This window comes from Siniperca chuatsi, linkage group LG13 (genome assembly GCF_020085105.1).
Source record: "Siniperca chuatsi isolate FFG_IHB_CAS linkage group LG13, ASM2008510v1, whole genome shotgun sequence".
NCBI lineage: Eukaryota > Metazoa > Chordata > Actinopteri > Centrarchiformes > Sinipercidae > Siniperca > Siniperca chuatsi.
Window position 1 is genome coordinate 600,001 of NC_058054.1, and position 125,000 is coordinate 725,000.

Sequence of the window (125,000 nt, forward strand, 5' to 3'; positions counted from 1 at the left end):
GAACTGTAGATGTTCAAATTGAATCTTACTTTTCTGTGGCACGTTCGCAGCTTCTCGTCTCTGTTGGCTTAAGATGTGAGATGGACAGTTTCTTCTCGATGGTCGAGGCTCCGTGTTTGTGCTTCGTTCATGAAGATGTTACCGAAGAGAGAAAAGAAGAGCTTCGCGTCCTGCTGTCGCAGAGAGCCGACGTCGTGACATCACTTCCTGTCCAGCCTCTGCTGAACCAGCTTAATTTTGCATTAACGCTGTTTCAGTTGCACACGAAGCCGTCGTGAGTTCAGGTCACATGAGGGTTTTTCCTCGGGGAGATTAGACTGCATCTACTGCAACGACGTACTTTCCTCGAGTATTTCCATCATATGCTGCTTTATACTTCTACTGCGCTACATTTATCTGACAGCTTTAGTTACTATAAAAATATAAATACAATACAAAATATATTCAACTATTATTATAGATTAAACTACCCAGCAGTGTATAAAGTCATTAGAACGATGAACAGATGAACGCATCAATAATTATAATCCAGTAATATAAAAAGTATATTTTGATGCTAATACATTTGAGCTTTTACTTGAGTAAAGTTTTGACTTGTAACTCGAGTTTTTCTACACTGATGAATCTGTTGGTCGGCTGGTTCTGACATGAAGCTCCACGTGTTCACGACTAATTTCTGCCAGCCAATAGGAAGTCCTGAACGACTGCTCGGAGACGCCTGATGTCCTGAGTGTGTGTGTTGCAGAGGATTAGTGACCGCAGGTATTTAAGCACAGTGTGTGTGTGTGTGTGTGTGTGTGTGAGATCATGCAGCAGATCTACAGACAAACCGACAAACACTTTGAGGTTTATACCACCGTCTTCTCCCCGCAAGGTGGGTAAACACACACACAAGTGACATATCTATAATCTGTGATCACGTACATATTGATTGCTCCTCTCAGTGGCAGTCGAACCCTCCTGTGTCGATGCTCAGTGTCTGTCTGTGTCTCCGTCAGTGTGCAGATCGAGGACGAGGACGAGACATGTCGAAGCACAAAAGGTAAAGTGAGAACCTGAAACCTCGTATTTATCAGAGAGAGAGAAACAAAAAGTGTTTCAGCTTTCTGCTGAACTTTGCTGTAAATGACTGAATCTCCTCAGAGTTCCTGTTTTAACTGCTGTGACCAGCAGCTGCACACACAAAGAAACAAATCCTCCTTAATTTACCCGTAACTCCCCCTGAAACGTCTCCGTCTCCATCAGCGTCCAGAGAGCCTCCACCCTAATGTGAAAAGCCCTTAATGAACACCTGCAGCAGAGTTTAAGGGCTTCATTTCCTCATGAATGTGAAACATTTAACAAATCCCCGAGTTTCTGTGTTGTTCAGGTTCAGGGTTCTGGTTTACGTTCGGTTCTGACTCAGGTATTTAACAGGTTCCCAGATCTGGGACAAATGCATGGAAACATTCATGCTTCGTCCTCGTCTCTTTGTGGTCGTTTCGTGTCTCTTTGTGGTCGTTTCGTGTCTCTCTAGTTGTTTCGTGTCTCTTTGTGGTCGTTTCGTGTCTCTTTGTGGTCGTTTCGTGTCTCTCTAGTTGTTTCGTGTCTCTTTGTGGTCGTTTCTTTTTGTGTCTGGTTGTTTTGTGTCTCTTTGTGGTCGTTTTGTGTCTCTTTGTGGTCGTTTCGTGTCTCTCTGGTCGTTTCGTGTCTCTCTGGTTGTTTTGTGTCTCTTTGTGGTCGTTTCGTGTCTCTCTGGTCGTTTCGTGTCTCTCTGGTTGTTTCGTGTCTCTTTGTGGTCGTTTCGTGTCTCTGGTCGTTTCGTGTCTCTCTGGTTGTTTCGTGTCTCTTTGTGGTCGTTTCGTGTCTCTCTGGTCGTTTCGTGTCTCTCTGGTTGTTTCGTGTCTCTTTGTGGTCGTTTCGTGTCTCTGGTCGTTTCGTGTCTCTCTGGTTGTTTCGTGTTTCTTTGTGGTTGTTTCGTGTCTCTCTGGTTGTTTCGTGTCTCTCTGGTTGTTTCGTGTGTCTCTGGTCGTTTCGTGTCTCTCTGGTTGTTTCGTGTCACTCTGGTTGTTTCGTGTCTCTCTGGTTGTTTCGTGTGTCTCTGGTCGTTTCGTGTCTCTCTGGTTGTTTCGTGTCTCTCTGGTCGTTTTGTGTCTCTCTGGTTGTTTCGTGTCTCTTTGTGGTTGTTTCGTGTCTCTCTGGTCGTTTCGTGTCTCTCTGGTTGTTTCGTGTCTCTCTGGTTGTTTCGTGTCTCTCTGGTCGTTTCGTGTCTCTCTGGTCGTTTCGTGTCTCTCTGGTTGTTTCGTGTCTCTTTGTGGTCGTTTCGTGTCTCTCTGGTCGTTTCGTGTCTCTTTGGTTGTTTCGTGTCTCTCTGGTCGTTTCGTGTCTCTCTGGTCGCGTTTTGTGTCTCTCTGGTTGTTTCGTGTCTCTTTGTGGTTGTTTCTGTCTCTCTGGTCGTTTTGTCTCTCTCTGGTTGTTTCGTGTCTCTTTGTGGTTGTTTTGTCTCTCTGTGGTCGTTTCATGTCTCTCTGGTTGTTTTGTCTCTTTGTGGTTGTTTTGTCTCTTTGTGGTCGTTTCGTGTCTCTCTGTTGTTTTGTGTCTCTTTGTGGTCGTTTCGTGTCTCTTTGTGGTCGCTTCGTGTCTCTTTGTGGTTGTTTCGTGTCTCTTTGTGGTCGTTTCTTTTTGTGTCTGGTCGTTTCGTGTCTCTTTGTGGTCGCTTCGTGTCTCTTTGTGGTTGTTTCGTGTCTCTTTGTGGTCGTTTTGTGTCTCTTTGTGGTCGTTTCGTGTCTCTCTGGTTGTTTTGTGTCTCTTTGTGGTCGTTTCGTGTCTCTCTGGTCGTTTCGTGTCTCTCTGATTGTTTCTCTCTGTGGTCGTCTCGTGTCTCAAATTCCTCCTTTTGTTTACTTCCGCTTTCCAAAACCGGACACTGGCTAAGCCTGGCCTAGCATACTGCTAAATAAATTGATTGAACAGTTTCATACTGCATGCTACTATGAAAAGCAGTACGCAGTATGTACTACATACTGCGTACTGTGTTCGTCTGTAGTGTTTGGTAGTATGTGTCTGAATACAGCCTCAGTCTGATTTTCATAATGTGACTCTGATCAGAAACACTGCTGATAAATGATGGTTGTTATTGATTATATTGTATTGGTTATTATATTGAACGGACTGACTTCCCCTTTAAACTTAGTTTATTCTGTGTGTGTGTGTGTGTGTGTGTTAATCAGTGTTACATCAGTGTGACCTCTGAGTATTTACAGCCTTAAAGCAGATTAACGGCGACACACTGATGAATGATTCACACACACTCCTCTAATTAACCAATTAGCAGCAGCTTCCTGTGGTGCGGGTTGGTTGAGGTCACTTTGATTCAAGAAGCAGCTTCAGCAGCTTTTATTAACAGTTAAATGACACAAACAAAATCTATTAATTTCAATATATCTGAAAAGGAAAAGGAGAAACGACAACACAAAGTTTATAATGCTGTAATTTGATGCCAATCCAGATGATGCCGATCCAGATGTTCTGACCTCGAGTGCAAAAACACTGAATATTAAATAATCATAATTTTACATGTTCCTCCCAATAAGGAGATCGTGGGTTCGATTCCCGGACCAGACCAACATCACACAATCTCTCTGCATGTCCTCCCGTGTTACACATGTGTAGGTTAATTGATAACTCTAAATTGCCCGTATTGAATGAATGTGGTCTGTGTCTGTGTTAAAAGGGTGTACCCTGCCTAAGGCCCAAAGTCACTGATATATTAAATAAAATGGATGGATGGATGGATAATTTTACAATATGTGAAAATGCAGATCTTCATCAATTTAAAAAGAAACAGAATTCTTCAAGAAAGTAGTTTGACATGTTAAGAGAAGACTAATGTTTTGGGGTAAAGCCCTTAATTTTTACATTAAGAAAATTTAATTTATGATCCTTGTAAAGTATAAAGTTTAAGATGTTTTAGCCTAAAAGAAAAACCTTTAAAAACTCCTTAATATATTCCAGTCCATGGGTTTGTCCCAGATCTGGGAACCTGTTAAATACCTGAGTCAGAACCGAACGTGAACCAGAACCCTGAACCTTAACAACACAGAAACTCAGGAAGCCCTTAAACTCTGCTGCAGGTGTTCGTTAAGGGCTTTTCACATTAAGGTGGAGGCTGTCTGGACGCTGACGGAGACGTCATTGAGATGTTAAGGGTTAATAAAGACTTAATTAAGGGGATAGTATTAGTATTGATCCTCTGGGGACCATGAATATGAACAGTTCAGGACTGTGGTTGGCAGGTGGTGGTGGCGGTGACGCAGTACCGGTCCCGCTGGCCGAAGGAGCTGGACCTGAACCAGGGAGACCTGATCCAGGTTCTGTTTAAGGAGGACGAGACCTGGTGGTTCGGACGGCTGACAAACGGAAACGAGGGTTACTTCCCTGCAGCCTGCGTGGAGCCGCTGCAGGTAACAACCCGGAGGGTTCAAATAATCATATATTTATTATAATAACGTATAATAATAAAACTCTGCCAGGAGCCATTCGGTTGCATAATGAGCACTTTTACTTATGTTATTATTATTATTATAATAATAATAACTTTATTTATATAGCACCTTTCAAAACAAAGTTACAAAGTGCTTTACAGTAAAAACTAAGAAAAAGTTAATAAAATTCAAAACAAACTATTAAAACGAGATAAAATTGTTTAAATAACAAATACCGTCAGTTTAGAAAAAGACATTTCTTTGTTCGCGGTGGATTTTTACATGATATTGATACTTTTACTTGAAACAGTACTGCAGTGATTTAAAGTTGATTATTGATTATGATTATGATTATTGGTTATTATTGATTATATGACTGAGAGTCTGCAGTCATGCTAGCAGCTCTGAGGCTAAATGCTAACATCCTGAGCAGGTATAATGTTCACCGTCTTAGTTTAACGTGTTAGCATGCTAACATTAGCTGATTAGCATTAAACACAAAGTACAGCTGAGGCTGAAAGTTCCCTACATTTCCCATAATGCACCTGGATAGCGTCTTTCATTAGAGCCGCGTCTTTCAAACTCCACCCACACCAGACATCTATGACATCATCAGGGCAGAGATGACATCATAGAACCAGGAAACTGAGCTTTAGATGTAAAATCTGTGGACTGACCCTTTAAGTGAATTTCCTCTCAAAGTGAGGAAAGGATTTGGGACGTGGATCGGTCCAGGATCAGGATTCTGTCTCTCGTGGGTCCATGTGGTCCTGGCTGGCAGCCAGCTGTGATGTAACACGGTCTTTGTGCTGCAGGGCGGAGCTGCGTCCCGAGCCTCGGCCACGCTGGTGAGGAGGGGGTCGGTGCCGGTCGCTGTGACGTCAGCAGGAGCCCCCTGTGGCTGCACGAGGTAACTGCGCGTGTTGTGTTTATTGTGACATAACTTTATTTACACGTCACACGGAGACAATCTGAGAAAACTAGTCGAAGTGTTTTTAAAGAAAGTGAAAGTCAGACTTGTCGCAGAGCTCGTGCTGAAATAACGGACGTCGTGTATACGGAGCACGCACGCTCTGCTTTACTGTTTCAAAATGGTTTCATGTCTGAATGTTAATATTTATAGTTTGATGATTTCCACATTACTGAACGTTTGATTTTAATTACGTGCAGCTAAATCCTTCAGCTCGTCAGCGTGTTGGCGATAAAGTTGAACTGAATGTTGTGTTTTTCCCTGCAGTGGTCGCAGCACTCCGAAGCTGCTGAGGAAAAACAGCATCCGGCGGCCCCCGGGACTCGATGGGCCCCCAGCAGCGGCGGGGCCCTCGGCGGCTCCTCCTCAAGGGTCCCCCAGCCTCCTCCACCGCGTCCTGGCCAAGTCCAGGAGGAAGAGCTGCCCCCACCTTCACCACCCTCCTCCGGACACCGGCTCCGTCAACACCGCCTTCCAGTCGGACTAGCCGGCGGCCGGCACGTCTGCTTCCCTTCATGTATTTTTAGTCATTCGACCTGAAACCTGCTGAACACAAAACCATGTAGCCGTGAGTCCCGAACCTCAGGGGGGACCTACAGGTCACCACGATCAGGTCCAAGTCGAGTCACTGTCGAGTCCCTGAGGTCACGTCTGAGTCACCCAGGTCGCGTGGAAGTCGACGCCGAGGTCACCTTCAAGTCACAAAAGGTCGTCAGAGTTGTCCGAGTCTCAAGTCCACGTGTCGCCGAGGTCGAGTCCCTCAGGGGACGTCCGACTGGAGTCTCGAGTCCGAGGATCCTTCTGATCCGCGTCTCTCCGACCCTTTCTGAGCGGAACGTGCACCAGACGGCGTGTGAGCGGTCTACAGGTGTGAAACCGAGTCCAGAGCCCAAAGTCTTCTTGTTAACGCTCAACGGCAAATTACAAACAGCCATGTTCAGTCACTGAATTTTATTGCACATCACATCAGAAATCAGAAATCAGAAAAGTCAAATGTTGCAGCAGGTTAGAGCTTCAGCTTTTGTGCAGATTCACAAGTTTTCTGTGCAAAACAATGAAATAAAAGAAGAAATGTTGACTGGATTTTGTAGCAAACGTTCACTTTAAACACGAGTTCATTCAAACACAAAACAACGAATCACAGTCGGGATTCAGTGGCTACATGAACTCAGTGAATTGTATTCTGATATCTGAGTTTTACTCTCATTTAAAAAGAAATAAAACCTGTAAAATTCAAATTCAGAAAGTTTGAAGCAAACGTTCAGTTTTGATCCAAAGTGCAAAAGTTGGTTTTAAATATAAAGTGTCTTCGTGTCCAAAACAAAGAGGATTTTAGTTTGTTTAGATCGAGCAGCCGGATTATGAGAAATAAATACATAAATATAATAAATAACACGGATAAACATACATACATGTTTCAGCGGACATACAGTTCATTTAAAAACAGAACATCTACTAAATCATTCAGTAAAACTACAAGAAATACAGCGTTAAAAAGTTAATTGATAAAAAATATTGGTATTTTTTCATGTTTTTGTTAAAATACAGTTTTATTAAAAGTACAATAAAATCAAATCATTAAAATGTGCGTGAAGGTGTTAACTGCTAAAGAAATCAATAAAACGTCAGTTATATAAAACAAACTGACTGCGTGCAGTGAACGCCTGGAAACAAAGCGCTGACTCATGATTCGCCCGTCGACTCAGAGACGAACTGGAACAGAATAACGAGCCGACGCAGCTGCTCGCCTCGGGGGAAGCTGCCGCAGCGATCTGCAAAGCAATCAGTCAATCAATCAATCAATCAATCAATCAATCAATCAGTCAATCAGTCAGTCAATCAGTCAGAATCAGTTTTACAGTTGCTCTCAAAGTTTCACAGATGTACAGCCGAACAAAGACAAAACCAAACTGAACTATAGCGTTCATACAGGTGGTGGACGTCTTTGCCCTGGGTTTTGCCTCACAGGTAGGCTAGCCTGAGAGGAAGCGCTGCATGTTTCTCACGAGAAGAATATCATTTCGTCCCTGTTAGGACTTCCTGTCAGTCAGTAACTCTAACGTTCTCCTAAAACAACGCTAACGTTAATCAAAGATCAGGTGTGTGATTTCGGTGGCGCTAGCGTTCAGCTCACACCTTTGACTGCTGGCTCGACCAGGTCTGAAGAGACCTGATCACAGCCAGACCGGATCCAAAATGCAACAGGAACTCACCCGACAGAAAGCAGCGTTTCCCCCGTTCGTTGAGCGGACCGGGAGGATCCGCCTATCGATTAACCTTCAGGGACAAAGAGCAGAGACACGTCAGAAAGCCACTAGCTTCTAAAGCGACGGCGCGTTTCAAAGTCTGACTCACCAGCTGCGGCCCGACGAGGATCAGGGCTCCACGTAGAGTCGGGCCTGCTCTGTCAGACTCATCTGATCGTCTGTTTTCCCAAACATCACCACCTGCAACTCGCCGCTCAGCTGCCGACACAACAGTGACCACGGTTCAGGCTGGCTGCGTCATGCAAGCTAATGTGCACGTTAGCATCCACTGAACACGTCTCTGCTGCTGTAAAGCATCAGTCTGGAGGTTTCTCACGTTCAGACTCAAACCCACACACAGATATGTAGTTAGATGTTTAAACGGCTCAGTAATTATAATAATAATAATAATAGAACTGCTGCTCGCTGTAGTTTCTATCAGACCAACAGGAGGAAACAGAGCATCTGTTGGGGACTATTTCCAGCGGCGGATGGATCCACATGTGGTGCTGTAGTGAGTGTTTGGGGCAGCAGGACGGTGTGTGTGTGTGTGTGTGTGTGTGTGTGTTCGTGGTGATGAAGGTGCAGCAGAGCGGCTCGCTGATGAGTCTGAACAGTTTCTGCGTCTCAGAGGAGGAGGAGGATCAGTCACACCTGTCAGCAGGAAGGTTCCTGCTGGTTTGAGTCTGAACGGGAGCTTTGAAGACTACATGGAAAACACAGACAATCAGCAGAACCATAATCTGAGACACCGTTCGGGTCTCAGAGTGTCAGTGGGTCCGTCCTCACCTCGAAGGGGTTCAGTCTGTAGGCGGGACATTCAGGAGAGTGCAGGTAACCGACTGGCTGCTGACACCACAACACCTCCATCTGTCCCTCCAACGGGAAGCAGCCGAACTCCTCGCAGCCCAGGACAAAGCTGGACTCTCTCTGGACCTGCTGCTGGATGGAGCTGGACTCCCCCTGATCCTGCGAGACAGAGCTGGACTCTCTCTGGACCTGCGAGACAGAGCTGGACTCTCTCTGGACCTGCGAGGTGGACCTGGACTCTCTCTGGACCTCTGAGGTGGACCTGGACTCTCTCTGGACCTCTGAGGTGGACCTGGACTCTCTCTGGACCTGCAGGATGGAGCTCAGCAGACTCTCTCCCTGGACCTGTAGGGCAGAAGTCCACATGAACAGGTGAACGTCCTGACTGCGAGGACCTGAGCCTGACGGGGATCAGCTCTCAGCAGATCTCTCAGACTCTTCATCTGAACAGGAACAGTAACGTGCTGCGGTATCTGAGACCGCCAGACCTCAGAGCTGCTCCCAGACTGCTGACTGTCCGGATCCTCCCACGTCAGATTCATCATCCTGCTCGAACAGACGGACACCTGAGGCAGAGACGCACGCTGCATCACAAGTCTGAACCCTGACCCTAAACGTGAGGAACAGGACGGCTGAGTTAAAGCGTCCGGCTCTCACCTCGTCCAGGCCGCCGCCGCCGGTCTTCAGTGGCGTTGGAGTCTGAGGAGCCGACATCCACAGCGCTCTGATCCTCTCTCTGATCTCCGTGGGCGTCCTGAACGACAGCGGCTCACTTTAGTTTCTGTGTCAGACTAAAAAATAACGTGTGACCCGTGACCCCTCCCTGACGTACTGGGTGGCGTGGGCGTGGCTGCAGTGCAGACAGGAGTCGTCCTGGGCGGAGCTGGCGGGGTGCTTGAGGGAACAGACGGGGGTGGAGGTGAGAGCCGGACGCTGTAACTTCAGATCCTCGACGCCGCACAGACTGAGGAACTGAAGGGAGACAGACAGACAGACGTCAGACGCACGTCAGCGGGACGGACGGCGTTGCTGTCCGCAGCGTCGCGTCGTTACCTCGGACGGGGAGAAGGTCAGAGCGCCCAGCGCGGTGCTCCTGCTCCAGGAGGAGCTGGAGTCCATGAAGGCCCCGTCCTCACTGTTCCCCAGCTGCTCCTTCACACCTGCAGCCTTCACACAACACGGGCGACACGTTCCTGAAGCTGGCTTCACGAGACCGGCGTGACCCGGGAGCGTGAAGCGGTCTGTGTGAAGGCTTGTGTCACTTCTAATGCAGTCGACGTCGTTGTCGTGACAGTCGTCGTGGAGACCGAGCACATGACGGGACGATGTAATGTTAACACATAAACGGTTTCTTCGGGTCTGATAGTTCGACCTCATAACACGCCGACTGCATTAGAAGTGACACAACGGACCGAACGACGCTTAACGACAACAGCCGTAAGCCTTCACACAGACCGCTTCACGCTCCCGGGTCGGAGACGCCGGTCTCACGAAGCCAGCTTCAGGAAAGTGTCGCCACGACAACACGCCGCCGTCACCTCTGCTGTGATTATACAGACACACGAGTTACCTGAAATCAGTTAGGACCAAATACAGACGGACTGTGATTGGTTTGGCTTCATGCTAATCACAGGTAATGATCACTAAGCTGCATGCAGGGCCCCCCTCCCAGATCAACCTTTAATCCTGCAGGTGCACAAAGGGAGCCTGCTCAGGCGGTCCGAGCTCACACTTCATGACGGCTCATGTTGGAATTAAACTTCATTGCTCGTCTGTTGTCTTGTGCTTCTGCTCTTCACGGCAGTCGGCGTCCCGCCGCTCACGCTCCGCAGGCGCGAGCGGCTTCCTGGAAATGAAACACTGAATGCTGGGAAATAAATTACAATCATATTTATAATAACGCTTCTATCTGTAACGTTCCTGTTTTCTATTTGCCTTTTGCAAATCGCCCCATCAGCCAACACCACGAAGCAACCAGCGCCAGCCGCAGCTTAGCTTAGCTGGCAGTTAGCTGACAGTTAGCTCTGACAGTTAGCTGACAGTTAGCTGACAGTTAGCTGGCAGTTAGCTCTGACAGTTAGCTGACAGTTAGCTGACAGTTAGCTGACAGTTAGCTCTGACAGTTAGCTGACAGTTAGCTGACAGTTAGCTGACAGTTAGCTCTGACAGTTAGCTGACAGTTAGCTGACAGTTAGCTGACAGTTAGCTTACAGTTAGCTGACAGTTAGCTCTGACAGTTAGCTGACAGTTAGCTGACAGTTAGCTGACAGTTAGCTGGTTGGTGGCCCCGCCTGGCGTCGCCGCGCTGCATGTATCCGGCCCGTTAAGCGGCCACATCAGAATTAGCTGACGATAGCTAGCTAGATTAGCCAGCTAAAACCACAGCGTCACAATATATTTCACATGCTTTGCAGTAATGTTGATTAATACGTGTCAAAAATGTCCACAGGAAATGAATCTGCAACTACTCTGATGGTGGATTTATCGTTAATCACTAATTAATAATCAATAACTGTTTTTGAGTTTTGAACCTAAAACAAGCATAATGAACCGTGAGCTCTGGGAGTTTGTGATCAGTTTTGTCACATTTTATAAACTAAACAATCAATCAAGACAACAGTCTGCAGATTACTGATAATGAAAAGGAAAACAGGTTAAAACAGTCTTTACGTCATGTTTTGTCTTACATAACTCCTGCTCAGATCAATAACTGACGGGTCTACGTCGTCTCTGTACAGGCAGGTGGAGAGCGATGAGGTCACTTCCTTTAGGCCACGGCTCCAGGTCTCTGGGTTCTGTGATGAAGTCAGGTTCCATATTTAATATTTAGGTAGAAAACAAGTTTAATAACTTGAGAATGGTGAGTTTGCAGCGTGGACGTGATGAGACTTCTGCAGAGCTTAAAGGGAAAACATGACATCGTATTTATTGCTTCCAGGTAAAGCGGGCGGATTAGATCTCAGCCGCGTGACGAGCAAACATTCACAGGTTCGCTTGAGCTGTGAGAATAAATTAGTTTATAAAACACATCTGTCATATATATTCTCTCCATATATAGTTAGACATTAGGAGAAATGTGAAAAGTAATAAGGTTAAGGTTAGATTGCTGTCAGCCTGACAGACGACGCTGAGGGTTAAAAACCCACCAAAATGAATTCCAAAATAAAAGCCTCAGCTGTGTGACAACACATGAAATGAAAAGCTGGTGTACCACCTCCATTAGCTCTGCCGGCGCCGTCAGCTCGCACATGCTCAGAGAGGAGTCGTAACCCGAGGAGGAGGCGGGGACACAGATGGAGCACAGGTGGGCGTGGCTGCTATGGCGTCCGCACACGCTCTGATCGCTGGAGGCGCAGCTGGACTCGTCCTTCGCACTGGACAGACTGTCCGCCTGCTGGAGGAGAGATCGACATTACGATCGTCGCTTTCATTATCACGGACGGCTGACAGATGATGGGTGGATGGTGACCTTGGAGGGGATGTTGGCTGAGCCGGGGGGGCCGTAGGTCCTGGATGCTGGTCTGGTGGAGGAGGAGGAGCTGGAGGAGGTGTTGGAGGAGTTGTAGAGGTGCAGGACCTGCAGGTATCCCTCCTTCTCCACCTTCCTCTTCAGGGTGGAGTTCCAGTGGTTTTTGATGGAGTTATCTGTCCTGAGAACAAAACACAGAAGCTGTTTCGGGTCCTGTGGAGGACAACACAAACTGAGACCATTAACATTAGCATAACGTTAAACGCTGCATGCTAACATTAGCACGGAGCGCAGTACACCTGTTCTGTTTACCTCTCGCGTCACTAAACTACATTAAGCACAGACTGTAATCTCATCTGAAAACATTAGACTGAGCGACGTTCACCCAAGTCTGCTAACAAAGCGTGCTGCTATGCTAACGTGCTTTGGTACACTGAAGGCCTCACTTTTAACAACAGACTGCATCGTCTCCGCAGATTTAGTTCATTCAACACTATATTATTATTACGTTTAATAATGCGTCTATTATTAACAGAGGACTGGTACAGTAAGCGTCAGAGCTCGGTTTAGATTAATAATAATAAATAATAAATAAATAAAGAAATCTGACTCTTTAATGTTGTGATTTCGAGGTAAAAATGGTGAATGCTAATGTCAGTCAGTACAGAGGGCGACTGTGGCCTCGCTGGGACACCTGCTGCCGGTCTACGTACCTGCCAGGCAGCAGTTTGGAGATGTCGGCCCAGCGGTTTCCCAGCAGTCTGTGGGCCTGACAGATGACGCTGTCCTCCTCCAGCGTCCAGCCGCTCTTCTTCACCATCGGGTTCAGGTGGTTGTGCCAGCGCTCGCGGCACTGCTTCCCGTTACGACTGTGCAGGTGTTTGGCGATGAGCGACCAGCGCTTCACACCGTACTTGTGAACCAGCTCGATGACCTACACAGGAAGTGACATCACAACATATCATTATCGTTTGTAAAGGAGTTCTGGTAAACAGCTGCACGCAGAGACACGATCAGTCCACTGGAGTCCTGGTTGTGTTCACGTGAGTCAAAACCAACAAGTCCAAGTCTCAAGTCAAGACCGACGAGTCCGAACAGCTGCCTGCGGCCATTTTAGACAGAAAATGTCCCTTGTGTGTTTGTGTAGTCTGTCCTCCTCCAGGTCTCCATGGCGGAGAGGAGGTCACGTGACTCAGGTCCGTTTGGTGACACCAAGTTGCTCGACTTCCTCCCGGATCCATATTCTTCACATGTGTTACAATCGATTCATAACTTTGTTAATCCTGATTGTCCATCGTGTCCTTTTACTGTGCCGGTCTAATCGGTCTAATTCGTGATTTGGGCCGTATCAATGTACTGGACTAACCCTAACAGTTTTATAAGGTGGCGGTCTGTCAGGACTGCAGCTGTTATAATAATAATAATAATCATGGTGCGTTTTCGAACGTGTTGCGTTTGTTCTCGGTGTCGGCAGCGGCTCTGTATCTCCCCGAGGGCAGTGAGTGTTTACCCGCTCGTCCTCCTCCTGAGTCCAGGGACCTTTGACCAGCTCCGGATTCTTGATCTGCTGCCACCTCCGCTGACACTCCACATCTGACCTCTGACCCTGAGACGCAACGGAGACAGTTAGGACGCCGTCTCTAACAACAGTTGACACTGACAGCAGGTCTGTAACTCATGTGGACTGGTGTGAAAAGGCTGGCTGAAAGGTTTGATCCCCATAATAACTGCGTGTCAAGGTCAGGCCTCAGTATTTACTCAGGTGTGCAGCAGCAGCAGCTGAGTCTCAGGTGTGCAGCAGCAGCTGAGTCTCAGGTGTGCAGCAGCAGCAGCAGCTGAGTCTCAGGTGTGCAGCAGCAGCAGCTGAGTCTCAGGTGTGCAGCAGCAGCAGCTGAGTCTCAGGTGTGCAGCAGCAGCAGCAGCTGAGTCTCAGGTGTGCAGCAGCAGCAGCTGAGTCTCAGGTGTGCAGCAGCAGCAGCTGAGTCTCAGGTGTGCAGCAGCAGCAGCAGCTGAGTCTCAGGTGTGCTGCAGCAGCAGCTGAGTCTCAGGTGTGCAGCAGCAGCAGCTGAGTCTCAGGTGTGCAGCAGCAGCTGAGTCTCAGGTGTGCAGCAGCAGCAGCTGAGTCTCAGGTGTGCAGCAGCAGCTGAGTCTCAGGTGTGCAGCAGCAGCAGCTGAGTCTCAGGTGTGCAGCAGCAGCTGAGTCTCAGGTGTGCAGCAGCAGCAGCTGAGTCTCAGGTGTGCAGCAGCAGCAGCTGAGTCTCAGGTGTGCAGCAGCAGCAGCAGCTGAGTCTCAGGTGTGCAGCAGCAGCAGCTGAGTCTCAGGTGTGCAGCAGCAGCAGCTGAGTCTCAGGTGTGCAGCAGCAGCAGCTGAGTCTCAGGTGTGCAGCAGCAGCAGCAGCTGAGTCTCAGGTGTGCAGCAGCAGCAGCAGCTGAGTCTCAGGTGTGCAGCAGCAGCAGCTGAGTCTCAGGTGTGCTGCAGCAGCAGCTGAGTCTCAGGTGTGCAGCAGCAGCTGAGTCTCAGGTGTGCAGCAGCAGCTGAGTCTCAGGTGTGCAGCAGCAGCAGCTGAGTCTCAGGTGTGCAGCAGCAGCAGCAGCTGAGTCTCAGGTGTGCAGCAGCAGCAGCTGAGTCTCAGGTGTGCAGCAGCAGCAGCAGCTGAGTCTCAGGTGTGCAGCAGCAGCTGAGTCTCAGGTGTGCAGCAGCAGCAGCTGAGTCTCAGGTGTGCAGCAGCAGCTGAGTCTCAGGTGTGCAGCAGCAGCAGCTGAGTCTCAGGTGTGCAGCAGCAGCAGCAGCTGAGTCTCAGGTGTGCAGCAGCAGCAGCTGAGTCTCAGGTGTGCAGCAGCAGCTGAGTCTCAGGTGTGCAGCAGCAGCAGCTGAGTCTCAGGTGTGCAGCAGCAGCAGCAGCTGAGTCTCAGGTGTGCAGCAGCAGCAGCAGCTGAGTCTCAGGTGTGCAGCAGCAGCAGCTGAGTCTCAGGTGTGCTGCAGCAGCAGCTGAGTCTCAGGTGTGCAGCAGCAGCTGAGTCTCAGGTGTGCAGCAGCAGCTGAGTCTCAGGTGTGCAGCAGCAGCAGCTGAGTCTCAGGTGTGCAGCAGCACTCACTTTAAAATGAAGAGAAACTGAAGACCAGCTGTTTGATCCGAACTCCTTCAGCAGTCGGTGCAGCTTCTCATCCTGAGGAGGAAGATCATCATCGTCATCGTCATGATGTCAGCACTAAAGATACACTGATGTCGGACAGTTTCGGACATAATCATTACTCTCGTTAACTCAATGTTGTTTTATTAACCAAACTGTTTCTTTAGACTCATAAATATATTTGTTGAACAGCTGAAAACTCAAAGACGAGGTTTACATTCATAACGACTCAGATATTCACGTTGGGGGTTAGTGACAAGTGAATGACCAACACCGGCTCACTGTACCTGTACCTGCAGCTGCTCCACAGTAAAAGCACCTGGACACACGGGACACGCACAGTTTCTGAGTTAGCACTGAATGCTAACGCGGTGGCCATTACCTCGTCTTTCGTCCATCCAGGCTTCTGTAGAGCCCCTCTGGAGAATCGCCCATCCAGTCCTTTATGTCCCAGACAGCTGGCGCGACTCTTTGTACTGAGACAGCAAGCACAGGATTAGAGCTGAGACTATCAGTCAGATAATCAATCAGGCGACAGATAACGAACCGCCAGCGATTGATTCGAGTCATTTTTAAGCCATGATGTGCCAGATGTTCACAAATCAATTAACGGATGAATGGATAATTAAAATAATCGATAGTTGCAGCCCTACACGTGATATCAAAGCACCAATCACAGTGTTTTATCATGTTTGACCTCATTACCTACTGATCCTGCTTACTGTCCGCGGTAAAGGCTTAAACGCTTCCTGTTAGGGCGTTCATGGGTCAGTGACCTGTCTGATCACGTGACTGCTCGTGTGATGTCACTGTGATGTCACCACAATCACAGATCTCGGATATTAACCCGGTGAGTGCGATGTTATTATTACTAGTGATGACGGACAAAACTACAAAAATAAAACCAGAGCTGGATGAGATGATCTGACTCTGAGCCAATCATGTTTATATATGACTACATTAAGCCGAGATTCCGACTCTCAACCCACTGTGGCAGGTATGACAGGTGTAACAGGTATGTGACAGGTGTGTGACAGGTGTGGCAGGTGTGTGACAGGTGTGGCAGGTGTGTGACAGATGTGACAGGTGTGTGACAGATGTGTGACAGGTATGACAGGTGTGGCAGGTGTGACAGATGTGTGACAGGTATGACAGGTGTGGCAGGTGTGTGACAGGTATGACAGGTGTGGCAGGTGTGTGACAGGTATTACAGGTGTGTGACAGGTATTACAGGTGTGGCAGGTGTGTGACAGGTGTGACAGATGTGTGACAGGTATGACAGGTGTGGCAGGTGTGTGACAGGTGTGTGACAGGTGTGGCAGGTGTGTGACAGGTGTGGCAGGTGTGTGACAGATGTGACAGGTGTGTGACAGGTGTGACAGATGTATGACAGGTGTGGCAGGTGTGACAGATGTGTGACAGGTATGACAGGTGTGGCAGGTGTGTGACAGGTATTACAGGTGTGTGACAGGTATTACAGGTGTGGCAGGTGTGTGACAGGTGTGACAGATGTGTGACAGGTATGACAGGTGTGGCAGGTGTGACAGGTGTGTGACAGGTATGACAGGTGTGACAGGTGTGTGACAGGTGTGTGACAGGTGTGGCAGGTGTGTGACAGGTGTGGCAGGTGTGTGACAGGTGTGTGACAGGTATGGCAGGTGTGGCAGGTGTGTGACAGGTATGACAGGTGTGACAGGTGTGTGACAGGTGTGACTGGTATGACAGGTGTGGCAGGTATGGCAGGTGTGTGACAGGTATGACAGGTGTGGCAGGTGTGTGACAGGTGTGTGACAGGTATGACAGGTGTGGCAGGTGTGTGACAGGTATGACAGGTGTGGCAGGTGTGTGACAGGTGTGGTGTGTATATCAGCTCTCACCAGGACCTGCGGCTTCTGCTGCTCATCACTGCTGCTCATATGAACACTGACACGCTGAACTTCTGATGGCAGAAACACAGCGAGCGCACACACAGTTACTCACATACACTGCCATTAACATAAGATCACCATCTGCCGTCAGGCCAACAGCTGAGACACATTTCATTTATTCTGCTTTTTCTATCGTTAATACCAAATTACAGGGAGCTTCACAGGAATGATGGGACCTGTAGCATAAAGCCTTATCACGAAACAGCTTCGTCTTGCCGCCACGTCACCGGGACATGAGGGCTCAGATGAAAACATTTTTCAGACGGCTTCAGGCCACGTATGGATCGTATGAGGTCAGAGTCATTACGGTGGGTGGGGGAAAATAAACGTAGCCAGGACTTTATTGCACAGAAGGCGGGACAGGTGAGGGGTTTCTTGATATTCTCTCTACAGATCAGTATGGCAGGTAAATAACAGGTGTGTCCCAGCAAGTGAGAGCAGCGGGTCAGTATAAAGGAAGTATCAGGTTTGGTTTTGTATCTGAAATTGAGATTCTGACGCACATAGATACGTCGTAAAGGGAAATAAGAAGAATAAAGACCCCATCAATTCAAATGTAGACTTTTTAATGACCTTTAAGGTTTAATATTTATCAAATGTACGACAATGCACATTTGTTTCTTCTATATTTACACATTTTGTGTGTTTTGATTGTGCAAATAAAGTTTCTCAAAGCGCTCCCATCTGTTAGCTAACATTTTTAACAAACTGCTGTTAAAACGCGGTGACAGTCCCCTTCCTTCACTTTAGGGTTAGACAGTCAGCTCAGTGTCTACATACAGCTTCTTAGTGATTTCTTAGAAATGATTACACTAGTAATCGATTAGGCAACTATTTTGATAATTGATTAATGGTTTCAGTCATTTTTCAAGCAGGATATTTTAGCTGTTAGCTGTTAGCTCCCAATTATCACCAGATTACACTTCGCCTTTAATTCAGACACATAACGATTCTGGAAATACTTCAATGTCTTAAACAAAAAGTGAGGATGGAAAGTACAGAAAACAAATCTCAGTCCCTCCATCGCAGTTAGAAACCGAAGAGCTAACTAACAGACGGTTTGCAGTGACGGCTAAGCTAGCGTTAGCGGCAGCTAGCCGCTGGAAGCCGGTAAACGGACAGCGATTACAGTTTGAAGTGTGAGAAACGGGGATCAAACCGTGGCTTTACGCCGGTAAAAGGCTGTATTCTGTGTGCCGGCACATTACCGGCCGTGTACCCGCTGGTTCACCGTGTCAAACGGCAGAGATCAGCGGACTTACCGGCGGTTGGAGGAGGAGAAGCAGCTCGAGGCGGTTCGGCTCAGAGCTCGCGCGCCCTGATCAGCGAACACAGGGACGCTGCTCTGATTGGACAGGCGGCCCGATGACGTCACGTCGCGCTGTCAGCGCTGCACTAAATCTTTGATTTAATCATTATTAATTATTAATCATTATATTATTTAATTTCTATCGATAAAAGGAGGCCGGAAGAAATGAAAAGGCTTAAAATAAAACAAATTAAAATCAGCCTGCGCGTGTCTGCGCCTGCGCGTGTCAGGTTCGCGCAGTAACACATCTGTACTTTTCTTTATGTTGCACGTGTAGAAGCATCGTCCTTCTGTGAGCTTCTGTGACTCTCAGACCCTTCAGCTGGTGATTCAGCTCAGTGTACAGAGCGGTCAAAGATCCGTCTTCATCGTCACCCTGAGGGGAAGGTCTTCCTCTTTTTGTGGTCTCAGGTGTGTTCTGTGGAAATGGCTCCTCCTACAGAACAGCACAGTACACACTGCAGCCCTGCAGCAGCCCTGCAACAGTCCTGCAGCAGCCCTGCAGCAGCCCTGCAACAGTCCTGCAGCAGTCCTGCAGCAGCCCTGCAACAGTCCTGCAACAGCCCTGCAGCAGCCCTGCAGCAGCCCTGCAACAGTCCTGCAGCAGTCCTGCAGCAGCCCTGCAACAGTCCTGCAACAGTCCTGCAGCAGCCCTGCAGCAGCCCTGCAACAGTCCTGCAGCAGTCCTGCAGCAGCCCTGCAACAGTCCTGCAGCCCTACAACAGTCCTGCAACAGCCCTGCAACAGTCCTGCAACAGCCCTGCAACAGTCCTGCAGCAGCCCTGCAGCAGCCCTGCAACAGTCCTGCAGCAGTCCTGCAGCAGCCCTGCAACAGTCCTGCAGCCCTACAACAGTCCTGCAACAGCCCTGCAACAGTCCTGCAACAGCCCTGCAACAGTCCTGCAGCCCTACAACAGTCCTGCAGCCCTACAACAGTCCTGCAGCAGCCCTACAACAGTCCTGCAGCAGCCCTACAACAGTCCTGCAGCCCTACAACAGTCCTGCAGCAGCCCTACAACAGTCCTGCAGCCCTACAACAGTCCTGCAGCAGCCCTACAACAGTCCTGCAGCCCTACAACAGTCCTGCAGCCCTACAACAGTCCTGCAGCCCTACAACAGTCCTGCAGTCCTGCAGCAGCAGCAGTCCTGGGCGTAATGTAGGCGGCTCCATGTAAAGGGTTTCTGCTCTGGGACACACAAACTGGGAAAACCCACCAAACCAGTATTTTCCAGCCTTTTTGGCTTGCGACTCCTTAAAATGAGCAAGAATTCAGCACAATAAGTTTAATAAAATCAGGCCGTTAAAGAGAGAATAGAATAGAAAAATACTGAAGGCATGGCATTGTTTATTATATCTTTTCTCCCTTGTTTTATTAAATAGTTTGCAGGTAACATTATTCAGCAATTCACAAGAAAAAAACCCAAAGATCTGAAAAAAGGCTGAAAGAAATAAACTTAAAAAATACAACAGTAATAATGTATTTTTTTTTAGAGCAGTTAGCTATTACAACTTTATGTAAAACACACATTAAAACACACACAAACACTGGTCCAGATATTCACGAAGCAAGGAAAAAGAATATATATATTTTATTTATTTATTTTATTTATTTAAAGAAAGGGGGGAACAATGCATATTAATGAACATTTACTCAAATGTAAATATGCCAGATTATAGCCTAAGGCTAATTTCCATCTGCAGACCCCCGTGGCAGGTTAACAGAAAGATAAGAACATACAGTACACTTTATATTTAATTTTATTATATATATATATATATATATAAATTAAAGCATGGAACACACACATATATATATATATATATATATATATATATATATATATATTTATATATATATATATATATATATATATATATATATATATATATATATATATATATATATATATATATATATATATATATATATATATATATATATATATATATATATATATATATATATATATATATATATATAATATATATATATATTATAAATATATATAATTAAAGCATGGAACAGGCTAATAACAGTAAGAGTTAATAATAGAACTTCTAGTGCTTCACTTGGTGTGTTGGGTCCCAAAAAATGGTAAAACTCAGTCTCCCAGAATCCTTTGCGTGATGACGACACGATCTCCCGCCCGTTGTGAAAATCTCCCGGCATGCTTTTCTGCAGGGCTGAGAAGAAGAAGCGTCATGATGGAATCTGCTGGTGGCTAACGTGACATACCTTCTTAATTTCAGTTGAATAAAGTTTGAGACGTTCATGTTTCTTCAGAGAAAAGGTTTACGGAAGAATCTAGCCAGTTAATGACAGCTAGATAGCTAACTCTGCAGCGGAGATCGTCGGTGAGTTTTTGTAGCTGCAGCGCGTTGTTGTTGTAACGACGACCTCCAGCACCGGGCCGCCATTTAACTCCCGGCAACCAAACACAACAAAACACCCCCGAAAAACAGCACATACGGGACGGACCGTGGCGCTTTATTTAATTTAAAATGCCACGTTTAGCTCCACTCATAGTCAGAATATGTCAGTGAGGACCAGCGGCGTGTTTACAAGCTGAGGTACCTGCTAACGGTTAGCCTGTTAGCAAACTTAGCCGCAGAAGCTAACAGTGTTAGCAACAGCGTCCCGGGGTAAATACACGTTAAAGGTTAGAAACAGCACTGTTGTGAAGCACGGAGGAGGAACACGCCCACGGGGCGACTGTGGGACGCCTTCGTGTTTAAACCTTTAATCACGCCGTCTGTCAGACCCAGCTCACAGTGAGCTAGCGTTAGCTCCGTGCTAGCTGCGTGATTAGCTTGTAGAAGCAGCGAAACCTCGTGTTTCAGGCAGCTCGGGCTGCTGAGGATTAACTGCGGGAATAATAGCTTTATAACAGCGTCCAGGTAAAGGACTAAAGGTTTTCAGACGTTTTCCAGTTAAGTTGGTTGAAGTGTGGGAGGCTCACAATAAAGACGGTATAATGTTTAAAAAAGGGCAGAGTTCAGTTCTGGAGTTACTGCGGGTTTTTGTCTGGTTGTTATAGATTAGCTTCACATCTGTGTGATGGACTGAGACGGAGCAGAGACGACCTGCGGTCAAAGACCGGCTGTTGCTCCAGTTCGGTGTCACATGGACTTGTTTCCTCATAAGGGACATCAGGACTGTGGTGGTGGTGTTACATGTCGTGTGTAGTCCAGGTGTACAGGGTCGTGTGTAGTCCAGGTATACAGGGTCTGTGTGTAGTCCAGGTGTACAGGGTCTGTGTGTAGTCCAGGTGTACAGGGTCGTGTGTAGTCCAGGTGTACAGGGTCGTGTGTAGTCCAGGTGTACAGGGTCTGTGTGTAGTCCAGGTGTACAGGGTCGTGTGTAGTCCAGGTGTACAAGGTCTGTGTGTAGTCCAGGTGTACAAGGTCTGTGTGTAGTCCAGGTGTACAGGGTCTGTGTGTAGTCCAGGTGTACAAGGTCTGTGTGTAGTCCAGGTGTACAGGGTCGTGTGTAGTCCAGGTGTACAGGGTCTGTGTGTAGTCCAGGTGTACAGGGTCGTGTGTAGTCCAGGTGTACAGGGTCTGTGTGTAGTCCAGGTGTACAGGGTCTGTGTGTAGTCCAGGTGTACAGGGTCGTGTGTAGTCCAGGTGTACAAGGTCTGTGTGTAGTCCAGGTGTACAAGGTCTGTGTGTAGTCCAGGTGTACAGGGTCTGTGTGTAGTCCAGGTGTACAAGGTCTGTGTGTAGTCCAGGTGTACAGGGTCGTGTGTAGTCCAGGTGTACAGGGTCTGTGTGTAGTCCAGGTGTACAGGGTCGTGTGTAGTCCAGGTGTACAGGGTCTGTGTGTAGTCCAGGTGTACAGGGTCTGTGTGTAGTCCAGGTGTACAGGGTCGTGTGTAGTCCAGGTGTACAAGGTCTGTGTGTAGTCCAGGTGTACAAGGTCTGTGTGTAGTCCAGGTGTACAGGGTCTGTGTGTAGTCCAGGTGTACAAGGTCTGTGTGTAGTCCAGGTGTACAAGGTCTGTGTGTAGTCCAGGTGTACAGGGTCTGTGTGTAGTCCAGGTGTACAAGGTCTGTGTGTAGTCCAGGTGTACAAGGTCTGTGTGTAGTCCAGGTGTACAGGGTCTGTGTGTAGTCCAGGTGTACAAGGTCTGTGTGTAGTCCAGGTGTACAGGGTCGTGTGTGTAGTCCAGGTGTACAGGGTCTGTGTGTAGTCCAGGTGTACAGGGTCGTGTGTAGTCCAGGTGTACAGGGTCTGTGTGTAGTCCAGGTGTACAGGGTCTGTGTGTAGTCCAGGTGTACAGGGTCGTGTGTAGTCCAGGTGTACAAGGTCTGTGTGTAGTCCAGGTGTACAAGGTCTGTGTGTAGTCCAGGTGTACAGGGTCTGTGTGTAGTCCAGGTGTACAAGGTCTGTGTGTAGTCCAGGTGTACAAGGTCTGTGTGTAGTCCAGGTGTACAGGGTCTGTGTGTAGTCCAGGTGTACAGGGTCTGTGTGTAGTCCAGGTGTACAGGGTCTGTGTGTAGTCCAGGTGTACAGGGTCTGTGTGTAGTCCAGGTGTACAGGGTCGTGTGTAGTCCAGGTGTACAGGGTCTGTGTAGTCTCTGTTTACCCAGGTGATTTGTGATCTCCCCTTGTTTCACCTCCCACTTTCTGGTTTTGTTAATAAAGAGCTCAGCAGCCATTTCTCTTATTTAGGAAAAAGCCAGAAGGCCGTTGAACTTCACTCGCTGCTGTTGCTCTGGAGTCTGAACTCAGGAATATTCTGTCGTCTTGTTTCGTACGACAGGAGATCAGGACTGTTACTGCGGACTCAGACGGAGTAACGTTAATACAAATACTGATACTTCTGGTTTATGCTGCACGCACTCAGCACAGACGTGTGTCATTTCTGCCGCCTTTGTTTGGGAGTCGAGGTAACGTAAATCAGTGTGCCGTGACGGGGGCGGAGTCCGTTTGGTCCAGGTTAACAGACGAGTCTTCTACGGTTCTGGAACTACTTCAGACCAGCGGGACGTGTTTCCGTGTCTTTCAGAAGTCGTCGGTGATTTATCTGTGTGAGAAACCGATGCTCAGACCGCATGTAGTGAACACTTTAATCGTGAGAGGTAGACGCTGCTTTGCCCTGACGAACCAGCTGCCGGTAACCAAGTCCTGGTCCGTCCCTGGAGGGTAGCTCCGCAGGAAACCGCATCTGCAGGGGAAGCGGACTTTGACACAGCACCTGCTCCGCTGTTACTGTCTAGTGTAAATATTGTGGAAGTGTTGTGTTGTTGGTATTAAAACGTGAATAACTGGAGGGTTTGGATCGTCCCTGTGGTCCACATGTGGATGAGGGACTCTGACTCTGGAGGCGTTGGCACCGGTCACGTGTACGGTGAAAGTGGGCGCGAGTGACGCTGAAGACGTGGCTCCCGTATCAAAGAACTCCAGCGTCTCTGACCAGGAAACCGAATGCATAATCAGTAGTCTGCCCTGATCCGTCTTCATTCCCTCTGAGCAGTCGGTCAGGCGTTTGATTCCCCGGTAATTACTACTCGTGCACATTAAAACGCAGGGTGGCGTGTAATGGGGGGGCCGACGGGGCCGATGGAGAGCGCGTCCAGAACGGGGTCTGATGCGAGGCTCGTCCATTGATCTTATTGTCACTAGTATTAATACCAGCGTCAGATGAAACTGTTGAAACCAGACCGGCAGGCCTGCCCCCCTTCAGGTGAACCGGATCTGTTGTGGAACATGATTGATATTCCCACTGGAAGTGAATTGTCCTCGGCTGATGAGTGATTGATGCTCAGTATTGATTTTGTGCTGCCGTCGCCACCTGGTTGCTTGTAACAGAAACTTGGACCCGTTCAGGTGTTGACTTGAGCAGAGTGAGTGTGTGTGTGTGTGTGTGTGAGTCGCACACATCTGGGTTAACAACATTAAAGAAGTGATCAATACGTGTAAATAGGTTGCAGTAACGAGGCGATCGCGGCGTGTAAAATGTGTTTCCAGGGAGACGGCGCGTCACCACTGAGCTGCATTATTTAATGTGTGTAATAATCGACGTCGTTTCCTCAAAGACCAACGAGAGAAGAACGTGCAGCGTACCTGCACACTGTCTGAAATGAAGATTAAATCGTCCTGTAGGAAACTTTAAAGTGTATAAATTGAATAATGTGTTGTATGATGCCCAGACGTCCCACTGCAGTAGCTCTACTGGGAGCAGCTGCCTGTTTTATTCACCTGGATGTTAAACAGATGTTTCTGTCGCTTGTTAGTTTAAAGTAATAATTGAAAATAACAGCTGCACTGCTGGAAAGCATCAAACGGTTCATCGGAGTCCGTCTCCCTGGTGGAGGAGTGGTCGTTGGTGATGAAATAAGTCGAAGTGTCTGCAGACGCACGTTGCACTGATGAACTGTTGTACTCTGATGACTGAACACGTGACTTAGTGTTTTAGGAGGTTTCGCTCCTGGTTCTAGACTCTGGTTCGTTTCCCCCCTCGGTGCGATTCGTTTGGGCAGCTGTGAACACCGTGACCGCACGAGAGCCTTGAGAGGAGGTGGTCTCGGTCCCAAACCGACTCTGGATGTTTGAGCTGAAACCCTGACTGGCTGGTTTTTATTCCGATGTTCAGTGTCTGACACCGCAGGCCAGCTGCAGACTGCAGACGCTGCTGCTGCAGACTGCAGACGCTGCTGCTGCTGCTGCAGACGCTGCTGCTGCAGACTGCAGACGCTGCTGCAGACTGCAGACGCTGCTGCTGCTGCTGCAGACGCTGCTGCTGCTGCTGCAGACTGCAGACGCTGCTGCTGCTGCTGCAGACGCTGCTGCAGACTGCAGACGCTGCTGCTGCTGCTGCAGACGCTGCTGCTGCTGCTGCAGACTGCAGACGCTGCTGCTGCTGCTGCAGACGCTGCTGCAGACTGCAGACGCTGCTGCTGCTGCTGCAGACGCTGCTGCTGCTGCAGACTGCAGACGCTGCTGCTGCTGCAGACGCTGCTGCTGCTGCTGCAGACTGCAGACGCTGCTGCTGCTGCTGCAGACTGCAGACGCTGCTGCAGACGCTGCTGCTGCTGCTGCAGACTGCAGACGCTGCTGCTGCAGACTGCAGACGCTGCTGCAGACTGCAGACGCTGCTGCAGACTGCAGACTGCAGACGCTGCTGCTGCTGCAGACGCTGCTGCAGATGCTGCTGCAGACTGCAGACGCTGCTGCAGATGCTGCTGCAGACTGCAGACGCTGCTGCAGACTGCAGACGCTGCTGCAGCTCGGAGGCCAACTTCTAGCCAGGGCCTCTGCGATGGGGGGCGACTGTTTGAGATCTTATATTTTGACACACGGCAGTTTATCGTGGCTGGATGTTTCAGGGCTTTTGTTGAGTTCAGACTCTCAAACTGACCGCAGACCAGATTTATCTTGTTCTGAATTAACATCAATTAGGGACAGCTGATCTGAGCTGCCGCTGGGGCAGTGAAGAGAGGCCTTCCTCCCCGGGTCCCTCCTCCCCGTCCTCCTCCCCCCCGTCCTCCTCCCCGTCCCTCCTCCCCCCTCCCTCCCCCTCCCTCCCCCTCCCTCCCCCCTCCCTCCCTCCTCTCCCCGTCCCCCTCCCCCGTCCCCCCCCCGTCCCCTCCCCGTCCCCTCCTCCCCGTCCCTCCTCCCCGTCCTCCCTCGTCCTTCCTCCTCCCCCCCGTCCTCCTCCCCCCGTCCCCTCCCCCCGTCCTCCCTCCCCCCGTCCTCCCTCCCCCGTCCTCCTCCGTCCTCCTCCCCGTCCTCCCTCCCCTCGTCCTTCCTCCCCTCGTCCTCCCTCCCCCCGTCCCTCCTCCCCCGTCCTCCCTCCCCGTCCCTCCCTCCCCTCGTCCCCTCCCCTCCTCCCTCCCCCCGTCCTCCCTCCCCTCGTCCTCCCTCCCTCGTCCTTCCTCCCCTCCTCCCCTCGTCCTCCTCCTCCTACCCCGTCCCCCTCCTCCCCCCGTCCTCCCTTCCCTCCCCTCGTCCCTCCCCTCCCCTCCCCCCTCCCTTCCCTCCTCGTCCTCCCCCTCCCCTCCCCCTCTCCCCTCGTGTCCCCCTCTCGTGTTTTGCATCTCCTTTTCCTCGTCCCTATGATTAGTTCTTTTCTTGTCTCGGTGTTCACGTCTCCAGATTGACGTGTTTCTTGTATGCGAATTGTTTCTCAGTGTCTGTCTCTGGATGAAACTAACCACCTGGTGTCCCGTCCTGCAGGTATAGCGGGTCACCATGGCGACGGACATCGGCTCCCCGCAGCGGTTCTTCCACATGCCGCGCTTCCAGCACCAGGCGCCGCGGCAGGTCTTCTACAAGAGGCCGGACTTCGCCCAGCAGCAGGCGATGCAGCAGCTCACCTTCGACGGGAAACGCATGAGGAAGGCCGTGAACCGCAAAACCATCGACTACAACCCGTCTGTCATCAGATACCTGGAGGTTAGTACACCTGTTGGAGCTCTAGGTTCTGTGTCACCTACGACTGTTAACACGCACCTGTCGTGTTCAGTTAGTGCAGCGTTAATGAAGATCTGCTCGCACGCAGCAACCGACTCATGGCCACCTTTAGGGGGCGCTGTAATAAAGACAAGCAGTAACTGTACCACGAGCCTTCAGATGCTGTATATCTCTGCTACAGCTGCATCATGTGACGCAGGAAAAGGCTCCCATTGGATTGTATAAATATGTGAATACCTAATCCACGGGTCCCTGCGATTATAAAGTACCCGTGTCTCAGACTGTGCCGAAATTATTGATGGCATTTAGTGTATTTTAATATATTTAGGCCATCGACGACTGCTGCTTGAATGGTAAACCTGTGGCACAATGAGGAATATTTAGTTTTAGGGCAAAGTGTTTCCAAAACACGAAGCTGACCAGTCAGTTGGTGTTCCTCTACTGGGACCAGTCCAGCAGTTAGTCCGAATCCACCGACTGTTTTTGTGTTTGCAGAACCGTTTGTGGCAGCGAGACCATCGAGACTTCAGAGCCGTCCAGCCTGACGCCGGGTGTTACAACGATGTGAGTACAGATCTGATGCTGATACAGAATAAGTCTGGTTGTTAAATCCAGCTCGGGAGCTTTACGAGTCTCCAGTGTCGCTGAAACCAGTTCAGAGACAGTTTGTTACCGAGCGACAGCGAACGCCCCGGCACGCTTGTTCATCACTAACGATCGTTTCTGCTGATCAGTGTTCATCATCACCTGTATCGGTGTTCAGTCAAACAGAGAGGAACGGTGAAGGTGGGACATTTCTGCCCTCAGCTGAGACTGCCAGGCTGCGCGCCAGCCCAGCAGCCTCTACAGAGAATCAATGGCAAACTGTTTTAATAACTGATTAATCGTTCAAGTCATTGATCAGTCAGACCCTCCACTCAGTCTCCGTCAGATCTGAACGAGAGACACAAATAAAGGGAGGCTGAATGATCTGAATCAACGAGTCCTTTAATCGATTAGTTGGACGGCAGAATGAAAGATCGGCAGCTGTTTTTATGTTTTTATTGTTAACATTTATTAGTTGTAGCTCGTTAATTGTGTGAATGTTCTGCTTTTGTTTGATCTGATGTTAAACTGGGAGCGTGCGGAGCAGATCACTGGAACTGGTTGTGTTTGAGTCGAGACTAAACTAGAGAACCTGGTGTGTTTGCTTCAGCTCGTCCCTCCTCTGGGCATGTTGAACAACCCCATGAACGCCGTCACCACAAAGTTTGTCCGGACCTCCACCAACAAAGTCAAGTGTCCCGTGTTCGTGATCCGGGTGAGCTGCCGCATCACTTCCTGTCAACACACAGTCTGTTTGATATTCAGTGCTCTTATTGTGAAGCACTCTGCAGCTTTTGTTTTGAAAAGTGCTTTAGAAACAAACCATTCCTGAGGATAATACTGATGTCTGAGAGAATGTGAGGAACATTAATAAACCTTTGCAGTATTGATTGATTGCTACTTACAGCACACTGATATATCGATATATGTGACAGCAGCACTTTATCATTTACTGCGTGTGTGTGTGTGTGTGTGTGTGTTTCCTGTTTGTCTCCAGTGGACTCCTGAGGGCCGGCGTCTGGTCACCGGAGCCTCCAGTGGAGAGTTCACTCTGTGGAACGGACTCACCTTCAACTTCGAGACCATTTTACAGGTAAACCTCCACCCGCAGCGCGTCCTCTGCGGATGACGTCACTGTGGCGGCTTCACAAACGTAACGAGCGACGACACGTTGATTATGAAGTAGCAGAGAAACGCTCCTGCTGCGTCTACGACGGCGAGTGTTGGTGAATTGATTAATATAACTGTGACGATCCGCCTGCAGCTGCTGAGTCTGTGAACGTAAATGCGTTCTCTGCGTCTCGGTGCCTTTAATCAGCAGCGGCTCCGCTTATCGGTCTCGTCTGGTTTAAGGGACTAAAGGAGACCCGAGTGACCTGAAGTGACCCGGCGTCGTCGTTAGCCTTCGATCAGGTGGATCGATACGAACTGGGCTTAATATTATGCGGTCTACACCTGCTGTGTGTGACGAGAGCCCCGAGATACCGTCTGCTGTGATTTGGAGCTTTATAAATACAAACTGAGCTGATCGGCTGCGGTTGAAACGGCATTTAGACAAAGTTCTCGTGCAGCAGCTTGTGTTTAAGCAACATTTCACCAAAGAAAAAGCCGTTTGTATTCCTGAACGTACGGTTTAGTAAAACGTGTCGTTGAAATATTTCCAACGATATATTTGCTCCTTTAAAGTGTCGGCGCAGCAGAGCAGGGGGGGGCAAATGTCGGCGCACCGAGAGGGGAAACGTGTCACCGCAGCGCCGCGTGTCATGTGACTCTGCAGGAAGTTACGTAGAAAGCAGATGAATGTCGCGCTGCGGCGGTTTGTAAGCCGAGCCGCAGTGTTTACAGGAGCTCCGCTACTTTAACCGTGTCGTCGTATCTTAACGTGAGTTGTGCTGACGTCCCCCCTCCCGCTCTCCTCTGTCCTCCGCAGGCCCACGACAGTCCGGTTCGGGCCATGACCTGGTCTCACAACGACATGTGGATGCTGACGGCGGACCACGGCGGCTATGTGAAGTACTGGCAGTCCAACATGAACAACGTCAAGATGTTCCAGGCTCACAAGGAGGCCATTAGAGAAGCCAGGTTTATACCCAATCTACCATTTTCTGTAGTTAACCCCAGTCTCTGCTGCTTACTGTCGGCGCTGCAGCACCACGCCGCCGCCGCGCGGGGGCGCTGCCTCGCCCCCCGCCTCCTGTTGTTGTGGTTGCTTGATGACAGATGTACGTGTGTGCTGTTGCAACACTGCAGTGATCTGTTGTTGATGTTCTTCCTGATGTGGCTGATGAGCTGTTTATCTCTGTGTACAGAAACAGTTGATCTTGTTGAATAAAGTCATCCATCATTTACTTCTAACTGGTTTGGGCAGGTCCGGTGGTTTGGGTGGAGAGGAGGATGAATATATCAATAAGAATAAATCAATAAAGGCCCAGGTTTCACTTTGACCAATAAAGTTTTAGCAGGGATCAATAAAGTTTTAAAATAAAGTGAATAAAGAGAAGCTCCTGCACACAGTCACACTGCTGGTCTGAACCTCATCAAACAGGCAGCTGTAGGTGTTTTAAATAAAGGTTTGAATTCCACATCTACACCTTAAACCCGGAGCTGTAAACACCACGGCGGCTCCTCCTCCTCCTCCTGGTAACGTGGGACTCCCGAGAGACAGATTACGAACCAGAGATCCTGACTTTTAGGTCCTACATTTCCCAGAATGCACCGGAGTCTTTCATTAGAGCCTCCCTGCCTGGTAAACGGCCACGTCGTTCGCGCTCCGCACCTCTTAGACAGTAGCGCCGTCCGAGCCCGATGACATCGTGCAGCCGTGCTCGGTTTACCGGTCCCGGTTAGTAAACTGAACTTGGCGTGCAAAATGAGTTGACTGGCCCTTTAACTGAGCGGGAACACCTGTACAGCGTGATGTCATCGGGTGCAACACACCTGAATCTGTAGCTTGTGGCGACGTAACGTTCCGCATCACATTGTAAGGTGTTCTTGTTATGCTGTCAGGTGTAGGAGGAGCACTACACTACCCATGAGCCTTAGCGAGGCCTCTCCTCGTGGTGCTCCGTGCTTAGCCAGGACGCGCTGACCTCGGCGAGTCGTGTGGCGGCGGCGGCGGTCGCTGTGGAAGTCTGCTGCTGCCAATATTTCTGTTTTTAGAGCAAAACTTTTCATTTCCATGTTTGTAAACATCTAGTTTCCGGCTAAATGATGCGCCGAGCTGCCGCGGCCCCGTTTGGTTTGCTGGTCTCGCCCCCCCCCGCCCTCGGCCCAGTCCTCAGGTTCGAGGCGGTCTTCCTGTTTGTACGTTCAGCCTCGCGTTAGCTGCTGCTGCTTCACGTTAAAAGCTTTCCGCTTGGCCAACAGGCAGGAGGCTTTTATTGTGAAGGCGTTACAGGAAATGCTTCCTGTTTGTCACAGAGTTAGCGGAGCTTCGTTATTGGTGCTGCTCCAAACAGGTGTACTGAGTCGATTCTCACAAACTGTATGAAATCTGGCCGTTTGATTTCCTGAACTACAGTCAGAACATAAAGTGTTTAGAGGCGGCAGTTTATGTTTTAAGCTAACTTGTGTTTCGTAGTGCGAGCAGAGACAGGAAGAGGAAGTGTGACATGCAGCAGGAATCAGACCGGCGGCGTTCTGCTTACGCAGGAAGCGTCTGAACTATCGGTTAGTTTCAGACATCACGAGCGCACAGACAGGAAATGATGTATCGGCGCCTGTGGACTTCCGTAACAACCCGTAAGCTCTCGCTTCGGTCGGTCACATGTTTCTGAGCTCTGCGCCTCCAGCACTGTTAGCCTAGCTTAGCACAAAGACTGGAAGCAGGGGGAAACTGTTAGCCTAGCTCCATCAGAGGAGCAACACTTCCCACAGCTCCACCGTCGTCGACGTCTTCTCGGCCACCAAACGCTTCCTGTTTAGATTTGTTGTTGGGTTACTGAACGGACCCAGGGGGTCCGGGGCCTCAGGGGGTCCGGGGCCCCACAGCCAGAGTCTCCTCACGAAGTGACTGTTAGCAACTCGTCTCTTCGTTCTCACCTCAGTGTTTCTCCAGGTGAAGTCCTTACAGAAACTGGACTCTCCAGACCAGCAGGACACTGAGCCTGTTTTTAAATGACCCCGGCTGGACTTGAACCGGGGACGTTGTGATGACGCGACGAGTGTTTTTAACGTGAAGCCAAACGGCGACGATGCGTCTGCAGCGGCCGAACGGGTGGATCTGCGCTCAGGTGAAGCTGAGGTGCCACTTCCTGACGCCGGTTCGTTGGATCGCGTCCGTTCAGACTGAGCTTCTGCAGCTGCTGCAGGTTTGTAGCCGAACAGTTTACAGTAGAGCAGCAGCTTCGGTCGTCGGTTCATCTTCACTCTTATTTATTTATTCTTTAAACTGTTGTTTTCTGATCCAGGTCAGGGTTTACGTTTTGACGGAATCGTGGTTTTAGTTGTGTTTGTGTTTTGGAGAAGTTTGACTTGTTCAAACAAAACGCAGTTTTCTGGAGAAACGTGTTAAAACGCTAGTTTTGTTATGGAAGTCTGGTGCTGTGCAGGCGGCAGTTTGGAAACTGCTGCTGGTTGTCTCTCAGGAGGATTAATGGACCTTTACTCCCAGAGCCTGTTGTGCTAATCTTCCTCCTCCTCCTCCTCCTCCTCTTCCTCTCTCCTCCTCCTTCCTCCTCTTCTTCCTCCTCCCTCCTCTTCCTCCATCCCTCTTCCTCCATCCTCTCTCCTCTTCCTCTTCCTCCCTCCCTCCTCCTCCCTCCCTCTTCCTCCCTACCTCCTCCTCCCTTCCTCCCTCCTCCCTACCTCCTCCTCCCTACCTCCTCCTCCCTTCCTCCCTCCTCCCTACCTCCTCCTCCCTCCCTCTTCCTCCCTACCTCCTCCTCCCCCTTCCTCCCTCCTCCTACCTCCTCCTCCCCTCCTCCTCCTCCTCCCTCCCCTCTCCTCCTCCTCCTCCTCCTCCTCCCTCCCTCTCCTCCCTTCCTCCTCTCTTCCTCCCTTCCTCCCTACCTCCTCCTCCTCCCCTCCTCCTCCTCCCTCCCTCCCTCTTCCTCCCTTCCTCCCTACCTCCTCCTCCCTACCTCCTCCTCCTCCTCCTCCTCCTCCTCCTCTCTCCTCCCTTCCTCCCTCCCTCCTCCTCCTCCTCCCCCTCTCCTCCCTCCCTCCTCCCTCCTACCTCCTCCTCCTCCCTTCCTCCTCCTCCTCTTCCTCCTCCCTCCCTCTTCCTCCCTTCCTCCCTACCTCCTCCTCCCTCCCTCCTCCTCCTCCTCCTCCTCCCTACCTCCTCCTCCCTCTTCCTCCCTCCTCTTCCTCCCTCCCTCCTCCTCCTCCTCCCCTCTTCCTCATCCTCTTCTTCCTCCCTTCACCTCCCTCCCTCTTCCTCATCCTCTTCTTCCTCCCTCCCTCTTCCTCCCTCCCTCTTCCTCATCCTCTTCTTCCTCCCTCCCTCTTCCTCCCATCCTCCTCCTCCCTCTCCCTCCTCTTCCTCATCCTCTTCTTCCTCCCTCCCTCTTCCTCCCTCTTCCTCCTCCCTCACGTTCACACGAGTGGATCCTTCGGCCTGAACAGGAAGTCCTTCTCTCAGTGACGACGAACTCGTTTCAGACTAAACCCGGCGGCGCCATTAAAACTTCAGGACGGTCTCAGCTGGTAAAGACTTCAGTGGCGTGTAAATCCGCTGCTAGGAAACCACTGCAGCGCCGTCCAATCAGGAGCAGCCGTCCGTGTAAACAGGAAGTCCCTGTAGCATCAGGAGCCGTCCTGAAACCTTCAGAAATAACATTTCAGCTAACAAACAGCTGATGAAGCCTAAAGTTTATGTCTGGGAAAGTCCAGCTGACCTCAGATCTGCCTCTGCCCAGGTAACACGATGTCACACAGTGATGTCACACAGTGATGTCACACAGTGATGTCACACAGTGATGTCACACAGTGACGTCACAGTGGGAGGTCGGGATCTCCAGCTGCAGGAGGCCGAGCGGATGTCACTGCAGTTAGATGCAGGAAAATATTCTTCAGGTTTAAGTTGTGCGGCGTCAGACTCTGAGTCCAGAGCTGAGGTGTGGCGTCATGTGACCGCGTCATGTGACCGCGTCGCTACCTTAAACAGTCTTCTTCTGACGTGAGGCGTCCAGGTTTGTTTGGTGCATTCGGGTGGGCGTGGTCCGCTAGCGGCGCCTTGAGGGGTCGTTTTACAGGAAGTCGTGGAGTTTCTGCTGCCTCGCTCACGTTTCACACGCTGAAACTTTCTTCCCGTTTCCTAAAAAGGATCGCAGCTTCTAGGATTGTTGTTTTTATAATAATATAATAATGTTGAACGGGTGAAGACGTCGACTGAGCCTGCAGCTGGTGATGGAGGCAGAGGGTCTGAAGCCTGCAGCTGGTGATGGAGGCAGAGGGTCTGAAGGCTGGTGATGGAGGCAGAGGGTCTGAAGGCTGCAGCTGGTGATGGAGGCAGAGGGTCTGAAGGCTGCAGCTGGTGATGGAGGCAGAGGGTCTGAAGGCTGCAGCTGGTGATGGAGGCAGAGAGTCTGAAGGCTGCAGCTGGTGATGGAGGCAGGGGTCTGAAGGCTGCAGCTGGTGATGGAGGCAGGGGGTCTGAAGGCGGCTGCTGATTGGACGGTTAACAGATGTCCGTGTGTTGTTAGTCGTCGTCCAGCAGGTGGAGACATTTAGAGACTGAAGGAGCGTTTTACTGTGAAGGCTTTATGGAGGTCTGCTGGATCCGGTACTTCACCCGAAACACCGACAACTTAGAAACTTCATCTTAAAAAGTCGTTGGAGAGAGTTGAACTGAGTGAACACACACCTGTGTTGTTGGTGCTGGTTCGCCGTTATTGGGTTTACTGGGTTTACTGGGACACCTGGAGAAAAGTGTTGCTGGTAACGGCTGAGCTGCGTAACGCGTCCGCACCCCGACACCAGCACGTTCAGCGAAGGACATCGGACGTCCCGTCTCATGCAGTGAATGTTTTTATTTAAAGGGGGACAGAGGAAGCAAAACCAGATCCTAAAGACCTTTTTCACGTCAGTGTGTAACAAACAGTTACAGGACGAGATAAAAAAAAAAGGTCCAGTTTGTTAGGAACACCTGCTGAAACTGAGTCTGGAGGTTTTTAAGGATCGGTTTGTCTTTCCTCCCGTCACCGATGTGAAACTGGGCAGAAACAAACAGAGTAAGACAACAGAGGACGTGTTGCTGGGCTGCGTTAGTTTTAGCTCGGGGGAAACAGGAAAACCTTAAATATCACAAACACGAGTGTGAGTCGCCCGGACGTGATCCAGCCTGGTCCTATAAAGTCTTATAACGTCCGATATGTTCGGTCAACATGTTAAAGAGCTTCCTTTTTAAAGGGACAGTTCAACGTTTTGGGAAATCCTTTTCGTTCCGAGGCTGAGAGGTTAACCAAATGACTGAAAGAGTAAATAAGAAGTGAAAGTCAAAGAGTTTCAGAGGCCTTGAGCATGAAGCGGAGCTACTGTCTGTGTTGCTGGTGCCTCACTGGGATAAAACATCATTATTATTATTATTATTAGCTGTTGTGTCATCAGCCTTATGTGGCTGTTCTGGAGCTTTTGATTGCCTCACATGATCTTCCTCCCCAGTTGTCACAGAACTGTAGATGTTCCCGTTTGTTTGACTCTGGCGTTGTTCTCTCCAGTTTTTCTCCAACAGATAATAAATTTGCCACCTGCTCAGACGACGGGACGGTTCGGATCTGGGACTTCATGCGCTGCCACGAGGAGCGGATCCTCCGAGGTACTCGACCACCACGACCACGGTTTCTGATCAGCCCGTTACAGACGTGGCGCTCAGAGAAACAAACCGTTTCACAGAGTGACGCTCTAATGGGCCCGATAATAACTCCCTTTAATAATAACCCACTTTAATAATAACCCACTTTAATAATAGCTCCCTTTAATAATAGCTCCCTTTAATAATAACTCCCTTTAATAATAACCCCCTTTAATAATAACTCCCTTTAATAATAACTCCCTTTAATAATAACCCACTTTAATAATAACTCCCTTTAATAATAACCCCCTTTAATAATAACTCCCTTTAATAATAGCTCCCTTTAATAATAACTCCCTTTAATAATAACCCACTTTAATAATAGCTCCCTTTAATAATAGCTCCCTTTAATAATAACTCCCTTTAATAATAGCTCCCTTTAATAATAACCCACTTTAATAATAGCTCCCTTTAATAATAACCCCCTTTAATAATAGCTCCCTTTAATAATAGCCCCCTTTAATAATAACTCACTTTAATAATAGCTCCTTTAATAATAGCCCCTTTAATAATAGCCCCTTTTAATAATAGCCCCTTTAATAATAGCTCCTTTAATAATAGCTCCTTTAATAATAACTCCACTTTAATAATAGCTCCTTTAATAATAACTTTTAATAATAGCTCCCTTTAATAATAGCTCCTTTAATAATAACTCCCTTTAATAATAGCTCCCTTTAATAATAACTCCCTTTAATAATAGCCCCCTTTAATAATAGCTCCCTTTAATAATAACTCCCTTTAATAATAACCCACTTTAATAATAGCTCCCTTTAATAATAACCCACTTTAATAATAGCTCCCTTTAATAATAGCTCCCTTTAATAATAACTCCCTTTAATAATAGCTCCCTTTAATAATAACTCCCTTTAATAATAGCTCCCTTTAATAATAACTCCCTTTAATAATAACTCCCTTTAATAATAACCCACTTTAATAATAGCTCCCTTTAATAATAACTCCCTTTAATAATAGCTCCCTTTAATAATAGCTCCCTTTAATAATAGCTCCCTTTAATAATAACTCCCTTTAATAATAGCTCCCTTTAATAATAGCTCCCTTTAATAATAGCTCCCTTTAATAATAGCCCCCTTTAATAATAACTCCCTTTAATAATAGCTCCCTTTAATAATAGCCCCCTTTAATAATAGCTCCCTTTAATAATAACTCCCTTTCAGTCCGTGGGGATGGGAGTTTGTCACCCACAGCAGTGATCTAAGGAGGTTTAAGGCGTTTAAAAAGGTTATAAGAAGAAACTAATGGAAAGAATAAAAGTGCTTTGACAAACTATTAGACTTGTTTTTAAGACGTGTGTGTGTGTGCGTGTGTGTGTGCGCGCAGGTCACGGTGCTGATGTGAAGTGTGTCGACTGGCACCCCACCAAAGGCCTGGTGGTCTCCGGCAGTAAAGACAGCCAACAGCCAATCAAATTCTGGGACCCAAAGACCGGACAGAGTCTGGCGACACTGTGAGTTCCTCAGGAAACTAAACTGTGACGCACGAACTCGGCAGCGAGTCTCTAGTCTGAATCCAGGAGGTCGTTTTAATGTTTGATTCTGCTGTTTTCCTCTTGAGACTTGGAGCTCGTCTGCAGCGTTGGGCGAGTTACCGAAATGTAGTAATTAGTTATAATTACTAGTTACTGTCTGCTTTAATTCTCTTATTAACGCTGTATTATTTTAGAGACAGCCGTCAAACTGTTTATCTATCATTGTACTGTTATCACTGATAGGAGTTATTAAAACCCCCGCGCTCCCACCTGTAAGCTCCACCTGTAAGCTCCACCTGTAAGCTCCACCTGGTTAGACAGATGTAGTAGAAGAAGACTCACGCGGAGCTGGAGGCATGATAGCTGAGCGTTTCTTCAGTTTATATTAGAAACAGTCAGTACGATGAACAGCTCACCGTGAGGTCAGGAGGCGTTAGATCACAAACCAGAAAAGGTGTGTCTGCTGTCCTGCTCGTTGTGAAAGCAACGAGCCCGTGGAAATGTCAGGAAGTGTAATTAGTTGCATGTCTAGTTTCCAGAAGTAGCGGAGTTACAGCACTGGCAGATATAACAGAGATAAACAGGTGATGACGCGGCGTTTGTCCAGGTGTGCGAGGAGGAGAAGTGCTGAAGTAGCTCAGTGTTGAACTTCCTCCATTTGAATGCGTCTCTCCTCAGCCACGCCCACAAGAACACGGTGATGGAGGTGAAGTGGAACCTGAATGGTAATTGGCTGCTGACGGCGTCACGTGACCACCTGTGTAAACTGTTTGATATCAGAAACCTGAAGGAGGAGCTGCAGGTGTTCAGAGGACACAAGAAGGAGGCGACAGGTGAGTCTGAGCAGAGACACCTGGACAAAAGAAATATATACAGTATACACATACAAGCCTGGAATTATGTAGAGCAGATTTACCGGCCTGGAAAAGGCCTGGAAAAACTGGACTACCTGTTTCCACTGACTGTAAACAGCCACCACCTGTTTAAAGTTCATATTCAGCCAGTCGGGATGTCAGATTAACTCTGGTTGTTAAAGACGAGCGAGTCGGGCGTTTTACACTGCAGCTCTCTGGCGGGACCAGTAGACCAGTAGACCAGTACTCATGCTTTGTGCTTAAACCCCGGTGGACCCACCGCGGGGGTTTAAGCACAAAGCATGAGTACTGGTCTACAGGGGCCTCCAGGACTCCGGATTAGATAACAAGCTGAAATCAGCTGAACTGGGAGATCCGGATGATTGAAGCTGACCCTGCTCTGACTGATCTGTTACGTCTTTAAGCAAGTTTCAACCGATCGACCAACTGAAGACGATTAAAGAAACATGATGATGGTTTCACATGTGCTGTGGGTGTAAACTGAACGTTTGTCTGTCTGTCTTCTGACTGTTTCACCTTCTGACTGTTTGTCTTCTGACTGTTTGTCTTCTGACTGTTTTGCCTGACTGCTGTGTCTCTGGCTGTTGTGTCTCTGACTGTTGTGTCTCTGACTGTTGTGTCTCTGACTGTTGTGTCTCTGGTTGTTGTGTCTCTGACTGTTGTGTCTCTGGTTGTTGTGTCCTCTGACTGCTGTGTCTCTGACTGTTGTGTCCTCTGACTGTTGTGTCTCTGACTGTTGTGTCTCTGGTTGTTGTGTCCTCTGACTGTTGTGTCTCTGACTGTTGTGTCTCTGGTTGTTGTGTCCTCTGACTGTTGTGTCCTCTGACTGTTGTGTCCTCTGACTGTTGTGTCTTTGGTTGTTGTGTCTCTGACTGTTGTGTCTTTGGTTGTTGTGTCTCTGACTGTTGTGTCTCTGACTGTTGTGTCTCTGGTTGTTGTGTCTCTGACTGTTGTGTCTTTGGTTGTTGTGTCTCTGACTGCTGTGTCTCTGACTGTTGTGTCCTCTGACTGTTGTGTCTCTGGTTGTGTCCTCTGACTGTTGTGTCTTTGGTTGTTGTGTCTCTGACTGTTGTGTCTCTGACTGTTGTGTCTTTGGTTGTTGTGTCTCTGACTGTTGTGTCTTTGGTTGTTGTGTCTTTGGTTGTTGTGTCTCTGACTGTTGTGTCCTCTGACTGTTGTGTCTCTGACTGTTGTGTCTCTGGTTGTGTCCTCTGACTGTTGTGTCCTCTGACTGTTGTGTCTTTGGTTGTTGTGTCCTCTGACTGTTGTGTCCTCTGACTGTTGTGTCTTTGGTTGTTGTGTCTTTGGTTGTTGTGTCCTCTGACTGTTGTGTCTTTGGTTGTTGTGTCCTCTGACTGTTGTGTCCTCTGACTGTTGTGTCCTCTGACTGTTGTGTCTCTGGTTGTGTCCTCTGACTGTTGTGTCTCTGACTGTTGTGTCCTCTGACTGTTGTGTCTCTGACTGTTGTGTCTCTGACTGTTGTGTCCTCTGACTGTTGTGTCTCTGGTTGTGTCCTCTGACTGTTGTGTCTTTGGTTGTTGTGTCTCTGACTGTTGTGTCTCTGACTGTTGTGTCTTTGGTTGTTGTGTCTTTGGTTGTTGTGTCTCTGACTGTTGTGTCTTTGGTTGTTGTGTCTTTGGTTGTTGTGTCTCTGACTGTTGTGTCTCTGGTTGTGTCCTCTGACTGTTGTGTCCTCTGACTGTTGTGTCTTTGGTTGTTGTGTCTTTGGTTGTTGTGTCCTCTGACTGTTGTGTCCTCTGACTGTTGTGTCTTTGGTTGTTGTGTCCTCTGACTGTTGTGTCTTTGGTTGTTGTGTCTCTGACTGTTGTGTCTCTGACTGTTGTGTCTCTGGTTGTGTCCTCAGCGGTGGCCTGGCATCCCGTCCACGAGGGCCTGTTTGCCAGCGGCGGCTCTGACGGCTCTCTGCTCTTCTGGCACACTGGGTAATGATGACAGGAAACTGACCCCCGGTCAGCGGCTGTACTTTAATAACGGGGTTGGGGTTCGTTGCCGTGAACTGTTCCCGGCTGTTGCTGTTGTTGTGTCCCACCTTGGGCTTCTGAAGGTGTGGGCCTGTTAGTGGTTTGACTGGTTCAGGTGTTTACTGGTGTTTGTTTCAGGGTGGAGAAGGAGGTCGGAGGGATGGAGATGGCCCACGAGGGGATGATCTGGAGTCTGGCCTGGCACCCGCTGGGTCACATCCTCTGCTGGGTCACATCCTCTGCATACCGGCTCCAAACGTACACACACCAGGTACACAACAACTGCATATACACACACTACACACACACAACACTGTACACACACAACACTGTATACACACAACACTGTACACACACAACACTGTATACACACAACACTGTATACACACAAACACTGTATACACACACAACACTGTATACACACACTACATACACACAACACTGTACACACACAACACTGTATACACACAACACTGTACACACACAACACTGTACACACACAACACTGTACACACACAACACTGTATACACACAACACTGTATACACACAACACTGGATATACACAACACTGTATACACACAACACTGTATACACACTATACACACAACACTGTATACACACTACATACACACAACACTGTATACACACACACACACACACACACACGTTCTGAATACAGTTCCACATGTACACCTGGGTTTCTCTCCACCTGTACGTCACCGAACACTGTGTGATGTCAGCGATGCAGAGTCCTGCAGCTCTTTGTAACGCCGTGAACACCGACAGCTCTTAAACGCCTCCTGGACCTGTTCTTATTTTGCAGTAAATTCTGGACCAGGAATCGGCCGGGTGATAAGATGAGAGACCGTTACAACCTGAACCTGCTGCCTGGGATGTCAGAGGACGGCATGGAGTACGGTGAGCGCAGGAGGACAAACGGCGCGTTACACGTACCGACACAATAACGGATTTTATTTTGTTGATCGATCTGTTCCTGTTTGTGTGTTTCAGATGACATGGACCTGAACAGCGTGGCCTCCATCCCCGGGATGGGGATCCCCGAGCAACTGAAGGCAGCCATGGAGCAGGAGCAGAGCAGTAAGTCTCATCCTGGAACATCCTGGGACATCCTGGAACTCAGACAGGGACGGTCTGCAGGTTTCCAGGCTTCAGGGGGGAAAGCTGAAAAGATAATTTTTTTTAATTCTGGCAGTTTTTCAACCCAATTCGATGAAAAGCAGCAGACAGAAAACATCAGCAACAAACTAAACGAAGGAAGGACAGAGACGCTGAACGCTTAGTCCTGGAAAGTTCTTTTAAGTCCTGGAATCTTACGTCAGGGTGACATCAAGGTCTCATTTTATCAAAGACATACTGTTTACTTTGTGTCTGCGATTGACAGCTTCATCTCAGTATTGAAACTTTTTCCAACATTTATTCTCACAACATTATAACTGTTTTCTTCAACTTTTCTGGACTTTAGCCACAAAATCTCAAATGTTTTTTTTCCCTCAGCATCAAACAAAAAGTCATGAAGTTGTTTAAAATGACTCTTTATACTATAAACTAGAATGAATTAGGTCTTAATTAGGATCAGGCCCCCCTTGTGTTTACTCGTGAATGATATTTATTTTCAGACTCCGTCTTTACGCTGATGATACCACCCTGTATGCCAAACTCGTGCCTCCTGACTGACCACGTACTCGCATTCATCCACGCGTTCGTGCATTCACACAACCTCAAAAGCGTGCGCAGCGACCGGTGCATGAGTTATGAAACAGGCGTGGCGAAATGATGTGTGTGTTTCTGCAAAGTTTGGCCATGTCACGTGAATCTGTTTAGAAGTTACGAGCCTTTTTGTTGCAAGCCGCTCCCACTGCCACGCCCCCTTTTTGCCAGTTAATCACCTGTCCTTGTTCCGTTCCACGAAATCCTGCGCAAGTCTGTGAACCCATTTGGAAGGTATGCGTCTTTTTGCGATAGGCCACTCCCACTGCCACGCCCCATTTTAGTCTATTGTGGCCGCCACAGGGTCGGGGAAGTCTTGTGGACCAACCGAGCTATAGAGCTAAAAATGCTGTAAATTCTTCCTGTTTTCTACTCAGTATCAGGTGTAACTCAGGTGCAACTGTTGTCTCCAGGTAAAGAGGCGGCTCCTGAGGTGGAGATGTCCATCCCCGGTCTAGACTGGGGCATGGACGAGGTCATGGGTAAAGACACCAAGAAGGTCCCGCAGAAGAAAGTACCGTACGCCAAACCGATCCCAGCGCAGTTCCAACAGGTAAGCACCTGAGCGCACATGGACATTTATAACCCATGAACATACACGTACATTAAACAAGTTCTGCAGTTGTAGTGAAGTCAGTGCTGACGGTGAACTCCTCTCTGCAGGCCTGGGCAGAGAATAAAGTTCCCATGATGCCACCCGGTGGAGACAAGGACCGGAAGGTGGAGCAGAAAGCGGACGCGAAGAAGAAAACTCAGGCCGAGATCGAGCAGGAGATGGCAGCTTTGCAGTACACCAACCCCATGCTGCTGGAGGTGGGCGGCTCACGGCCTTTACGGCCCCGACCGGTTGTTACTGACACAGGAAACGCTTTCTGTAACGCAAACGCATGCATATGCAGCGCTCGCTGGTTCGTACACGCTGCTGTCTGACGTGTGAACATTAGTAGAAGTTATAACTGTAACTGTAACGTTATGAATTAGGTCTGATTTACACACACTTCTGCTGCGTTGGTGGACCCAGTTTCCAGGTCACCCACATGTTAATGAAAAGGCCATTCTAGTGTAAACCACTCGGAGTTACTGATGATACAGGATCATATTCTGGTCGTAAGCACCTGGTGGCCCCCCAGCAACCACCCAGTAACTCCAGCAACCACCCAGTAACCGCAGTAACCACCCAGTAACCGCCCAGTAACCACCCAGCAACCACCCAGTAACTCCAGCAACCACCCAGTAACCCCCCAGCAACCGCCCAGTAACCCCAGTAACCACCCAGTAACCCCAGCAACCACCCAGTAACTCTAGTAACCCCAGTAACCACCCAGTAACTCCAGCAACCACCCAGTAACCCCAGTAACCACCCAGTAACCCCAGTAACCACCCAGTAACCCCAGCAACCACCCAGTAACTCCAGCAACCACCCAGTAACCCCAGCAACCACCCAGCAACCACCCAGTAACCCCAGCAACCACCCAGTAACCCCAGCAACCCCCCAGCAACCGCCCAGTAACCCCAGTAACCACCCAGTAACCCCAGCAACCACCCAGTAACTCTAGTAACCCCAGTAACCACCCAGTAACTCCAGCAACCACCCAGTAACTCCAGCAACCACCCAGTAACCCCAGTAACCACCCAGTAACCCCAGCAACCACCCAGTAACTCCAGCAACCACCCAGTAACCCCAGCAACCACCCAGCAACCACCCAGTAACCCCAGTAACCACCCAGTAACCACCCAGTAACTCTTCAGCAGAATCTAGAAGTTACAGTTTACCGTCTGATCTCACTTTAAACGCGTGTCTTTGTTTCTGCAGCAAATGAAGATGGACCGGATGAACCAGATGAACGCAGACGGGAACATGGGCCCCCCACAGGGACAGGGCCCTATGCCCTCCTTCCCTGGGGCTGGAGGTCCTGGGGGCCAGATGCCTCCTGGCCAGCAGGGCTTTCCCCCAAACATGCCTCCTCAGCAGATGTCCAACAACATGGGGCCCCCCATGGGCCCCGGAGGCATGCAGCCTCCTTTCATGCCCCCTGGACAGATGGGGCCACCCTCTGGACCCCAGCCTCACCAGGGGCCCCCTCAGGGCATGATGGGACCACCAGACATGCAAGGAACTCAAGGTATGCAGAGACACCCCGGCCCTCCCAGAAACATGGGCTCCCAAGGGCCTCACGGTATGGGACCCAGAGGGATGCAAGGGCCCCCTGGTGGGATGATGGGCCCCCCTCCTCGAGGAATGGGTCCAAGGGATTCTCAGGGGCCTCCACCTCAGGGGGGCATGATGCCACCTCAGGGGAACATGATGGGCCCTCAGGGTCCTATGCAGGGTGGGATGATGGGGCCCCCACCCAGGACACACGGCAACATGCCAAACAACTATGGGATGGGCAACATGCAGGGGCCCCCGGGAGGGATACATGGGCCTCCAGGAAATATGCAGGGGCCCCCAGGTAACATGCAAGGACCCCATGGAAACATGCAGGGGCCCCCAGGAAACATGCAAGGACCCCATGGAAACATGCAGGGGCCCCCAGGAAACATACAAGGACCCCATGGAAATCTGCAGGGCCCTCCAGGAAACATACAAGGACCCCATGGAAATCTGCAGGGGCCCCCATATATGCAGCACCAGGTGAGTTCATGTGCTTCATGTTGTGTCATCAGGACGTCTGACTGGTTCAGGATCAGTTTCAGCAGGACTGGTTTTAATGGTGCTGTAAGAATCTGATTTGGTCTTTCCAGGGTCAGAACTCGGGGCCTATGATGCATGGCATGGGGCAGCAGGGGCCCAACAACAAAGGTAAGACCACAGAAAGTCTCCTTAATAACAGCAGTGTATATGTGGCGTACCCATGAGCATGTTAGCATGCTGGTGTTAGCATTTAGCTCAAACCGCTGCTAGCATGGCTGCTAACCACTGTTTACTCTTCTCGTCTAAGGAGACCCTCGGGGGCCGCCGCCCAACCACCACATGGGCCCTCCTGACCGGCAGGGGCCCGGAGGACCAGACCAGGGCTCAGGTTCTTACTGGGGGGACAACCAGCAGGGTCGACGTGGACCGCAGGACTTTGATGGAGGCCAGGAATTCCACGGCAGAGGGGAGGAGGGCTGGAGACCAGGTCCTGGACCAGGATACCAGGGAGGAGGAGGGGGAGGCCACAGAGGGGGAGGACACCGAGGAGGAGGGGGGAACGGAGGGAGCTGGGGCCCCGACGAGAGATTCACCGGAGGAGAGTACAGAGGACGGAGAGACGACAGGTGAGACGCTTTTCTTCTGAGGTGGAACAGGAGCTTAAAACCTGAACCGGCAGAGTCTCTGAGGTTTGAACAGATCTGAACTGGACTCGCTGGGTGTTTCAGGTACCGAGCAGGCGGCCCCGGCCGGCCCGGAAGTCGAAGTTACCCTGACGAGTACGGCGGCCAGGAGGAGGGCTTCGACGGCCCGGAGGAGTTGGGTCGAGGCTGGGACAACGCAGGCAGGGGGAGGCCGCCTCGAGTAGGAGGTCCCCCCAGAGCAGGAGGTGAGAGGAACCACAACTGGTCTCTGTTCTGTCCTGTGAGCCCCATGTGTCTCCTGGTCCTTTATTTCATTTTTAAAGTCTGGAGAAAGTTGAACATTCAGAACAAGACACCATTTAAAAATGTCAACATGTCTGATACGATTCACTTTTCCCTCCTGGAAAACACACTTCCTGGACTTTTCCAGGGTTTTCCAGGAATATGGGAACCAGTAAAGGACAGAGAGTCCCCCTGTTGTTGCACGGTGGATCAATGAGCCCACAGCCAGACTACAGTTCCCATCAGCCACCTCTGCTGTTCCAGCGCACAGTGTAAAGCACTTTGCTTTGCCTTCTTCGCATTCTGAACTTCTTACAAAGTAAATCTCTGAGATTCGAAGCAAATATTTTAGTTTTTACGAAAAAAACTATTTCAGATTTTCAAAGTGAGAGATTTTGGTAAATTTGAAGTCCGACACGAAAACCGTGAACCAGCGTTTGTCCGCCTGAGAGTCACAGACCGGAATACTGAATTACTTCTCTGCAGACTCTTATTGTGGCGGTGTTCTTCCTGCCCGTAGGTCACGATGGTTACCGGGACGGTCAGCAGATGCATGATGGGTCGTCTCCGGCCGGTCGCGAGCGCTCCTCCTCCCTGCAGGGGATGGACATGGCGTCTCTGCCCCCCCGGAAGCGTCCGTGGCAGGACGGACCGGGAACCGGAGACCCGCGAGAGCGAGAGTCACCGGGAGCTGACGGAGGTGAAAACTGCACCCGTAGGCGGCGCTAACAGGACTTTCCACTGCTTTGCATTTATTTCAAATTTAATATTTTAGAATATCGATAAATGAAATAATCCTAAAGTTACATTTTATTATTGTAGTTAATTTAACTGTTAAAAATGTGTTTAAAATATATATTATAAAATAAAGTGAATGAAGAAGCATAAAAATATAATTATTATAGTTAGATGAACATATTTTGTTATATTTTACTTGGTAACATTTTGAAATTGTAATAATTTTATAATTTACAAAACACACTTTATACTGTAATTTGGTAGAAACAAATATATTTTTTAATTTAATGAAACTACAATTTTAATTTTTAAATTATATATATAATATAATAGATATATATAATATAATAGATATACACTTTTTTATATTTACAATTAACTTTTTCTCTATCAACAAAATGCAAAACATTTTATATACATTATATATTTATATATATATATATAAATGTATATATTTATAACATTTATATATATTTATATATACATTTATATATATATATATATATATATTTATATATTTATAAATATGCTTTAAAGTTGTAATATCTTTATATGATTCACACAATATGTTCTTTGAAGCTGAGTAGATGTATAAACTCGGTTGTAAGGACCTGATCCAGACCCACCACCATCAGGTCTGGTGGATCTGAGGACAGGAAGCAGGCGGCTCTGAAAGTCTAAAACACAAGAACCCCAAACTTCATGTGAAAGGTTTTTAATCCAGCCCGCTCTGCTGTGTCCTGCAGGTCGCCCCCCTCAGAGGGAGGACGGGGGTTACGGTCCGTCTGGTCGAGGTGGACGAGGCGGCTGGGGTCCTGGAGGAGGACCTGGACCGGCCCCCAGGAGAGGAGGACCGGCACCCAGAGGACCACCGAGGGGGGGCGGCCGGGGCCGGTAGTCCTGAAGGAAAAAAAAAAAAAAAACACGATCATCCTCTCCTCTGGTCGTCTCGTCCCTGCCGGTCCCTCTACAGGCCCGAGACCAAGTCCAGATCCTGAAAACCCTTCAGACAAACTTACGGTCATGTGACACATTCAGACCTCTGCTGCTGTGAAGGACGGCGGCTTCTGATTGGTCCACACTGACTCAGCCGTTTCCTGAAACACCTGAGCTGCCAGGTGGACGGACGGAGCGCCTCACTGAAGCGCAGGATGATTTTAATGTAAAATATTGTAGAGAATCATCAGCTGTCTTTGTATCTGCGTCTCTTCCTTTGTCTCCGAGTGACACTTTGTCTCCGAGTGACACTTTGTCTCCGAGTGACACTTTGTCTCCAGGTCCTTGCTTTCGGTCCCTTTTTTTGTAAGAGATTTCTATGTTTTCGTGTTTTCACCGACTCCACTGAGGTGGACAATAAAGATTCACACTTCAGCTCCGTCGGTTACAGCAGCTCCACATGCGGACCAGGGCGGGTTCGCAATCATGTGACTTGGGGGGGGGGGGAGGGGGGGGAGGGGGGGCACGTTTGTAAAATGAGTAAAAATGTGTTGAGACTCACATTTAAAGCCCAGTGTTTGTTTATTAATACACACGAATGCCAAATAACCTATTTTATATATATTACGGACAGACGGACAGACGATGGCCCTGGACGCGGCCCCTGGACGCGGACGGCCCCTGGACGCGTGGACGGGCCCCTGGACGCGTGGACGGGCCCCCACGCCTCCTGCAGAGGACCAGCACCCCCAGACTGCTCCTGCGTCTCTTCGTGGTCGTTCCCAACGTCACGTGTCACTTGTTACTGAACCGAAACTCATATTTGACGTGATGCTGAAGTAGCTGATTCAGGGCTAACGGGGCCGGGCTCAGGTGAACCGCGCTGCTCCAGCGTGGACCCTCTACGGGCCGTAGACCTGATCACAGGCCGCATGAGGTTCGTTGGGGCCCTCGCCGTTAATTAATGCCGCTGCACAGGACACACGCAAACCTACGAGTTAGTTAGAGGAAGATGTTTAATAATATTTAAGTGGATTTTGTTTCTCAAGGAAAAAGCAGGCTCAGTGAGGTCATCAGGTCAGGGGTCAGAGGTCACCGCTGCTCACAGACAAAACACATGAAACCAAACGTCTGTTTACTGTTTTATTTCCTGTATTACAGTGATTTTCTCACACATCCTGCATCCAAACTAACACACATGCTGCTGATTCACAGTTTGGTGGTTTGGTCCAGCAGCCGGTCTGTCCTGCAGGTCCGTGTTCAGGGCTTAGCTGACCCCAGTCACCCAAATGTTAGACTGATATCAGTATCCGTTAACAGCAGCCAATAATCAATAATCATCAGCCTGCTGAGGAATGTATTGACAAAATAAAGTAGTCCTCTGTAGACCGGACCCTGTTTTGGGAATCAGTGCTTTACGCCTGATGGATGTGTGCCCCGTGTCCGGTGTCCGGCAGTCAGTCCCGGGTCAGATCGGCATGGTTTTCCCGGTGACGGTCCTCTTGATGGCAGACGCCGCCATCCCGCCCATGAAGCGGATCCCGGCGCTCCCCCCGGGCAGCAGCGACACCACGTACCCGACGATGACGGTGACCTGCAGGGCGGCTCCCAGCGCGGTGAGCACGGTGCTGTGGAGGCTCAGCGCCGCGTACAGAGTCCCCCCGAGGGCGCACAGGTAGACCGCGGCCCCGGGAGAGGTGGGCAGGCCGGCGGCGAGCCTGCTGGGGCCGCGCAGCACCGCCGCCGCCGCGATGGCGAACAGCGAACCGAGCGACCAGAGCAGCGCGAACTTGCGGGCGTAGAGCAGCAGCAGCGGCGCGTACAGCGCGGACAGTCCGAAACACAGCGCGGAAAACGACACGCACACCCCGAAGGCCACCAGCCGCTGCCGGCGGCTCAAGCCCGGCAGGCAGGGGTCCGGCTCGGCCGACCACGGCCAGGAAAAGCCGCTGTTTCCGCTGGAGCTCTGGCCGGACGGACTGCCGCCGCGGCTCCCGGTCCACGGGCGCGACCACCGCCCGAACCAGCTCCCGGGTACCGGCTCCGGCTCGTCCAGGTCCACCGTGGTGCTGGAGCTGGACTGGGAGATGGTCTTAGCGCCGCCACCTTTAGACTGGGCCAAATACTCCTGAAGCTGTCGGTTGAGTTCCGCCATGACGGAGGAAGCTAACTGGCTAACTGTTAGCAAGCTGCGCTTCTCTGTCTGAACTTCCGGCCGCCCCGCACACAGCGCCCCCCGCAGGCCGCAGGAGGAACCACACCTGCGCCCACACACAGGAAGTGAAGTAAATGTAATTAACTACAAGATCAGACACCTTACCACAGGTGTGGCTCCCCGAATACAGGTGAGAAATGTGACGGTTAACAGTGTTTTACTTCCACGACAGCACCGACACAGAAAACCGGACGTTTACAGCGGCCTGCACCAAATTAACAATGGTGGCAAAACCAAAAGTAACGGGTTGAATAAAAGTAAATGCACCTTGACAGGTGAGCCGTCTGTCACAGCCTCAGGTCGTCTCCCCTCGTGAAGCTCTAAACGCTGTTTTATTTACGACAGAAACGAGAAAATCACTGAATGTCTGAAGATGAGCAGAGACTTTGGGTTTCAAAGAGGTTTTAGACTAATTCCACCCCTTTAAAGAGCTTCCTGTCGGGGATCAATGAAGTGTTTCTGATTCTGAAAACATTTTATAACCAACATGCAAGAAGTCTGTATTTTTGTATTTGAACAGGAAAGAAAAGTCCTCGTGGTTCAGCTCCACAATAATAATAATATAAAGTATATAGAAATAATAACTTCTTACAGAAAAGCACGTCTGCATTCATCACATTAAACCATTATTCAGGTGAGACAGATTTCACCTGTGAAACATGTCTCACCTGGAAAACACGAGTGTGTAAGTCTGGTTCATTTTCAAGATTAATTCTTCGTCACTCGTTAACTTTCAGTGTTGGAGCTTTTCAGCTCCGTGGTTTTGGTCGTCAGGATTGTTGGTCTTATTTTGGTAAAAGTCACATGACTTCAGCTGTCGGGCTAAAATTAAGCCTTCAGTTGATTGGTCGGCCGACTGACACACACAGCCTTCTACGGTATCATCAGTGTGTGTGTGTGTGTGTGTGTGTTCATTCACAGCAGCGAGCAGAGGAAGAAACCACCAGAGTGAAGGAACCGGCCAGGCAGCAGGTAACACACACACACACACCTGCAGTAACACACTCACAATCACACACACACTAACACACACACACACACACACACCTGCAGTAACACACTCACAATCACACACACACTAACACACACACACACACACACACCTGCAGTAACACAATCACACACACACACACACACACACACACACCTGCAGTAACACACACACTAACACACACACTTTCAAATGAACCAGATGTTACATTTTACGCTCTGATACTCTCATGAGGTCTTTCTCCGTCTGAGTTCTTGTGAAACATCATCTGGTGTTCGTGCAGAGAGAGGTCCAGGGTGTGGTTAGCCTAGCTTAGCACAAAGACTGGGAGCAGGGGGAAACTGCTAGCGTGACTCCATGCAAAGAGAAAACATCCAGCTGCTCGTGTGGTTTATTGATCAGCTGTAGAAACAGAAATGTAAAAAGGAGCCACAGCGGTTTCAGCAGCAGTTAGCGATGGAGCCAACGCTGGATTACAAATGACTCACCAATAAAATACACATTGTGGGAGAAAAGGTCGCTGGAGGCCCCGGGGCCCCTAGCAGGTTAATCTGGCCGCTGTGAGTAGTGACTGCGGCTCTGAAGTCCTGAACTCTGTCTGAACTAAGCCAGCTGACTAGCTGGTTAGCTAACAAGAGACAACATGTACATCAGACAGAGTTGGATTTGGTTGGAAGGTGGATGTTTTCTCTTTTGGTGGAGCTAGGCTAGCAGTTTCCCCCTGCTTCCAGTCTTTGTGCTAAGCTAGGCTAAACACGTCCTGGACCCAGAAACTGAATGATGTGACGCTGCCGGAGAACCAGAGGGTTTCTGTCAGGCTCAGTTGTGTTTTGGAGGTTCAGCGTTGGAGACGATCAGCTGCTGGTTGGTCCTCAGTAGTATATTAACACCAGCATGTGTTTCCTGACAGATCGGCCTCATGTCGGTGTCTCAGATCACTCCCACGCTGTTCCTCAGCGGGGCCGACGGCGCCCTCAACGCCGCGCTGGTGTCGCAGAAGGGCATCACCCTGATCGTCAACGCCACGCTCAGCCACGCCTGCCCCGCCTACCCGGGGGTGGAGTTTGTGCGGGTTCCCGTCTCCGACCTGCCCAGCGCCCGCCTCGGAGACCACTTCGACCGGGTGGCCGAGCGCATCCATGGTAACCGTGCAGGGGGCACACTGGTGCACTGCGCCGCCGGTATGAGCCGCTCCCCGGCGTTGGTGATGGCGTACCTGATGCGTTACAGAGGGGTGACGCTCTGCCAGGCGCACCGCTGGGTCCAGGAGAGCCGGCCCTACGTCAGGCTGAACGCCGGCTTCTGGGAGCAGCTGCTGCAGTACGAGAGGAGGCTGTACGGGAAAAACACCGTCAGAGTGGCGGCAGTCGAAGAGACGCCATCACTGACGCCGAGGTTGACGAGGTCGGGGCCGTCGCAGCAGACGAACTGGTTATCTCTGGTACCCAGATCACCTCTGATGACCCGCACATCCCTGACGCCAGCAAACAAGCGAAGAAGAGGAACCAAATCCAGCAGCAAAGTCTGAGCCCTGAGCGAACGCTGCACTCAAACAACAAACTACATTACCCACAATGCAACTGGACCACTGACAGACACCACCCTGCCCTCCACAGCCTTACTTTACACTTCTCTACTTACACACCTCTCTAAAGGACACACGGCTTCTTTCATTAGCGCTGGATGCGTCCTCGGGCGTGTTTCCAGTATAACGGCCCGGTCACACCAGCAGTTGATCTTGTCTTTGCTCGCCGCCAGTGGTTTAACTCCTCACCTTGCTGCAGTGATGTACAGGTGGACTCCAGGACCCAGTGACATCACTGTTGGATGTGGTTACAGGTGCAACAGAGCACATTTATGACCACACCCATCAGTGATACTGGGTGTAGTCGGAGGTAAAACAGGTAAAACAACTTTCAAGAGTGCAGCAAGTCGTTGCTTTTCAGCTGCTGTTATCTCTTGCGTTGAGTTCAACTTTGGGGAACTCTTGACACTGGATTTGTGCTGTTGACCAATAGCAAGCCGTCCTGACAGAGCTGACCTCTGAGTGGACGGAGAGTCCAAAATGGAGGAAGCTATCGTAGCTTATTAGCTGTGTGTCACCATAAAGTTTTACTGAAGCTCCTCTGTCAGAGTATAAACTGCTCCACCACAGAGACCTGGTTAGCTAACCGCTAACCGCTACTGTGCTATGCACTATGTTCCAGGCTGGCTAGCTTGTTAGCCATTAGCTTGCCAGCTACAGTAATTTACCAGCTAGTCATGCAAGAGGTCACTACGTCACCACGCCTGTTTTGAGCGGACGCACGGTTTAACTTTGCTGAGATACTCTCTGGTGTGACCGGGCCTGAACGTTGAGGAATGGTGGCAGTGTTTGACATTCATCACAGAAGAAACATGTTTTTTTTTTTTTTTTGCTGGTTTTGTTTTTGTTGTTGTAACTTCAGTTTCTGGGTCCACATGATCAAGAGATCATCTCCTGAAAAACGGGGTTTCCAGGCAGAACAGTTGTAGCTCAGGACATTGAAGATTTGGGACCTTGACCAAACATCAGGGACAGAGAAGCAGACGAGGTCCTGAACGAGTTAAAACCAGGTTCTGGTTTCACAAAGACTCTGATTCAGGCTTAAATCTCCCTCTGAAACAAACTTTCAGGCTTTAGCCCTCTGAGTTCGTCGGTTAGACGGATCAGGACTAATTTGCTGTGATTTCTGGGTAAATTGTAACCTGATAGTGAGTTTCTCTTGATTCTCCAGTGAGACAAGTTGTTCCTGGTAGCTGTTTTCTGTTTTTACTTTGTCTCAACCATCAGTAACACTGACATATCAGCCCCGCCTTTTTCAGTCAACATAGAAGCTACAGCAGAGGTTGCTAGCAGCAGTTAGCTTAACCTTCATCACAACGATTGACGAAATATGTCGATTTAAGGTTTATTTCTGTAAGTCGACTCCCAACAACCTGCACAGCTGCAAACATCTCGTCCACACCAGAAGACATTTGTGTGGCACTATTCTTTATGGATGCTAAGTAGCTAGCTATGTAGGAAGATGGCGCCCCCATTCTTAATGTGGCCTACAAAGCTCTGATTGGCTTGTTTCTTTTTCCAACCAGGTAAACAGCTGTCAGGGAACACAACACCAGACCTGTTTGTGGGCGTCTGGATAAATTAAGTCTCTTTTCAAACCAAAAGTAAGAAAATGGCCGACTGAGCTTTGTTCTCTCCAACAGAAGAGAAGTGTTTAAGCAGCTTCCTGTGAGACTGACAGACAGAAACGCTGTAGTCTTCATTTTGTTTGCAACTCTCTAAAGTTGTGTTCAGGCTGAACGCAGGGCGAATTTTAGAGCCGATGCTTTTGCATATGAAATCAAAGCAAAGACGTAAGTGGAAGTGAATTTGCTCGGGATGGTGCGAATTCATTCGTGTTCAAAATGTCTTGAGTGAAAAACGCTTCCCAAGGCTTTGTGACTCTAATTTCTGAGGACACGAATAAAAGTACTGGCCTGGAGGAAAATAACCCAAAGTACAGGAGTTTCTGGTGAGTCGAACATGTAGAGAACGTTGCTAGCTAGCTAAAGCTAACGTCCGTACAGATGGCTAAATATGGCGCATTTACACAGATTAAATGAACACAAATGAAGTGAGATTAAAATTCGCTTTGCATTCAATCTGAACACACGATACTTCTTAGATTACAGGCTTAATTTAGGGATCTGCCTTCGATCCAGAGTACCTGTCGGCAGGTCAGGTCCAGATGTGATTATCAGCAGCAGCTCAACATCAGGAAGCCGTTTGTGATCATTTGTCCGTTCAGTGTGTGTTGTGAACACAACGTTATAAATCACCTGCTCCTGTGTTTTAAATGTGATGATATCACTTGTTTTAATGCGAGACAAACCTTCACTGTAACGCTGAGCGTTTCCACAAGTTAACACCAGAAGAACCAACACCTGTAATAAAGTTTGGGTGCTTTGGCGTCGGACAGGCTGGACAGAGCGGACCAGGAACCTGCAGGGACCGGGACTACCGATCGGGACTACCGACCGGGAGGCAGAGCGGACCGGCACAGCGTTATTTTGCAGCGGTTTCAGAGCTGAGAGGCCCCGGAGAGATACCGAGCGGCTCGCTGCAGTGGAGGCGGGCTGTGGTGGACTGCTGGCGGCTGCAGCTCCAGGCTGCGTCCCGCTGAACGGCGGAGGACTGACTCAGAGACATGTACCAGGTCCAGGTGAGCTTTTACCTGTTTTCAACTGTCACGTGTTCAACCACAAACCGCCACAACGTCCATTCAGCAGTCACCGACGGGAGAATCCGCATTTATGAAGTAAAACACGTGAACAGGATCCAGGAAGACCCCCTGGCTCTCTGTAGAGGAACAGAATCGATTGTCTGCCAGTTTTCAAATGTGAAAAAGTTCCTCAACAGCAAATCTGAATATTTCTGTGTTTCATTAACGATTCATCTGATTTTACCTCCGTTTTCTAGTTTTCTAGATCACTTTTTTAAATGTCAGACTGGCGATAATTTTCTCAATCGATTAATTGTTTGGTCAATAAAATGTGAATAAAAAAAGTCCACGTGAACACACTCAGACAGCTCAGTCTGCAAATACTCACATTTAAGAACCAGAGAGTTTCTGAACTTCAAAGATTCACAACCTTCAACAGTTTAGTCAGACACACACACACACACTCTTTACAGCAGAAATGATTCACACACACACACACACTAACACACACAGTACACACACACACACACACACAGTAACACACACATACCTGTTTTTATCATACTGTGGGGACCACTGACTGGGAGCAGCCTCGTGGGATCCTCCCTTTCTGAAGGGTCTAGAGACATGATTTAACTGCTAAAATCATTAAAAATTTATGTGAACACTTGAAACACAAATCTTAAACCTGAATTTTGGCCCAGTCACCTGAATGGGGACGAGTCATGTTAAGTCTAATAAACCTAAATATTAGATTAATAAACACTTAATCTAATAATCCAGACTTCCAGATGTCATCTTTTTCTTCAAAAACAGATCTGATTCTGATTCTAAAATATAATTGTTGGACAAACATATGATTAAACAGTTGATAAACATGTTGTTATAGTCAGAAAACCTCTCGAGGTGTTTGAGTTTGACTACAGTCACACTGGTTCCTTATAACCATGAACAACGCGTCCACATGGAGTGCTTTGAATATGTTAATAGTTAAACAAAAACAATTAATTATTGGACACATTAAAATGTTGGCCTGATGGTGGCGCTAGATGAAAAGTCACAGGATCACCAAAGTCTTTGATTTTCAAATTAAGGTTTTTGTAATTAATGGATAAATTAAAGATGTCTAGATGCCAAACACCTGATGTGGATTAAGGTGTTTTGTGTTTTCAAGGGTAAATTAAGGATTAATTAAGGTTTTTTTGGATTTTAAGGATTGTTTAAGGGGTGTCAAAGAAGATGTTTATTAATCCAAAGCACTTAACTCACTTAAGATTGTACAGATCAAACAAGTCAAATTTATTTACAGGTAAATAGCCCAACATCACAAATAACATGCTAATCAGTGGACTTTTGAAGTCTTGGTCGGTTGGACAGAGCAGGGCTAGCTGTTTCTACCTGCTTCCAGTCTTTATGCTAAGCTAAGCTAATGGCACCCTGACTCCAGCTCTGTATTGAACACACAGACATGAGACTGATATCTGTCCTCTAATGTCTCAGAAAGATCTATCCTTTAAAAAGGAGGGCAGGACTTTGGATTCACATATATCTCTATGGTGTTGGCTAAAAATACACAGATAGTTATTGAGAGAGGAGTTGAAGCTACGTTTAAATATTACAGCAGGTTAGACGGCACAGTTTAAACCTGATCAGCAAACAAAAACAGCAGCTTCACAATCAGACATCACGAACTCACGGGTCCAAACACTGGAAACTCCTACAGCTTTGAATCTTTTATATTTGTAGGTTAATTAGCTTTGTTGTTTTTAGTTCAGCATTAAAATGTCCCCATTTCTCTTTAAACTGTAAAACAGCCAATCAGGAGCCAGAGCTGCTGCAGCACCAGCGCGCGCCTCCCGCCTTCAGGGATGCTGCCTTCAGGAACATGTCGGAAATATCCAAACTGTCACACGAGATCAGACTTAACAAATTTCTACTTTTCTCAGGATTCAAAGATGATGTACTTTATGAAATGAAACGGTTGAAGGAAATTTGCTGCCAATAAACCAAACGCAGTCTTTAAGGTGAGGAGTTTCTTTTTGGAATAACAACACTTTGATGGGGACAGGATGTTGATGGTCTGAAGTCAAACATTACCAGATGTAATTAAACACATCATAATATTTGAAGATTTCATTGATCAATAAATCCCCGGTTTAAGTAAATTTTGCTGCTAATCATAATTTCTGAAGATGAAAAGAGATTTTATTTACTGGCTGAATAATAATCAGCCTGGACAGACTGAAGGTTCAGTTAGCACGATAGCTTACAGGTGAGCTACATTAGCCTGTTTGAATTCATATAGTATCATCTTAGCTAGTTAGCTAAACTAGTTAGCTAGTGTCTATTAATGGTAGACATACAGCAGCTAAACTGTTATTTAATATTAATCCTGTTTATGAGCTAATTTAACTTTCTAAATGTGTCTGTGTCCTAACTTTGTAAGTTAGCTAGCTCGCTAAGTTAGCTAGCCGAGATACTGACAGCAGCTCAGTTAGTTCGTCCTGTTGAGCTTTTACATAAAGGTAATTTACTGACCACATGAGAAACAGGCTGAATAATAACTGAGCAGATCGGTCATAAAAACAACAGTAGATAACAGGAAAGGAACTTATAATTATTGAACCTTTAGCGATGTAAGCGGTAGGTTTACTGTAGCTATGTCATTCAACCATTTAATCTAATAATCTCGTTGTTCTACAGATTTCTGTTGTCCAAATGACTCATTCTGAGCTGTAATGAAACACTTTTGTATCCTGTCGCCATATTGTGACAGACTATCGATAAAATATTTATATTAATATTGTGATGATGAATGATTTCAACCATATTGCTCAAGTCGACACACAAGATAACACATGTAAGAGAATAAAAGATATAAATGACAGACTTTTACTTAATCTACTTCCTACAGTCACTTAATACATTGAGAATTGTTTATATAGCTGTTAAGTTGATTCATTCTGCATTTCAGTTATGAATTAATAAAACTAAACGTAAAAAATAAAAAGATCATTTAATTTAGATCTTAAAAAGATTAAAAATGAGTGTAAATTCTCTGAAGGTGAAACTAGAAAGAGTCTTTAACATCACATATTCAGTGAGCCCAGCTGATGGATCCAGTTCACCAGGTGAGTAACATCCAGCTGTGATTAACACGTAGAAACTGAACATGTGCAACACTTCCTGGGTGCAGTTCCTCGCTGTCTGTTCAGATATGGCTGTTGGTTTAAACTTTAACGAGCAGTAAATAAAGTTGAACGGTGAAAGGCCTCTCAAAGAAACACAAACTTAATTCAGTTCAGTTTTCTGTTTAGTTGTTAAAATAATCCAGCTGGATCGGCTGCTGACGCACCACCTGAGTCAGGAGCTCGGTGGTTTTAGGATTCCCAGCAAAGTCCGATGATCTGTGTTCGTCCGTTTCTTCGTCTCTTGTTTGAACAGCTTTGATTTGCTCTCAATGAAACGTTTCTGCGCTCTGAGACTTCTACTGAAGAGAGATGACAGCAAGTGCTTTTTGTCCCAGATGTTTTCTTGTTATTTGGTGTTATACTGTAAATGTCAACAACGTCACCATGATAACCAACAACATCATCAGGACGACAGTCACATGTTCCTCAAAGAGCATCGTCGTCATCATCATCGTCATCTAGTTCAGGTGTTCTACAGTCACAGAGACCTTCACAGGTAAAACCTTCAGTGGGAGATTATCCCAAGTGTAAATGTATGGAAACAGTCTGTCAGTGAAAGTGTGTGTGAAGGTGTGAATGTGTGTGTTAGTATCAGGATCAGAGAACGACAGCGTTTCTCTGATCCAGTCCAGATTCACTCTGATCCTCTTAGGTTCTTCTGCACTCGGAGATCAGTGGATGGAGCTGATGGTGACAGTGCTGAGTATTCACCTTCATATAACTCTATTGTCCATAATCCAGACTGTATGACTCCCTTCCTCTGGACAGACTCTGCTAACACTCCCAGTTCCCAGTCTGTACTGTCTCCAACCTCGACCTCCCAGCTGTGAGTCCCTGAGTTGAAGCCCTCAGAGCCCAGGACAGACCAGTAATCAAACCTCTCTGGATTGTCAGGAAGCTGCTGTCTCTCTCCTCCTCTCACACTGGTCAGATCTTCAGACAGGATGAGTCCTGGATGAGCAGTGTTTGGGTCCAGGATCACAGGAGTGTAGGAGACCATGTCCTTCATCTTATTCCAGATGTTGAAGGTCAGGTTGCCCAGGTGTTTGGCCTGGTCTATCAGAGCTCCTGAGGGCAGCTGTGGATCCTCCAGCAGGGGGCGCTGCTGGACTCTCTCCACTGCAGCCTTGTAGTTGAGCAGGAATGAGACGTCTTCAGCTCTCAGCTGCTCCTCTGTGGCTCTGACTGTGTCTGAAAGAGCTGCTATCTCTCTGCTCAGAGCCTCCATCTTCTCCTTCAGCATCTGACTCTTCCGCTCCTCTTCCTCCCTCAGTGCAGCCATCCTGGCCTCCTCTTCCTCTTCTAGAAACTGGTGAAGCTTCTTAAACTGCTCCTTAATCTGCCTCTCTGTGTGTCGGGCCTGGACCTTCAGGTGTTCTGCTGTTTGACCAAACTTCACTTTAACTTGTTCAGAAACCTGTAACTTCTTCTTTAAGGGCTCCAGAGTTTCCTGATGTTTCTTCTTGTGTTGTCGTGCAGCTTCATCGATGGGTCTGAATCTGTGGTTGCTGTGTTTTTCTGAATCTCTGCAGACGACACACACTGGCTGCTGATGGTCCAGACAGAAGAGTTTGAGTTTCTCAGAGTGCAGACTGCAGAGAGCCTCTGAAGCTCTCTGACCTCTCTCCTCTCTGAACGTCTCACACAGGTTCTTTAACACCAAGTTAGGAGGTAGATGTTCCTTTGAATGTCTTCTCTTACAAAGTGGACACTCTTGAGTTTCCTTCTCTGTCCACCAGCTCTGCAGACAGACTTTACAGAAGCTGTGGCAACATGACAGGATGACAGGATGTTTAAAGATGTCATGGCAGACAGGACAGCAGAAATCCTCCTCTAACCTGGAAGCCATTTAGTCTCTGAGTGAAGCTGAACTCGCAGCAGGCAGACGGCTCAGACAGGAAACAGTCAGTCACTCCCTCCGTTAGTGACGTCCCTGAAAGTTACTTTCACTTTGAGTCTTTGTTCTTGTAAAACTCTTGTTCAGTTTGTGGATTCAGCTGCAGGTTGAAGTGGTCGTCCTCCAGTATTCCCAGTATTCCCAGTATTCCCTCCTGTAGCTGTCCTCTCTCAGTGGAAGTGGTGGTTTTGGTCTGAAGGTGAGTCTTGTCGTCTGTCTCTCAGTGTGTCTCGTCTCAGTGAAGCAGAAGAAGAAACTGTTTCCTGGTTTGTGTCAGGTGAGGGGCGGAGCTTCTTCAGAGCAGGAACACACAGGACTGGACACGCTCTTGTTTTTCTACCTGCAGTAACAATAAAATCTACCAATAAAACCTTCTTGTTAGTAGAAACACTGCATCACTTCCTGCAGTACTAACTGCTGAAACAGCTCAGTATACTCTTCAGTAAACACTGTGTATTTCATAGCAGCAGTGACAGTTGGGGGGTTATGAGTTTGTCAAAATAGAGAGTTTAAAGCAACGAACATGTAGTTGGGTTCATTGTCTATAATTCTTCACTAATGGCCAAAGAGCTCAAACGTTTCTTACTATCTAGTCTTGTATTTATAAGTTCTGACTGTAAAATGAAATAAAATGAAATTGCTAAAAAGACTTATCTCCAATAGTTTATTTATTTTAAAGAAACACATTTGAGTAAAAATGACAAAGTAGGATTGTGAGTGTTTATAGTAACACAGATGTTTAAAACATCCAATAATGTGAAAATACATTTGAACATTTCAAGAAATTTGACAGTTTCAGTCTCATGGTTCATTGTAGTGGAAATAAAATATATAATAAAGACATAAAAATGCTGATTTCTAATTTCAAATGTTGGCAATTTTATATTAATTATTACCCCATTTTCTGATTGGCTGACAGGTGATCTATGATCCAGTGATCTATGTGAGCAATTAGCAAACCTCATTTATTTTTTCATTAACTTTATTATAGAGATTTTTCCTCGTCTTTGATTTTCTTTGTGAATTACAGGATCATTGTAACTTTTCAGGCCTCTAAAAAGGATTTAAATAACAGATGTGAACAAAACTCACTGGTCACAAATAGTCATCTCTTTGTTATAAAGCGTCTCGAGCCAAAATTTGGATCCACTGATTTTTTTTTTCTGCTTTTAATTCAGGTTTCTGTTCAGCTGATGTTCTAATATTTGTACCTTTTAAATTAGTCGCCTCATAAAAGACTTGATAAAAGTTCTCCGGTTGCTTCTTGTTTTTGTTGTTCATCGTGCTCAGATGGCAGAGTAAATTCCATCTTTAACACTTCAATTAATAAACGATAAAGCAGCTTGTTTAGTAAAGTATTTAGTTACTGAAGACAGAGTGCGATTCTATTTCAACTGTAGAAGTCCAAAACCTGAAAACAAAATCTTTAATCTGTGCACATAAACCACTAAAATGTAAACATTTAACTCTCTGAATTATATTTCAGGTTCTCCTTTAATTGTACCTTAACTTTTCAGGGATTCAGCTCAAATGTGGAGTTAATTGATTGATAAATGAATAGATTATGATATATGAAGGGATTGTCTCCAAACCTGTCTAAATAAATACACCAAACAGCATCCCTGAATTTCCACTAATTATTAAGTTAAGTTCTAAATTAACGGATGGATTTCGTTGCATTTGGTCTTTTTCTTGTTTTTCTTAAACCGTGCAGATAATGTATTAAAGTACCTTCAACAGGTCCTGATTTTCTTGTGTTTTGGGCAGGTCCTGGATCAGTGGAGAGCTTACATGATGCAGTTAAAGCACTGATGCTCCACACCAACGTGTAAATATGTATTTTATTTTATATTTGTATGTAAATGTAGAATCAATACTTCACAGGTGAGTCTGAACAGGCTGCGACATCTAGTGGCTGTTAGAAGAACTGCAGCTCAACACACAACAGACCTGAGATCAGTTCACATCTGACAGCTTTTATATTCAATTAGTGATGAACAGTGTTTATTTAAAACGTCCTCTCAGCGTGTTTGGTCCTCACAGGGACAGAAAGTGTCAGTGTGTCTGTCTGTGTTCAGTAGAGCTTCATGGAGGCTTCAAACAGCTCGCTCAGGTCCTCCTCGCTGTGTTCTCGGGGAGACAGTTTGGTCACTCGCTCCTGAAAAACAAAGAACAAGAAAAGACGTTAAATCACCGAAATCTCTCACTCAGACACAAATCTACATCAGTCCCTTCAAGAGAGAGTCAGGGTTCTTCAGAGACCTGAACATGACCCGTGTGATGGTCACCCCCACTCGGGAATTTATTTTGTACTTTGAACTAAAGAGTCTAAATACTTGTTAATGAAATGATCAAATAAAGTCTAATAACATAATAATCTGTTGTACCTGCCACTTCAGAATGAATCTGTAGGACTAGTTTACAAACTGAAGCGTTAAGAAGAACAACACACCATTTAGTCTCTGAACTGACATTTGCAGGTAAGTAATCAGAATCAGAAATACTTTATTGATCCCCGAGGGGAAACTCTTTTGTTACAGCAGCTCAGCTTTACGTCAGTGCACACAGGAATAGAAGTAGTAGCAAAAAATATAATACACTATAATACAGGTCAGAAAATAAATTAAGTACCAAGTGGGTATAAGTATAAAATTAAAATAAGTGTGAAGTACAAAGTGGGTTTACCGGTTGATGATAATAATAAGGTATAAGGTAATAGTGCATGAACTGCAACGAGTTGGCCACTGTCCAGGGTGTACCCTGCCTAAGGCCCAAAGTCACTGGGATAGGCTCCAGTCACCCGCGACCCCTAACGGGACCAAGCGGTAGAAAATGGATGGATGGATGGATGGATGCATGAACTGCCAAGTTAAGTGTAGCTTATTTATAAAGTATGAAAAAACTATCAATATCAATAAATAGGGAATTTTAAACTGAGATGGGTATATTGCACGGGAGTATTACACAGAATATTGCACAATTATTCAAGTATTGCAGAGATGTTAATGATCAATGTCTAGTTTAGTGACTTCGGGTCATACAGACTGACACTTAGAGGGAGGAGTTAAAGAGTCTGATGGCCACAGGCAGGAATGACTTCCTGTGGCGCTCTGTGGTGCATTGTGGGGGGATGAGTCTTCCGCTGAAGGTGCTTCTTTGCTTGACCAGCACGTCATGGAGCGGGTGGGAGACACTGTCCAAGATGGCGTGTAGTTTACCCAGCATCCTCCTCTCTGACACCACCGCCACAGAGTCCAGCTCCACCCCCACAATGTCACCGGCCTTACGGATCAGTTTATTGAGTCTGTTTGCGTCCGCTACCCTCAACCTGCTGCCCCAGCATGCAACAGCATACAGGACAGCACTGGCCACCACAGACTCATAAAACATCCTCAGCATTGTCCAGCAGATGTTGAAGGACCTCAGCCTCCTCAGGAAACAGAGGTAGGGGCTCTTCCTGTAAACAGCTTGAGTGTTCTTAGCCCAGTCCAGTTTATTTTCCATGTGTACTCCCAGGTACTTGTATCAGAATCAGAAATACTTTATTGATCCCCGAGGGGAAACTCTTTTGTTACAGCAGCTCACCTTTACGTCAGTGCACACAGGAATAGAAGAACTAGCAAAAAATATAACACACTGTAATACAGGTCAGAAAATAAAATAAGTGTGAAGTACAAAGTGGGTTTACCGGTTGATGATAATAATACGGTATAAGGTAACAGTGCATGAACTGTCAAGTTAAGTGCAGCTTGTTAAGATTATAATGAGACGGAGGATATTGCAATCATCTACCATGTCCACACTGACCCCCTGGATGGAAACCGGGGTCACTGGTGCCTTGTCCCTTCGTAGGTCTACAACCAGCTCCTTAGACTTTGTCGCATTGAGCTGCAGATGGTTCTGCTCACACTATGAGACAAAGTTCCCCACCACAGCCCTGTACTCAGACTCATCACCACCGCTGATACATCCCACCACAGCAGAGTCATCAGAAAACTTCAGAAGGTGGCAGGACTCTGTGTGGTAGCTGAAGTCCGTGGTGTAGATGGTGAAGAGAGGAAGGGAGAGTTGCTGACAGTCCCACAGTGAGGCGCACCTGTGGTCTGCCAGTCAGTGTTCCTCACCACGCTGTCGGACACACAGTGCTGCAGGCGTACATGCTGTGGTCTGCTAGTCAGGTAATCCACAATCTAGGACACGAGGGGGGCATCCACCTGCATCGCTGCCAGCAAGATGTCTTCCATAGAACAGGGACCCTTTGAAGACTCAGGCTCAGGTTGAAGACATGTTGAAGGACTCCACATAGCTGGGGGGAACAGGCTTTTAGCACCCCGGAGCTGACTCCATCGGGGCCTGCAGCCTGTTTTGAGTGGAGTTTCATCAGCTGTCCTCTCACCTGGTAAGTAGTCAGGCACACAGCGGAGGTTACAGGTGGGTGAGGGGGGGAGTCATTAGTGTGAAGAGGGCCGTTAGCCTGAGAGCTGGTTGAGGGGGGAGTAGGACTCTCCCAGGAAGATGGAGGAGGGGGGAGCAGAGTACTCAGAGGAGCTTGAGGGCCGTCAGCAGCTGAGTTAGAGGGGGGATGAGCAGGAGCCGGTGTGTCGAATCTGTTAAAGAACAGATTAAGTTCGTTGGCCCTGGCCAAGCTGCCTTCAACTCCTCTGCTGCCAGTCGGTCTGAAGCCAGTGATGGTCTTCATGCTGCTCCAGACCTCTCTCATGTTGTTCTGCTGGAGTTTCCGCTCCAGCTTCCTCCTGTACTTCTCCTTGGCCTCCCTGATCTTCACCTTCAGGTCAGCCTGGATTTCCCTCACCTCCTCCCTATTACCATCAGTAAAGGCCCTCCTCTTGGCATTCAGGATGTCTTTGATGTCCTTTGTTACCCACGGTTTGTTATTTGGATAACAATGGACCACCTTAGTTGGGACACTGCAGTCCACACAGAAGTTAATGTAGCCAGTAATGTACTCAGTGAGCCATCAATGTCCATGAGGCTCACAGAGTGCATCCCAGTTTGTCACTTAAAAACATCCCTGCAGTGTCTCATAGGCGTCCTCTGACCATCTCCTCACTGTCCTTGTGGTAGCAGGCTGCCTTTTAACCAGAGGCACATAACAGGGTTTGAGGTGAACCAGGTTGTGGTCTGACCTACCCAAGGGGGGAGGGGGGAAGAACTGTATGCGTCCTTAATGTTAGCAGGTCCAGTATCCTCTCCTCTCAAGTAGGACAACTCACATACTGGGTGAAATCAGTCAGTGTTGTTGAAACACTGACATGGTTGAAGTCACCCGAGATTAATATGAGTGCACTCGGGTGTTGAGTCTGGAGTTGTGCTATGGCGGTGTGAATGGCGTTGCACGCTGATGCCGGGTTAGCAGAGGGGGGAACGTAAACAGCCACAACTATGGCATGTGAGAATTCATGTGGCAGATAATATGGCCAGAGTCCCACAGCTAACAGTTCAATGTCCAGGCTACAGATACTCTGCTTGATGGTAACGTGATCAGGGTTACACCATCTGTTGTTGACCAGAACAGCAACCCCACCGCCTTTCCGCTTACCGCTCCCGGTGTGATCCCTGTCCCAGCATCTTGGCACACGATTCCACCCATCTTGAGCTGACAGCGCCCTCGGGGAGGAATCCTACACTTCCTCTGTTTGTAAGTTGCTAAAGTCTCTGCTTCGTTCCCCACAACTACTACTTCTCCTCTCATGGCCATTACAATACATACTGTCCTCAGTACATGATGTTCTTTCTGATATCCCTGTCAACTATCAACTTTGCCCCATTATGAAACAGAACTGGCCACCACAGACTCATAAAACATCTTCAGCATTGTCTGGCAGATGTTGAAGGACCTCAGCCTCCTCAGAAAAAAGAGGCGGTTCTGGCCCTTCCTGTACAGAGCTTGAGTGTTCTTAGCCCAGTCCAGTTTATTGTCCATGTGTACTCCCAGGTACTTGTAATCCTCTACAGTGACCCCTGGATAGAAACCGCTGCCACTGGTGCCTTGGCCCTACAGGATAGCACTGGCCACCAGCTCCTTAGACTTTGTCGCATTGAGCTGCAGATGGTTCTGCTCACACCATGAGACAGAGATCCCCACCACAGCCCTGCTACTCAGTCTCATCACCACCGCTGATACATCCCACCACAGCAGAGTCATCAGAAAACGTCTGAAGGTGGCAGGACTCATCATATTATCCAGTTTGGAGCTGTGGTACATTAGCACTCTTCTTTCTCCCTCCTTTTTCAGGAAAAGCACAGCATTAACTACACCAGCTTTTTCAGAAACCTCAAGATGGAAAGGTTTTGTGTAGTCAGGTGATGTCAGAGCAGCAGCTTGTACCAGTACTTGTTTTGTGAGGGTGAAGGCCTCTTCTGCAGGTTGAGTCCATGAGTGGCCGGTGAGGTTGCGATTTCCCACCTCCGCCACCATGTCGCGCAGGGGTTGTGTGAACTCCACATATGCTGGAACATGGTTCCTGCTGTATCCCGTCAGGCCTAAAAAGGCTAGCATTTGTTGGACTGTGGCTGGTTTTCCATGTGACAGGATGGATGACTTCTGTGAGGCGATGAGGGTGTGTCCTTCAAAGGAAATTTCACGGCCTAGAAACACAACCATGCGTCTGCAAACTTGCCCCTTGTCTCTCTTGACTTTGTATCCCTGTTCCGCAAGCAAAGTGAGCAAGGAGTGTGTGGCAGTCAGGCAGGCTTCAGCAGTAGGCACAGCCAAGAGAATGTCGTCCACATACTGTATGATGTTGTTTTAGTACAGCGCTGAACAATCCAGGGCTGTCCCGGTAGCCTTGTGGTAGTCTGGTGTACATCTTCTGGAGACCTACCACAGCCACCAGAGCCTTTTGTACTTCATCGGGGAGCCCCTTGACACACCTTGTATTTTCCACAGGGCCTGTATAGCTTCACTGGAATCATGTTTGGCACCACTATGTTGTGCCCACAGTTTGGCTGCTCTCTTCAAATATTCCAGCATTCCTTCTCCAGGGTTCATCTTGATATCTCCTATTCCGTCTATGTTTCTGTCAGTTGGATATTGCTGTCTTAAGGCATCCCACAGATTCCTGAAGGTGTTGATTGGTCTGTGGTCAGGATCCGCAGATCGTATTCCTGCCATCTTAAGTAACTTCTTTGCAACCCGTACCCCCTCTGCTCTTCCAAGGAGGATTCTCATATCTCCAACACAAAGACTTTCTCTCATTGGGAAGCTTTCCAACATTGCAATCCAGTCTTCTGCTCCTCCAGCTAGAGGAGGCAGTTTTCCCATCAATCCATCCATATCTCTATGATCAAAAGGGACATAAGCTGCTAGGCCATTCCCAGCCACGCGTAGGGGCATCTGGGTGTAGTTTAACTTTTTTTTTTCTATCTCGTAAATCATAGGTGTGTCCATGAGATGTTGGAAGACGTCTAGACTCCTGTGGCATCGAGGTGGGCTCGAGGGGAGTCAGGTGTCCTTCAAATTGGCCTGTAAGCACTCGCGCCACTCTCTGGATTGGAGTCTCCACCCATCCATCAGGATCATGACCCATGGTCCAGAGGAGGTGATTATTCACTTCCCTTCTCTCCTTGTCTTGTTCATTATCGCTGTCAGGGTCCCGTTCTCTGAGTCCTTCTCTCTCCAACTCCTCCAAGTAATGCTGACAGTTTAGTCTCATTGATTCTTCCTTTGTTAGTCCTCCTTCCCCTTGCTTTCCATAAGGCACTGGCGGTTCATCCATCAGGGGAGTTCTGGTGTCCCTGAGTGGGTGGAGGCTACACTCCCTTTCCCTGGAACCTCAGTTCTTATTGATGTTCCTCTGGAGGCTGCAGGCGATGGTGAAGCTGATGCAGGTACAGTGAGGCTTGCTCCTGGAGGCACAGATGTAGAGCAGGTGCTCTGGTTAGAGAGAATTCTGCCACAGCAGATGTCAATACTTCCATCCGGTTCAAGGAGTGTTCCATAAGCTTAGCCTGTGATCCTATGGCTCCGGTTGCTTCTCCTGGAAGGCGGCATTCAATGCGGTGTCTCCAGTTCCAATTGACCACCCACCGGAGCTTGCACTGGTATGGGGATGGTTCCTCGGGGAAGGAGGAGTGCGGTATGGAGGGGGAGGTCCTATTCCCTGGAGGGAGAGGTACAGTTGGCTGGGCGGACCCCCCTTCTCTGGAGGAGCGGTTGGTGAAATGGACAGCATGGTTGCTGTTGTTGTTGTTGTTGAGGCAGCAACTGACCCCTCGTTTTTCTCCTTTTTTCGCTTTCCATTTGCCTTGCCTGCTGCCGTCATTATTTCGCAAATAATGTGGTGGTCGCATCTCTGTCTCTGGCCTTCTCCAGTCTCCTATATGCCAATCCCCATTTATGGCTTCCTGCCGTCTCCCAATCACAAAGGGCTTCTCTATGACTTGCAGCTGTGTCAGTCACCATGCACATGATCACTTGAGGGGTGGGCAGCTCAGCTTCCTGGTTGCTGGTGAGGAGACCATGTCTCTCCCATTTCTCCCACAACTTTTCCACTGCTTTCTTTGTCTGTCCCTTGTCTTTTTCACCTACTTTTTCCTCTAGCTTTTGTATCACATGTGCCTTTAACTGGCCCAAATTCATAGGCTGATCTCCCATTATGCTTGTACAGATACACCTTCAGGTGTCCTTTCAATATTTTTCAAATAGATAATACAACCCAAACCAATGTAGCTCAAGAATTAAACCATAAACCACACAATCCACAACTTTCCTAACCCTGTTAGTGTCCTCTCATGTGCAGCTACACGTTCTTCTAATGTCAAAACAACAGGAGGAGGCTACGGCGTGATCGGTTCTTCACTTACTAATGTTAGCGAGATGTCTTCATAAGACAGGTTGGCAATCTACCCAGGGAGTGTGATATGTCTCCCCAGTCACTCATGTCCACGAGACCATCCCACCATTGTTGCTCATGCAACCCAAAATTTACCTCATAGGGCAAATTCAACCCCACATAAAACAACCGCAATGTGAATACCAGTACACAAAAGCAACTTACCTAAAAATACATTAGAAAATCAGTTTGTTTTATAGACAGAGTACTTCACTCCCACTCATGTCTCTTCCTTTTGCTTCTAAAAAATACTTTCACTTTTGTCAAGTGCAGCTTTAAATAAAAAAAAATCTAAATTTTGGTTTTTCAGTTTGTATGGACTTCACCCGAGTAACTGACCCAATCAGTAAGGCTCTGTTTGAGTTAACACCGCTAGGTTTCCACTGTTTGTTGTCTTACTGAGACATCAACATTTCATTTTCACATATGCTCTTTGACACAGTATTTCTTCTCTCTTTTAGGGATTCTACCCTTAGGGACTTTAACGCTTAAATATATTTCTTAGTTTTGATTCTCCAATTTCAGTACATTGTTTACCTTTTCTTTGAGGGATCCCGGTGAGTGACGAGGACTCCAGAAACACAGAGCCGGTCCCGCCGGAAAAAACCTCAGCAATGGACGGCATCGAATTTTCTCCTTTTCTTCCTCAGCAAATCATGTCGGGGTCACAAATTTTGTCAGCACGTTTGTTTATTTGCAAAAGAAAAGTCTGGAGAGAAGCTATTTCTTAATTTGGCATTTATTAAAACATTGGAGGATCAAAACATATCTTGTACAAAGATCTTTTCTATTCAGAAAACCACCATCAGCAAGCTGTTAATCTGTAATCAACATCCTAAAAAAGAATCCTCTTCTTAGCATTACACAGAGTTTTAAATGAGAATGTGCAACTATCTGATAGGTTTCTACAGAGGTGGGGAGGAGCTGTGGTTTAGGCTTAGCTCTCCCTTCGTGTGGAGACAGCGCCCTCGGGGAGGAATCCTACACTTCCTCTGTTTGTAAGTTGCTAAAGTCTCTGCTTCGTTCCCCACAACTGCTACTTCTCCTCTCATGGCCATAACAATACATACTCTCCTCAGTACATGATGTTCTTTCTGAGATCCCTGTTTCAGAATCAGAAATATTTAATTGATCCCCGAAGGGAAACTCTTTTGTTACAGCTGCTCACTATCCTGTCAGTGCACACAGAAATAGAAGTACTAAGCAAAAAATATAATACACTATAATTCAGGTCAGATTAATTAAGTACCAAGTGGGTATAAGTATAAAATTAAAATAAGTGTAAAGTACAAAGTGGAAGCCTGTTTGCAACAGCTAATAAACGTTTCCCTGCAGTCAGCAAGTCTGCAGTATAACACTTTGAATTGTTAAGCCTCATGCCTTGAGTGTGTGTATGTGTGTACAAAAGTTTCAACATGGTATTAATATAATAGGCAAGCAATCTTTGTTTAAGTTTTTGATTCTCACATAGCCCAATATCACAAATCACAAATTTGCCTCAAGGGGCAAATAACATGCAAATCAGTGAGCTTTCGAGGTCTTGGTCGGAGATGTTTTATTTACTGGCTGAATAATCAGCCTGGACAGACTGAAGGTTCAGTTAGCATGATAGCTTACAGGTGAGCTACATTAGCCTGTTTAAATTCATATAGTATCATCTTAGCTAGTTAGCTAAACTAGTTAGCTAGTGTTTATTAATGGTAGACATACAGCAGCTAAACTGTTATCTAATATTAATCCTGTTTATGAGCTAATTTAACTTTCTAAATGTGTCTGTGTCCTAACTTTGTAAGTTAGCTAGCTCGCTAAGTTAGCTAGCCGAGATACTGACAGCAGATCAGTTAGTTCTTCCTGTTGAGCTTTTACATAAAGGTAATTTACTGACCACATGAGAAACAGGCTGAATAATAACGGAGCAGATCGGTCATAAAAACAACAGTAGATAACAGGAAAATAACTTAAATTATTATTAAACCTTTAGCGATGTAAGCGGTAGGTTTACTGTAGCTACGCCATTTAACCATTTCATCTAATAATCTCGTTGTTCTACAGATTTCTGTTCAAATGACTCATTCTGAGCTGTAATGAAACACTTTTGTATCCTGTCGCCATATTGTGACAGACTATCGATAAAATATTTATATTAATATTGTGATGATGAATGATTTCAACCATATTGCTCAAGTCGACACACAAGATAACACATGTAAGAGAATAAAAGATATAAATGACAGACTTTTACTTAATCTACTTCCTACAATCACTTAATACATTGAGAATTGTTTATATAGCTGTTAAGTTGATTCTTTCTGCATTTCAATTATGAATTAATAAAACTAAACGTAAAAAATAAAAAGATCATTTAATTTAGATCTTAAAAAGATTAAAAATGAGTGTAAATTCTCTGAAGGTGAAACTAGAAAGAGTCTTTAACATCACATATTCAGTGAGCCCAGCTGATGGATCCAGTTCACCAGGTGAGTAACATCCAGCTGTGATTAACACGTAGAAACTGAACATGTGCAACACTTCCTGGGTGCAGTTCCTCGCTGTCTGTTCAGATATGGCTGTTGGTTTAAACTTTAACGAGCAGTAAATAAAGTTGAACGGTGAAAGGCCTCTCAAAGAAACACAAACTTAATTCAGTTCAGTTTTCTGTTTAGTTGTTAAAATAATCCAGCTGGATCAGCTGCTGACGCACCACCTGAGTCAGCAACTCGGTGGTTTTAGGATTCCCAGCAAAGTCTGATTATCTGTGTTCGTCCGTTTCTTCGTCTCTTGTTTGAACAGCTTTGATTTGCTCTCAATGAAACGTTTCTGCGCTCTGAGACTTCTACTGAAGAAAGATGACAGGAAGTGCTTTTTGTCCCAGATGTTTTCTTGTTATTTGGTGTTATACTGTAAATGCCAACAACGTCACCATGACAACCAACAACATCATCAGGACGACATAGTCACATGTTCCTCAAAGCATCGTCGTCGTCATCATCGTCATCATAGTTCAGGTGTTCTACAGTCACAGAGACCTTCACAGGTAAAACCTTCAGTGGGAGATAATCCCCAGTGTAAATGTATGGAAACAGTCTGTCAGTGAAAGTGTGTGTGAAGGTGTGTATGTGTGTGTTAATATCAGGATCAGAGAACGACAGCTTTCCTCTGTTCCAGTCCAGATTCACTCTGATCCTCTTAGGCTTCTTCTGCACTCGGAGAGCAGTGGGAAAAGCTGATGGTGACCATGCTGAGTATTCGCCTGTAAAGAACCGTATTCTCCAGAATCCAGACAGTATGTCTGCCTTCCTCTGGACAGACTCTGCTAACACACCCAGAGACAAGTCTTTATTGTCTCCAACCTCGACCTCCCAGCTGTGAGTCCCTGAGTTGAAGCCCTCAGAGCCCAGGACAGAGCCGTAAGAACCCAACCTCTCTGGATTGTCAGGAAGCTGCTGTTTCTCTCCTCGTCTCACACTGGTCAGATCTTCAGACAGGATGAGTCTTAGACCAGCAGTGTTTGGGTCCAGGATCACAGGAGTGTAGGAGACCATGTCCTTCATCTTATTCCAGATGTTGAAGGTCAGGTTGCCCAGGTGTTTGGCCTGGTCTATCAGAGCTCCTGAGGGCAGCTGTGGATCCTCCAGCAGGGGGCGCTGCTGGACTCTCTCCACTGCAGCCTTGTAGTTGAGCAGGAATGAGACGTCTTCAGCTCTCAGCTGCTCCTCTGTGGCTCTGATTGTGTCTGAAAGAGCTACTATCTTTCTGCTCAGAGCCTCCATCTTCTTCTTCAGCATCTGACTCTTCCGCTCCTCTTCCTCCCTCAGTGCAGCCATCCTGGCCTCCTCTTCCTCTTCTAGAAACTGGTGAAGCTTCTTAAACTGCTCCTTAATCTGCCTCTCTGTGTGTCGGGCCTGGACCTTCAGGTGTTCTGCCGTTTGACCAAACTTCACTTTAACTTGTTCAGAAACCTGTAACTTCTTCTTTAAGGGCTCCAGAGTTTCCTGAAGTTCCTTCTTGTGTTGTCGTGCAGCTTCATCGATGGGTCTGAATCTGTGGTTGCTGTGTTTTTCTGAATCTCTGCAGACGACACACACTGGCTGCTGATGGTCCAGACAGAAGAGTTTGAGTTTCTCAGAGTGCAGACTGCAGAGAGTCTCTGAAGCTCTCTGACCTCTCTCCTCTCTGAACGCCTTACACAGGTTCTTTAACGCCAAATTGGAAGGTAATTGCTTTGAATGTCTTCTCTTACAAAGTGGACACTCTTGAGTTTCCTTCTCTGTCCACCGGCTCTGCAGACAGACTTTACAGAAGCTGTGGCAACATGACAGGATGACAGGATCTTTAAAGATGTCATGGCAGACAGGACAGCAGAGATCCTCCTCTAACCTGGAAGCCATTTAGTCTCTGAGTGAAGCTGAACTCGCAGCAGGCAGACGGCTCAGACAGGAAACAGTCAGTCACTCCCTCCGTTAGTGACGTCCCTGAAAGTTACTTTTACTCTGAGTCTTTGTTCTTGTAAAACTCTTGTTCAGTTTGTGGATTCAGCTGCAGGTTGAAGTGGTCGTCCTCCAGTATTCCCAGTATTCCCTCCTGTAGCTGTCCTCTCTCAGTGGAAGTGGTGGTTTTGGTCTGAAGGTGAGTCTTGTCGTCTGTCTCTCAGTGTGTCTCGTCTCAGTGAAGCAGAAGAAGAAACTGTTTCCTGGTTTGTGTAAGCTGAGGGGCGGAGCTTCTTCAGAGCAGGAACTCATAGGATTGGACACGCTCTTGTTTTTCTACCTGCAGTAACAGTAAAATCTACCAATAAAAGTAGTTAGTTGTTAGTAGAAACACTGCATCACTTCCTGGAGTACTAAATGCAGAAACAGCTCAGTATACTCTTCAGTAAACAGTGTGTATTTCATAGCAGCAGTGACAGTTGGGGGGTTATGAGTTAGTCAAAATAGAGAGTTTAAAGCAACGAACATGTAGTTGGGTTCATTGTCTATAATTCTTTGTATTTGTTGAGTTAGTAACATGCAGTAATGGGATAAAAATGCATACAGATGGAGAGGGAGAGAAGGAAAGAAGAAAGAGGTGCATCATGGGAAGTCTCCCGGCAGCCTATAGCAGCAACTACAACTCCGTGACTAACTTTGGCGTGCACGGAGGAGTCACCGTTAACACGTACAAACTGAGATCGATCTGATAGATAGGATTTAAACCAGGTTAGTGAGGTTCCTTTAATGCCAATTACATGTTCCAGTCTCTGTAATAGGATGTGATGGTCAATGGTGTCGAACGCAGCACTAAGATCTAACAAGACAATTACAGAGACAAGTCCATTGTCTGATGCAATTAAAAGGGCATTTGTAATTTTCACCAGTGCTGTCTCTGTGCTATGATGCACTCTAAATCCTGACTGAAAATCCTCAAATAAACTATTGTTATTTAGAAAGTCACACAACAGATTGGCGACTGCTTTCTCAAGGATCTTAGAGAGAAAGGGAAGGTTAGATATAGGTCTGTAGTTGGCTAAAACCCCTGGATCAAGAGTGGGCTTTTTAAGAAGCAGTTTAATTACAGCTATTTTAAAGGATTGTGGTACACAGCCTGTTAATAAAGATCATACTGTATTCCTGTAAAGAAGTGCTAACTAAGGGTTAAGCAGCCTAGTTGGAATGGGGTCTAAGAGACAGATTGATGGCTTAGATGAATTAATCATTGAAGTTAGTTGAAGAAGGAGCAAAGCAGTCAAAATATATATCAGGTTTTACAGTTGTTTCTAAGATTCCTGTGTTTGAAGATAAATCGGTACCGGTTGAAGGCAGGACTTGATCATTTTTTTCTCTAATAGTTAAAATTTTATCATTAAAGAAGCTCATGAAGTCGTTGCTACTGAGGACTATAGGAATACGTGGCTCAATAGAGCTGTGACCCTCTGTCAGCCTGGCTACAGTGCTGAAAAAAACCTGGGGTTGTTCTTATTTTCCTCTATTAATGATGAGTAGTAAGCTGCTCTTGTCGTGTGTGCTGTGTAGTGGTATGTGGACCCAAAGGCAGATGACCAGGAAGCGGTATGAGGTGAAGTAGCCGGATGGCTACCGTGTTTATTGGGGGTGATGTGGTTTACAGGCAGGTACAGGCAGACTGGTTCGGCAGACAGGTAATGAACAGGCAACAGGAAAATGGGTTACTCGCTGGCAGTGGTGGAAACAGGGAGGTGAGTCCAGTGTGGCTAAACAGTCCAATAGGGAGCAGGCAAAGTACAAAATCCAGAATCCAACCAAGGTCCACGGGAGACAAAGAATCAAATCAAAAAGTCAAACTATTACAAGTTATTACGCCTTTCTAATAGGATGGTGAAAGATGCAAGAACATGTCATTTCTCTGCACTTATTTCTGCCCATCAGCACAACCCTAGATTCCTATTTAGGACTGTGGATCAGTTAGTTAACCCTGCCTCTCCTTGTGCCCCTGCTGATTGTGATGCTGATTGTGAAAAGTTTCTTTTGCACTTTGCTGGAAAGGTGGAGTTAATAAGATCTGAAATCACCCCAACCCTGCCTTTTTAGATGAGGATCACCCGCTCAGGGATTCTTTGAGCAATTTTTCTGCTGTTACTCTGAACTCGCAGACATCATGTCTCTTATGAGAGTATCCTCCAGCCGTCTGGACAAAATACCAACTAGGTTTTTATTGGAAGTTATGGATTGTATTGCACCCCTTTTGCTAATTATTTTTAACAGCTCGCTGTCTACTGGCTGCGTCCCTGATTACTTTAAAACAGCTTGTGTCCAGCCAGTCCTAAAAAAACCTGGGCTTGATCCCACCCTCCTGGATAACTATCGCCCAATCTCCAAACTGCCTTTTATTTCGAAGATTCTCAAAAAACTTGTATCTAAGCAGCTTCTTGCTGCTGTGGAAAACAATAATACCTTTGAAAAGTTCCAATCGGGCTTTTGTCAACACCACAGCACCGAGACAGCCCTCCTCAAAGTCACTAATGACCTTGTAATGAATGCAGACGCAGGCATGTGTTCAATTCTTGTGCTGTTGGACTTAAGTGCTGCCTTTGACACTAATGATCATGGCATTCTTTTAGATAGACTGAGGCACTGGGTGGGCATATCTGGCACTGCACTAGATTGGTTCTCATCTTATCTGTCCAATAGGAAGTTCTGTGTTAGCATTAATAACTTCATGTCATCCTTTTCCCATATCAAGTACGGTGTTCCTCAAGGTTCAATTCTGGGACCAATATTGTTCTCCTTATACATGCTTCCTTTGGGTGATGTAAACCGCAGACATGGGATTTCTTTTCATTGTTATGCGGATGACACACAGTTGTACCTCCCTGTCAAGCCCACTGACCTCAGTACGCTGAGTTCTCTGCAGGACTGCCTGTCTGACATAAAACACTGGATGTCGATCAATTTTCTTCAGCTCAGCTCAAATAAAACTGAAATCCTTGTTATTGGCCCCAACACACCACTAAACAAATACTGCCATCTACTGGTAACCTGTCACAACATGTCAAGCCTGTTGCAAGAAATCTTGGTGTCCTGTTTGATAGCAATTTATGTTTTGAGCAACATATCACTAAGCTTGTCCAATCATGTTTCTATCACCTCAGAAACATTGCAAAAATACGATCTATTTTAAATCTTAGTGATGCAGAAACTGTTGTACATACTTTTATCTCCTCACTCCTCGATTATTGTAAGAGTCTGTTCACTTGTCTTAATCGTTCAAACTGTGAAACGACTGCAGACTGTAAACCAGGACCGAGAGGTTTGACCACATCACACCTGTTTCAGCCTCTATACATCGGCTCCCTGTTTGTTTCAGGATTGATTTTAAGATCTTGTTGATTACTTTTAAGGCTCTTCATGGCCCCAGACTATATTTTAGACCTTGTAATCCCTTATGAACCCTCACGTAGTTTGAGATCTTCGGGCAGGGGTCTCCTGTCTGTTCCTGAGTCCAGGATGAAAACTAAGGGGGACAGAGCTTTTGCCATCAGGGCCCCGAGGCTCTGGAACAACCTGCCTGACGACATTAGGTTGTCTGAGTTAGTGTCAGCGAACCAGGTACAACAAAAGACACACACAAATGTCAGGACACTCACAAGACAGGAACAAAACTCAAGACAGGAGCAACATCAGACATGATCCAATGATCCAACACTGAAAAAAGACCGAGACCTGGACTAAATACCCTAGGGAAGGTGAGCCAATGAGACACAGGTGCAAACAATCAAGGAAGGGCCAACAATCAAAACTGGAGGGAAAGCAAATAAAGACAGGAAGTAAAACCACAAGACACACAAAGGAAGGAGAATACTACAAAATAAAACAGGAAATGACAAAACCTTAAACTACAACAGCTTTGGCATTACGGAGGGCCTTCCTACATGTTTTAAGACTATCTTGCCAGGCTAAAAATGGTTCTTCCAGGTTGTTGGAACGCCATTTCCTTTTAAGTTTTCGGGATGTTTGCTATAATTTACGGGTTTGGGGGGTTATACCATGGAGCTAATCTTCTTTGTTTTATTATCTTCTTTTTTAGAGGAGTGATAGAATAGAGTGTCGTTCGCAGTGAGCCTGCAGCACTATCAACTAGATGGTCAATTTGGGAGGGGCTGCGATTTACAGAGTCCTCTGTTATATTGAGACATGGCATAGAATTAAATACAGATGGGAACGCTTACTTGAATCTAGCCACAGCAATATCAGATAGACATCTAGAGTAGGAGTTTTTGCCTTATGGCGTGGAGTCCAGTAACAGCAGTTCAAAAGTTATTAAATAATGGTCCGATAATGAAGGATTCTGTGGAAAGACTATTAAATAATCAATTTCAATGCCGTATACCAGAACAAGGTCGAGGTTGTGGTTAAAACAGTGAGTGGCTTCATGGACACTCTGACAAAATCCAATCAAATCTAACAATGAGATAAATGTGTTATGGTTTACGATCTAAGGACCCAAAAGCAGAACACAGCGGGGTGGAGAGCCGGATAGTAGGTTTTAACAGTTTTTATTTGTACACCAGTACTGGTTGCTGAGCACTCTTCCAGAGCGGGCAGGGGGGGGACAGGTGTAGTTTGCTGGGGACAGGAGTGCAGTCTACCAGCACAGTCCGTGGAGCACCGGCTGGGTTCCAAGGGCGTAGGTGCTGGGTGGGGCTTCTGGATATGGCTCGTGTATCGTGGCAGGCAGAACAGGGAAGCGGCATTGCAGAGATCAGAGAGGACACGGTGGCTGCGATCACCGGCAGGGAATAACTCTGCGGCAGAGACAGACATGGTTACACAAGAGATAACAAATAACGGGTAACAATAAAGTTAACTGAGTCGAGAAAAGAGCCGTGGCAAAGGTGTCGTACGATAGTATGGAGACAATCTGGCGCTGGTTGTGAGGTAGAGCCAGGTGGATATACTGTGATACTGTGGAGACCGATTGGATGATGAACGTCAGGTGTGCCGGTGATCAGCAGCAGGAGGTGAACCAGGGCGCCCGCCCAGCCCAGTACGCCCACACACACATACACACACAGTGACGAACAGAGGACTGACAAGGAACACCAGGAGAGGAGAGCAACACTAGAGCGCACAAGGATAGGAGGAGAGATGTGGCTAACTATGACAAAACGCAGTACTAAGGCTGTCATTATCAACGTCCACATGAATATTGAAATCACCTACAATAACCACTTTATCTGTTTTAAGGACTAAACTTGATAAAAACTCTCAGAATTGTCGGTCTGAAATAAATATTTCACCTGCAGGTGTTTCTCAGGTGTTTCATGTGTCAAAGAGAAGAAAAAAATTAAACCGGCAGTGATGCAACTTTGCTTTCAAAATAAAAGCATACATTTGAAAAGAAATTAACTGAAATTTATCTTTAGAACAACATATTTGTATTAAAAGTGCTCACATATGAAATAACAGGAACGAGTTCTCTAAGCTTTGACTCGACCCTCTCATGATCACATGACACAGTTGATGATTTGACAGAAGTTGTTAGATCAGAACAGCAGTCTGTATCGGCCGGACTGGTTACCTGTGTTTTATATGTGAAGACCTTATGTTAGTTTTCCCTTTAAACCTGCTTCATTTTCATCATAGTTAATCCAGAACTATAATGACTGAAACTGTAACAATAATAATAATAACAATAACAAAATAGTGACGTTAATGTAGTCTTCAATTAAGGCTTGAAAACTTAATTTCTTCGATATATCATAAGAACCAAATAAATAATATATTGTGCATTGTTGACTAAATCTTTGACAGATTTGACTTTTTGTCCTGATCCCAGGACATCTAAAAGAGGATAGGAAGATATTTAATATTATTCTTCCTCACGTGACTTCTTTAGGCTTGAATTTCACTATTTTGAAACATTTTAACAACGCTTTTATTGTGAAATCCCCTACAGGAAGTCACCGTGTGTGGCTCGGCACGGGCTCGGACGGACTCGGCTCCGCTCGGTTTGTTTTCATCCCGCCCTCCACCGGAGCGGAGCGAGATGATAACCGGATCCCGCGGCGTTTGGGTGCTTTGGCGTCGGACAGGCTGGACAGAGCGGACCGGGAACCTGCAGGGACCGGGACTACCGACCGGGAGGACCGACCGGGAGGCAGAGCGGACCGGCACAGCGTTATTTTGCAGCGGTTTCAGAGCTGAGAGGCCCCGGAGAGATACCGAGCGGCTCGCTGCAGTGGAGGCGGGCTGTGGTGGACTGCTGGCGGCTGCAGCTCCAGGCTGCGTCCCGCTGAACGGCGGAGGACTGACCCAGAGACATGTACCAGGTCCAGGTGAGCTTTTACCTGTTTTCAACTGTCACGTGTTCAACCACAAACCGCCACAACGTCCATTCAGCAGTCACCGACGGGAGAATCCGCATTTATGAAGTAAAACACGTGAACAGGATCCAGGAAGACCCCCTGGCTCTCTGTAGAGGAACAGAATCGATTGTCTGCCAGTTTTCAAATGTGAAAAAGTTCCTCAACAGCAAATCTGAATATTTCTGTTTTCATTAACGATTCATCTGATTTTACCTCCGTTTTCTAGTTTTCTAGATCACTTTTTTAAATGTCAGACTGGCGATAATTTTCTCAATCGATTAATTGTTTGGTCAATAAAATGTGAATCAAAAAGTAACAGTACAACACACACACACACACAGTAACACACACACATCACACACACACACACACACACAGTAACACACACACACACACACACACACACACACACACACACAGTAACACACACACACACACACACACACACACAACACACACACACACACAGTAACACACACACACACACACACACACACACACACACACACGCTGTGGTGGTCCAGTGTTTAGATGTAACTGACCTGAGATCTCCATGCAGGGTTTAGTGAAGATTTGTCTACAGCTGCAACAATAACTGATCAATAACTGATCAATAACTGATACTGGAGTCGTTTTGCTGCTCTCTCAGTTTTGTGTCGTTAAGTTGAGGCGGCCGGACGCAGGTGCTCTGCGTGTTTCACCTGTTTGATACGAGAGCTGAAGCGACGAATCGATCAGTCGATACCTCGGCTCTCGACTCGCTGGACTGTTTTCACTGTTTCTACATTAATCGACTCTGTGAGAAAATAACAGGCGGATGAATCAAACATAATAATAATAATAATAATAATAATAATAATAATAACTGTGAGGCGCAGCCCTGTATCAGTATCATCTGTTTAAACAGAGTCTGTGTTTGTAACAACTTCTGAATCTGCTGGAGGCGTTTAAGGAACTCTTTGAGCTCAACAGAATTTGTGGCTTGATGTAGAAAGGGTCCGTCCGTTTCCACAGCCGGCACTGAGCTCATGGCGAGCAGCGCCCCGGGAAGCAGATCCATATTAACGCTAATATTTAACGCGGGAGGCTCATTTCTGTCGACTCTCGGACTCGGAGCGAAGCGTTTCACAGATTTCTGTAAATGAAGGTTCAGTTTGAACGCTTCAGGAGGTTCGTGTTTCCTGAACGGACCGCAGTCCACCCGGGAATAAAGCCCAGGCAGGAAAGAGAAACTTGTCCTGTAAAGGTAAAACCTGGATCCAGAGTCAGTTCGTTGTTTGCAGTAGAAGCCAAGCCTTCCCGTGGGAACAGATCTCAGGCTCTACTGAAGACGCTCCTGCAGATAATAAGCGAGCGGGTGGATGAAGGTTCAGGAAGTCGGCTGAGAAGGAACCTCTGAGTAACAGTTTCATTATTCAACAGCTGACTGCTAGAACTGACATTTTCTCCTGTTCACTAACTTAATTTCTATACAAAAAGAGAGTTTTTCTATAACTTCCCGTCTGTTTCTGGATCTCGAGCGTTTCGTATCAGCGGGAGTCGGTTGCTTTAATGTGGACGGACACAATAAAGGATCTAGCGCGTAACTGATGCCTCCCTTCGCTAAACTTGATCTGAACTTACAACTTTATTAAACCCACCAAAGCCCTCATATCTGCAGAGACCTGACACAATAACAATGTACACAAATACACAGACACACCTCTGGTACCATGCTGCCCCCCCCACCAAACAGAAACTGATCCCAGTTCAGACGCCGATCAGAGCGCGCTTGTCCAAAGAGACAAATGCATCCGATTGGACGTTTTGAAGAGAAACGGCAGGAAGGAGAGAAATCGGAGCGAAGAGTCGAACGGCCGACTTTGATCTGCTGCAACAAAGTGCAGATGAAACGGACGCAGCACAAGTCAGACGCAACAGACGCGCTTTGAAGTGACGATGACGGCGTCCTGCAGGTCTGAAACACAGCTGGGCTTCTTTATCTTCATCATTTCAGTATAAAACCACTTCAGAACCAACGAAGAAGACGATATGAAGAAACGCAACGAGGAAAGTCGACTCTTTATAAGCAGGTGTCCGCATCAATGAGGGTTCTTGCAGTTTTTCCATCCATTTATAGTTTAGAGTAAAGAGCAAGTTCCTCTGCAGATCGTCTCGTTTTATCAATTCTTCCTCAAATGTCCCCGAGGTTTCAGCTGGACGCAGAAATCACAGTCAGTGAAAAGCACCAAGGTTAAAGGTTTCTATTAATAAACAAAATATGAATGTGCTGTTTGGTCCTGAACTGGACGGTGACCTCTGACCTCCAGTTTCTTTCTTTAGAGGAAAGTGATGCTTTTGTTTTCTGTAATCGGTGTCAGGTCTGTCTTTGAGTCCTTGATGAGTGAAGAGTCTGCAGAGCTGCGATCCATCAGAAGTGCTGACCCGTCTCCCTGATTCGTACAAATGAGTAAATGTAGAGCAAAAATATAGACAAATGTGTACTTTCAAGAAACAATATTAAATAAAGCGAAGGTAAAATACGCTCTGGGGAAGACAGAGGCCTTCGGGCTGTGATCCGGCTCAGACCTGGTCAGGAGTTCACAGACGTAGTCCGGCTCCAGACCTGGTTTCAGGGCATCTGCAGGTCTGAAAAGAAAAGAATTTAGTTTCCTCAGAAGTATTAAAGTGTTAAATCTCGTCTCTCGGCTGCTGCGGCTACAGCGTTTCTGTATGTGACCGCCGGCTGTCGGGAGACGCTGGACGCCTCTGAACTAACGTGGGACGGTGCTGCAGGTTCAGTCGGCACCATCAGACCTGTAACACCGTCAGCTAGCTACAGCTACAGCTACAGCAGCTACAGCTACAACAGCTAAAGCAGCTACAGCTAGCTACAGCTACAGCTAGCTACAGCTACAACAGCAGCTAAAGCAGCTAGCTCTTTTGGTTTTGGACTATTGGTCGGACAAAACAAGACATTTGCGGACGTCACCGTGGACTTTTTCATTATTTTCAGAAATTTTATAGACAACAATTAATCAATTAATCAAGAAAATAATCTGCAGATTAATTGATAATTAAAATAATTATTTGCTACTTGAATCTTTAGTTCAAGAGTAAGAATTACAAATGTTTGCAGTGAGCTATCAAACCTTTTTCTGTCTCACCTGTCTGCCTGTCTCACCTCTCTGTCTGTGTCTGTCTGTCTCATCTGTCTGCCTGTCTCACCTGCCTGTCTCACCTGTCTGTCTGTCTGTCTCACATGTCTGCCTGCCTGCCTGCCTGTCTCACCTGTCTGCCTGCCTGTCTCACATGTCTGCCTGCCTGTCTCACCTGTCTGCCTGTCTGTCTCACATGTCTGCCTGTCTCACCTGTCTGTCTCACCTGCCTGTCTCACCTGTCTGTCTGTCTCACCTGTCTGCCTGCCTGTCTCACCTGTCTGCCTGTCTGTCTGTCTCACCTGCCTGTCTCACCTGTCTGTCTGTCTCACCTGCCTGTCTCACCTGTCTGTCTGTCTCACATGTCTGCCTGTCTCACCTGTCTGCCTGTCTGCCTGCCTGTCTCAGCTGTCTGTCTGTCTCACCTGTCTGCCTGTCTGTCTCACATGTCTGCCTGTCTCACCTGTCTGCCTGCCTGCCTGCCTGCCTGTCTGTCTCACCTGCCTGTCTGTCTGTTTGTCTCACCTGTCTGCCTGCCTGTCTCACCTGTCTGCCTGCCTGTCTCAGCTGTCTGTCTGTTGGAGGTAAAGACGATCAGACCTCGATGCTGCACTTCGTCGTCCTCTCAGCCTCGAAGCGTCTCCAAACACCATGTTTGCCCTCAGCGTGTCACTTCCTCTCATTAAGCACTGTGAATGAGGGAGTCCGCCCCCCCGCGGAGCAACATTTTAGGAGGGTTTCTGATGAGGGTGTTGCTCTGCGGGGGAAAGGGCACGTCCGACCTTGGCGACAGCGCGAATGTGAGGTTACGAAAGGATCAAACGGCTTCTCTGAAGAGGCCGGAAGCTTCCCGTGGCTCTAATTACAGACTGAAGAGCCGACAGATTCATTCTGTTTGGACAGAGCTGGTGTTCCTGCTGCAGGTTAATATGAAACATGTCACTCTGGAGGATTTTAATCAAAACCTAGGACTCAATAGAGTGCTGCAGGAATGCGTCCTAAAACCCGGAAACGAGTTAGCATTTTAGCGCCTCCGGTTCCCTCGTCTCGAGTCAGTGGGTGTTTTGAACGGGTTTCTGGTTAGACGCCTGAAATAAGGTCCGTCGTTTACACAAGCTTAAGAGATTTTCACGATTTGTTCTACGACATAAAATCCGTCAGTAAATACGCCACTCGTGAATACTGAAGCTTTTACGTGTCTTTAGAAAGGCGGTTGCTAACAAGTGGCTAAATGAGACTACAGAGGTTGTCGGGGACATTAAACGTCGTCACGCCGAACACGAAAACTCATCTCCTCACTGCTCCGCCGTTACAGCCTCGTTTGTGTGATGTATTATACGTCCGTGGTTTATACTCTGCCAACTGTTCTAGGTCACGCTAAGAGGAAAGGCTTTTGTAGAAGAGGTTAGCGCGCGAAATCACATTACCAGTTGGAAGCTTAGTGGCGGTGACGTTGCGGCATGCGACCGCGGTGTAGTTCGTTTATAGCCTAACGTTAGCTATTTACTTCTGGCGATCGCATTTATTCTTCAAAAATCATAACAGTGGTGTTCACTTGTGAAGATTATCTTGGTGAACAAAACGTGTGAATGTCATCAACGTTTGTTTGCCACAGAGCTTGTTTTCTGCAATAATCCAAAACCCAATGGAGAAATCTCATTGGCTTTGTGTCGAGGGAACCGGGGCGACGCTAACTTCCGGGACGACCTTCAAAAAAACGTCATCCCTGCAGCCCTCTATGGAGAGCTGAAGTCGTGACATCACTTCCTGTCCAGCCTCTGTTCCACCAGCTTCTGTAACTCGATACAATCTCTCATCCATCAGTTTTTCTGAAAACATGAAACGTGTTCCTGGAGTTTATTTTCTTTATTGTAAAATAAATCTGATATTAGAAACTGAAACCTTTTATGATTTTAACAAATTTAAACAACAATGACTTTGTGAACACAGAAAAAAAACCACAGCTCCCATGAAAATGTAAAAGCATGTCAACGTGGGTAGTTACGTCATCGTAACTTGGTTTGGTCCGGATCCATAAAACGCTCTTTCTCTGTAATCTCTGCTGTCTAAAGACTTCTGTTAAAGCACCTGACAGTGTAACTTCCCCTGCTGTCGGATGTAATATCATCCCGTCTAACACCTCTGTGACGTCACGTGACCTCCTCTCATCAGTCACGGGCCGCTTTGCTTCAGAAAGACTTTTCTAGCGTCTAACTTCACGTCAAACATTTCTCTCTTCATGTCTGTCCCAGTGCAGCTGTGATGACACTTTGTGAGCTGTATGATTAATATTTTCTAATAGCTCCTCTGATACGACCCCTGACTCTGCTGAACTTGTGTCTGTCTGTCGATTTCCGACCGCAGGACTCCGCCGTGTGAAATTCTTTGATGAATGAAACTTGTCCACAGGCGGAGCCTAACAGGCGGCCTTATATGGACGTTTTAGGGGCGTCGACTGCTAGCAGAGGAGATCTTGTGTTGGGTCTGTTTGGATCCACCACAGTTTGGTTCCGGTCTGCCTCTCCTCGGGTCTATTTTGAACCGGTTCTCTTATTTTGGAAAGGATTCCATGAGTCTGGCGTCATGTTTCTGCCCCTCGTTCCTTCAGTTCGATGCTTCTCTCTCCGCTGGAGACGAGCTGTTCTGGCGTGGTATTCGCCTGTTGTAGTCCATTTGTTTGTTCAGGGAATGCCGAGCGCTTCAGGTCTGGCTCTGTCGGTGCTCCAGTTCATCCCGAAGGTGTTGAGATCAGGACCAGTTAGGTTCTTCCAAACTGGGGAAACCATTTCTTTATGGAGCTGCTTTGTGCATGGTGACATTATCATGGTGAAACAGGAAAGAAACAGCAACTGTCGACACAAAGCTGGAAGAACGCTGTCGTCTAAAATATCACTGTATGCTGCAGCATTAAGATTCCCGTCATTGGAACGAAGAGACCAGACCAGGTGTACCCTTGTCTACACACAGTCTGTGTATTTTACATGAAGCTGTAAAGTTACATTAATTATCTCTGTGTGAGCCCTTGAACGCCTCCTGAACCAGAAGAGTCAGAAAGTAATTTCAGGCGAAGCTCCTGCTGAGGTGTCCAGGTGACAGCCGCTTTGACCTGCAGTAACCTCTGTTCCTGTCTCAGACGCAGCCCGTCAGGCTCTCCGTTACATAAGAAACCAGTTAAAGTTTGATGAAGCGCTCAGACCTGCAGAAAAAGCTCTTTTTGTTTCATTAGGCGGCTCAGAGTGACTGCAGGAGAGTGTAAAGGCACCGCTCAAAGTTTGACACGAGTCAGATAGCCAAGTGACCAAACTAGTTTTCCCTCTAGAGACTGACCAAGTACTCTCAGGCTAATGAAAGGTGCGCTCACACCTGTCATTTGGCTCATGTTCACGCTGACTTTTTACAAACAAACAGCGGCGTAAACTTGGACCCACGGAGTCTGACTGACAGCAGGTCAGTTTGCACCTTACTGAACCTGAAGTGTTGATTGATCTTTTCTGGTGTCACAAAGAGCTCAACAAGAAATAAGTGATTATCAGCTGTTACTGGACCTCACATAGCATCAACAGTGACAACAGCGTTTTGCACCATAATATTACAGTTACTGTGGTCTCTGTTACACTCGGAACATCTGGTTCAACTCCTTTTTACGTCCATCTTGGGGTGATGAATGTAGCGGACTGATGTTCAACAGAAAACAGTTCTTGTTGTCGGACTGATGATCAGACTGAGTGCAGGATCCCAGACAGACCTCTGCTGCCACAACACACACACACACACACACAGCCTCCTGTGGGACTCTGTGGTTTTCAGTCCATTAAGCCGAGCAGTGTGCAGTTATTGTTCCGCCATGTTGTTGCAGGAGACGAGGCAGGTTTCACCATCACAAGGTCACTTCTCATGTTTTCATAAATCCGCTGAAATGACTTCAGCCACTTCATGTGTCTGTCAGAGCTGAGTGTAAATGCAATCATGAAGCGTCAGAGACGGATTAAAATCGGATTGTTTTTAACAAATTATTCATATGATTGTTGAAGACTCATTCTAGGTTTCTGAAATCAGGATAAAATCTTTACACGCCCAACACAGAACCGGGACACTCCGAAAACCACATCGCAGTGGTGATGCTAGTGTCTGTGTGAAATGCAGTCAGTGACTGGAGAGTTTAGGATTTTGAGCAGAAGCCCTAACCTATATCAGTTTTATAAAATCAAAATCAACTTAATTCCGGTGAAATCACTTAAAATCTGCACTGAAGGAATTTCTGTAAAAAGTAATTATCCATCATCAGGGATGGTGCTCGATAGCGTTTTATCGAATTCGAATCCTTTCGAGTCCCTCGTCAAATCTTTTCAGGGAGTTTGTTACTTAATAAATGTGTCCTGTTTTAATTTCCCTCAGTATAAAACCTGAACCACAGAGACTCTCCTCAGACTCTACAGAGCTGAAAGGGTGTCGAGCTTTCTGCTCATACTGAGTCTCTGTGACATTCATTAACCATTAGCCCTGTCCTGACTCGGTAAAACAAGTAAAAACGCAGAGGAAATAATATTCATTCTACTTTCTCATTCAGCAAATATCAACTGAATAACTGCGATTGTTGTGCAGGAAGCTCTGAACGTTAGCTGAAGGTTAGCTGAAGGTTAGCTGGGTGTTGCTCTGCTGCAGGTCACAGAATCTGGTGTAACAGCGGCAGCAGGCCGAGGCCGAGCACTCGTCCTTCTCATCAAACTGAACACAAGTTCTTACTTTAACATGACGGACGGAAGATCAGTATTGTTAACACCTTAGTCGAGGACCCCCGTCTGTAGAGTCAGAAAGAGGCTGAAGAGACGATCTGAGATCAGAAATCAAAGATTCAATAAGGGATTTGTTGGCCGTGGAGCTTAATGAATCCGGCTATCAGAACTTGTCCCTGCACAGCATAAACCCTCCCCTCCTGAGCCAGACTGTATTTCCTGTTTGTTTCAGAGGCAGAGTGTCCTCTGCAGGCTCCCGTAGTCGTCCTGTACTGTAGTTACAGTGTGGGTGACTGAGGCACAAAGAGCCACAGGGGGAAACTCTCATACAAGATTAATTAGCAGTCGAGCTGCTGGATCATTGGAGGATATAAATATCTAAACTCTCCGGGGTCAGATATTCCTCCGTCAGCTGACCAGGCTGCTGCTGCTGCCCTTGGCACAGTTTCACCACCACACCTTCATTTATATGTTTTATTTAACTGATTACACCTGAACCATCAGCTCATCAGCCATTTTAACTTAGACTTCATGTGAAGTTGCACCTGTAGTCTTTGTTTTAAAGTGAGGCAGTAATAAAACCCTTTATAATCCTCGGTCTCTTCTGTCCTGCTGCGACAATAACGTTCACCGCTCGCAGTGAAGGAGAATGTTTTCATCCTCGAGAGAACTCCTCTTCTCTCTCGTTGATGTGGAGTAGTACTAGAAGTAACAGTAGTAGTACAAGTAGTTCTGTAGTAGCAGCGATGGGTTAAGGCGGTCGTGGGGCCCCTAGGAGCCCCTACCAGCCTGTATTACCAAGAAAGAGAGAAAAGAGTAACACAGTGACACATTTGGAGCAACAGCCTGCTGGAAATATGACACAAGACAGAGCATGTATACAGGAATAAACAACAAAATCATCCTGACTCATGATTCACAGAAACACGACTGTATATTAAGAGCTGCTGTTTCGTGTGAGCAGTGAGGTTTTGGCTGGTCTGATAGTGAACTGAGCCTTTGTTCAGCTGTTATTTTTCTGTTTCCGATGTAGTTAACCCACTTTGCTGTTGCTATCAAGATAACAAGGAAGCTATTAGAGCGGATTAACAGCAGCTGTTGTTAGATCAAAGAGACATTTGGCTGCTGAGACTCAGCTTCTTGATGACCAACAAGCCAGAAAACATAAATGTTACATGTGCTTTTTATTCCAACAGAGTATTAATTATTTTACATCGGTCAGATTTCAGTCATCGTAGCCTTTTGATCCACACTGGAGATTATTGAAAATAACACACAGCTTTCTAAGTGTTTAAAATCAGCTCGTTTTTTTAGATTCCTCAAGTCTGTGAAACACATTTGATGTCAGTGTGTGTTAGAGATGGTAAAAATAAAAGAAAATAAATCTAGCCAATCCGGGGCCCCTGTCGATGTGGGGCCCCTGGGCTGCAGCCTCAGTCAGCTTGTGTGTTCATTTGCGCTGTAACAACAGTATTATCAGTAGCAGGAGCAATTGTATGAAGTGAAAAGTTTATAGAAAAATGCTTTGTTTGATGCGTCAGTGGAGTAGCGGCAAGCTCAGTAGCAGCAATCATAGTGCTGTAGCTGTGGTGCTGTAGTACTATAGCAGTACTGTAGCTGTGGTGCTGTAGTACTGTAGCTCTAGTAATGTTGCTGTAGTACTGTAGCTGTGGTGCTGTAGTACTGTAGCTCTAGTAATGTTGCTGTAGTGCTGTAGTACTATAGCAGTACTGTAGCTGTGGTGCAGCAGTACTGTAGCTGTGGTGCTGTAGTGCTGTAGCTGTGGTGCTGTAGCTGTGGTGCTGTAGCTGTGGTGCTGTAGTACTGTAGCTGTAGTACTGTAGCTGTAGTGCTGTAGCTGTAGTGCTGTAGCTGTAGTGCTGTAGCTGTGGTGCTGTAGTATTGTAGCTGTAGTGCTGTAGTGCTGTAGTACTGTAGCTGTAGTGCTGTAGTACTGTAGCTGTAGTACTGTAGCTGTGGTGCTGTAGTACTGTAGCTGTGGTGCTGTGGTGCTGTAGTACTGTAGCTCTAGTAATGTTGCTGTAGTGCTGTAGTACTGTAGCTGTAGTGCTGTAGTACTGTAGCTGTAGTACTGTAGCTGTGGTGCTGTAGTACTGTAGCTGTGGTGCTGTGGTGCTGTAGTACTGTAGCTCTAGTAATGTTGCTGTAGTGCTGTAGTACTGTAGCTGTGGTGCTGTAGTACTGTAGCTGTGGTGCTGTAGCAGTGCTGTAGCTGTAGTACTGTAGCTGTATTGCTGTAGTACTGTAGCTCTAGTAATGTTGCTGTAGTGCTGTAGTACTGTAGCTGTGGTGCTGTAGTACTGTAGCTGTGGTGCTGTAGCAGTGCTGTAGCTGTAGTACTGTAGCTGTATTGCTGTAGTACTGTAGCTCTAGTAATGTTGCTGTAGTACTGTAGTGCTGTAGTGCTGTAGTACTGTAGCTCTAGTAATGTTGCTGTAGTACTGTAGTGCTGTAGTACTGTAGTGCTGTAGTGCTGTAGTGCTGTAGCTCTAGTAATGTTGCTGTAGTGCTGTAGTGCTGTAGCTGTATGTCAGTGAAGTCCAGGTTACTGTGCGGATGCTAACAGTGTTTGTTGAGCTGCTGGAGTAGCAGCGAGCTCAGCTCTGCTGGGACTCTCTGGGCTGATGGAGGACTGTTTGCTCAGCACAACAGCAGGTTATTTTTAGTCCGACAGCATCTCCACCACACACAGACACACACACACACACACACACACACACACACACACACACACACACACACACACACACACAGACTTCACAGCCGGGCGACCGACAGGAAACTGAGAAAGAGAGAGAATATAAGTTATCAGCTTCCTTCAAACAGCTTTGATCATCAAACACAGATAATAAAGTTCCGTATTATCTGTTTCTCTGAAAATGAATATGGTACATCTGGTTGGTTTTATTTTTAGTGTGTGGCACAGCAGAAACACAGTAGAAACAGAATAGAAATACAGAAGAAACAGTAAAATCGAGTAGAAATACAGTTGAAACGCAGATCAGTGATGTCACAGTGTACTGGAGTACACTTCTACATCACTGCAGCAATATTTGGGCCATTTTACAGTGTAATAATGAACGTATTAATGTTTTCTGGTGGACAAACTCTGTAATGCAGACTCTGTTTCTGAGGATGCTTTTGAATTCAAAAGATAAACCGGTACTGAATCCATCTGCTGACAATAACGGTCAAGGAAGAGATTTTATGAGCTGGGATGGATTGAAATACATCAGAAAGTTGAGTTTGTGTCCTACTTCGTGTATTTTATCTCTTCCTTACACTTAAAGAGTGAAATGTAGCGACCACACAGTAGATACCCTCCTGTATTAGTATTAATATTTGTGTACAAGATGCCTCTTTTGTCTGTTTCTACTTCGTCATTATTCATGAATGAGTCCGGTCTGGACTAATAATGCTGATAATCAGTTATTTCTTAGTGAGCTCTTTGTGTCGCCCACAGACTGTATATAAAGTGAATCCAGAACATCTGGATCGCCCCCTGGTGGCTGGCTGCAGTACAGGTCATAAGCCCCGCCCCCTCCATGTTAGCCGATGGGACAAACTAAAAACCGTCAAATAAACTTTTCCCAAAGACGGTTTCTGTCAGTTTAGCTCGTTCTTATCACGCTGATGTTTGTTTAGTGTTTGTTTTTCTGATACGTCTGGTTATAATTAGTCATCTGATGCTATAAAAAGGGAGTTACACGTCATGATTGACAGCTGAGCTCTGCTCATGATTGATTCAGCCGGGAGTGTGGGCGGGACCTCGATACCGCGGCTCCACCCCCGATCACTGCAGACTCTGGCTCCAAATGACGTCACCAGCCAAGATGGCTGCTCCCGTATCCGGATATTTTGGCTTGATTACAGTCTACGGGGAGGAAGAGGAGATGCGTCGGCCATCTTTATTTACAGGCTATGGTGTTGCCAGAGAAGATCAATAAACAGGTTCGGTAAAGTGCAAACTGACCTGCTGTCAGTCAAGAAGTGATGCAGGATGACTTCACCAAAACTGTCCAATGAGTCCGTCCACGTGACTTCACGTTAACGGTTCTTGATCCGTTCCAGATGAACCGAACTACAACTATATCGTTACCTATCAGTCGACCTTCACGCTGACTCGGATACGTCTGTTAGAGGATAAAGTCAGGTGATGATCTTGGTCCGGCTCTAAAGTATTAAGCCAGATTCTTACATTAATGGTCCTGGTGGAGCAGGAGCAGGTCGTGTTGCTGCACTCATCCCTCCGTCACGACTCGTGTCTGTATTTGAGCCGGTCTAATAATAAAACTGTGGATGATGTTTTATTGATAAACTCTTCCTGCCTGCTGGGCTCACTGAGGCAGATTTCACTCCATCAGCCTGTCACGACTTATTATTCTGAACTTTAGGAGGTGACCAGTTCAACCTCACAGCTGCACAGACTCACCTGCTGTACCTGTGTGGTGCCAGTGCAGTTGTTTGTGTGGAAAAAAAGATTCTGATGTACTAACAGGAATATTTTGGATGTGAAATGAGGTCGATGCCTGGCAGGAGGCTTTTAGTTTAAATGGATTATAAGGACTGTGAATAGAAGAAAACAAAATGGAGGTTTGAAACACATCACTTAGAGGTCCAGTGTGGAGGATTTAGCGGCATCTAGTGGTGAAACTGCAGTTTGCAACCATCTGAACACCGCTCGCCTCGCCCTCCCCTTCCAACGGCCCTATCTAGAGCCAGTGTTTGATTTGTCCAAATGTATCCTTGTATCTAGAGCAGGACCTGGACCGTATCCCTGTACCTGTATTCTTGGATCTAGATCATATCCCAGTGTTTGTGCTAAGCTAGGCTAAAGACATCCTGGTTTCATCTCTGTAGCTGACGCACAGACCTGAAACTGATGAAGCTGATCTGAAACGTGACTCTGGAGAAGAAGAAGAAGAACTGATGGTGTGTTGCTTTGAGCATCTCATAAGCTGTAGTATAGAATCCAGCCGTTGGCTGCAGCAGCAGTATTGTTTCTGTATGCTGACGTGACGTCAGGCTGAAGGACCGTGAAGGTTAAATGTGCTCAGCTTCTCCTCCGGCCCGCGGTGGGTTCAACATCTGCAGCTGCTAAGTGCTCGCTGCCGTCAGCTTGTTCAAACCTGTGACTTCCTGGAGCTCAAAGGTCATAAATGCATCCAAGTGTGCAGGGATTCAGACCAAAAACAGTCCTGCGGGGGGGTTGTGTTGGCGGGGGCGTGTTGATCAGACACCAGAACGCTTCAACAGGATTTTACAGCTCTGGAAAGCAATTATTTAATCTTTCGTCATGTCGATCGTGAGGTAAACCGTAGAAATACTGCGTTCACATTTCAAAGTAATCGCGCCGCCTCTAAACGGGATTTTGCGTTCGGTTCAGACTCAAAGAAAAGACGTCAGAGAGAAACGTGGATGCAGTTTAGGGAACTGAGATTCACCGCTATATTATTTCAAATAAAACTGAGAACAATACTTCAAATTAGGAAATATACGAACGAAAGGTCAGTGTTTGTGACAAACTCATCATGCAGTCATTTTCTAAGAGTGTATGACTTCATCACGTCATTTATTTTCCCTTCATGACTTTAAGTGTAATTTTTCTGCTCTGTCCAGCAGCCACATGCTGCCTTGCTGTTTCTGCTTTGCTTCATCTATCAGGAAATACAGACCTGAAAATAAAGAAGAGAATCGAAATCACTAAATAAATCAAACTAACATTTGTTTTGAAAGGATGTGAGCGGCGTCTGGGTTGGAGTGACTGAGTGACTCTAAACCTCCTGAATGAATGAATGAACCCTGTCGATCTGCCTGTTGTAGGGGAAAGGGGAAAGGGTCGTTGCCATGGTGCTGAAGGAGCTTCCTGGTAAAAAGGCATCCTCAGAAGGAAACCCCCTCCTCACCGTGACAACCAAGGTTGGCATGACGACCACGCTTGTTTATCTCGCACTGCTCAGAGATTCCTTTTTCCTTTTGTTTTAATTTTTGCTAGTTTGCTTGAACCTCAAACCTGCAGCTTCATGTTTAGTTTCCACTCAGACACATTCAGTGACGGAGGGTTTATCCACCCAGCTGTAAACTTTCTTCAGTAATTTGGGTAAAATGCAGGTTCTAGGTCTTTGTTTGCAGTTGTTGTTATTGTTTCTGATCATATTTGAATCATCAGTTTTATAGCAGAGATCTGTCAGATACACCTTTACAACAGGACAGGCAACACGATCAGTTTGTAAAGAAATAAAACCCCAAAATAGTAAAAGTGAGCTCAGTAGGCCCGAATCTTTGACTTTATTATGATACAAGTAAGAATTCTGTCTAAATTATTAAAGTGTGTAAATGTGCCGTCATGACAGTAAAACAATATAACCTGCTTAAGGAGAAATTCATTCTCATGTCATATTGTTTATTTGAATGAATTTTAATTAAATTTTAAAGTTGGTTCATACAGCATCTGATGTGAGCTGCAGCTTCAACACAGTTCAAATGTTTAAATAGTTTGAACTCTTTATTATTGGGCTTTAAACAGGGATGGGTGACTGTCTAAACAGAAAGAACAGGAATATTACAAACCAGCATTTAGCGGTAAACAGAGGAAACCAGCAAACTAAACCACATCAGCTTCATTCGGCTCCTGCATCCATAAATACATGAATCAAACTAATCAGTGAAATAATAAGCAAACAATATAAGTCCTTATTCATTCACCACTACAACATGCAGAGAAAGGCTGGTGGGAGATGCTAACAGGCTAGCAGGCTAATAGGAAGAGGTTTATACAACTTCCTGTTCACACCAGGAAGTGTCACAGTGAAATAAATCTGCTCGTCTTAGCAAAATATTTGGTTCTCTAGAGTCTTGATGGCGTAGTGACGCCTTACAGGGCCAGTTGGTGAACCAATGTAGCTGGCGAGCTAACAGCTAACGTGCTAACAAGCCAGGACATGATAGTGCGAGTCAGTTACCTTCCCCAGATTCTGTTTCCTCTGTACTGAATTGTTGACTCCCATTTGTTCATAATTTAATTTCATGAAGAGTTACTGAAGAGGGGAAACGCTCTCTGAGCTAACAAGCTTGCTGACTGCTTGCTAATTGTCTGTCAGCTAGCGTCAGCTAGCATCAGAGGTGTCATTTCCATTGTGGATGGGAATCAGTTTGATTCGTTCACTAAAAGACCTCTAAACTGAGTCGAAGAAGCTCTGAGTTTATTAAAATCACTATGAGCTCACAGCAATTCATTGTTGACATTGGAAATGATTTTTTATATAACATAATAATAATAATTATCAAATAGTATCCGGTTTCTACTGACAGAGGAGCTTCAGTAAAACTGGATGGACAAGCTTCGATGGCTTCCTCCATGTTGGACTCTCCGGCCGAGGCTCGTGTCTGCGGAGCCGGCTGCGATGACGATCAGACGTACTATTCTTTAATTACACATCCTATATGTGTCGTCTTGTAGTTCAAATTTGTGTCTTTTTATGTTCTGATTTCATCAGTTTGTTACTTGTAGTTTTTAAGCGATCTCGTACTCTTTCTTATTAATCAGCTGTGTGATTCTGCGACCTTCCAGCCGAGGTGAACGGACATGTTCCCGGTTGTTTTGTGTGAAGCGTGAAGCGTGATGTGATCGTGTTCGGCTGGATGTTCTTTACTTGACAGTGGAGCTGTTGTGCTCTTTCACAGGATTAAATACAAGCATATTCCAGCTGACATGTGGACGTACACGGCTGTGTGGATTAGGATTAGGAAGGCGCACACACACACACGTTTGTTTCACTATCCCCGTGGGGGACAGTCATTGATATAATGGGTTCCCTAACTGTAACCTGAACCCTAAAACCAAGTCTTAACCCTCAGAAAGCCGTCTCTAGTCCCCACAGTGTGCATTCAGGTTATAGTCCCCACCGGGATATAAGAACATGAAACACACACACACCAGTGAATTAAAGGTTGTACTTTGTCCTATGTTTCCCAGAATGCCTTTCAATAACCCCAGGAGAGCTAGCAGCAATTTGTTGCCTTCTTTCTGACATTTTGGGAAATAAATAGTGTAGAAAACATCCTGCAGGCTCGAGTCGGCCGCCCTCGTCCCTGTCTGCCCCCCACCGCCTCCCTGATCTCATGAATCATACAGAGCACATTTTCAGGCAGACAGTCTCTGCTGGAAGACTTCACGCTGTTGCACTTGTTTGTTCACGTGAAACGTTGTGTGCAGAAGGACAAAGGTGCGTTAAGTGGCCGTGATTTCCTGTCATAAGCCCTTTCAAACCTTTTTACCATAACTTCCTGTTGGTCTCGTGTCTGAACAAGTCACCACGTCGATCTGAGGACGTAACGCTTGTACAGGTTTAATGTGCAGAGAGAGATGACCTGTATCTGTTTAATAAACTCTGCTGGACCTTCACAGGCAGCAGAATTCACTCTCTAATAACGTTAACTGAACATTTTGTTGGAAGCTTCACTCGACAGACGAGGAGGCGAGCGTCCTTTGTGCTCAGTTTCGCAAACTCTCTGTAAATGTGCTGTGATGTCTGAATGAAGCCGTAAGGAACATGAACATAAAGTCTAGACAAGAGTAGTAAAGATAGTGTTTCATGTCTGTGAGGGTCCAACACCCAGAGCTGGACGCAGCGCTGCCGTTTTCAGTCCTCCTCCTGTGTGTTCTGGCAGCAGCTCCGATGAATGAAACATTTAAAGAGATTGTAACGGTGAAATCGACGGCAGCAGTGTTCATGAATGGATTTAAGATTTAAATTTGAATCACAGAGTCCTCTGCTGCTCTCTGAAGAGGTTTCCAGGCTTCACACAAACACAAACGGATTCGTTACGCTTTAAAAATACACGAACAGCTCCAGAGCTGCGCAGGACTGGATGTTTGTGACTCACTGAGAAACATGTCATTATATTTGGACCAGTTATCCTTGGATAACGTCACAAGTCCCACACTGACGTTTATTGGTGCTCACTCTTGCGGTTTTTCTGCAGTCTTCCTTTAGTTAACAAGCAGTGCCTGTACACAGTATTCACCCTCCTCGGAAGTTCAAATTTAATCAAAGCAGCCGCAAAGTCTCGTTTGGAGCTTGATGAGTATCAGATTAGATTTAACATCTGTCCCAAAACAACAAGACGCTCCTCCTGAGAATCCTCCTGTTTTTTTAGTTTCCTTCAGTCTCCCAGTAATCCAGTGATGTGGTCTGTACGTCCATGAGTCCACTGCAGACTGGAGCTGCTGACAGCTGATGGGGACAGTCTGACTACATGTGAACACATATAGGACAAAGACTCGGGGCTTGAAGCTCACAGCTGACTCACTGACTCCATGGCCACATTATTAGCTGTCATTATTAGGACAGTAAAGAAAGGGTGCCCCCCCCCCAAAGGGTTGTGAGTGCTGTGTTTGTCTGTGCAGCGGCAGCATGTAGAGATCCAGAGTTATTGTCCTCCATCACTGAGCGCTCTGCTCTCTGGTCTGTAACTCTGCAGCTGGTCCGGGAGCAGCAGGAGAGCCGACCCCTGCTGAGTCCCTCCATCGATGACTTCCTGTCGGAGAGCCGCAGCGACACCGCCTCCTCCCGACCCCTCACCTCCAACACAGCAGGTAGACTCCCGCTAATTATCACCTCCTCACCCCCCTCTGTCTCCCCCCGTCCTCCACAGCTCAGCAGGGCTCCTCTTCATCCTGCTCAGCTGTCTGTGTACATCCACCCTCCTCTCACTGCTCCACCCTCCGTCCTCTCAGGTGATGGAACAATAAATCCTCTCTCTGACAGGCAGGATGCTGGACATCAAATCCATTTTTACATTCTTGTCCATCCCGAGGACGTGTCTGTGTCTCACACGAACACCTTCACTGTTAATGTTGGAATGAAAGACTGACTGGGTGTAAAGACCTGCTACTGAGACTGGTGGAGCCAGTTTACTTGCTGGCCGATGCTCCGATTGACTTCTGATTGGGTTTTAAGTGAGGAAGAAGAGCAGGCGTGCTAACTGAATGTAAACGCACTGACGGGAAGGTGTTTGTTAGGTGTAAACTCATATTTTTAGCCACGTTAGCCACACGTGACCCTCAGATGTTCATGTAATGGATGTTAGCATTTAGCTCAAAGTGAGATTAACATGTCGACCTGATGGTGGCGCTAGATGGAAAGTCAGAGGATCAGCAGAGTTATTACAGTTCATCCTGAAGGGAACATGAACGATGAAGCACATTTCATCACAGTCCAGCAGCTGCTGATGTTTCAGTCTGAACCACTGGAGGACAGATGTTAGCATCTGTAGAGTCACGCTGCTAAAGTGGCTAAAAATGTGAGTTCACACCTAACAAACACCTTTCCTTCAGTGCTTTTACATTCAGCTTCACATTCATCCTCAAACAACATCCACACTGGCCGCCACCACCTCCTCCTCCTCCTCCTTTCTGTCTTTCTCTTCTCTTTGTTTGCTCTGCGATTCCCCCAAATCTCTCTCTTCCTGTCCTCCACTAACTTTGTGTCCTTGGCGTCCTCCTTCCTCCTCTGTGCCCATCTGTCACCTCCGACTCAGCAGGTACACCAGCCATTAATTAACACCTCCTGTCTGCCCCGTCCTCCTGTCTGCTACCCTGTCCTCCTGTCTACCCCGTCCTCCTGTCTGCTCCTGTCTGCTGCCCCGTCCTCCTGCCTGCTGCCCCGTCCTCCTGTCTGCTCCTGTCTGCCCTGTCCTCCTGTCTGCTCCTGTCTGCCCTGTCCTCCTGTCTGCTCCTGTCTGCCCTGTCCTCCTGTCTGCCCCGGCCTCCTGTCTGCTGCCCCGTCCTCCTGGCAACTGCCCCGTCCTCCTGTCTGCTGCCCCATCCTCCTGTCTGCTCCTGTCTGCCCCGGCCTCCTGTCTGCTGCCCCGTCCTCCTGTCTGCTGCCCCATCCTCCTGTCTGCTCCTGTCTGCCCTGTCCTCCTGTCTGCCCTGTCCTCCTGTCTGCCCCGGCCTCCTGTCTGCTGCCCCGTCCTCCTGGCAACTGCCCCGTCCTCCTGTCTGCTGCCCCATCCTCCTAGCTACTGCCCCATCCTCCTAGCTACTGCCCCGTCCTCCTGTCTGCTGCCCCGTCCTCCTGTCTGCTGCCCCGTCCTCCTGGCTACTGCCCCATCCTCCTAGCTACTGCCCCGTCCTCCTGTCTGCTGCTCCGTCCTCCTGTCTGCTCCTGTCTGCCCCGTCCTCCTGTTTGCTGCCCTGTCCTCCTGTCTGCTGCCCTGTCCTCCTGTCTGCTGCTCCGTCCTCCTGTCTGCTCCTGTCTGCCCCGTCCTCCTGTCTGCTGCCCCGTCCTCCTCCTCACATTCATTATCTTATACAGACTCTCTACTTTTCATTCAAATAAACTGAAAGACTAAACGAGGAGACAGCAGCTGAAATTTCGAACTGGGATCACGTGTCAGAGTTTGATCATGACAGTTAAAGGTCACTGAGAATGAGCATGGAATCTAATATTGATTACAGAGCTGAAATAAAAACGCAGCCAACAGTTCTGACTGCAGGTTTTCGGACACACAAAGCTCCGCCTCCACAGAGGGCGAAAAACCTGCATGAAATATAAAGGAACAAGAAAACGGAGCAAATGTACAAGTTAAAGACGTGTAGAACATTTAACAGAAGTACACTATATGGCCAAAAGTATGTGGACAGCTGAACATTGCTGCCATATGTGATAATGGAACGTAGAGATTAAAATTTTATGACATTTCCTTAATCGATTATTGGACAAGTTAACAATCAATAATAGGTTAATCGTTAAGATCAAGCAATAAACTAAATAAACATACACTCGGTGTCCAGTTTATTAGGTACACCTAGCTAAAGCTAAATCCGTCTGACCCCGCAGTGCTGCAGTAAATCCACTGTATCGTGTTATGCTGACAGGTGTTAGCTCAGTAACTGAGTGAGTTCATCTGTAATTCAAATGTCACATCTGGATTTTCTGCATCTGGCTAAATAAAGTCAACGGTTCCTCTGTTAAAGGAGAGTTCCTCTAAAACAAACCTGAGGTCGACTAGTTGCTATCAGATATCAACCCTCCGTCCTGTTGTCCTGCAGTTCTGTCCACAGCTCTGGACCTGGTGGACCTCAGTGAGCCGGGGGAGAGCAGCGGGGGCAGCAGCGGGGGCAGCAGCGGGGGCAGCAGCGGCAGCAGTAGTGTCGGGGGCAGCTGCAGTAACAAGGACCAGAGGAGGAGCCCTCTGAGGAGGAAGGGCAGCTCGAGGAGCCCTCGACGCCGGACAAGACCTGACGAGACGGAGCTGATCCAGGTGGAGGTGGAACACCTGCCTGCCAGTCCCAGAACACCTGAGCGGATCTCACTGGACTCAGGTACTGCAGACTCAAGCATGTGACAACAGATAATTAACATTAATGTGTCTTCATGCCGTGATAATATGGCAGATGTTGAGTTCCAAGTCACAATAAATAAAACGAAAATGCAGTTTTAACCAGATAAAAACATGTTGCTAACATGTTGCTAACATGTTAGCAAACAGTGATTTTGTAGGGGGGGGGGCACAGTGTCAGACTTTGAAAACCCCTGTTAGAGCCCATTATCACAAATCTGCCTCAGGGGGCTTTACAGTCCCGACTAACTGCAGACTAATGTAGATTTGCAGCGCCTCCATGCTGTAAACCGAAGCTCACAGGTCTTCGTCGTCACAGTAACAGACTCCAGATCAGCGGCTTCTCCTCATGTTGTTGTTCATTTAGCTAAAAGCTTTGAACTCAGTCAGTTGTGAGTAAAAACCAGCGGAGGCTTTAATCTGAGCTTTTACTGTGATGAGAGTTTAACTTCCTGTTTCACCTCTCTGTCCTTCACTCACAGCTGATCACGCCCCTTACTGTTTGACAAACATGTGATCATTAAACCATCATTTCAGTTTACTCGTGTCGCATTTCTGTAGATTTTCTTCGTAAAGACAGAACCGAGTTTAAATAAATGTTATAGTGGTGTTAGCGGTTTGGTTAGTCTCCGATCAGCTGTGAAGCATCATGTTGTTGTGTTCGCAGTCAGTCTGTCGTCTCCTCTGGACAAATGGGACGAGGTGAACCTGGACGTGGAGGACGGAGGACGCAAGCGATACGAGCAGAGATGCACCTCCCACCACTCCTCCAGTGAACTGCTGTGGTAAACATTAGGGATGAGCGAGTACACCATTACCTGTATCTGTTCAACCAACCAAATGATCTGTACTTGGGACGGGCGGGGCTTAACCCAGGCGTGGGCGGGGTTAACAGGAAGTTAAAACTATTTACAGAGCAGCCTCAGAAGTGAGCGTCAGAGCAACGTGTTTGATCACAAGAGGAAGAGAGCTCCTGACAGAAGTGAACCGATATGGACTCTGATGACGTGACCGGAGACTCGCTCCGCCCCAGTACATGTAACCCTGAAACAGGGAGTGTGTGTCCGTCACAGAGACCAGTCAGACCATTCAGATCTGAACTCTGGGATCGTTGCTCTCAGCTGTTCACGTGAAAAGTGACAGAAACAGAAACAGTTGTGTGAAAATTGAAAAGTTCAAAGCCGGCCTGCTTTCTCACCTCCCCACAGCTGGCCAATCACAGCGGGAAGTGGGTGTGATGTCAGATGGCTGGTTTCAGAAATGGACACGGACGTGACAGAGTTGTATTTTGTCCCTTCAGGTCTGCAGAGTTTAAAACTGATCCTCTGACAAAGACCTCCTTCGACATCCACAGCTTCGATGATCTCGACTTCATATCTTCAGCGCAGGTCAGCGCTGATATTTACCCGACTCATCTGAATATACAACCTGCTCAGGTGTCACTGACTTTGTGTCTGCTGGTTTGTCTTTACTGTCTGACTGACGGCTGCTGGCCGACCTTTCTGCGTGTGTGTGTGTGTGTGTGTGTGTGTGTGTGTGTGTGTGTGTGTGTGTGTTCAGGACTGCGGGGCGTCCAGACAGCGCAGGCGGACTCGTTCCCTGCTGGCCAGAAAAGAGTCTCTGGAGGACGAGTTCGTCAGAGCGAAGGCTGCTGTTGAGGTACACACACACACACACACACACACACACACACACACACACGCAGTAATAACTCTGCAGCCGTCTGCTCGTACAGCAGCTCAGTGGCGTTTGACGTGTTGGTGTCAGACATTAGCTGATCTTCAGAAACGGATCTCATCAGGACGCTGCTGATCAGAGATCCACTCTGTACTTCCTGTCACCCGAGTCTCCTCTGAGGACTCGGGTGCCAAACGCTGCGCTCAGATCAGGATCAGTTTTCATATCTGCTCTAAAATAAGATATTGTGGCGTTGTGGCGCCTCCGAGGGCCGTCTGGGTGTGACGCAGCTGTGTAGAACTCTTCCCGGAGGCGCTCCGCCTGCTTCAGGTCGGGATGCTGGTGGTTTACGTAACGGTCTGCTTCAGTCTGGAGGAGGTGAAGTGAACTAACAGCTCGCTGATTAAAGTGCAGATTTTCTCCGTCAGATATTGAATTTGAGACTCTCGTGTCGATGAGTTCGTGTTCTGCTCTTCAGTCCGTCAGCTCGGCTCAGTGAACCGATCGCAGCGTCTCGCCTCACTGACGAGCCGCTGATTAAAAGCTCTTCCTCATCACATCACAGTTTCTGAATTTAGCTGCAGGTGTTTTAATCCACAGACACTCAGAGCTCAGCACTGGGTTTCAGATTCGTAGAGTCATGGTATTCTGGATTAACATGTGCCCCCCACCTGCCCCCCTCTCCTCATGTACTCCTGTGAATAACAGCTGGTCCCAGATCAGATTCTCGGTCAGTCTGGCTTGATTTGGGAACGCGAGCACAGAATGAAGAATAAACATCTTGAAACTAGATCGTGACGCGGGGCCGAGCAGAACCTGCCCGTGTTGGTGTTCTACTGGTGCACATTTCTTACCTTTTGGGCTCCTGGGGGTCTGGGGCCTCACGCCGTCCTCTGGCTCTGACAGCCTTTGATATTCCAACAGGAAACAAACGTGACTGTGAGCTGAAGCCTCGTCACTCTGATCGGAGGAGGTGAAGGAGGCTGAGAGCGTTTTCCTCCTGCTGAGTATTTAATGATGGACTCAGCCCGAGTCCTGATCCAGTATTTATATATTCCCATGTTCCAGAGCTGCACTCTGCGCTCGGGGGAGAGACGCCAGGCTGACGTGACTTTGTGTTTCCTGCAGTTCATCTTCCTCACTGACAGTTTGTGATCAACAGCTCAGTTAGAAATTGTCTGGTTCTTTGATAAAAAGCCTGTGGACGTCAAAACTACGACTCCCAGGGTGCATTTCACTCTCAAACAGCCAATCACAGAGCTTCACAGTCTGGTGCTGAAGTCAAAGATGAAAAGAAACTTGATCAAACATTCAGCTGTTTACCAGGCAGGGACACTGTCCAGGTGCATTATGGGAAACGTAGGATCCAGTGTTTTCGGAGTAAACGTCTGCACCTCTGCTTCATAGTCTGTGTGTGTGTGTGTTGGTGTGTTTCAGTCGGACACGGAGTTCTGGGACAAGATGCAGGCGGAGTGGGAGGAACTGGCTCGCAGGAACTGGCTGGAGGAGTCTGAGGGCCAGGGGCCGATCCCGCCCACCGTCTCACCTGCGGAGAAGGTAGGTTCACAGCCTGCTCCCGCAAACGCTGTTCTGCAACCTTTGACCCCTCGGCCCTTTAAACACGGGGTAGCCAAGTATCCCAGCATGCATTTCACATCAGCCGGCGGCGATGGCGGAGGTCTTCAGTCAGCTGTTGTTGTGTCACTAAGTGAAGTTCTGCACGAGCCTCAAACTGAGACCTGAACCCGCGTCGACCAGCTGATAATCCCGAGGGCTCGTGGCAGCAGAGCCGCAGGCGGCGTACAGGTGTGTGCAAGCGTCCAGGTGAGCTGGGACAAATGAATTGTACTTATTTTCCCAGCATGCATTTCTCCCCTGTAGAAGTCAGATGAGTCAGACGAGAGGCCGTTATTAATAACGACAGATTATTACTGAGATGGATGTTTGTCGGCATTAATCTGTAGTTTTAATCCTCTGACCTGAGATCAGCTCGGAGCTGATGTGAAGCATCAGTAATCCCTCCTCCGCTCAGGTGTTACATCACCGTGGTGACGGAGGTGAAGCCGCTCTGATGTCGACACGTTACCAGACATCTGTTCAGCTCTTCTTCGCTGGTTTTATCGATCCTCGATTCTTCTCTCGTGTTTAGATCTAATCCTGCAGGCAGTTTGAGGATTTGGAGGCGAATGAAAGTATTTGGCTTCCAGCTTTAGTGTTGAAAGAATGAGTCCATCAGTCAGTCATCAATAACATTTTCTTTCCTTTTCTGTTTAATGGAGAGTTTTAGATTTTATCAGGTCCATGAAGGTTTTTTCTGTTAAATGTTTGACTTCCATCAGACCGAGAGGCTGAATAACAACAATAATACATTCAGTTTATATTTCAGTCCCTGTTTAAAAATGTGATGGTTCTACAATATGAACTGAAGTATCAGTGTGCTAACGTGAGAGGATCAATAAAGTCAATTCTGTATTTTAATATGTAAACTGATGGGTAAGATTCTTTGCCGAGAGCTGACAGGACGCAGAGTCACGGGTCGACCTTCAGTCAGGCGGGGTTTAATATCCGCTGAGGAGCGTCACGAGAAAAGCCCAGACATTGACCTTTAACCTTAGAGAGTCTTTAATAGTCTCCTCTGTAACGATGTGCATCAGATCTAACAGGAAGTGGGTTTCTGTCTGATCTCAAACGAGCCGAACGTGTTCTCGGGTTTCTGCTCGGCTCTGCAGTCATATTTCATGGCCCATGTGACGTGTGTGTGTCGGGTCATGTGACCCGTGTGTCGGGGGCTGCGGCAGCAGGATGGCTTCGTCCTTGAGCGAACATATGGCTTCTGTCAGAGGTTTCTTCTTCATGTGAAATACTGAACCATTAATGTGAAACATTACAGAGCTGGGCTGCTGTGTCCGGTAGTGATGAGATGCGACCAGCAGGGGGCGCCCACATGAAGAGAGAAAAAATGGAGAGAAAATGAAAGTCAGCTCCTAATTATTATGATGATGCTCCGAGTTCATGAGAGAAAAAACGAAGAGTTTGCCAAAAATCTTACACAAAGACAGTGAAATTATTTTATATAATAATGATTACAAAGGAAAGAGTATAGAACATTTAAAAGACCGTTTAAAAACAATTAAAAGGAAACCCGACATGAATATTAGACAGGTGAATCCTCTGGTTGTTGCTGACAGTTTGCAGACTTTATTGATTTGTTGAGTGTGAAAGTTGGAGATAAACGCTGACTTTCTGTCTGTTTAGCTGAAGGAGGTTCAGGAACGTCGTCGCTTGGTGACAGAGAAACGTATATTTGGGTATCGTCTGCATAATAATCATTTAAGAGCTGAAACGATCAGTCGGTTCATCGATCAGTTGGGAAAATATGCAGATTAATCGATGATGAAAATAATTGTCAGTTAAATCATTTTATTGTTTTGTATAATTTGGCCTGATGGAAACAAGTAAATGTTAAAGAGGAACTCCACAGATCGTGCTGAGCCACCAAAACCTAAAATAATGAGCCCTGACCTCACACAGGTAACGTGGTCTGATGTCTGCAGGTATTAAACAGCTGGTGTTTGTCTCGTGCAGGGTTACTACTTCAACACCAACAACCCGTACAGAGACTGGCCCAACGCCTTCGCTGGGGGTCAGGAGAAAGCTCGGGAGGGAGACCTGAACGCTGCCGTCCTGCTGCTGGAGGCCGCCATCTTGCAGGACCCGCAGGACTCTGAGGTGACACTGAACCTGTTAACCTGTCTCCTCCAGGTCACACCTGCTCCGGCTGCACGGTGTTCAAACCAAGCAATCATCTGATAATGTTTAAATCAGGTTTTTATGACATTTACCAAAATGTCCTGGAAAGTTTGGGAATGTTACGATCAGGTCATTTTGAGTGTTGTGACAGAAGCTGATGTAGTTTGGTATGCTAACAAATTATTGGTTAAAATCATGAAGGGTTCAACTTCTAATATTAAGGTTATTATTATATCACATCTTTCAGTACTTAACTGTAACAATAATTCATAACGATATAATTATTTTTTTTATTTGTGAGCTGGACCCAAATAAGCAGCAGAAAAAATTATTAATTAAGCCGTTACGAGACGCTGCTGTAGCTGTAGCTGCTGTAGCTGTAGCTAGCTGACGGTGTTACAGGTCTGATGGTGCCGACTGAACCTGCAGCACCGTCCCACGTTAGTTCAGAGGCATCCAGCGTCTCCTGACAGCCTGCGGTCACATACAGAAACGCTGTAGCCGCAGCAGCCGAGAGACGAGATTTAACACTTTAATACTTCTGAGGACTTTGTCAGACCAGGATCTTCTCCGTGTTCTTCCACATAGACACTGGACAGTTATCTTTTACGTTCTGACCACCGTCTGAATCATTTACACTTTGTTTTCTGACTAATCAGCTGCTTTTCTGTCAGTTTGGCAGACGGCTCTAAATACTACAATACCCATGAGCCTCGGCTGCTGCTGGAAAAGAGGACAGAATCAGCTGAATATGTCTTGTGTTTGATGGTGAAGTGCACCCTGGGAGTCTTTGTTGACTTCTGTCCTTCAGTTTTTATCAAAGATATTTTAGGAACACGGCTGTGCTGCTCACACTCACGCTGTGGGAAACCGCCGGACTCTTCTTCGTGTGTTTCAGGCCTGGCAGGTTTTAGGAATGACTCAGGCTGAGAACGAGAACGAACAGGCCGCCATCGTGTCGCTGCAGAGGTCAGACTTCCTGCTGTCTCATTTACAGTAATATCACTGGGGGGGGGACTTCTGACTTCTGAAACTATAACTTGTAGTTTGCTGTATTTCTGTTTAAGTGCAACAAACATTTCAAAAGAAACGTCCAGAAAAAAAACGTGTGAGTGTCACCTGTGCTAACTGCTGCTAGCAGAGAGAAGCTAACCCGTATCACCTGCCGCAGGTGTCTGGAGCTCCGCCCCAACAACCTGCCGGCTCTCATGGCGCTCGCCGTCAGCTTCACCAACAGCAGCATGCAGCGGGAGGCCTGCGACGCTCTGCGCCGCTGGATCAGCCACAACCCCCGATACAAACACCTGGTCCTGGACCGCAGGAGCCCGCTACAGGGCTCCCCGGCCACGCCTCGCAGGGGCCCCCACACCTCCACACCAGCCAGGTACGAACACCTGAAGGACGATACCGCAGTTCAGGAAACATACATCCAGAGTCCTGGATCATCCCGTCGTCATCAGTTTGTTCTAAATACTACAGTACCCATGAGTCTCAGCTGCCGTTGCTATGGAGACAACTCCACCCAGAGCTGTGACATCACAGTTGTGTCATAATCAGAACGCTTGATTTAAATCAGATCAAAACCTCTAGCTTCACTCTGATTGGATGGTTCTTACTGCAATGATCTCTGGGAGTTGATGTTTCTGCTAAAACTGACTTGTTTGTCAAATGTTCAACAAAACGACGTCCACACCATGAACCCTGTGTGTGTGTGTGTGTGTGCGTGTGTGTGTGTGTGTGTGTGTGCGTGCAGGTCTGAGCTGCAGGACGTGCTGCTTCTCTTCCAGGATGCGGCTCTGTTGAATCTGGACTGTGTGGATCCAGATCTGCAGACCGGACTGGGAGTCCTCTTCAACCTCAGCTCCGACTTCAACAAGGCTGTGGAGGCTTTCACTGCAGCGCTGTCTGTCAGACCACAGGTAACACACACACACAGGTAACACACACACACAGGTAACACACACACAGAGGGAACACACACACAGAGGGAACACACACACACAGGTAACACACACACACACAGGTAACACACACACTAAAGGATGAAGTTGTGTTTTCTGATAAAACCTGCGTACGTCTTTAACTCGTAGCGGAGTATTTTCAGTGTTTACTGCTGCTTTTACGTAAGTACCCGCTCTGTGTCTTCCGTCACTGGTCAGACACATCAGAGCTTCCTGCTCACAAGATGGAAACTGGTATTTACAGTAACTCCAACAGGACGTGAACGCAGCGTAACAGTACTGTCAGTAAGTTGTACAAAAACACTCCAAGTATAAGTAATATTATATAAGTAATATTATATAAGTAATATTATATAATATATAATATGTTCAAGTCCTGATCTAACTTTGTTTCAGTCTGTTAGAAAGATGTTTGTTTAGTTCGACGGCAGTTTTAAAGTCTACATGTTGATCGTGTGGAGATGTTGGAGCTTCAGGGAGTCAAAGGGAACCGTGTCGGACCACCAGGTGACTGGACCCTTCACCTGCCGTTAACCTCCGGTCTGTTCCCCTGCAGGACTACCTGCTGTGGAACCGTCTGGGTGCCACGCTGGCGAACGGCGACCGCAGCGAGGAGGCGGTGGAGGCGTACACCAGAGCTCTGGAGCTGCAGCCCGGATTCATCCGGTCCAGATACAACCTGGGGATCAGCTGCATCAACCTGGGAGCTCACAGGTACCAGTCCGCTGTCGCAAGTCTAAATTACAGACGAGCTGTAACTTCACAAAGCATAAAAGAGAAAAGTATTTGTGTTATTTACATCCGTCTACGTTTGAACTCGTGTAGCTATGAGTCAGAGTCGTTGTCACCGCTGGTCGTCGTTTATATGGTGCCGTTGTTCTGTTGAGACTCGTCACCCTGCAGCCGAAAGACGGCGTGTCAAAGGCTGTTTAAAGTTTCTGATTCTAAAGCCTTTATAAAGGTTCAGTTTACTGTCAAAGAAAAGCGGCAGATCCTTCAAACTGAGGAGAAACTACTTAAACAATCAGTAGATCAGCTAACACGTTATCGAGCCGTGGAGGTCCGGATCAGCGAGCTCCGCTTGTAAGTCCGGAGACGTCATGAATGATGGCAGACCTTCCGGAGCTGTTTGATCGCGTTAGCTTTCTGCCCCCACTGATCAAAACTTGCTTAATGCAGCTTTGAACAAATGAATTCAGTTTGATTTTCCAGCGTGCTTACATTAGATCTGATGTGGTGCTGATCTGGTCCTGGTCTGGTCCTGCAGGGAGGCGGTCAGTAACTTCCTGACGGCTCTGAACCAGCAGAGGCAGAGCCAGCGCTGCAGCCACCAGCAGATGTCGGCTAACATCTGGGCCGCCCTGCGAATCGCCGTCTCCATGATGGACCGACCCGAGCTGTTCCAGGCCGCCAACGTCGGGGACCTGGACCTGCTGATGAGGGCCTTCGACGTGGGCGACGTCTAAGGTGGCCGGGGTCGCCTGGTTGGACTGAAGCTTGTCTGATGGGTGTGTCGTCTCCGAGAAGCAGGTGGACAGTTTGGTTTGAAACCAAAGAGACGACGGCAGGAAAATCCTTGGCAATACAACAGCACAACCCTTTAGCTTCCTGTTCGCCGGTTTGAACCCCAGCGCTGACGGGCAGCGAAGCTCCGTTCGTTCAGGCCGTCTAAAGGTCCTCAAAAGGTCCTCAGACGTTTTCAACTCATTCTGGACTCTTGAACCACTTTTTAAAACTGAGTTGAAAAGTCTTACTTTAAAGAGCAACACGTCTGTTGCACCTGTAACCACGCCCAACAGTGATGTCACAGTGTACCGACACGCCACCTGTACATCACTGCAACAAGCTGCGTTACAGTTAGACCACCGGGGGGCAGCAGTTCTCTTTAATCATTGTTTTCTGCTTTAACTTACAATACATACAAACTGGACTCTTTAGTCGTGCTAATTCACTATGATGACTCGTGTCACACGGACTCATTATTTCCAGTCGCTTCTACTTCCTGTGTCTTCGCTCACTGAAACTCAACACTTCCTGCGCAAATGTTTCACACTAAAAGCCTTCCAAGAACTCAGCATCTGCAGGAAGTGCTGAGTTTCAGTGAGCGAAGACACAGGAAGTAGAAGCGAAATGAGAACAGACAGATTGTACCATGTGACATGATTACTCTGCAGGTAATTACAGCTCCCTCAAAGTGTCTTAACAGGCCTCGGCTGTTATTTGAAGACCATCTTTTCTTTCAGTGATCATCAAATCATTTCAACACATTTTATTGGATTCTGTTTTGCGAACCTGCTGCTTCTCTGAACACTGACAGCACCTCTTCATCCTCCTTCACTCTGACCTGCAGACAGCGACATTTCTCCAGAAACACTAAACTTTACATTTAGCTGCAGCTCTGCCTCGTAGTTCGTGTAGAAACGACTCTCAGATCGTGTCACCAGGTTTGATTTGAACCTTCTGCTCACCTGACAGGTGTCAGTCCAGTCCGGGACACTTCTTCATCGGGACACCAATTAAAACACGTCCAGGTGGACGTGATGTTATTTATTATCTTATTTACGCGAGAAGCTTGTAGTTTCCCGCGAACAACACTGTAATAACTTTACGAACCTTTTCGTTATCTGAGTTTGGGGAATTTTATCATTTAATAATATTATGGAGTCAGGACAGTGACTTTACATTTTGACACTGAAAACAAAACAACTGAAACGGACATTCGTAGATACTTTATTGTGCGTGCTGCTTCCAGCAGACGGCAGTGAAAAGGTCACGTTAACCAGACTGAAGTCGCTGTCCTGACTCCTGAAGGCTCAGAACCTCCGCAGCAGCTGCTCTCGCTTTTACATCCCCAATTTAAACTTTGACAACTTTCTTTGAACTTGTCGAATCTTAGTTTTCAGATCATATATAAAGTAAAGTTTAACACCGACTGATGGGAAACGAGCTCAGGGAGGTCAGTGATGAAGAGGAGGAGGCAGCTGCAGAGTCAGATGAGAACAAAGCTCAAGCTGCTTTGTTTCCGTCACTTTCTTCCCTTGAAACCTTTAAAGCCATAAAACCGCTGATTGTCAGACTTTGTGCCGTCGACTGTAAAACTCTCGGCGTCCTTTCAGGAACATAAAGCGTCAAAACTCAGCTGTTTATGTTGTTGCAGCTCATGATGGGGGCAGCAGCATGACGTCGCCTCCTGCAGGAAACAAGCGGCTGTCTTCTGTGTGCGCTCCAGGTGAAAGACAGGTGTCGTTTCAGACATAAAAGTCTCTGATGTCCTGCGCCGATAAACGTCCAGAGGTCACTTATAACTGCACCCATTGTTGTCTGTTTCCATGGTAACAGTGCAAACGGGAACTGCTAGTAGCTAATGCTACATGTCTTTAAAGGAGCAGATTCACTAAATGTAAACAAATACAAGCTGTCTCCATGACGACGTTAGACTGTGTGTTCCTAACACAAAGCATCATGGGACGCATGTTTTTGACATCAGCATGGTTCTTGTCTTCTCTCCTGTGGACGCACAGACAGAAAACTGTATTTCAGCGTGTTCCGTTCCACCGGCCTGCTGAGCTGAAGCACGCACTGACTCTGACTAAAGCCTGGAAACAAACGGACGGCCAGCTGAAACCAGCTGCTGAATCCGTCGCTTAGTTCCGCGTCTGCATCCCAAATAAAGCCACATTTCACCTGGTCAGGACACACCGCTTTCCGTCTCCGTGGCAACCAGAGGGACAGTCGGAGCACTAAGGTACTCAAATACTTGTACCTGACTGTTTCCATTCTGTGCTTCTACATTCATCTGCTTTAGGTACTTTTCACATTTTACGAAGAAAACATGAATTATTACGACATTAAAGTCCTGCTTGCACATTAACTTACTTTTGATAATTAACTACATTTTGTTGATGATTCAAAACTAATAGAAACATAAAGCAGCTGCAGTGTCGCTCTTTACCTGCAGGAGGCGCAGCTGCTCTGTGATTGGTCGATTCTGGCTGCACCTGTTCTCAGGTTTTGTTGATGTGTGTGTCAGTTAGTTTTATTTTGACGGTCTGCTGCTCACTTCCTTCCTGTCGTTGGCTCTCAGGTGACTCTGTTTGATCCGACGGCAGTTTCTCTGCTCAATGCACAAAACACAAAGCAACAATATATTCATACAGCATCAAATATTAAAGACCTGTACTCCCGTCCGTCAACTTAATCAATATTTATTCAGTATTTTTAGCAACACTTCAGTTTGTTACAGGTCTGGATATCATTTAAAAACTTGAATAACTGAACTTTGAGTTATTCAGCGAGAACTCAACGTGCTGCAGCCGAAGAAAACTACAATAAAACGCAAAGAAACAAGCTGCAAATACAAATGTTAGTTTGAAAACATCCTGATTTGGTTAAAAAACATCGTACGCCCCGGGGGAGGGGGGTGACATTTGGAGAACAAACTCAGAACTTCCGACATTAAAGTCGTAAATTTCCGAGAGTAACCTCGGATACTCTCTGAGATGTGACGTCATACATTTGTTCGGTTTGTCAGTTGGTGGATGAGCTCAACCCACAAACCCGCGTCCTGCTGGAAGCGGTCGGAGACTTCAGTTCACTTGGACCTCGCTGGTTCCTGGCTGCTCGCAGCGGCACGTTTAATGTGCGACGTCATAACCTCAGAGCACAGGCCGGGTTTTTCCCCGTAAATGTGTGAGTTTGTTCTCGCAAATGTACAACTTTAATCTTGGAATCTTTTTTCTCTGAGTATTATTTTCTTTTTCTGCGATTCCTTTATTATTGGAAATATTAGCTCTTCACTTGGCGTCAGCCCTTTCCCGATAAATAATAACTTTATTTTTATTGGACCACAAAGTGAAAATAAAGTGTTTGATTCTAAAATCATAGCACATTAAAACCAACAGGAAAAATTATTACGAGCAAAAACACAAACTGGCCCAAACAAAAAGATCCATTTGTGTTTGAAGGCGAGTGAAGTGTTTCCTGAAGCTGCGGGACGTCGAGCCTCGTTTCTTCATGTTTAACTCTTTGTTCACATGTTGCTGCTGAAGACGCTTCAGTGCTTTAAGGGAAGGTTCACAGACTTTGATCAGAGCTCACACTGACACACGGGTTTAGAAAATAATCTGGTTTGGCAACAAATGAGTTAAAGATTCTGAATATCTGTCAGAAAGAGTTTGAAGCATCTGAAGGAAAACTGACATTTATGTTTTTATGTATCTGGACCTTTAAATGAAGTTCAGTCTGCCATCTGAGAGGTTTGAGATGTTACGTTTAACATCATAAAGATGTACACACACATATATACATATATTTATATACATTAGTACTAAAGTTTTCCTTCAAGTGATGTGATTGGTTGATCAATAAGCTTGTGTGAATCTTCCCTCTGCAGTGTTTACTGTCAGTTGTGTTCTGATGTTTCTCATGTAAATGACTACAGATATAATCACATGTAAACTGATGATATTTTAGAAATGAAACTGATGCAGAACCTAAAAAACGTCGTACAAATAAAGGAGCAGGTTCCTCAGGAGCTTCTGCTGAAAGTCAAAGCTGAGTGAAGACTTGTTTTCTCTGCTGAGTTCACCTGCAGGTTTCAGCGTCTGCAGCCGGGAACACGAGCTGGAGTCACGCCTGACATTTAATTCAGATCCACTGGAGGGCGTCGCTGTGAAGTTTGAGTCACTGAGCTGCTGCAGGAAACAAAATACAACAATGAACTTCTAACAGCTTCTTTAGATGGCGGCCAGGTGAGAATGATCCAATAACAGCAGAGATGCTGGTTTACACAACTCTGCAAACTTCAGGTATCTCAGTTCATCAGATTATCCTGCAAAACCAATTAGATCATCACAGTCTATAATCTATAATCAGTCTATAATCCATAATCAGTCTATAATCTGTCTATAATCTATCAGTCTATAAATAGTCTATAATCTATAATCAGTTTATAATCTATCATCTGTATATAATCTGTTGACAGATTATGAACTGATTATATGTTATAATCAATTCATAATCCATCATCAGGCTATAATCTATAATCAATCATCAGTCTATAATCTGTCTATAATCTATAATCAGTCGATAATCTATAATCAATCTATAATCTGTCATCAGTCTATAATCTATAATCAGTCTATAATCCATCATCAGTCTATAATCTGTCTATAATCTATAATCAGTCTATAATCCATAATCAATTTATAGTCAGTCTACAATCCATCATCAATCTATAATCTGTCTATAATCTATAATCAGTCTATAATGCATCATCAGTCTATAATCTATAATCAATCTATCAGGATATGATCTATCATTAATCTATATATAGTCGATAATCTATAATCTGTCTATATTCCATCATCGGTCTATATATAGTCTATAATCCATAATCAGTTTATAGTCAGTCTATAATCCATAATCAGTCTATAATCTGTCTATAATCCATCATCAGTCTATATATAGTCTATAATCCATAATCAGTTTATAGTCAGTCTATAATCCATCATCAGTCTATATATAGTCTATAATCCATCATCAGTCTATATATAGTCTATAATCCATAATCAGTTCATAGTCAGTCTATAATCCATCATCAGTCTATATATAGTCTATAATCCATAATCAGTTTATAGTCAGTCTATAATCCATCATCAGTCTATATATAGTCTATAATCCATAATCAGTTCATAGTCAGTCTATAATCCATCATCAGTCTATATATAGTCTATATAATCAGTTCATAGTCAGTCTATAATCCATCATCAGTCTATATATAGTCTATAATCCATAATCAGTTTATAGTCAGTCTATAATCCATCATCAGTCTATAATCAGTCTATAATCCATCATCAGTCTATATATAGTCTATAATCCATCATCAGTCTATATATAGTCTATAATCCATAATCAGTTTATAGTCAGTCTATAATCCATAATCAGTTTATAGTCAGTCTATAATCCATAATCAGTCTATAATCCATCATCAATCTATATATAGTCTATAATCCATCATCAATCTATAATCCATCATCAGTCTATATATAGTCTATAATCCATCATCAGTCTATAATCCATCATCAATCTATAATCTGTCTATAATCCATAATCAGTCTATAATCAGTCTATAATCCATCATCAGTCTATATATAGTCTATAATCCATCATCAGTCTATAATCTGTCTATAATCCATCATCAATCTATAATCTGTCTATAATCCATAATCAGTCTATAATCAGTCTATAATCAGTCTATAGTCAGTCTATAATCATAATCAGTCTATAATCCATAATCATCATTAGTCTATAATCTCATCAGTCTATAATCCATAATCAGTCTATAATCTGTCTATAATCCATCATTAGTCTATAATCCATCATCAGTCTATATATAGTCTATAATCCATCATCAATCTATAATCTGTCTATAATCCATCATCAGTCTATATATAGTCTATAATCCATCATCAATCTATAATCTGTCTATAATCCATAATCAGTCTATAATCTGTCTATAATCCATAATCAGTCTATAATCCATAATCAGTCTATAGTCAGTCTATAATCCATCATCAGTCTATAATCCATAATCAGTCTATAGTCAGTCTATAATCCATCATCAGTCTATATATAGTCTATAATCCATAATCAGTCTATAGTCAGTCTATAATCTATAATTAGTCTATAATCCATAATCAGTTTATAGTCAGTCTATAATCCATCATCAGTCTATAATCAGTCTATAATCCATAATCAGTTTATAGTCAGTCTATAATCCATAATCAGTTTATAGTCAGTCTATAATCCATCATCAATCTATCTAATCTCTATAATCCATAATCAGTCTATAATCAGTCTATAATCCATAATCAGTTTATAATCAGTCTATAATCCATCATCAATCTATAATCTGTCTATAATCCATAATCTATAATCAGTCTATAGTCTATAATCAGTCTATAATCCATCATCAATCTATAATCAGTCTATAATCCATCATCAGTCTATAGTCAGTCTATAATCCATCATCAGTCTATAGTCAGTCTATAATCCATCATCAGTCTATAATCAGTCTATAATCCATCATCAGTCTGTCTATAATCATCTATAATATAATCAGTCTATAATCCATCATCAGTCTATAGTCATAATCATCAATCCATAGTCAGTCTATAATCCATCATCAGTCTATATATAGTCTATAATCCATAATCAGTTTATAGTCAGTCTATAATCCATCATCAATCTATAATCTGTCTATAATCCATCATCAGTCTATATATAGTCTATAATCCATCATCAATCTATAATCTGTCTATAATCCATAATCAGTCTATAATCTGTCTATAATCCATCAGTCTATAATCCATAGTCAGTCTATAATCCATCATCAGTCTATAGTCAGTCTATAATCCATCATCAGTCTATAATCCATAATCAGTCTATAGTCAGTCTATAATCCATCATCAGTCTATATATAGTCTATAATCTATAATCCATCATCAGTCTATAATCCATCATCAATCTATAATCTGTCTATAATCCATAATCAGTCTATAATCAGTCTATAATCCATCATCAGTCTATATATAGTCTATAATCCATCATCAGTCTATAATCTGTCTATAATCCATCATCAATCTATAATCTGTCTATAATCCATAATCAGTCTATAATCAGTCTATAATCCATAATCAGTCTATAGTCAGTCTATAATCCATAATCAGTCTATAATCTGTCTATAATCCATCATTAGTCTATAATCCATCATCAGTCTATAATCCATAATCAGTCTATAATCAGTCTATAATCCATCATCAGTCTATATATAGTCTATAATCCATCATCAATCTATAATCTGTCTATAATCCATCATCAGTCTATATATAGTCTATAATCCATCATCAATCTATAATCTGTCTATAATCCATAATCAGTCTATAATCTGTCTATAATCCATAATCAGTCTATAATCCATAATCAGTCTATAGTCAGTCTATAATCCATCATCAGTCTATAATCCATAATCAGTCTATAGTCAGTCTATAATCCATCATCAGTCTATATATAGTCTATAATCCATAATCAGTCTATAGTCAGTCTATAATCTATAATTAGTCTATAATCCATAATCAGTTTATAGTCAGTCTATAATCCATTGTCAGTCTAATCTGTCTATAATCCATCATCAGTCTATAATCTGTCTACAATCCATAATCAGTTTATAGTCAGTCTATAATCCATCATCAGTCTATAATCAGTCTATAATCCATCATCAATCTATAATCTGTCTATAATCCATCATCAGTCTATATATAGTCTATAATCCATCATCAATCTATAATCTGTCTATAATCCATAATCAGTCTATAATCTGTCTATAATCCATAATCAGTCTATAATCCATAATCAGTCTATAGTCAGTCTATAATCCATAATCAGTCTATAGTCAGTCTATAATCCATCATCAGTCTATATATAGTCTATAATCCATAATCAGTCTATAGTCAGTCTATAATCTATAATTAGTCTATAATCCATAATCAGTTTATAGTCAGTCTATAATCCATTGTCAGTCTAATCTGTCTATAATCCATCAGTCTATAATCTGTCTACAATCCATAATCAGTTTATAGTCAGTCTATAATCCATCATCAATCTATAATCTGTTTATAATCCATAATCAGTCTATAATCCATCATCAGTCTAATCTGTCTATAATCCATCATCAATCTATAATCAGTCTATAATCCATCAATCTCTATAATCAGTCTATAATCCATCATCAGTCTATAGTCAGTCTATAATCCATCATCAGTCTATAGTCAGTCTATAATCCATAATCAGTCTATAATCTGTCTATAATCCATCATCAATCTATAATCAGTCTATAATCCATCATCAGTCTATAGTCAGTCTATAATCCATCATCAGTCTATATATAGTCTATAATCCATAATCAGTTTATAGTCAGTCTATAATCCATCATCAATCTATAATCTGTCTATAATCCATCATCAATCTATAATCTGTCTATAATCCATCATCAGTCTATATATAGTCTATAATCCATCATCAATCTATAATCTGTCTATAATCCATAATCAGTCTATAATCTGTCTATAATCCATAATCAGTCTATAGTCAGTCTATAATCCAGTCATATAATCCATCAGTCTATAAGTCTATAGTCAGTCTATAATCCATCATCAGTCTATATATAGTCTATAATCCATCATCAGTCTATAGTCAGTCTATAATCCATCATCAGTCTATATATAGTCTATAATCCATAATCAGTCTATAGTCAGTCTATAATCCATCATCAGTCTATATATAGTCTATAATCCATAATCAGTCTATAGTCAGTCTATAATCTATAATTAGTCTATAATCCATAATCAGTTTATAGTCAGTCTATAATCCATTATCAGTCTATAATCTGTCTATAATCCATCATCAGTCTATAATCTGTCTATAATCCATCATCAGTCTATATATAGTCTATAATCCATAATCAGTCTATAATCCATCATCAGTCTATATATAGTCTATAATCCATCATCAGTCTATAATCCATAATCAGTCTATAATCAGTCTATAATCCATCATCAGTCTATATATAGTCTATAATCCATCATCAATCTATATATAGTCTATAATCCATCATCAATCTATAATCTGTCTATAATCCATAATCAGTCTATAATCTGTCTATAATCCATAATCAGTCTATAGTCAGTCTATAATCCATCATCAGTCTATATATAGTCTATAATCCATAATCAGTTTATAGTCAGTCTATAATCCATCATCAATCTATAATCAGTCTATAATCCATAATCGGTTTATAGTCAGTCTATAATCCATCATCAATCTATAATCTGTCTATAATCCATAATCAGTCTATAATCTGTCTATAATCCATAATCAGTCTATAGTCAGTCTATAATCCATCATCAGTCTATATATAGTCTATAATCCATCATCAGTCTATATATAGTCTATAATCCATAATCAGTTTATAGTCAGTCTATAATCCATAATCAGTCTATAATCCATAATCAGTCTATAATTAGTTTATAATCCATCATCAGTCTATAATCAATCTATAATCAGTCTATAATCCATCATCAGTCTATAATCTGTCTATAATCATCATCAGTCTATATATAGTCTATAATCCATAATCAGTTTATAATCTGTCTATAATCATCATCAGTCTATAATCCATAATCAGTTTATAGTCAGTCTATAATCCATAATCAGTCTATAATCTGTCTATAATCCATCATCAGTCTATAATCCATCATCAGTCTATAGTCAGTCTATAATCCATCATCAGTCTATATATAGTCTATAATCCATAATCAGTTTATAGTCAGTCTATAATCCATAATCAGTCTATAATCCATCATCAATCTATAATCAGTCTATAATCCATCATCAGTCTATAGTCAGTCTATAATCCATCATCAGTCTATATATAGTCTATAATCCATAATCAGTCTATAGTCAGTCTATAATCCATCATCAGTCTATATATAGTCTATAATCCATAATCAGTTTATAGTCAGTCTATAATCCATAATCAGTCTATAATCCATCATCAGTCTATAGTCAGTCTATAATCCATCATCAGTCTATAGTCAGTCTATAATCCATCATCAGTTTATAGTCAGTCTATAATCATCATCAGTCTATATATAGTCTATAATCCATAATCAGTTTATAATCTGTCTATAATCATCATCAGTCTATAATCCATAATCAGTTTATAGTCAGTCTATAATCCATCATCAGTCTATAATCTGTCTATAATCCATCATCAGTCTATATATAGTCTATAATCCATAATCAGTTTATAGTCAGTCTATAATCCATAATCAGTCTATAATCCATAATCAGTCTATAATTAGTTTATAATCCATCATCAGTCTATAATCAATCTATAATCAGTCTATAATCCATCATCAGTCTATAATCTGTCTATAATCATCATCAGTCTATATATAGTCTATAATCCATAATCAGTTTATAATCTATTATCATCATCAGTCTATAATCCATAATCAGTTTATAGTCAGTCTATAATCCATAATCAGTCTATAATCTGTCTATAATCCATCATCAGTCTATAATCCATCATCAGTCTATAGTCAGTCTATAATCCATCATCAGTCTATATATAGTCTATAATCCATAATCAGTTTATAGTCAGTCTATAATCCATAATCAGTCTATAATCCATCATCAATCTATAATCAGTCTATAATCCATCATCAGTCTATAGTCAGTCTATAATCCATCATCAGTCTATATATAGTCTATAATCCATAATCAGTCTATAGTCAGTCTATAATCAATCTATAATCAGTCTATAATCCATAATCAGTCTATAGTCAGTCTATAATCCATCATCAGTTTATAGTCAGTCTATAATCATCATCAGTCTATAATCCATAATCAGTTTATAGTCAGTCTATAATCCATCATCAGTCTATAATCTGTCTATAATCCATTATCAGTCTATATATATTCTATAATCCATAATCAGTCTATAATCCATCATCAATCTATAATCTGTCTATAATCCATCATCAGTCTATAGTCAGTCTATAATCCATAATCAGTCTATAATTAGTTTATAATCCATCATCAGTCTATATATAGTCTATAATCCATAATCAGTTTATAGTCAGTCTATAATCCATAATCAGTCTATAATCCATCATCAGTCTATAATCCATAATCAGTTTATAGTCAGTCTATAATCCATCATCAGTCTATATATAGTCTATAATCCATCATCAGTCTATATATAGTCTATAATCCATAATCAGTTCATAGTCAGTCTATAATCCATCATCAGTCTATATATAGTCTATAATCCATAATCAGTTTATAGTCAGTCTATAATCTATAATCAGTCTATAATCCATAATCAGTCTATAGTCAGTCTATAATCCATCATCAGTCTATATATAGTCTATAATCCATAATCAGTCTATAGTCAGTCTATAATCTATAATCAATCTATAATCAGTCTATAATCCATAATCAGTTTATAGTCAGTCTATAATCTATAATTAGTCTATAATCCAGAATCAGTTTATAGTCAGTCTATAATCCATAATCAGTCTATAATCTGTCTATAATCCATCATCAATCTATAATCAGTCTATAATCCATCATCAGTCTATATATAGTCTATAATCCATAATCAGTTTATAGTCAGTCTATAATCCATAATCAGTCTATAGTCAGTCTATAATCCATCATCAGTTTATAGTCAGTCTATAATCATCATCAGTCTATATATAGTCTATAATCCATAATCAGTTTATAATCTAATCTATAATCCATCTATCAATCCATATCTATCAGTATATATCATCAGTCTATAATCCATAATCAGTCTATAATCCATCATCAATCTATAATCTGTCTATAATCCATAATCAGTCTATAGTCAGTCTATAATCTATAATCAATCTATAATCTGTCTATAATCCATCATCAGTCTATAGTCAGTCTATAATCTATAATCAATCTATAATCTGTCTATAATCCATCATCAGTCTATATATAGTCTATAATCCATCATCAGTCTATATATAGTCTATAATCCATAATCAGTCTATAATCAATCTATAATCAGTCTATAATCCATAATCAGTCTATAATTAGTTTATAATCCATAATCAGTCTATAATCAGTCTATAGTCAGTCTATAATCCATAATCAGTCTATAATCTGTCTATAATCCATTATCAGTCTATAATCCATAATCAGTTTATAGTCAGTCTATAATCCATCATCAGTCTATATATAGTCTATATATAGTCTATAATCCATCATCAGTCTATATATAGTCTATAATCCATAATCAGTTCATAGTCAGTCTATAATCCATCATCAGTCTATATATAGTCTATAATCCATAATCAGTTTATAGTCAGTCTATAATCTATAATCAGTCTATAATCCATAATCAGTCTATAGTCAGTCTATAATCCATCATCAGTCTATATATAGTCTATAATCCATAATCAGTCTATAGTCAGTCTATAATCTATAATCAATCTATAATCAGTCTATAATCCATAATCATTTTATAGTCAGTCTATAATCTATAATTAGTCTATAATCCATAATCAGTTTATAGTCAGTCTATAATCCATAATCAGTCTATAATCTGTCTATAATCCATCATCAATCTATAATCAGTCTATAATCCATCATCAGTCTATATATAGTCTATAATCCATAATCACTTTATAGTCAGTCTATAATCCATAATCAGTTTATAGTCAGTCTATAATCCATCATCAATCTATAATCTGTCTATAATCCATCATCAATCTATAATCAGTCTATAATCCATCATCAGTCTATATATAGTCTATAATCCATAATCAGTTTATAGTCAATCTATAATCCATAATCAGTTTATAGTCAGTCTATAATCCATAATCAGTCTATAATCTGTCTATAATCCATCATCAATCTATAATCTGTCTATAATCCATCATCAGTCTATAATCTGTCTATAATCCATAATCAGTTTATAGTCAGTCTATAATCCATCATCAATCTATAATCTGTCTATAATCCATCATCAATCTATAATCAGTCTATAATCTATCATCAGTCTATATATAGTCTATAATCCATAATCAGTTTATAGTCAGTCTATAATCCATAATCAATCTATAATCAGTCTATAATCCATCATCAATCTATAATCAGTCTATAATCCATCATCAATCTATAATCAGTCTATAATCCATCATCAGTCTATAGTCAGTCTATAATCCATCATCAGTCTATAGTCAGTCTATAATCCATCATCAGTCTATATATAGTCTATAATCCATAATCAGTTTATAGTCAGTCTATAATCCATCATCAATCTATAATCAGTCTATAATCCATCATCAATCTATAATCAGTCTATAATCCATTATCAGTCTATAATTAGTTTATAATCCATCATCAGTCTATAATCAATCTATCATCAGTCTATAATCCATAATCAGTCTATAGTCAGTCTATAATCCATCATCAGTCTATAATCTGTCTATAATTATCATCAGTCTATATATAGTCTATAATCCATAATCAGTTTATAATCTGTCTATAATCATCATCAGTCTATAATCCATAATCAGTCTATAGTCAGTCTATAATCTATAATTAGTCTATAATCCAGAATCAGTTTATAGTCAGTCTATAATCCATTGTCAGTCTAATCTGTCTATAATCCATCATCAGTCTATATATAGTCTATAATCCATAATCAGTTTATAATCTGTCTATAATCATCATCAGTCTATAATCCATAATCAGTCTATAGTCAGTCTATAATCTATAATTAGTCTATAATCCAGAATCAGTTTATAGTCAGTCTATAATCCATCATCAGTCTATAGTCAGTCTATAATCCATAATCAGTCTATATATCAGTCTATAATCCATAATCAGTTTATAGTCAGTCTATAATCCATAATCAGTCTATATCTCAGTCTATAATCCATCATCAATCTATAATCTATAATCTATAATCAGTCATAATCAGTCTATAATCCATCATCAGTCTATAGTCAGTCTATAATCCATCATCAGTCTATATATAGTCTATAATCCATAATCAGTTTATAGTCAGTCTATAATCCATAATCAGTCTATAATCTGTCTATAATCCATCATCAATCTATAATCAGTCTATAATCCATCATCAGTCTATATATAGTCTATAATCCATAATCACTTTATAGTCAGTCTATAATCCATAATCAGTCTATAATCCATCATCAGTCTATATATAGTCTATAATCCATAATCAGTTTATAGTCAGTCTATAATCCATCATCAGTCTATAATCAGTCTATAATCCATAATCAGTTTATAGTCAGTCTATAATCCATCATCAATCTATAATCTGTTTATAATCCATAATCAGTCTATAATCCATCATCAGTCTATATATAGTCTATAATCCATAATCAGTCTATAGTCAGTCTATAATCCATAATCAGTTTATAGTCAGTCTATAATCCATAATCAATCTATAATCTGTCTATAATCCATCATCAATCTATAATCAGTCTATAATCCATCATCAGTCTATAGTCAGTCTATAATCCATAATCAGTTTATAGTCAGTCTATAATCCATAATCAGTCTATAGTCAGTCTATAATCCATCATCAGTCTATAGTCAGTCTATAATCCATAATCAGTTTATAGTCAGTCTATAATCCATAATCAATCTATAATCAGTCTATAATCCATCATCAATCTATAATCAGTCTATAATCCATCATCAGTCTATATATAGTCTATAATCCATAATCAGTTTATAGTCAGTCTATAATCCATAATCAATCTATAATCAGTCTATAATCCATCATCAATCTATAATCAGTCTATAATCCATCATCAATCTATAATCAATCATTAGTCTATATATAGTCTATAATCCATAATCAGTCTATATATAGTCTATAATCCATAATCAGTCTATAGTCAGTCTATAATCCATAATCAGTCTATAATCTGTCTATAATCCATAATCAGTCTATATATAGTCTATAATCCATAATCAGTCTATAGTCAGTCTATAATCCATCATCAGTCTATAATCCATAATCAGTCTATAATCTGTCTATAATAATCATCAATCTATAATCTGTCTATAATCCATAATCAGTCTATAATCAGTCTATAATCCATAATCAGTCTATAGTCAGTCTATAATCCATCATCAGTCTATAATCCATAATCAGTCTATAATCTGTCTATAATCCATCATCAGTCTATAATCTGTCTACAATCCATAATCAGTTTATAGTCAGTCTATAATCAATCTATAGTCAGTCTATAATCAATCTATAGTCAGTCTATAATCCATAATCAGTCTATAATCCATAATCAGTCTATAATCAGTTTCATGTCTGAACTCAGTTTGTGTTTATCGCAGTAACTGTACGCTCTCCTCTGTGTTAATATGGATCCACTGGCCTGTCAGCCAATCACTGCACACGTAGTGAGGAAGTTCACTGATGAAGCGTGATGTCATCACGACATCATCTTTCTCTTCTCCTCACCTGGCCGTCCCTCTTCCTACCTGCTCACCTGTCCGTCCCTGCAGACAGGATCTGGTCTCCCACAGTCCTGCTTCAGATCCATCAGGACGCTTCAGAGCCGTTCAACACTGTGACCGGTCTGCCGCCATCTCAGTCACTTCAACTGAACATCAGCATCGCTCACAGCTGATGAGTCACATGACTCTGCTATGACATGCAGAGCACTGCATTGTGGGATTGTTGGCAGACAATAGTGAACATGCTGACAGTAAATAAAGAGCACTGTATAGTAAACAGGAAGTGCAGCATCAAAGACACAGTGACATCAAACATGATTTATTTCACTCATCAGACGTGACATTGAAACATGATTAATAACCACAGATATACTGATTTATGATGCTAACAGTACGCAGGTAACATCAGATCACAGCTGGGCTGTTATAATAATTCATCACCTGTTTATTACAACAAAGTGCTGCCGGCTTCATCACAATGTTCCCAAACATGAAATGAGTGACGGTGAACGGACTGACTTCCAGGGAGGAATCTGATCACCTGTCAGCCATGTTTCATGAGCCGTTAAATCACAACACACCCGTCGTCATGACAACTGCATCTGCTGATGAAGCCTGGGCTATACAGTTGAAAGCTCCAGAAAAAGCCAGTAAGTGTTAGAAAGTATTTTAATAATAAATGAAACTTTATTCAAAGATTAAAATGAAAATTCGACGTACAGACTTTCGTGCGGAGCTGCAGCTGATCCTGATCCTGATCCTGATCCTGATCCTGCACGTGGAGCCGCTGACTTCAGTTTCCCTGCAGGTACTGAACAGAAAAGGCCTCCAGCTGCGTCTCCAGCTCCGTGGCTCTGTGCCTGAAAACACACGACTCATTTCAGCTGCTTCAGTCATCAACAAACCGCAGCTCAGTACAGCGGTGAGCTGTAGCGCTACATTCATTTAACTTCCTCCACGAAGCTCCGTCAGCATTCCTGCAGTCTCTCAAAGACCTCGACAACGCCTTCAAGGATCCCTGGAACCTTATTAAAACCCCCAGACCTCCTCAGAATCCCTTCTATATAACTGGACTCTACTGACAGTCAATAACAGAAAACATCATGTGACCAGAGATAATGAAGACACAGTTCTGTTCTCAGATCAGTGCACAGAGAGGTCCAGGACGTGTTTAGCCTAGCTTAGCACAAAGACTGGAGGCAGGGGGAAAGTGTTAGCCTAGCTCTGACCTCTGACCTGAAGGCCTTGGACCTCCTCTGGATGTTCTCCAGTCTCTGGATCCTGAAGCTCAGCTGCCGGATGTTTCCCTCCAGCTCCGCTTCGCTCAGGTCGACTCTCTGAGTCAGACGGCTGAAGGTGGCCGACAGCTCCCTCAAACACAAACAACAGGTGCGTTTCACTCTCCCGTCAGGTGTTCCCTCAGTCACACCTCAGTGTGGTGGGGGGTCCTTACTTGTACACCTGCTGGCTGCAGGCGGAGCTGCTGACGGGGACGACGGCTCTCAGGCGCTGGGCGGCGTGCTCCACAAACTGCTGCTTCAGAGCGCGCTCTCTGCTGGCGTTGGTCCAGGTGAGTTTCTCGTACAGGTAAAGGAGACCGTACAGAGAGAGAGAGAGAGCGATGAGACGCCAGCCCA

At 45.4% G+C, this 125,000-nt stretch overlaps 7 protein-coding genes, 1 long non-coding RNA gene and 1 pseudogene across 23 annotated transcripts in view; 3 read left to right on the top strand and 6 right to left on the bottom strand.

Moving 5' to 3' along the window:
• Positions 1–6,951: 6,951 nt before the first annotated feature.
• LOC122886838 (transcriptional activator Myb-like) lies at positions 6,952–18,853 on the bottom strand. 5 transcript variants are annotated; one of them, XM_044219575.1, is made up of 17 exons: positions 18,281–18,852; positions 16,968–17,029; positions 15,473–15,566; positions 15,055–15,126; positions 13,469–13,564; positions 12,672–12,892; positions 11,959–12,139; positions 11,704–11,880; positions 11,177–11,284; positions 9,543–9,656; positions 9,322–9,461; positions 9,147–9,243; positions 8,978–9,055; positions 8,469–8,834; positions 7,789–7,898; positions 7,647–7,710; positions 7,068–7,205 (listed from the first exon to the last, which is right to left on the bottom strand). In XM_044219575.1, exons 2-15 carry the CDS (start codon positions 16,991–16,993, stop codon positions 7,809–7,811), a joined length of 1,860 nt encoding a protein of 619 aa, XP_044075510.1. In that variant the 5' UTR covers positions 16,994–17,029; positions 18,281–18,852; the 3' UTR covers positions 7,068–7,205; positions 7,647–7,710; positions 7,789–7,808. The 5 variants fall into 5 exon arrangements, with proteins under 5 accessions (XP_044075509.1, XP_044075507.1, XP_044075511.1 ...); XM_044219574.1 differs by lacking the exons at positions 7,647–7,710; positions 7,789–7,898 and having other exon boundaries at positions 6,952–7,205; positions 8,469–8,768; positions 8,799–8,834; positions 18,281–18,853; XM_044219572.1 differs by lacking the exons at positions 7,647–7,710; positions 7,789–7,898 and having other exon boundaries at positions 6,952–7,205; positions 18,281–18,853.
• A 1,637-nt stretch (positions 18,854–20,490) lies between these two features.
• wdr33 (WD repeat domain 33) lies at positions 20,491–46,868 on the top strand. Its single transcript, XM_044219681.1, has 21 exons — positions 20,491–20,683; positions 26,510–26,728; positions 27,242–27,310; positions 27,942–28,046; positions 28,329–28,424; positions 29,262–29,413; positions 34,993–35,090; positions 36,465–36,591; positions 37,291–37,445; positions 39,352–39,430; positions 39,608–39,718; positions 40,294–40,388; positions 40,482–40,568; positions 41,612–41,751; positions 41,862–42,011; positions 43,012–43,833; positions 43,944–44,001; positions 44,141–44,459; positions 44,562–44,722; positions 45,280–45,459; positions 46,244–46,868. The coding sequence occupies exons 2-21, from the start codon at positions 26,525–26,527 to the stop codon at positions 46,393–46,395; spliced, it is 3,360 nt and encodes a 1,119-aa protein (XP_044075616.1). The 5' UTR covers positions 20,491–20,683; positions 26,510–26,524; the 3' UTR covers positions 46,396–46,868.
• Positions 46,869–47,562: 694 nt separating this feature from the next.
• Positions 47,563–48,588, bottom strand: sft2d3 (SFT2 domain containing 3). The gene has a single exon (XM_044219663.1). The coding sequence runs from the start codon at positions 48,586–48,588 to the stop codon at positions 47,902–47,904; it is 687 nt and encodes a 228-aa protein (XP_044075598.1). The 3' UTR covers positions 47,563–47,901.
• Positions 48,589–48,646: 58 nt separating this feature from the next.
• Positions 48,647–51,247, top strand: si:ch1073-184j22.2 (dual specificity protein phosphatase 18). Of its 4 annotated transcripts, none has more exons than XM_044219666.1 (3): positions 48,647–48,778; positions 49,570–49,620; positions 50,550–51,247. In XM_044219666.1, exon 3 carries the CDS (start codon positions 50,559–50,561, stop codon positions 51,165–51,167), a length of 609 nt encoding a protein of 202 aa, XP_044075601.1. In that variant the 5' UTR covers positions 48,647–48,778; positions 49,570–49,620; positions 50,550–50,558; the 3' UTR covers positions 51,168–51,247. The 4 variants fall into 4 exon arrangements, with proteins under 4 accessions (XP_044075601.1, XP_044075603.1, XP_044075602.1 ...); XM_044219668.1 differs by having other exon boundaries at positions 48,648–48,778; positions 49,573–49,620; XM_044219667.1 differs by lacking the exon at positions 48,647–48,778 and adding an exon at positions 48,789–48,923.
• Positions 51,248–51,270: 23 nt separating this feature from the next.
• Positions 51,271–111,806, top strand: pex5lb (peroxisomal biogenesis factor 5-like b). 4 transcript variants are annotated; one of them, XM_044219578.1, is made up of 14 exons: positions 51,271–53,865; positions 92,342–92,437; positions 96,002–96,116; positions 98,577–98,849; positions 99,534–99,651; positions 100,167–100,254; positions 100,427–100,525; positions 101,981–102,100; positions 104,129–104,272; positions 105,192–105,262; positions 105,465–105,677; positions 106,047–106,212; positions 106,811–106,968; positions 107,522–111,806. In XM_044219578.1, the coding sequence occupies exons 1-14, from the start codon at positions 53,851–53,853 to the stop codon at positions 107,718–107,720; spliced, it is 1,875 nt and encodes a 624-aa protein (XP_044075513.1). In that variant the 5' UTR covers positions 51,271–53,850; the 3' UTR covers positions 107,721–111,806. The 4 variants fall into 4 exon arrangements, with proteins under 4 accessions (XP_044075513.1, XP_044075516.1, XP_044075512.1 ...); XM_044219577.1 differs by lacking the exon at positions 51,271–53,865 and adding an exon at positions 78,296–78,597; XM_044219581.1 differs by lacking the exon at positions 92,342–92,437.
• LOC122886858 lies at positions 56,737–59,504 on the bottom strand (annotated as a pseudogene).
• LOC122886850 (nuclear factor 7, brain-like) lies at positions 69,347–72,797 on the bottom strand. The gene has a single exon (XM_044219613.1). It carries the CDS (start codon positions 72,194–72,196, stop codon positions 70,763–70,765), a length of 1,434 nt encoding a protein of 477 aa, XP_044075548.1. The 5' UTR covers positions 72,197–72,797; the 3' UTR covers positions 69,347–70,762.
• LOC122886941 lies at positions 76,800–78,083 on the bottom strand. The gene is made up of 2 exons (XR_006380442.1): positions 77,164–78,083; positions 76,800–77,064 (listed from the first exon to the last, which is right to left on the bottom strand). It is a non-coding gene; the product is annotated as an uncharacterized LOC122886941 (long non-coding RNA).
• Positions 111,807–123,666: 11,860 nt separating the features above from the next.
• The window catches only part of mfn1a (mitofusin 1a), a 21,065-nt gene continuing 19,731 nt past the window's right edge, over positions 123,667–125,000 (bottom strand). For 5 of the 6 annotated variants that reach the window (XM_044219565.1, XM_044219561.1, XM_044219562.1 and 2 more), the window contains 3 exons: positions 124,817–125,000; positions 124,593–124,734; positions 123,667–124,223 (listed from right to left, as the gene is read on the bottom strand). The exon at positions 124,817–125,000 is cut by the window's right edge. In XM_044219565.1, the coding sequence (XP_044075500.1) occupies positions 124,062–124,223; positions 124,593–124,734; positions 124,817–125,000 (488 nt within the window). In that variant the 3' untranslated portion in view covers positions 123,667–124,061. The remainder of the gene's footprint in view (positions 124,224–124,592; positions 124,735–124,816) is intronic. The other variant, XM_044219564.1, reaches the window with a different exon arrangement.

Excerpts from the sequence above, each read along its gene's own strand:
- LOC122886838 (XM_044219572.1), bottom strand. The coding sequence starts at position 16,993 with ATGAGCAGCAGAAGCCGCAGGTCCTG. Across the intron at positions 15,567-16,967 it reads AGCAGAAGCCGCAGGTCCTG|TACAAAGAGTCGCGCCAGCT; the intron begins GTGAGAGCTGAT and ends TTGCTGTCTCAG. Across the intron at positions 11,881-11,958 it reads CAGCCAACATCCCCTCCAAG|GCGGACAGTCTGTCCAGTGC; the intron begins GTCACCATCCAC and ends CTCCTCCAGCAG.
- wdr33 (XM_044219681.1), top strand. The coding sequence starts at position 26,525 with ATGGCGACGGACATCGGCTCCCCGCAGCGGTTCTTCCACATGCCGCGC. Across the intron at positions 42,012-43,011 it reads CCAACCCCATGCTGCTGGAG|CAAATGAAGATGGACCGGAT; the intron begins GTGGGCGGCTCA and ends TTGTTTCTGCAG. Across the intron at positions 44,723-45,279 it reads AGGTCCCCCCAGAGCAGGAG|GTCACGATGGTTACCGGGAC; the intron begins GTGAGAGGAACC and ends TCCTGCCCGTAG.
- sft2d3 (XM_044219663.1), bottom strand. The coding sequence starts at position 48,588 with ATGGCGGAACTCAACCGACAGCTTCAGGAGTATTTGGCCCAGTCTAAA.
- si:ch1073-184j22.2 (XM_044219666.1), top strand. The coding sequence starts at position 50,559 with ATGTCGGTGTCTCAGATCACTCCCACGCTGTTCCTCAGCGGGGCCGAC.
- pex5lb (XM_044219578.1), top strand. Across the intron at positions 105,263-105,464 it reads GCCATCGTGTCGCTGCAGAG|GTGTCTGGAGCTCCGCCCCA; the intron begins GTCAGACTTCCT and ends CACCTGCCGCAG. Across the intron at positions 105,678-106,046 it reads CACACCTCCACACCAGCCAG|GTCTGAGCTGCAGGACGTGC; the intron begins GTACGAACACCT and ends GTGTGCGTGCAG.
- LOC122886850 (XM_044219613.1), bottom strand. The coding sequence starts at position 72,196 with ATGGCTTCCAGGTTAGAGGAGGATCTCTGCTGTCCTGTCTGCCATGAC.